The 144,179-nt window shown below is 42.5% G+C and overlaps 3 protein-coding genes across 3 annotated transcripts in view; all 3 read right to left on the bottom strand.

The window, feature by feature from the left end:
- Positions 1-1,926: 1,926 nt before the first annotated feature.
- Positions 1,927-17,966, bottom strand: LOC135743155 (uncharacterized). Its single transcript, XM_073811708.1, has 8 exons — positions 17,936-17,966; positions 13,681-13,992; positions 13,289-13,594; positions 7,284-7,391; positions 7,072-7,152; positions 4,694-5,205; positions 4,008-4,031; positions 1,927-2,016 (listed from the first exon to the last, which is right to left on the bottom strand). The coding sequence occupies exons 1-8, from the start codon at positions 17,964-17,966 to the stop codon at positions 1,927-1,929; spliced, it is 1,464 nt and encodes a 487-aa protein (XP_073667809.1).
- A 25,838-nt stretch (positions 17,967-43,804) lies between these two features.
- On the bottom strand, positions 43,805-121,119 carry LOC135743154 (uncharacterized). The gene is made up of 10 exons (XM_065260723.2): positions 121,053-121,119; positions 119,344-119,658; positions 118,932-119,237; positions 117,009-117,083; positions 116,557-116,628; positions 55,206-55,289; positions 54,959-54,984; positions 54,317-54,373; positions 49,140-49,208; positions 43,805-44,663 (listed from the first exon to the last, which is right to left on the bottom strand). The coding sequence occupies exons 1-10, from the start codon at positions 121,111-121,113 to the stop codon at positions 44,553-44,555; spliced, it is 1,176 nt and encodes a 391-aa protein (XP_065116795.1). The 5' UTR covers positions 121,114-121,119; the 3' UTR covers positions 43,805-44,552.
- A 5,481-nt stretch (positions 121,120-126,600) lies between these two features.
- The window catches only part of LOC135743392 (uncharacterized), a 35,421-nt gene continuing 17,842 nt past the window's right edge, over positions 126,601-144,179 (bottom strand). The window contains exons 5-7 of the mRNA XM_065261074.2: positions 129,874-129,945; positions 126,844-126,933; positions 126,601-126,737 (exon numbers count right to left, since the gene is read on the bottom strand). Coding sequence (XP_065117146.1) covers positions 126,709-126,737; positions 126,844-126,933; positions 129,874-129,945 — 191 coding nt within the window. The 3' untranslated portion in view covers positions 126,601-126,708. The remainder of the gene's footprint in view (positions 126,738-126,843; positions 126,934-129,873; positions 129,946-144,179) is intronic.

Below are 144,179 nucleotides of genomic sequence, written 5' to 3'. Positions count from 1 at the left end.
AGAGAGAGAGAGAGAGAGCCAACGTGAACACTGAGATGTTGAGCTGTGGAGGAGAGCCTAGAGTGGCCGTTATTTTAAGTTCCCCTTTCCCCTTCCTTATTTAATATTTTTAAGTAAATTAAATAAAGTATATTTTAATTTTATGCTTACCTTGTGTGTCTGGTCATTGGGGTGGCTTTGGGAATCTCCTCGAGGTGGAGAAAGGGGCGTGACCTTATTTACATCTGGGTCCACCCCTACCTGTGACAGATTTGGCGTAGTCGGCAGGGCACCTCGGGTTGAGACCAAGGTCCCCCAATGACCTACCACGGTTTTTTTTTAAAAAAAAGTAAAGTTCCCACCAACGCATTATCAGTCCCCAAACAACGCGTTCTCGGGACGAGAACGGATTGGCGGGGGAGGATGTCACAAGGTGACGATCTTTTTAAGGGCGGAACCAAAGTTAGGGAAGTTTTGGTTCCGCCCGGAAGTTTCCCCACCGGGCCGCATATGAAGACGGACCTTTTTACTTCCTGGTTTCCCGGGCGACGCTGTTAGGGCTTTACGAGCCACAGGTGTGAGGCATTGGTTAGGCAAAGTGTGATTGGAGGCTGGAAGACAATGAAGCACTTAAATAGCTCTGTTGGAACACAGAAAGGGGGCGATTCACACGAGCGCGATGGACACGAGAGGCGAGTGACACGGGGGAGCTCCTTTGCCGAAGGCAATACAAAGACACGCACCTTCTGAAGAGCCCGAAGCTCTGTTGATCCGGGGATCGCTAAAGCGAGCGGAGAGAGGACAGAGCCATAGGAGGCGAAAGGAAGGAAAGCGGTGGATCTTTTGAAAGGAGCACCCCGAAATCGCTTATTATCCCTGTTGTTGACTTACATTGATGAAGATACCGAAGACCTTATAGGTAGAAAAATTAAACGAATACTGACCTTGGATGAAAGAAACGAAGGAAGGAAAGACGCACCATTGTGAGTATACGTTTGTGGAAAAGTGGTGTTGGTGGCTGAAAACCACCCTGTCTATGCATCTGGAGTCCTAGCAGGGTGAGATCAACCTTGGGGAACGTGGGACGAAGAAAGTGCAGCAGTTGTGAGTAACGGAGTCTCCTTATGGAGGTGTTGTGCATGTATTTGACCTGTATATCTCTTGAGTGTTTCCGAAAGAGAGTGGGTGGCCCTACCCCTGAACCAGCGTGGTGGGTGAGCCGAAGGGTCTTTGTGCTGAAACAGCTCCAGTGACGAAAACAAACACTAGGCCGAGTTACCATCTCCATATTTTCGTCCAGAGCGAAGTAAAGGAAGACGGGCGTCTATTGTGTGCACTGAGCGTGGTGGGTGAGTCTTGGATGTAGAAATTTTCACTTGAAGTGGTGCTGTGTAATGCTGTGTATTGCAGTGAGATTGCTGTTGTCTTGTCTGACGTACCCCCGCCTCCAGTCACTCGTTCCTGAGACGACGAAGAGGAAGAACGGTCCTAGAGTAAGACCTGTACATGAATATGCTGTGAGTGTGTTTCAGTCTTAAAATCACGGAGTGGCATCTCGAAGTATTTTCCCAGCCAAACGCTCGGCGGACTTGAGTTTAGGAGTGGCGGTGAAGAACTGTGCTATTGACGGTGTGTGAGTATTACCTATAATATTGCTACCTTACCTGTGTCTTTTTATCATCACAGAGCTTGAGGCGAGGGAGATCCGCCGCCCCGAGGTCTCGACGAAAGGGCGCCCCGGTCCAGTTTTCGATTGACCAACGGGTCTCGAGGAAAGGGCAGCGCTCGACCCGGTGTGCCGGCGTGACGTTCTCGCCCCTCTGTAGACCAACGAGCTCGCCGAGAGGGTTTTGGCCCCCGGCGTCCCATAGGAAACCACTGTCCAGTTGACGCATCGCGTAGCCAGCTATCGTAAGTCCGCCACCCTGGTAAATAATATATGACCTGTTAAAACTGCCAAATCAACAGGGAAGAGGAGTGTGTTGTGAGAGCTGTGCAGAGAGCCATACCTACCTCGAAGCGGTAGTCAGCAGACATCTGTGGAGAGGGAGAGAGAGAGCCAGTGTGAACGCTGAGATACCGAACTGTGAAGAGAGCCATACCTACCCAAAGCTGTAGTCAGCGCAGAGGTGAGAGAACCATTGGAAACCGATTCATTGTGCCTTTGTGTCCCAGCAGTCATCTGTGGAGAGAGAGAGAGCCAACGTGAACACTGAGATGTTGAGCTGTGGAGGAGAGCCTAGAGTGGCCGTTATTTTAAGTTCCCCTTTCCCCTTCCCTATTTAATATTTTTAAGTAAATTAAATAAAGTATATTTTAATTTTATGCTTACCTTGTGTGTCTGGTCATTGGGGTGGCTTTGGGAATCTCCTCGAGGTGGAGAAAGGGGCGTGACCTTATTTACATCTGGGTCCACCCCTACCTGTGACAGATTTGGCGGATGTCACAAGGTGACGATCTTTTTAAGGGCGGAACCAAAGTTATGGAAGTTTTGGTTCCGCCCGGAAGTTTCCCCACCGGGCCGCATATGAAGACGGACCTTTTTACTTCCTGGTTTCCCGGGCGACGCTGTTAGGGCTTTACGAGCCACAGGTGTGAGGCATTGGTTAGGCAAAGTGTGATTGGAGGCTGGAAGACAATGAAGCACTTAAATAGCTCTGTTGGAACACAGAAAGGGGGCGATTCACACGAGCGCGATGGACACGAGAGGCGAGTGACACGGGGGAGCTCCTTTGCCGAAGGCAATACAAAGACACGCACCTTCTGAAGAGCCCGAAGCTCTGTTGATCCGGGGATCGCTAAAGCGAGCGGAGAGAGGACAGAGCCATAGGAGGCGAAAGGAAGGAAAGCGGTGGATCTTTTGAAAGGAGCACCCCGAAATCGCTTATTATCCCTGTTGTTGACTTACATTGATGAAGATACCGAAGACCTTATAGGTAGAAGAATTAAACGAATACTGACCTTGGATGAAAGAAACGAAGGAAGGAAAGACGCACCATTGTGAGTATACGTTTGTGGAAAAGTGGTGTTGGTGGCTGAAAACCACCCTGTCTATGCATCTGGAGTCCTAGCAGGGTGAGATCAACCTTGGGGAACGTGGGACGAAGAAAGTGCAGCAGTTGTGAGTAACGGAGTCTCCTTATGGAGGTGTTGTGCATGTATTTGACCTGTATATCTCTTGAGTGTTTCCGAAAGAGAGTGGGTGGCCCTACCCCTGAACCAGCGCGGTGGGTGAGCCGAAGGGTCTTTGTGCTGAAACAGCTCCAGTGACGAAAACAAACACTAGGCCGAGTTACCATCTCCATATTTTCGTCCAGAGCGAAGTAAAGGAAGACGGGCGTCTATTGTGTGCACTGAGCGTGGTGGGTGAGTCTTGGATGTAGAAATTTTCACTTGAAGTGGTGCTGTGTAATGCTGTGTATTGCAGTGAGATTGCTGTTGTCTTGTCTGACGTACCCCCGCCTCCAGTCACTCGTTCCTGAGACGACGAAAAGGAAGAACGGTCCTAGAGTAAGACCTGTACATGAATATGCTGTGAGTGTGTTTCAGTCTTAAAATCACGGAGTGGCATCTCGAAGTATTTTCCCAGCCAAACGCCCGGCGGACTTGAGTTTAGGAGTGGCGGTGAAGAACTGTGCTATTGACGGTGTGTGAGTATTACCTATAATATTGCTACCTTACCTGTGTCTTTTTATCATCACAGAGTTGAGGCGAGGGAGATCCGCCGGCCCGAGGTCTCGACGAAAGGGCGCCCCGGTCCAGTTTCGATTGACCAACGGGTCTCGAGGAAAGGGCAGCGCTCGACCCGGTGTGCCGGCGTGACGTTCTCGCCCCTCTGTAGACCAACGAGCTCGCCGAGAGGGTTTTGGCCCCCGGCGTCACGTAGGAAACCACTGTCCAGTCGACGCATCGCGTAGCCAGCTATCGTAAGTCCGCCACCCTGGTAAATAATATATGACCTGTTAAAACTGCCAAATCAACAGGGAAGAGGAGTGTGTTGTGAGAGCTGTGCAGAGAGCCATACCTACCTCGAAGCGGTAGTCAGCAGACATCTGTGGAGAGGGAGAGAGAGAGCCAGTGTGAACGCTGAGATACCGAACTGTGAAGAGAGCCATACCTACCCAAAGCTGTAGTCAGCGCAGAGGTGAGAGAACCATTGGAAACCGATTCATGGTGCCTTTGTGTCCCCGCAGTCATCTGTGGAGAGAGAGAGAGAGAGCCAGCGTGAACGTTGAGATATCGAACTGTGAAGAGAGCCATACCTACCCAAAGCTGTAGTCAGCGCAGAGGTGAGGGAACCATTGGAAACCGATTCATTGTGCCTTTGTGTCCCAGCAGTCATCTGTGGAGAGAGAGAGAGAGAGAGCCAACGTGAACACTGAGATGTTGAGCTGTGGAGGAGAGCCTAGAGTGGCCGTTATTTTAAGTTCCCCTTTCCCCTTCCCTATTTAATATTTTTAAGTAAATTAAATAAAGTATATTTTAATTTTATGCTTACCTTGTGTGTCTGGTCATTGGGGTGGCTTTGGGAATCTCCTCGAGGTGGAGAAAGGGGCGTGACCTTATTTACATCTGGGTCCACCCCTACCTGTGACACTATCACATGTCAGGACAGAGATAGGGAAAGCTAAAGGGACATCGGGCGCCCGCTTGTTCTTACAATATTTATGATTGTTACTTCTGACGTAGCGGGAACCCAACACATATCAGTTACCAGTGCTGTTTGCAGATGAGAGTTGAGGCAGAGGTCGGAGTGCTCTCTCAGATGGAGGGGGAGGGCGGGCTGGGCTGGGCCCGAAGGCTTTGGTGGTTGAGGAGCCCGCCGTTTTTTGGTTGATATTTGGGGACTCGCAGCAATAGAGTGGGAGAGCTTTGTTCCAGCAAATACCAGTTTCTCCATTTTCTCTGAAAAGCATAGAAGGGGTGATGTTGGAGAGAGGGAGAGAGAGTGTGACGACATCAGCTGTGATTCTGGTGTTCCTGAAGGCTGGGAGAGAGTGTTATCATGCATTCCATGGTTGTTGTTATCAACAGAAACGTCCTTGGGTGTTGATTCACAATCCAGCTGTAGCGAGGTCTGTGGGCAGGGCTCAGCCTGAGCTGTGTCTGTGAACAGTAATTGTTGTAACTGCAGAGTTTTATCCTTGTCATCTGAATGTCCATCCAGGTGCTGGTGTAAAATCCTGTGGTCATTTCCGCTGTTCAGTAGTGGACTGGCACACTCAGCTGATGGATGATGCATGGAGAAAAATATATAGTTTTTAAGCAACCTAGCACCTAGTTTGTTTGGGTGGATATCATCTGTGTTAAAAAGTTGCCTTTGATTCCAGAAGATATTGAAATTGTCAATGTAATTCAGTCCTCTCATGGTGCAGGTTTTTTGCAGCCATGAATTTAAACTTAATAGCCGAGAAAACATATTTTTGTTCCTCGGGCTGGGAGAGGTCCACTGATGAAAGATTGAACTTTCAGTTTTGCAAGTGTTTCAAAAAGTTCATTGAAATCCCCCTTAAGGAGCTCAGACTGCTCTTTCCGAATATCATTCTTTCCCACATGTATGACAATCCGACTGACAGACTTATGTTTCATCAGAATGTTGCAAAGTTCCTTGTTAACTTATCAGAAACCGTTGCCCGAAGAAAACAGTATGTACGGGTAGCATTGCTTTCAAAGTTTCTGATAATATTGTCACCCACTATCAGCGTGCTTGGCTCGGCTGCTGTCTGAGCGGAGCGTCGCTGCCTGTATGATATTGAGCGTCTGTTAGCTCCGTAAGCTACTGGCTGATGTGATCTGTGTCCATTAACATTTGGGGATTCTTCACCCAAACTCATTAGTGCTTCAAATCTATTTTCAAGCTGTACAGGGGGTGGTAGAATACCAATATTGGCTACTCGAGTTGTACCCATATCTGGGGTAGATGATGCTAATGCAGCAATTTGTGACACTCGTGACAGTCTAATGTCTTGATTAGATAAGCCAAGTGTGTGCGCGTTGTGCACGCTATACATTATGGTCAAGCATGCGTCCTTACAATAGCATAATGAACAACGTGCAACGCACCACTGACTTTAGAGTAGTTTTTTTCTGGTCAGTGGCGCAATTGTTTTTTGAAACTGCAAAATAGCATCAGGGATGGTTTGCGCCGGAACACGCCTCCTTTTTTGCGCTGAACCGCCCAGGGAGCGCAAGTTCATTCCCTAGTTTGCCGACGTGCGTCTGTGGAGGGAAAAACCCGCTGTGCGCCGGTGCAAAATACGAATGATACATGCATCACTGACAAAGTCAATTGCGCTGGGTGCAAGATAGGGCCCCATAAGTTTCTGGTTTCGTTTTCGTTCCGTGAACCGGTTGAAATCCTTGGCTAATAGTAGTTGATAAGCACAATGCAGAATAAGGTTTTGGATGTGTTCATTAAACACAACTGTGAAAAAAAGTGATGTGTGGAAAAGTCATAAAGATATTATATCATTATCTTTATCATCATTAATTTCTGAACTTACCGTAATTATGTAATATGAATTAAATGAATATGAACAATATGAATTCTAAATAAATAACTTCATTAAAAGTTATTTCTTTGCTGCAATACAAGTTCACATATTATATTTTTTAGGCTTTACCATAAATAAAATCATCATAATTTAAGATCTCAATTAAGAAGACATAATGTTAGGAGTCCAGAATTTTAATTAAGACATTTTAAGAAAACTATGCAAAGTTAAAACAGATTGAAGCAGATATGAAACAAGTCTCAATTCAGCTACATTACACAAACAGCCTGAGTCTGTCTGTTAGCATATTTAATGCAGGCTATGCCATATTGATTGCCGGAAAATTATGTTTTTGAATGCGTTACTCATATACATATAAAATCCAAATTTTTACTGTGTTGTTGCAAATTATAAAGGGAGTATTTTATTTTAATATTGTTGATATCACTTTCTTCTAGGTGGTCTAAGTCATTCTTCTGTTTTCTAAAAAAGAAAACCTTAAATTAATATGAGTAACTTCTTGTAAATATATTAGCCTAAATCGTTCGCGCTATATGTTAATGTGAATAATCAGATTGTGTGATGGGTTAAAACTCACCAGCTCTTCCTGTACAGATGATCAGAAAAACAATCACAGTAGGAGCAGTGAATGCTGTGATCTCAATAATCACTATAATCACTATGAGACAGATGTGTGGACAGACAATACAGAGAATAACAATATTAAATCCATTAAATCTGTCAGTAACTACAGATTAAATCAAGGGTATAAACAATGAAGCAGGGTGGTGCTGTAATAAAACTTCATACCTCTGTATAATGACACCCAAATCTTACTGCCTTCAGTTTCTGATGCATTTGTAGTTGATTTTGTCTCAAAGTTTGTGGTGGTGATTGGTGGGTTTGTCACAGCTGGACCTACATAACAGATATGTTGGCTTAGGTGAAACTCAGCTCTGTTAGCTCAGGTGAAACATACAGTATTGCGGGCTTAAACATCACATAAAACATCAGAGAACAATGAACTTTTCAAATTGAATGAAAGCTCAGATGTAAAACCCTCTAAAGCCCTTTTCACACAGACATTCCTGGAAAATACACAGAAAATGCACCCAGAATTTTTCCATGACGGAAGTAAGTGCAGTTATGATAGCAAAATATGTGGGAGAGCATTGCTAGAATATAAATATATTGTACTGCAATATTGTAGTGTTTAAGTATTACCATTAAATCAAAACTAAACAATAGATTTGTAAATGAAAAGGTTTAATAACAGTACTGACATAAAGTTACAATTGAAATGGTTACACTAAAAGTGCATGAAATGGTAATGAATACATGTACAATTAACTGTTTTCAATGTATTTGATATATTATATATCATAAATGACTGTATTAAAATAATATAATTCAACCCTCAGTGGTATAAGTCTGCAGTAGTGCACTGTTCTCTGAGCCTTGCAATTTATTGTATATAATTTCCTATTCAGTCCAAACGCAGTAGCCTAAACAATTATAATTTTTGCCATAATTTTATTATTACTCAAGTAAACTTATTCAAAAACAAAAGGATACAAATGGGTTTGTGTTTTCCCCTATATTTCTATTTCTAAAAAAATGATGGGTCTTGAAAATACCTGTTGGGTTGATAAAGTTTGGAAACCCCTGATAAACAATACACAAGCAAGATTTCTCAAGTAGCCTATGCATTGGAAACAAATGGAAAAAATCTGTATCTTTTTTGTAGTACTTAGATCATGCCTATTGCCAAATAACTTAGGCTAAGGTAGGCCTTCATTGTGTTAAAAAAGAAAACATCATGGAACATACATTGTTGATTCATTGATTCATTGTTACATCAATGACTTGGATAAAAAATATACGATTTGTAAATCCTTTTCCTTTTAGAGGCCGTTCGTATCAAGATGCGGTCAAGTTTATTTTAAATATAGACGCGTGGCCGGCAAGCACACTCAGACGCGTCTGAAACAAAACTCGTGTTCACAAGTAAGCGCTTTAAAAAGCAGAAGAAAGCAGCACGTCCTGCATTTTCCATGCTTTTTAGATGTTAATGAACCCTTATGCAATAATTTTTCCAATAAGTGGTCGGGACTCGGGACACAATCAACTTGGGCATAAAGCGGTGGGGACATCTCTCACCCGCAAATACGCGAATGGGGCTGCTGTGAGTTCTAGCAGTCTAGGAAGGCAACCTTCATCCCCGTGGAATGACAACAGCTCTCCCTATTACCAATCCGGGCCTGAGCTCAGGTAAAGAAGAAAAGCATAGAGAATCCAAGAGCAGATCTCATGGAGACCAGCCCAAAGACAGATGAGCACAATAACAAGAAGCCCAGAAGACCCCCAAACTTGGTCTTTTATCCCCTTTCCTTGACCATGTGACTAAACCCAACATCATACATTTAAACTGACCAATCAGAAGACCACCTTAAACCCCCATTTTGAGGAGCTGAACGATATATCTTCTTGCAATAACAAGCGTGCAGTTTTGTTTATTATAAGCTCCAGGGCAGTGGCGGCTGGTCACCAGGGGGCGTTGGGGCGCCATCCCCCAAAGTTGGCCAGAGAGGAAAGCTACTTTAACATGTAACAAAAAAGTTAAATATATAATGCAAATTCATACAAATTAAAATCGTTTAGTATTTCACTGTTAGTCATGTTATCATTTATTTAAAAAAATAAAAATCAAAACTAAGTTTGTAGTGTGTGTATCATGTTTGTGTGTCTGGGGCGCACCCCTAACGAGTGTGTATGTAGGTCAGTAAAAAGGGTATGTGACGTGAGGCTGAGCTCTATTTGGCTGGTTTCGGATATACCTTGGGGCGCAGGACTGTGCGTCCCAAACCCTCCCACTTATGTTGCAAGCGATCATCAATATTGTTTTTTATGTCTTTGACCTCATGTGATTGGTTCATTTTCAGAGTCTCATAACCGTCAGCAGATTGCCATATAACTGCTAGATACAGTACTGATCAGTGAAAGTAAGTTAAATATCTTGAGATAAAAGAAAATATGATTTTATGCTTACAAAATCACCTTTACAAGGCGTTCAGTTGAAGAATAAATGAAGGACTAAGGAGCTTGGACCAGATTGAGCAGCAGGAAATGATCATTGTCGAGTTTACATTTTCTGTGGCTTAGGCAACTTTACTGTGTGTGTGTGTGTGTGTGTCTGTCTGTGTGTTTGTGTGTGTGTGTGTGTGTGTGTGTGTGTGTACCTGGTAATTATCACGTTGTGGGGACAAAGATAGGAATACCAGTATTTTTTTGACCTTGTGTCCCCATGAGGAAACAAGCTTATAAATCAAACAAAATTATGTTTTCTTGAAAATGTGAAGTAGTAGAAGGGTTTCTGTGATGGTTGGGGTTTGGGAATGGGGTAGGTAAGGGGAATAGAATATACAGTTTGTACATAATTGACTGATAATTGACTGTCGGGATTTTCAAATGACATAGTCTAACGCAAACTCTGTGTGTTTGTGTGTGAATGATTACCATGATTAGATCATTACTGATAATAAACCCACATTATACTCAGATTTACAGATTCATAGTAGGCTACATTTATTTCATGATTTAATTGACTTGAACAGTAAAATTTTCAGGATTTAAACTAAGCAGTAGGCCTAACGAGATGTCACCAGGTGACGATTTGTGGGGGCGGAACCAAAAGTGAGTAAGATGGGTTCCGCCCGGACGACTGACTCCGAACACCGGAATTTCCGGGGTTTCCCCGAACACCAAATCAAGCCAGATTACGTACAGGTGAAGGCGATTAATACAGCGATTGCTGATAGGTCAACTAGGAGGGAAGGCAGAGTACAAAAAGAACTTTGAAGACATCAAACAGTGTGCTTTTGTGTGTGCTTTGTTGCTGCTGTGCAGACCCGTTGTGTTGGCCTATATCGATCCCTTGGGGAAGATAACGGAAGCGGTGGTGTGCTAACAGAAGATAAGAGGTTGGAGGTGACTGGGCGAAGAGAATATTGGGCGATTTCACTTGTGAGTGGGCTGAACACAAGGTCATTGTATGCATTGGTGCATGGACGTAATGACAACGAAGTGTGAGTAACAGTCAATGTGTACTTACGAAATATTCAGAAGAAGAGTTACTTGGTGTGCATTGTGAGTGTGTTGAAGGTTACCGGCCCCACTGCGGAGGGAAACGTGGGCGAGCCGTAAGGGTAACCAGGAGCATACAGGGGTTTGTTGATTATATTTACGTGCCAACATTGTCTCTCTGTGGCAAGGATAACGCCCAACCAGCCTCATGAGGGGTCTGAGTCCAGCCGGCCAAGTCTTTAACTCCCGTGAAGTGTGTGCAGAGTGCTGTGGGTGAGTTGTGAATTTTATTGCGTGTTTACACTAAAGCTTGCTGTGTATGCTGTGCTTATAGTGACCGAAGCCGCCCTGGCCCAGTGAAGATCGTGAGTAGTCAACAGCACGTTGAGGCCTGAACCACACAAGAGGAGGCAACTAAAACTTTGATCCCCTGTGTGTTAGCAAAGGCCCGCGCCAACCCAGAAAGCAGGCAGTGGTGAAGCCCAGCGGTATTTCAGCGTGAGTAGCGATTCAAGTGCACCGTACAGACCGAGGGTCATTGTTGTGGATAGATCTGCCTAGAAGAACCATCTGTGTGTGCAGAGCCTCGTCGAGAGTTCGCCCCAGCTCAAGACCCCTGTTATCAAAAAGGAGGGGGAGCCCGGGAAGCGTTCGGCTCCGCGTCACCTGACCCACCAGTCCCCACGACACCTAAGAAGCTTAAGCGGACGGGTGAAGGTATATTGTGTACAGCCGTCGTGGTGAAAGCCCACTGCCTGGAGGAGCGTTGGGTGAGCCCAAGTTTTGTGAGTAACTTACCTTTGTGGTGTGTAATCTACCTTTGCTTACAGTGACACCTCGAAGAGGAACGAACAGTCTAAATAGTGTGAACCACTTACCTTTGCTCCAGTGAATGCCCCGAAGTGAACGAAAAGCCCAAGCCTTGTGAGTAACTTACCTTTTGTGGTGTGTAACCTACCTTTGCTTACAGCGACACCTCGAAGAGGAACGAACAGTCTCAATAGCGTGAACCACTTACCTTGCTCCAGTGAACGTCCTGAAGTGAAAGAAAGGCCCACGTCTTGTGAGTAACTTACCCTTGTGGTGTGTAATCTACCTGTGCTTACAGCAACACTCGGAAGAGCCGACGACAGGCTCCAGTCTGAGAGAACCCTTACCTTTGGTCACTAACTCACCTCTGTGGAACGTGGAAGACCCCCCAAGTGCCCAGCAAAGTCCCAGCAGAGAGGACCTACGAGAGCGAGAGAGGCGAGGGTGTTAGGCAAGTAGCGACCAAGTTCTGGACCAGCCCATTAATTGTTGTTTTCCCTGTTCTGCCTCCAGGAAGAAGCGGAGGGCGCCACGGATTGCAGAAAGAGTCCTGGAAAGGAGTCCCAGCCCCCGCTCCACAGTTGAAAGAGCCCTGGAGGCGAGAAGCAGAAGCCCTTTTCCCCCTGCTTTTAAATATTTAATAAAGTTACATTTTAAGTAGTATACTCGTCTGTCTGGTCATTGGGATGGTCTTGGGAACCTCCTCGAGGTGGAAAGCTAGGAAGGGGCGTGACCCTTTAGCCATCTTGGGTCCGCTCCGACCTGTGACAGATATTCATCACCTGATAAACATCTATTTACAGACCTGCATTACTACAGTAAAAGTTTAATTTCAAGTTTGTATGCACCCCTCCAATTTTTTTTAGCACCAGCCACCACTGCTGCTCCAATACGTGACGCAATATTCTTTTATGCTGCAAAATTATCTTTGCTTCAGCGCGTTAAGTGACGAGCTAACTTACCTGATATCTACTTCAGTCCAGTTTGCTGACGTTTCTCTTTGTGAATGTTGATCTGCATGTAAATCCTGAACTGTAAAAAGCATCTAAAGAGCTGAACCATAACTTCATGTTGCCATGACATGTGCATCCTCACTATGGCACGCCCCTTATGGTATTGTTTTCTGTGTCTTGTTCACGCTGATGGTTTGCAATGTCCGCAACTTTTTAAACCCAGAAGCATTGCCCTATGGCAAGCGGCTGCATGTCCGTGTCGGTTTTAAAGATTGCTCTGAATGGGATCTCAATAAAATGTCCATCACAAAAATGGAATTATCTCTGCTTTTTGCTCAATGTATTGTTTTTGCAGAAACCTACCCATATTCAAAAGCTGATTACAAAAGAACCACTGAAGGTAGGATGAAACAGGTTTTTTGTTTGAAAGCAGAGGGTCTGTTCTTTCATTTGGTATATTGTATGTTTATATATTTAAAGAACATTTTCTGGAAGGCATTAAACTGTTGTGAAAATCGTGAAAAGCGCTGGCTGGCAACTTAAAAATAAACCCTGGCGGTGAAAGAGTTAAGCAGATTTTAAGTAGTATTTGATAAACAGGCACTCTTAAAATGGCTGGGTTATTTTTGACCCATAATGGGTAAATATTGGACAGAACACACTGCTGGGTTAAAATAGACCCAATGCTGGGTTGTTTAACCCAACTGCTGGGCTATTATTCCCCATGGTTGCATAACAACAGCCAAACATTGGGTCATTTTAACCCAGCATGTGTTCTGGCCAATATTTGCCCATTATGGGTCAAAAATAACCCAGCCATTTTTAGAGTGTGTAATACATGCAGAGAGCACATGGTTAATATCATTATCTCTTTATTGATGGAGGTGAATTTAGATGCTTTTGCCTCTGAGATTCTCAAATTATTTGTCTAAGATCTCAAATTATTTTAGTAAAATTTAGATTTCTTACCTTTAAACTTGACAGTATAGCTGGCTGAGGTTTTAATATCATTTTTCTTTTTAACCAGGCATCTCCACTTCCTGTTGTTGTCTTCATTCAGGAGTGTTGTAGTCAGAGTAATGATACATTTGCCTGGTGATAATATCTGATATCTGGAGTCTGTCTGTAGATTAACATCAGCCTGATTCACCCAGAACAGCTGAATTCCCTCAATATGGACCAAACCATCACAATGGTTACCATATGTAAACAGCTGACAGGTGAGAGTCACAGAGCTGCCTGATCTCATTTCAGTTTGTATGGATGATAGAGAAACTGAAAGAGAAATATAAGACAGAAATTTCATACTAGATTTTCCACTTAACAACAAACATTTTATTAATAAATTCTAAAAAACTTACCATGAAGAACATGTAGAAAAATCTGTGCATCAGTATGTGTTTGTCTATTCACATATTGTCTGCAGGTGTATTGTCCACGATCTTCTTTTGTTGTTTTATAGATGTTCAGAGAGCAGTCAGACCCCAGACTCAGTCTCTCAGCTCTTTTTACGTTTATCTTCTTTATTCCTCCATTAACCAGTTCTACTGTAACTGATGATCTATGTTTGCTGTAGTCCCATGTAGTTGAGGTGCAGTCAAAAAGATCATTATTACAGGGCAGAGTGACATTTTCACCTGAACTACTGAACACATGAGTCTCTCCAGCTGTACCTGAAACACAGTAGATCTGAATGATTGTTATAATTATACACATACTGGTACTAGGTATACAAAGAAGAAAACAAATCATACACTCTTAGGCAAACAACCAGAGGTGTAAAGTACTTGAGTAAATGCACACTGTAAAAAACAATACGCTGAATTTACTAAAAAATACACTGCATCATTTTTGCGTCCCTCTTTTTAAGCAAGTTTCACCTGGAATTTTAAGCAATTTTAGCTATTTTTTTTTTTTGTTTGCAATGCTTACATTTATTGGTTGGTATCACATGGGATTTTAAGCAATTTTAGCTCAAAAAGTTTAGTCTGTAGAGCTTACATTTATTGGTTGGTGAGACACAATATTTTAAGGTATTTTTAACACTGTGATTTAAGTTATTTCTACCGTTAAAGTGGTAGCACTTTATTTTACAGTACGTGTACTTACCTTGTACATATATGGTAAATAAGTTGGTGTACTTACCGACAAATGTGTAAGTACAGTAGTGTTTGATATTAGTTATCATATATGTACACTATAAATACCTGTCATTTACCCTAACTTGCCTGTAAATACTAAATACTTATATTTTACATTTATTTGTAAGTACAGTAATGTTTCTTGTCAGTTACAGTATACCTACACTATAAGTATGTCTCTGTTATTACCCAGTACTTTTCTAGAGTTACATAATAACTACCAAGTATGTACCACTGGTAAGTACAGTAATGATACCAATTAATTACCATGTAGATAGCTAAAAGTAAATATCACACATTTGTCGGTAGGTACATTATTTCCCATATATGTACAAGGGAAGTACACGTACTGTAAAATAAAGTGCTACCATTAAAGTCTTGTTTATACAATTACACAATTAATACAATTAATACATTAACTGTAAGAAAAGACACAAGACAGTAAAAATTAAAGGATTTTTTTTATTTTTAGAACTTTTTTAAATATAACATTGATTGTTTAAAACATTTTTGATTAAGTAAAAAAAAAATCATAGAAACAAGGCTGTAAAAAATAAAACACTGGATTTACTTAACCGGATAAGGATCACTGTGCCGTACACGGCACACCGCCTCCCATGCACGTGAGGCTGTATACTGTATACAATTAGATCACTACAGAACATTCATTCGAATCTCACTTTTCATTCACGATTTATAATTATATATTCGGATGTCACGTTTATTATGCAACGTCTGAGGAACAAATACACCCCCTTGTGGAATTTCAGCAGTTCCTTAAGAGGCTACAAATCATTTTTGCATCCCCTTTTTAAGGAAGTTTTACGTGAAATTTTATGCAATTGCATGGAAACTTCATAAAAAAAATGGATGCAAACATTATGCACTATATTTTTAAGTAAATCCTTTATTTTTTCAGTGCATGTTATGTTGCTATAAGGCATAAAAATTCATAAAAAAAAAAAACATTTAACATGTAACAATAACATGAATCAGCATGTAATGTCTATCGTTGTATGCCGTGTTATATTGCTAACAGGGATAAACATTCATTTTTTGGGAACCTGAACACCGTCCAGGACTATTTCAGCCTCAAATGGAGTGTCATCTAGTACTCCCCCTCTGGTGACAAATTAAAGAGATTCAAGTTACATAAAAATTAAATCTGATATATAAGATAGCCTGAAATGAATGCTGCTAATTGATTTTATTGCTTTTTTAAAGGCAGTAAATATGGTTTTTGATTAGCTGCATAGTTATTTTGAAGGGAAGCAACTGTAACCTCAATGTTACCACTGTCTCACCATAACAACCATTGTTTAACCATGATACGATAATCAATCCTGCAAAAACAATACTTTCTCTTTCCAATTTCATATATTATAATAGTGACCATCTCCACTGTGGGACATCTGCAATTATCAAATCATCTTTGATGATAACATTGCTAACATTAGATAAATATACTACATTATTTCGTCGCCAGGATGATGAAAAAATTAAGAGGTTATAGACTTTAAAATGCCAGTACATTTTTTTGACAAAACATACATACCGCTTTCTGTCTGATAATGATATTTAATGTCATCATTTAAGGCTGATATGGGGTTGTACCCACACCATGTAATAAAACAGATCCTTCAGGGCTAATCTTTATTTTGTTCTTTGTATTTACACAAATGGGCAATGTTAGTTATTGTGTTAAAAACGAATTACTCAGTATTACTTATATATATGATATCGGATAACCAACTTAAGGACAAACGTTCTCAAGGGTGTCCTACGGTGTCTTACAACAAATATAGTTAAAATCCTATTTTCATGCTGAAATTAAAGTTGCAAAACACATTTATTTAACGTTAATCTTACAAAAGTAACGTTAGTTTTCTCGTCACGCAGCTCCTGGATGATACGGTTAACATTCAATATCCCGGAAACTAGCCAACTAACCTTATTTTCAAACACAAGAAATCTGTATTTAACGTCATTTGTTAAAAATATGTACTTATTTCATTTAAAATTTTAATGTATAATGTAATGTTACTTACCTTAATTCCTGAAGAGGTCTTAAAGCTGCCGTCAGCAATTCTGGAGGATTGAATTGATTCCAAATGTTTACAATTTCATGCCCCTCCACCACTACCACAGAGCAACCTCCCTTCGATTCATCCTTGTCAGCGCATGTGCACTAGGGGTGGGCAAAAAAATCGATTCTTAGATGAATCGCGATTCGGACGTGGGACGATTCTGAATCGATTCACAAATGTCAAGAATCGATTCTTAAATGTTAGTTTACAAAATAACGTCACGTTATCAGAACCAAAAGGCGGAACTCAACTGGGGGAGCGGTGATGCACACGGACAACTTAAGAGAGCACGCACTGCAAGAGCGCATAGCGGAGCTTACAAGAGCAGAAGAGAAAGAACACTTTAAATGCTTGTAGGACTATACTGCATATATCTTTACATTGAATTTAGGGCTGTCACCATTACTCTTTTCTTTTTGAGGAGTTTTAAAAAAAATCCTTGAGTACATGTCGAGTACTCCTTAAAATAGCGGAGATGCGGTTTAGTGAAACAAACAGTATCAGAAGCATACAAATCAGCGCTACGCTGCCTCTCTCTCCCTCTCGTTTGCTCGCTCACACACACCGTGCGTGTGAATCAGGAACTGCGTGAGGCAAGAATGCGCATCCATGTGAATTTTGGAAGTTAAAGACGACTGAGCTGCAATGGCATGGCAAAACACATTTGAGAAGAAAGGCGCAGCAACTCAAAAAGACCTGCATGTTTCACAATTACTCCAAAAGACCATAATGACAATTTTGCGCGTGGAGCAGCAGTTGTGCGATCTACCAGCATTGCCTTTGCGATCGACATATTGTACACCCCTGCCCTAAACTATACGCTGACTGTTTAGATATAACATGAATATACTTCTGTAAAAATATGCACAGTTTGTTATTCAGTCGCTGGGTGCGCTGCATTATATAAATACAGTAATACTGCCAATCACTGTGTATAATGATGATGATTAGACGCTTAACGTTCGTGGAAGTTAATGCCGGTTAACATATAGAATTAATATGTCACGTTAAATTAATATTTTTACTGGTTTTAATGTCTTACAACAGAAACAGGACATGTATGTATATAAGAATGACATTATTTATCCCTAGTTGCATTAAAGTACAGTATATGACAGTTCAGAGACTAGCAAAAGCGCAAACATTAACCTGGCTTTGAAAGCAAATGCGACGTAATGACGTCACAGATATGCAAATTAGTACGTCAAGAATCGATTCTGAATCGAATCGGGACCCTAAGAATCAATTCTGAATCGATTCATGAGGGTCCAAGCGATTCCCACCCCTAGTGTGCACCAGCATTATTGTGAACGCATACTTAGCAAGAATACTTAGATTACTTACATAACACTCAGAAATACAATCAATGGTTGATAAAGCACATTTACCTGTGGAGAAGAAATGTGGCAAGCTCTGCATCCAGCTTGAACCCTTTAAAATCTCGTAGATTCCGCCATATTTCAAATGCTGGTCCGATATTGATCCTAGTTTTATTACGGTCACGGTCGCTTTCTATCTTTGTTTCCTTCTTTTCATTTGTTGTTTTCCTAGCTCTGGTTGTTAACCAAGGAATCGGACGTTTGTTAGTGAATGTTCTCTCCGCCATCACGCTGTGTTCAAACCAAGACACTTCTGAACTTCATGCATGTACGCACGTGAGGGGAAGGGGGGATCTTTGGCGTGTGCAGGAACTGTGACAGGCAGATTTTACACAGCCCTGCGCTGATTGGACCAAATGAACCAGCCTGCGCTGATAAATAACAGGCTCTAGGTGGAGCTAGAAGCGCAGGTTTTTTTTCTTAAACAGTCTAATTTATGTTGTTCTATCAAAGCATAGTGGGTTTCAGTGAATATGGTAAAATATGATCAAAAAAGTTGCCGACCGCAGCTTTAACAGTAACACCGTTAAAATGGCTGATGCGCAGGTTCCTTCATTTGCGTCACGTGACTCTTGACTTTGCTCAAAATTGCTTATAGTGTTAAATAATTTTTATAAGTAAACCAAAAGCTCAGTATAGTAATAATTATAGCCATAAGTAATGTGCAAAACTTAAATTTATGAGTAAAATCTTTAAACATTTTTTTGCTATATTGGCTAAGGCCAGGAATCAATTTTACTTACATTTATGAGTAAAATCTGCTTATATTTTTAAGCTATATTTGCCGAGGATGGAAATAATTTTTACAGTGTTAAAAATAATTAGCTTGATTTATTTAAAAGTAGTGCATCATTTTTGCGTTTCTCTTTTTAAGTAAGTTTTACATGGAATTTTAAGCAATTGCTAATTTTTTTAAGCTTAAACTGCTTAAATTCCATGTAAAACTTACTTTAAAAATTGCAATTGCTTAAACTGCTAAAAATTCCATGTAAAACTTACTTAAAAAAGTGAGTGCAAAAATTATGCACTATATACTTTTTAGTAAATCCAGCGTATAATTTTTTTCAGTGTACTTCGTTACTGTACTTAAGAAAACTTTGGGCTACTTTGTACGTGTACTGAGTATCAAAAATTTAAACTGACACTTACCGTTACTCGCTACATTGTTTATTCGTCAATGAACAAAAATGAGACGAAAGTGTCATTAAGTGAGTGAGGGACAGAATCTCTGTTTGGTCGCGAGGTTAGATGCACACACACAACTGAGAGACTTCATGTGGTGCTACGCAGGGCAATTGTATGAAATCAAAGTACTGCGAGAGCGAATCAAATGCATTTGGAGAAGTCTGGTCTTGCAGTACTGATGTCAAACACTGAACGGCTTGCATTGAGACACCATAGCGCAAAATATAACACAGGGGCAGAGGTAAAAATCTACTCAGCGGGACATCAGCTTGCAGCGTATTTCATAAACTGTACAGAAAAGTTAGCATCCGGTCTGAGAGAAGAGATAAAGAGCAGACATATGGATGCATATCACATTTGATTCTGTCAAGGGACCCTTTGTAAACTTGTGATGCTACATTCAAATCAAACGTGAAGCTCGATTGCAGGAGGGTCATCCCGCAACTCAAAGCCAAGCACAATTTTCTTATATACTGAAGCTTCTTTATCAGCTAACCTGAGCTGGTACATAGCTTGATATAACTTACTATATAAGCCAAAATAAACCAGCGATGTTCTGTACTGATTGCCTGAGTAACTTAAGTACATTATAAGATTGATAATAATTCAATAGTTCGCCTGCGCATTCAGATCTTAATGATTAATGGTAAACAAACTTGGCTTGCTGTCCTCGAAGGGAGCTCTACAGCTGAGCTCTGAACCTTCAGAGAGAGCGAACCTAAGGCCGGGGCTCGAGACCCAAGTTCAACCCCCCCTTGCAACAGGAATGCACAGAAGAAGAAAGAGAGCAGTGAAGGAGGAGATGGGGAGGAGGAGGGATGCCGGAAAAACTGCAGCTGGACCCGGAGGCCGGAAGGCTGCCCTTATATGCCCATAAATATGATTGACAGACCTGAATGTTTAGGCTCCTCTCGAAACTACGTTTAGAACTACAAGTGTACAATTTCACTGTCCTCACATTTAATCAAGTATGCTGTAATGTATTTACTGTAAAGAGGGATGCATGACTGAAGAAATGTTGTGCACCTAATGTGAGATAGTAGTTACGTATACTACATGTGTTTTCAATTAATCTTTCAAATGAACAACTTCAGGTTTGTAAAATGCATTATCATATTTATTTTACTGTATATGAACTGTAACAACCTACTGGACTCTTATACTGGAATTTTTAAAATATTAAGATTATTTATTTATAATTAACTTTTTTGGGCAAGGGTGGCCTGTACACAATGACGCTACATTTATTAATTTAGCTGACGCTTTTATCCAAAGCCACTTACAATTGCTATATATGTCACAGGTTGCACGCCTCTGGAGCAACTAGGGGTTAAGTGTCTTGCTCAGGGACACAATGGTGTGTAACAGTGGATTCGAACTCGGGTCTCTCACACCAAAGGCGTGTGTCTTATCCACTGCGCCATCACCACCCCTAGACTAAAATTAAATGGGTTTAAATTTAATTTAATGTAGATTTCGTTGACTAAAATCTAATGGCATTTAGTTGACTAAATATAGACTAAAACTAAAACTAAATCAATTCAGATTACTAAAATATGACTAAAACTAAATTAAATTTTAGTCAAAAGACTATGACTATGTTTAATCTGTGTTTGTTCTGCCATGTCGAAATATTGAGGTGATTGATTTCTTTTCTATATTAGAAAGTAAAACCTCATAAAAAACTTTTCACTGCCCTACAATGTCTCTTTGTGTTGAGGTATAGTGCATCTTTGAGCCAACATTCAGTACGAGTAAAATACTTAAGTACTTTTAAATTGGGTTACTTTTAAGACTTTACTCAAGTTGTATTTAAATTGATGACTTGTAACTTCTAGTGGAGTAATTTGTACAGTTAGGTATCTGTACTTTTACTCAAGTATGGCTTTCAGGTACTCTTTACACCTTTGCAAACAACAAACCTAATGAACCAGTGTTGACACAGGCAAAAAATTATAATGACACAGTATGTACCAAACATCACATGACTCACAACACGAATGTTAACAACATAATTGTCAGAAAGATTTAAGATGAAGAACATGTTTAAGCTGTAACACTTGTTTAACCTTTTAAACAGATCTTTAATAAATCAAATATTTTACAGAGTATTTACAGATTACTTTACCTGTGAGCAGAAAAGAGAGAATTGTTGGTCCTAACAAACATACGTGATGCATATCGGCCTTTTGCTGTATTTCAGAGTTACTCTTTAGTTTCTGGTCACAACCTGTCCTTTAAACATCTTCAGCTCTTCCTGTGACTGTTCACTTCCTCTGGTCTGAGTGTTAAGACTCTTGGTAAGTAATAATAGAGAAGTGTTGATTGACTTGTCTCTAGTAAACATTCATTATAATTTTCACCAATTATTTGTCTCTTGGCTGTCATAATGCTGACAGGTCTCACCTTAACAGCTGAGATTTTTTAACAACAGGCTTCACTCCAGTAGAGTGTGGACATCTGCGGGCTGAGGTTGCAAAACATGAATGTTCAGCTTGAGAACTCAGACAGTTTGACCACATGTAACACTTCAGAGTGCTGTTTAATGTGATTTTTTTATGTCAGTTAGATCTGTGGTTAATTTTGTTCAATTTCAAAATATTGTGACAAAGACGAAATAGCACATCACCAACATGGAATACATTTCAAAGCTTTGTCACGGGGTGACGATCTTTCAGGGCGGAACCAAAAGTTGAGGAAGTTTTGGTTCCGCCCGGATGTTTCCGTCCAGACCGGAAAACGGAAACACCGGACATCCGGCAGATTCACGGAGGCTGTAATCAGCCGATTGGGCACAGCTGTGCCTAGTTGAAGAGATCGCCGGGCAATTGGATGATTATAGTACAGAGAGGAGTATATAAAGCACAGTTAGAACACAGTTAGGGGTGCTTAGTGTGTGCTGGGAAACGGAGCTGTGCTCATTGTTGGACGTGGTGGCTGTCTGTGGTTCTCTCTCTCTCTCGTTGCAGTCTTGATTGTGGATCCGCTGGAGTAAACAGGAAAATCCTATGGGTAAAAAGGAACTTGTTCTAACCAATATTGAAGGAGTAAAGCAGGAAGAAAATTGACCTTCTGGTACAACGTAAACAAAGGCTATTCGCCGTGAGTATACCCTTTTTGTGTGGAGTAACTGGCAAAAGTTAACTTGTGTAACTATTGGAAACCTCCAGGAGAAGGAGGGCGGCCCTACCCCTATAAGAGTGTGGTGGGCGAGCCGTGAGAAGTCCAACTTCAAACAGCCACCGCAACGAGACTTATTGTGGTCGTATTTCCCATCGCCTTATCGTAGCCCAAGCGCAGTGGAGGACACCGGGCGCTTCCCTTGTTGTGGTGCACTTATAGTGTGGTGAGTGAGACTGTGTAATAAATCTTTTTTCACGTTTGGAGTGGTGCTGTGTATATTGCTGTGGGTTGCTGTGTGTCTTGTAGACGAAGCCCCGCATTATCCATTTTCTTCCACTGGGCAGAGGACGGAGAGGCCAACGACTACAGAAATCACTGTTACTATAAGTAGTGTGCTGTTTGGAGTGCGAAGGGACGCAGACTAAGAGCTGTCCGTGACCGTGAGTAAACCATTGGAAAACATTTCGTGGTGTGAACTTACCTGTGTCTGTTTTCGTCGCAGAGTCAGAGGCGAAAGGGTCCGCCGCCCCGTGGTCTCTACGAAAAGGGCGCCCCCGTCTAGGAATCGATCGGCCTATGGGCATTGGAGATAGGGCAGCGCTCGACCCGGTGAGGTGGTGTGTGACCTTCGCCCCTCTGTTGACCTACGGAGGAGAACCATACCTACCCAGAAAGCTGTAGACAGCAGAGCCGGTGAGAATTACTCGAAGTCTCAGTAACAGTGTCTTTGTGTTCTAGCGGCCACCTGTGGAGAGAGAGCAGAACGAGAGTGAATCATTGAAGAGCAAACTGTGAACGTGATACCTACCCAGAAAGCTGTAAACAGCAGAGCCGGTGAGAAATACTCGAAGTCTCAGTAACAGTGTCTTTGTGTCCTAGCGGCCACCTGTGGAGAGAGAGCAGAACGAGAGTGAATCATTGAAGAGCAAACTGTGAACGTGATACCTGCCCAGAAAGCTGTAAACAGCAGAGCCGGTGAGAAATACTCGAAGTCTCAGTAACAGTGTCTTTGTGTCCTAGCGGCCACCTGTGGGGAGAGAGCAGAACGAGAGTGAATCATTGAAGAGCAAACTGTGAACGTGATACCTACCCAGAAAGCTGTAAACAGCAGAGCCGGTGAGAAATACTCGAAGTCTCAGTAACAGTGTCTTTGTGTCCTAGCGGCCACCTGTGGAGAGAGAGCAGAACGAGAGTGAATCATTGAAGAGCAAACTGTGAATGTGACACCTATCCAGAAAGCTGTAAACAGCAGAGCCGGTGAGAATTACTCGAAGTCTCAGCAACAGTGTCTTTGTGTTCTAGCGGCCACCTGTGGAGAGAGAGCAGAACGAGAGTGAATCATTGAGGAGCAAACTGTGAATGTGATACCTACCCAGAAAGCTGTAAACAGCAGAGCCGGTGAGAAATACTCGAAGTCTCAGTAACAGTGTCTTTGTGTCCTAGCGGCCACCTGTGGAGAGAGAGCAGAACGAGAGTGAATCATTGAAGAGCAAACTGTGAACGTGATACCTACCCAGAAAGCTGTAAACAGCAGAGCCGGTGAGAAATACTCGAAGTCTCAGTAACAGTGTCTTTGTGTCCTAGCGACCACCTGTGGAGAGAGAGCAGAACGAGAGTGAATCATTGAAGAGCAAACTGTGAATGTGATACCTATCCAGAAAGCTGTAAACAGCAGAGCCGGTGAGAATTACTCGAAGTCTCAGCAACAGTGTCTTTGTGTTCTAGCGGCCACCTGTGGAGAGAGAGCAGAACGAGAGTGAATCATTGAGGAGCAAACTGTGAATGTGATACCTACCCAGAAAGCTGTAAACAGCAGAGCCGGTGAGAATTACTCGAAGTCCCAGTAACAGTGTCTTTGTGTTCTAGCGGCCACCTGTGGAGAGAGAGCAGAACGAGAGTGAATCACTGAAGAGCAAACTGTGAACGTGATACTTACCCAGAGAGCTGTAAGCAGCAGAACCGGTGAGCAATACCCGAAGTCCAAGTAACAGTGTCATTTGTGTCCTAGTGGCCGCCTGTGGAGAGCAAGGAGAAACAATTGGAGAACAGACTGTGTAACGTGATACCCACCCAGAGAGCTGCAAGCAGCAGAGCCGGTGAGAGACACCTCAAGTGCAAGCTAACAGTGCTTTTGTGTAGCAGTGACTATCTGTGGGGCATAAGGAGAACGTGGACGGACGTACGACAGGGAACGTAAAGGCACGCGGGGCGAGGACCCCCTGCCGGCCCGAGGAAAGGTACACCGACAGTGGAGATCTTCCTTACCAGTCACACCAAAATTATTCTGCCTCCAGGACGGAAGAAGGAGGGCGCCACGGTTAGCAGGGTCCAGGCTGGAGCCTGACGTTTCCCGTTCTCCCCCAGCTTATGGTGGTTGGCACCCTTGCTGCCCTTGGCCTGTCTGCCGTGGCTGCAGTCTCCCTGGAGGGAGAAGAAGAGGCCTATTAGTTTTAATTTCCCCTTTCCCCAAATTCCCAGTTCTTTTAAATATTTAAACTAAATAAAGCTTGTTTTAAATTTTACTTACCTGTTCCCGTGTTTGTCTGGTCATTGGGTTGGCTTTGGGGACCTCCTCGAGGTGGGAGTTGCAAAGGGGCGTGGCTTTAGTTTTAAATAGCCAGCCCCTGGTGGTGACAGATTTTGGCGTAGTCGGCAGGGCCCCACCTCGAGTTGAGTAACCAAGGTCACCCAATGACTGACAACGCGGGGCCTGCAGCCCCACCCCGTGCCACATCTATTATCATGGGAAGCCCATGGATCCAGAAATATGGAGGAGCAGAGTCGGAGGTACGACTGACCGAATGGAAGGCCCAATTAGAGTACTTGGCCGACTTGCAGGGCCTTAGCGCCGCTCAGCGGCTCCAGTTTGTGTTGAACTCCCTAGAGGGAGAAGCACGGCGAGAGGTACAAGCCGCCCCCGAAGCAATCCGAGCCACCGCCCAGACTGTGTTCCAGTTCCTTACTGAACAATATGGCGACCATACCCCCGTAGCTGTCCTCCGTTCACAATTTTTTAATTGTAAGCAAGGCCCCCGACAACCTATTAGAGCTTTTGCCCTCAGGCTGCGAGAGCAGTTCACTCGCCTGCAGGCCCGACGAGACCATGGGCTAGGAGACGGAGAGACCTTGTTACGCGACCAGTTCCTCCTGGGGATGAAAGAGGGCCCCGTGAGACAAAGTCTGAGGGTCCAGTTTCGACGGGACTCCGGGCTTACCTTTGAGGACCTAAAGAAGGAGGCGCTGGCCTTGGAAGGTGATGAGGTCGAAGTAAGTGAAACCCCTGTATGTGCAGCCGTAAGTGGGAACACCGCAGCACCACCTGAACACGCAGATTGGAAGCAAGCCCTCAGAGTAGAATTGTTGAAAGATGTCCGAGAGCAGATGTCGGAACTATCTAAGACTCTTCTGGGAGAACTTCGTCAAGGTAGGGCGCAAGAGGAACCGAGGCCGGCACCCCGAGAGCGAGTCTACTCTGAGAGGGGCCGAGAGCCACCGGGGCGCCCAAACCGTTTTAACCGGCCCCGCTTTGAGTGGGATGACCAAGGGCGGCCAATCTGCAATCGTTGTGGAGAACCAGGGCATTATAGCCGTCAGTGTGGGCCTCGCAGGGCATCGGAGGGGGGTTTTTAGGACGACCGGCCACAGTGGGTCGTGTGGCCGGGACCCCTCGAGGAGACCCGGAAAGACGTGATAATTCAAGAGGCCAGATGGTGGGGCATAGCCCAATGGCGGAGGTGAAGGTATGTGGCAAGACGGTACAGTGCCTGGTAGATACAGGCTCTCAAGTGACATTGTTTGCCGAAAGTCTCTCGCAGGAAGTATTCGGGAAGCAGAGAACCCAAGGAGGAGAGGCCCCCTGGCTGACGTTGCGGGGCGCCAACGGCTTAGAGATTCCTTACATTGGCTATCGGCTGACGGACTTAGAAGTGCACGGGGTGTTAGTTCCCCAAAAAGGGGTGATCATCGTGGAAGACAGGTGTTTGGGAGTCCACCGAGCCCTACTAGGGATGAATGTGCTCTCCGAGTGTTGGGAGGAGTTATTTCGGGCTAGGCCCGGCCCTAGGATCTCCCCTGTTGAGAGGCCCCTATGGGAGCGAGTGGTCGCCGACTGTCGTCGGGTCCAGATGACCCAGGTCCGTAGAAGCCGGGAAGAGGTAGGAAGAGTGATGTGTCGCTATGCTTTATCTATCCCCCCTAGGAGTGAGGCCATGGTGTGGGTGAGAGTGGCCCCCCGAGGAGTTGGCCCCGAAGAGTGGGTATTGGTTGAACCCCACGCTGATTGCCCCCAAGTGGAAGTAGCACGAGGCCTAGCGGCGGTCCACCGGGGGAGGGTCCCTGTAAAGGTTCGAAATGACCACCCCTACCCAGTGCACTTACACCGACACCAGCGGCTGGCCCGACTCACGGGGGTTGCACCCCATCAGGTGAGGGAAGAGAGAGATGTTAGTTTCCGTCAGGTGTGCCCCACTGTCATCGAGGTGGCCCTGACGCAGATGGAAGCCCCCTCAAACAACGGGGAGAGGGACATGCCGAGACACCTGGCAGGTGAGTCCCTGCAAGGGGAAAAGCTGGAACAGGCGCAGACACAAAGACTCCAAGCCCTCCTTCAGAAATGGCAACATGTGTTTGCAAGACACGAGGAGGATTACGGATGCACTAAGGTGGTAGAACATCATATTCCGACTGGAGATGCAGGACCCAGCAGGGAGAGGTACCGGCCGATCCCACCCACTTTATATACAGAGGTACGCTCACTATTGCAGGGCATGCTGGGGCGGGGCATCGTCCGGGAAAGCAGTAGCCCATGGGCAGCCCCCATCGTACTGGTGCAGAAGAAGTCGGGAGCTTGGAGGTTTTGTGTGGACTATCGTAAGCTCAACCTGGTGACTAAGAAAGACGCTTTTCCCCTACCTTGAAAAGCACAAGATTGGAAAGATGGCGCCAGTGTTTTGGTCGGCTTGCCGTCAGCTCCTACCTGTTCGCTCGTTGTGTGTGTTTGTGTTTCTCCTGTTGTCACTCTTGCAATATACCGATGCCTTACGGACTTATGACCGCTCTATATTGCTACATATCCAAAACTCCTTAGAGACACAATCCGCTGGGAGTCTTGGCCCTCACTTCAGATGCCACCCGACATTCAACGACCCTTCCGCGGACTGCGTTCGCCAGCTTCCATGCTGCATCTCCCACCGCAAGAAGCGGCGCAGGAAGCGAGGAAATCGCGGCGGTGTTCGAGTGCGGATCAGAAACTTTGTGACTGTCTTTCACGCGCAGTCATTGATCTACCAACCTTTAATTACGTCTACAAGTGGCAGAGGCCTCTACCTGACTCGTCGATCATGGGACCCGAGATACTCCTGTCATCTCTCCATTTTACCGGCACGGTCGGCGATGCCCGACTGCCCTGCAGCTCCACCGAGACTTCGCTTCCGAAATGGGGGAGTGAATCCCCGGAGCATTCGTTCCTTGCAACGCTCTCAACTTCCACGTCCTTTGGATTACCTCTCGGCTAAGGTAGCGCTATTAAACTGCAGGTCTGTGTCTAACAAAACCTTTATTTTAAATGACTTTTTTACACAGCGAGATTTGGACATGTTGTTTTTAACGGAGACATGGATTGGCTCCGGTGTTGGCGAGTCATCTGTTTTTGGCGAACTTTGCCCGATAAACTCTTCATTCATAAGCACTCCGAGAAGATCGGGAAGAGGAGGCGGAGTGGCTTTGATTTTTAAAAATCAGCTTAAGGTACAAAAACTTTCTGCTGGGAGCTTTTCTTCCTTTGAAGTACAATGTGTGAAAGTTGAATCTGCTATACCATTGATATGTGCAGTTGTTTACAGGCCTCCCAAATCAGATAATCATTTCATAAAAGAATTTTCAGACTTTCTGTCTCATCATGTAACATCTTATGATCGATTGTTGATTTTGGGTGATTTTAATATTCATGTTTGTTGCCCAGATAAACCTCTGGTCAGTGAATTTTGCCATATAATGGACTCATTTGGCCTTGTGCAGCACATAAATCAGGCAACTCATGTGCAGGGGCACACTCTTGATTTGATTTTATCTCATGGTTTCTCCATTGATAACATAAGCATTGAGGATGCATCTTTCTCTGATCACATGCCTATTGTTTTCAATGTTACATTATTGAATACATTGTATACAGCTAGAACTGATGGTCATTACTCTCGTCATATTAACCCTTTTACTGCAAATAAGTTTTCTGAATGTTTTTTGGGGACTGATATCACTGCCTCTATAACTGCACATAACCACCCCTCATGTCCTGATGAGCTTATATCATCCTTTAACACATCATGCGTAGCTATTCTTGAATCTGTGGCCCCTCTTAAGCTCAGACGCCCAAATTTTAAATCTCAGCAGTGGCTTGACGATTCCACCCGCCATCTCAGGCAGATTTGTCGAAGAGCAGAGCGTAAGTGGAAAACTGACCACCTCTCAGTCTCATTAGAAATATACAGAAATTCCCTGGCAAATTTTCAAACTGCAGCTAAAAAAGCCAGGGCTAAGTATTTCTCTGACATTATTAGTAAACATTCCCAGCGCCCCAAAGTTTTATTCAACACTATTAATTTAATTGTTAACCCACATGTCCCTTCTGAGGTCGAAGCATCTAGAAATACCTGTGAAGAGTTCTTGAAATTTTTCACTGAGAAAATTGAACACATTAGAACACAGCTCATTCCGGTTGTAACTGACAAACCACTATATTCTAATGCTAGAGCAACTTTTGATCAATTTCAAGCAGTGTCTTACAATGAACTATGGGACATTGTAAAGCAAATGAAACCAGCAACAGCTCCACATGATCCTATCCCTGCACAGATTATAAAGGATGCGTTTGACGCTATAGGTCCCTCTATTCAATTTATTTTTAACTCCTGCCTTACCACTGGCACAGTTCCCATATGTTTCAAGCATGCGGTTGTCCAGCCTATGCTAAAGAAATATAACTTGGATGGAAAATGTCTTAATAATTATCGGCCAATTTCAAAATTGCCATTTCTATCAAAAATTTTAGAAAAGGTGGTTTTAACACAGTTGCTTCCCTATCTCAACTCAATAGAGATTCTAGAGCCATTTCAATCTGGATTCAAAGCACGTCACAGCACTGAGACAGCCCTGTTAAAGGTGACAAATGACCTGTTGCTCACTCTTGACTCAGGTGACTACGCCATTCTGGTCCTGTTGGATCTTAGCGCTGCATTTGACACCGTAGATCATGGTATATTATTAGAACGTCTCGAACAATGGTCTGGCATAAAGGGTACAGCACTTAACCTTTTCCGTTCCTACCTTCAACAAAGGTCTTGTTCAATATCCATAGGCCAATATTCCTCATCCACTGCCCCTGTGTCTTATGGGGTCCCCCAGGGATCTATTTTAGGTCCAATACTTTTTTGCCTTTACATGCTTCCCCTGGGTAACATTATCAGAAAATGTAATATCTCATTCCATCTTTATGCAGATGACACTCAACTGTACATCCCACTTAGAACCAGCAGCTCCTTGCAGCCTCTTTTGGACTGCCTGAAAGAAATAAAAAATTGGATGACTAATAATTTTTTACAGTTAAATGACAACAAAACTGAAGTAATTGTTTTTGGTCCTTCAAAATCAAAAAATTATTTCACTGGCAACCTTGGTCCTCTGGCTCCTTATGTTAAATCCCATGCACGTAGCCTGGGTGTCATTTTAGATTCCAATCTGAACATGTACAAACAAATTTCATCTGTTGTTAAGAATAGTTTTTATCAATTGAGAATAATTTCCAGACTCAAGCCTGTTTTGTCATACAAAGATCTGGAAAAAGTCATCCATGCTTTCATAACATCCCGCCTAGACTATTGCAACTCTCTTTACTTTGGTCTCCCTTCGACACTAGTAGCACGGCTTCAGATGGTCCAAAATGCAGCGGCTAGACTACTCACAAACACAAAAAAACATGAACACATTACACCTGTCCTGGTCTCCTTGCATTGGCTACCAGTCCAGTTTAGGATACAATTTAAAGTACTTTTGATGGTTTTTAAATCTCTTCACGCCTTGGCCCCTAGTTACTTGGCTGATTGTATCCATTATGTAGCTCCCAGCTCACGCAGATCTTCAAGTCAAGGTCTTCTCCATGTCCCACGGTCCAGGCTTAAGCAAAAAGGTGATAGAGCCTTTTCTATTGCTGGCCCCCAGCTGTGGAACCAATTGCCACTTGATATTATAAATGCGTCTTCGATAACTATTTTCAAAGCCAGGCTAAAAACACACCTATTTAAAGTGGCTTTTACTGTGTCTTAACTGTCCTGTCCCGTTTGTCTGTAGTATATTGTTTTTCTTGATTTTGTCTTAAATTTCTGAGTGCTACTTTTAATCATTTAATTTTATTATTTTGTGCACTATGTACAGCACTTTGGTCAGCGCAAGCTGTGTTTTAAATGTGCTATATAAATAAATTTTACTTTTACTTTACCCCGGATCGAAGACTCCCTTGCGGGTCTCACGCGGTCTGCATGGTACTCCACTCTGGATCTGGCCAGTGGGTATTGGCAGGTGCCAGTGGCCGAGGCCGATAGGGAGAAGACCGCTTTCACGACCCCGTTTGGACTATTCGAGTGGGAACGGATGCCCTTCGGGCTCTGCAACGCCCCAGCCACGTTCCAACGTCTGATGCAGCGCTGTTTGGGAGGTCAGTTAATGGAGTCAGTCTTGGTATATCTAGATGATGTAATTGTGTACTCCCCAGATTTCGATTCCCACCTCCGGCACCTCGAAGAGGTTTTCCAGGCAATGGAGAAATATGGGCTGAAGTTGCAACCCGATAAATGCCATCTGTTGAGGCGAGAGGTCCAGTTCCTGGGTCACGTGGTCAGCGCTGCTGGGGTGGCTGTAGACCCTGGGAAAGTCTCTGCAGTAAGAGATTGGAGTGCGCCCAAGACTGTGAGGCAAGTACGTTCATTTCTGGGGTTTGTGGGATACTACAGACGGTTCATCAAAGATTTTTCCAAGATCGCTAAGCCACTTAACCAGCTGCTGGTCGGTACAGGGCGGAACCGGGGACGGGGATCACCACCGATTGACTGGGATGAGTCCTGTGAGGGGGCATTTCAGAGATTGAAACAGGAATTGTTACAGGCTCCTATCTTAGCCTATGCAGACTTTACTCAACCATTTATCTTGTATACAGACGCTAGCAACCTGGGGTTGGGGGCGGTCTTGGCCCAACGACAAGCGGGAACAGAACGGGTGATTGCCTACGCAAGCCGAAGCCTCCACCCAGCGGAGAAGAACGATGCAAACTACAGCTCATTTAAACTGGAACTGCTGGCCCTGAAGTGGGCCCTGAGCGAGAAGTTTAAGGACTACCTCTGGGGTGCTAAGGTAACGGTGATTACAGACAATAATCCTTTGGTACATTTACAGACAGCAAAGTTGGGGGCTGTGGAGCAGCGCTGGGTGGCACAACTTGCCAATTTCGAGTACCAACTGCAGTATCGGCCTGGGCGAGAACACACGAACGCGGACGCCTTGTCCCGATTGCCAGAGGCGGACAACCCCGGTTGCCGGGGGGGCAAGGAAGAAGAAAGCCAGAGGGAGGGCTATCTGATAGGGGCCGTGGAGGCCCCCGGAGGCCAGCAGGAGGCGGTACCGGAGAATTGGGGCTGGGACCCCTGTCGGTGGAAAGCGAGGCAGGCCCAGGATCAGGATGTGTGTCAGGTAAAGATGTGGGTGGAGCAGGGCCGACGGCCAACATCGTCTGAGAGGCTGACCCAAACAGAGACGGGAAAAAGACTGCTGGGACAGTGGGACAAGCTGGAACTACAGGAAGGGGTGCTTTGCCGGAAGGTTAGTGACCCGAAACTGGACGAAGAGGTGCGCCAGATCGTGGTGCCCGCCGATCAAGCAGCAGCCTTGGTGTCCGCCTACCATGATCAGCTGGGGCACCAGGGACAGGAACGGACAGTATCGCTGCTGCGCAGGTTTTTCTACTGGCCAGGGCTGGAAGCGTCAGTACGCAGCTTGGTCCAAGCTTGCCCCAGGTGTATGTTGTTTAAATCTCGACGAGAGGCTCGAGCGCCGATGGTGCCCATACATGCCAAAGCCCCCCTCCACATCATGGCGATGGATTTCCTGACACTGGGCCAGCCACAGGACCGCTATCCGAACATCTTAGTAATCACCGACCTGTTTACAAAATACGCATGGGCAGTTCCCACCCTTGATCAGACGGCAAACACCACCGCAACGGCTCTATGGCGGCACGTCTTCCAAACGTTCGGATGTCCAGAGTTCCTGCACTCAGACCAAGGGGCAAATTTCGAATCAAAGGTGATCCGAGAATTATGCCAGCTGTATGGGTGCACGAAGACCCATACGACGTCGTATCACCCTCAAGGAAATGGCTGTTGTGAGAGGTTTAATCAGACCCTGTTGGGGCTCCTAGGGACCCTGGACCAACGGAAGCAGAGCGATTGGGTGAGTGCTCTACCGAATCTTTTGCAAGCTTATAATAACAGCGTTCATAGTACGACGGGGTATGCCCCCACTTATCTGATGTTCGGCAGACATGTGCGGATGCCCACGGACCTGGTCTTGGGAGTGGCCGCTGGCCAAGAGGAAGGGAGCGTGACGGAATGGGTGGGGCGCCACCACCAACGGCTACACTTTGCTTACGAGCAGGTATCCCAGAAGATACGGGCTACAGGGGAAAAGAACAAGCGGCTGTACGACCGGACGGCCCGGGACGCCCCCTTGTTACCAGGAGAGAGAGTCTTGGTACGAGACAATCGGCGGCAAGGCAAAGGAAAGCTGAGTGACCGTTGGGAGACCACCCCGTACGTAGTCTGCAGGCAACAGAGGCCGGGACAGCCGGTGTATACCATCCGGCCAGAAGGAAAGGCCGGCCCTGAACGTGTGGTGCACCGAAACATGATTCGCCCTTGCCCAAATTATCCCGAGGTCGCGAAGGAGGTAGTGGCGGAGCCGGCACCGACGGCCCCCTGGATGGAAGGATGGGCTGTGGTACCAGGCCTACCCGTGGCAGCACCACCCCCGGCCGCCCCAGGAGAGCCAGAGCTAGCACCTGAGCCAGTTGAACCCCCGGCCGCCCAGAGACAACCAGAGCCAGTACCAGCGCCAGCCGAACCCCCGGCCGCCCAAAGACAACCTGAGGTTGTGCCCGAGCCCGCCGAACCTGACTCCCCTGTGAGGCGCTCCCAACGGGAGAATCGAGGCCGACCCCCTTCCCGTTACGGTGAGTGGACTACTCAAAGGCATTCCAGGGACTGGAATGCATTGGCGGGGGAGGATGTCACGGGGTGACGATCTTTCAGGGCGGAACCAAAAGTTGAGGAAGTTTTGGTTCCGCCCGGATGTTTCCGTCCAGACCGGAAAACGGAAACACCGGACATCCGGCAGATTCACGGAGGCTGTAATCAGCCGATTGGGCACAGCTGTGCCTAGTTGAAGAGATCGCCGGGCAATTGGATGATTATAGTACAGAGAGGAGTATATAAAGCACAGTTAGAACACAGTTAGGGGTGCTTAGTGTGTGCTGGGAAACGGAGCTGTGCTCATTGTTGGACGTGGTGGCTGTCTGTGGTTCTCTCTCTCTCTCGTTGCAGTCTTGATTGTGGATCCGCTGGAGTAAACAGGAAAATCCTATGGGTAAAAAGGAACTTGTTCTAACCAATATTGAAGGAGTAAAGCAGGAAGAAAATTGACCTTCTGGTACAACGTAAACAAAGGCTATTCGCCGTGAGTATACCCTTTTTGTGTGGAGTAACTGGCAAAAGTTAACTTGTGTAACTATTGGAAACCTCCAGGAGAAGGAGGGCGGCCCTACCCCTATAAGAGTGTGGTGGGCGAGCCGTGAGAAGTCCAACTTCAAACAGCCACCGCAACGAGACTTATTGTGGTCGTATTTCCCATCGCCTTATCGTAGCCCAAGCGCAGTGGAGGACACCGGGCGCTTCCCTTGTTGTGGTGCACTTATAGTGTGGTGAGTGAGACTGTGTAATAAATCTTTTTTCACGTTTGGAGTGGTGCTGTGTATATTGCTGTGGGTTGCTGTGTGTCTTGTAGACGAAGCCCCGCATTATCCATTTTCTTCCACTGGGCAGAGGACGGAGAGGCCAACGACTACAGAAATCACTGTTACTATAAGTAGTGTGCTGTTTGGAGTGCGAAGGGACGCAGACTAAGAGCTGTCCGTGACCGTGAGTAAACCATTGGAAAACATTTCGTGGTGTGAACTTACCTGTGTCTGTTTTCGTCGCAGAGTCAGAGGCGAAAGGGTCCGCCGCCCCGTGGTCTCTACGAAAAGGGCGCCCCCGTCTAGGAATCGATCGGCCTATGGGCATTGGAGATAGGGCAGCGCTCGACCCGGTGAGGTGGTGTGTGACCTTCGCCCCTCTGTTGACCTACGGAGGAGAACCATACCTACCCAGAAAGCTGTAGACAGCAGAGCCGGTGAGAATTACTCGAAGTCTCAGTAACAGTGTCTTTGTGTCCTAGCGGCCACCTGTGGAGAGAGAGCAGAACGAGAGTGAATCATTGAAGAGCAAACTGTGAACGTGATACCTGCCCAGAAAGCTGTAAACAGCAGAGCCGGTGAGAAATACTCGAAGTCTCAGTAACAGTGTCTTTGTGTCCTAGCGGCCACCTGTGGAGAGAGAGCAGAACGAGAGTGAATCATTGAAGAGCAAACTGTGAACGTGATACCTGCCCAGAAAGCTGTAAACAGCAGAGCCGGTGAGAAATACTCGAAGTCTCAGTAACAGTGTCTTTGTGTCCTAGCGGCCACCTGTGGGGAGAGAGCAGAACGAGAGTGAATCATTGAAGAGCAAACTGTGAACGTGATACCTACCCAGAAAGCTGTAAACAGCAGAGCCGGTGAGAAATACTCGAAGTCTCAGTAACAGTGTCTTTGTGTCCTAGCGGCCACCTGTGGAGAGAGAGCAGAACGAGAGTGAATCATTGAAGAGCAAACTGTGAATGTGACACCTATCCAGAAAGCTGTAAACAGCAGAGCCGGTGAGAATTACTCGAAGTCTCAGCAACAGTGTCTTTGTGTTCTAGCGGCCACCTGTGGAGAGAGAGCAGAACGAGAGTGAATCATTGAGGAGCAAACTGTGAATGTGATACCTACCCAGAAAGCTGTAAACAGCAGAGCCGGTGAGAAATACTCGAAGTCTCAGTAACAGTGTCTTTGTGTCCTAGCGGCCACCTGTGGAGAGAGAGCAGAACGAGAGTGAATCATTGAAGAGCAAACTGTGAACGTGATACCTACCCAGAAAGCTGTAAACAGCAGAGCCGGTGAGAAATACTCGAAGTCTCAGTAACAGTGTCTTTGTGTCCTAGCGACCACCTGTGGAGAGAGAGCAGAACGAGAGTGAATCATTGAAGAGCAAACTGTGAATGTGATACCTATCCAGAAAGCTGTAAACAGCAGAGCCGGTGAGAATTACTCGAAGTCTCAGCAACAGTGTCTTTGTGTTCTAGCGGCCACCTGTGGAGAGAGAGCAGAACGAGAGTGAATCATTGAGGAGCAAACTGTGAATGTGATACCTACCCAGAAAGCTGTAAACAGCAGAGCCGGTGAGAATTACTCGAAGTCCCAGTAACAGTGTCTTTGTGTTCTAGCGGCCACCTGTGGAGAGAGAGCAGAACGAGAGTGAATCACTGAAGAGCAAACTGTGAACGTGATACTTACCCAGAGAGCTGTAAGCAGCAGAACCGGTGAGCAATACCCGAAGTCCAAGTAACAGTGTCATTTGTGTCCTAGTGGCCGCCTGTGGAGAGCAAGGAGAAACAATTGGAGAACAGACTGTGTAACGTGATACCCACCCAGAGAGCTGCAAGCAGCAGAGCCGGTGAGAGACACCTCAAGTGCAAGCTAACAGTGCTTTTGTGTAGCAGTGACTATCTGTGGGGCATAAGGAGAACGTGGACGGACGTACGACAGGGAACGTAAAGGCACGCGGGGCGAGGACCCCCTGCCGGCCCGAGGAAAGGTACACCGACAGTGGAGATCTTCCTTACCAGTCACACCAAAATTATTCTGCCTCCAGGACGGAAGAAGGAGGGCGCCACGGTTAGCAGGGTCCAGGCTGGAGCCTGACGTTTCCCGTTCTCCCCCAGCTTATGGTGGTTGGCACCCTTGCTGCCCTTGGCCTGTCTGCCGTGGCTGCAGTCTCCCTGGAGGGAGAAGAAGAGGCCTATTAGTTTTAATTTCCCCTTTCCCCAAATTCCCAGTTCTTTTAAATATTTAAACTAAATAAAGCTTGTTTTAAATTTTACTTACCTGTTCCCGTGTTTGTCTGGTCATTGGGTTGGCTTTGGGGACCTCCTCGAGGTGGGAGTTGCAAAGGGGCGTGGCTTTAGTTTTAAATAGCCAGCCCCTGGTGGTGACAGCTTCATTAACATGTTTAACATGGGTTTTTATTGAAAGTCTTTCTCTGTCAGAGAGAAACACAGCCAGCACCAGTGCATACTGATGTTCAGCTCAGTGTTTCCTGGTTCTTTGATTCACAGATGTATTTCTATGTGCTCATATTGTTATGTTGTAAAAGTTTTCTGCAGTCTGTTGTATTGATTGTGTAAGGTTAAAATAAACAGGAGTGTTGTCTGGGTCGCATCCCCCACCAGCGACTGGTGCAAAAAAGGGGGGAGGGGGGGGGGGTTGTGGGGGTCCGCAAACAAACTCAAACTCAAACATTTACATTTAGTAATGCAGGACTGTAAATGGCTATTTATCAGGTGATGAATACCATTACTGCTTAGCTAAAATGCTGAAAATGTTATTGTTGAAGTCAACTGTTAAAGCATGAAATAAAGGTACTATGAATCTGTAAATTTGAGTATAATGTGTGTTTATTATCAGTAACTAATCAACGTACCCCCCCCCCCCACACACACACACCAGAGGGTGTATTAGACTTTTTTTTTTGATGAACAGCATTGTAAAAATCCTGTCATAATAATGCTAATAATTGTTTTCGTTCACATGTTCATTTCTAATCATGAACTTACAAGACGAGGATACAAGTTCAAATGTGTTTATTTATTTGTAAAGAGAACAGATAAACAGAGAGTGTGCATCACTATGGGTTGGTTTCCCGGGCAAGAATTAAACTAGTCCTAGACTAAAATAAATGTAAGAGGTGTCCAAACTGAAAACAACTTGCACTGACATATATTAAAATACCTCACTGCCCTTTTTTACATCAAAATGTTTTTAGTAAGGCATGTTTGTTAAAACTAGTTATATTTAAACTAAGTTCTAGTCCTGGCTTAAGCAGGTTAAGATACAGGTTAAGATCAGCCATAAAAGCTGCAAAAAAGCATTATGGAAACAAGTTAGACAGCGACTTTAGCACCAGTGATCCCCGTCGACTTTGGAAAGGTATGCAGGAAATGACGGATTACAAAGATTTTTCACCAGCAATGCTGAAAGACTCCCCCCGTCTCATTTCCGGAGGAGCTAAATTCATTCTATGCTTGCTTCGAATAAGAAAGGTGGATGATGTGATCATTCCGGAGGATGATGACATCTTACAAGTCACTGTAGCTGAGGTGAGCAAAACTTTTAAAAGAGTGAACGCCGGTGCGGATGGTATCCACTCTAGGCTCCTTAAGACGTGCGCTACACAGTTGTCACACGTTTACACAGATATATTTAATATATTTCTCTAAAACTGCACTTTGTGCCCAAATGCTTTAAAAATACCACCATTATACCAATACCGAAGAAAATCATTGCTACCTGTTTAAATGATAGACCCATTGCACTGACGTCAGCAGTAATGAAGTGTTTGTTCATTCTAGTTAATTCTTGTCTCCCTCCCTCCTTGGGCCCCTTACAATTTGCATAAAAACAAAATAGATCAGTGGATGATGCCATCTCAATTGCTGTGCATACTGCTTTAGCCCATCTGGAAAAGAAAAGCACCTTAGGATGCTGTTTATAGACTTTAGCTCTGCGTTTAACACAGTGGTACCATCGAGACTGGTGCTAAAACTCAGAGATCTGGGACTGTGCAGTTCAATCTGTAGCTGTGTGCTGGACTTTCTAACTAATAGACCACAGTCCCAAAAAGCCCAGCAGAGACTATTTTTTAAAAAAAAACTCAAAAGCTTTGGGGTGGGTACAACATCTCTCATTAACTTTTATAGATGCACCATTGAAAGCATCCTGACTGGTTGCATCAAAGTATGGTTAGGCAATCTGTCTGCCCATGATCGCAAACTCTTAAAGAGGCCCTTCCACATAAAACCGTTTTTACTTGTATTTTTTTATATGTGTTAGGTCCATATGTGTTTGTGTTGTGTCGTGAATGTGAAAATTAACTTCCACCTCCTCTGTCAGCTCTAGCCACTGAAAAGAAAGATGCAGAGAAATCAGGTCAGTTTGAAAAGCTTATCAGTCTGACGTGGAACTGATTTAGGTCATTAATATTCATGAGCTCTTCAACTTGAGACCGCGGCCACATATTACGTGTAGTTGAGTTAGTTTTCATAACAAGTTACTGCAAGGATGGCTAAACGTTAACCGTACCGTATTCGGGCCATTGTTTTTCATCGAGAGACATCATTCCTATTAAACGAGGGAATCATAACAGTTGCTACATGTTTGGATGTTCAGAAGAATGCTGGATTTGAAGAGAGACTGCGATTAAAAAGCAATGCTCCTCTATCAATATTGGATCCGGACGTAATGGTGGCGCAGCTTATGTGAGTAAAACGCTTTAGTACTATGTGTCACCGTGGTGGCCTGTGTTTTCTCTTCCGAGGGACGCGAATTCATGCTGCACACTCTTTGAAAGGGTTTATGATAAAAGACACGCGTGTTTGTGGGAGTAAAACACTTTAGTACTGTGTGTCACTGTGGCGGCCGGTGTTTTCTCTTCCGAGGGACGCGAATTCATGCTGCACACGCTTTGAAAGGGTTTATGATAAAAGACACTCGTGTTTGTGTGAGTAGATAGAGATAGATAGATAGATAGATAGATAGATAGATAGATAGATAGATAGATAGATAGATAGATAGATAGATAGATAGATAGATAGTTTATTGTCCTGTAAACAGGAAATTTGTTTTCACACTTGTTGTGTTGTGTGATATGTGTTACTATCAGTTGCGGCCATTGAATGTGATAAAAAACACATGTGTGTGTTTGTGCATTCGTTACACACGCGTCAAAGGGTTTATGTAAAAGACGTGTGTGTGTGTGTGTGTGTGAGTGTGTGTACCTGGTAATTATCACGTTGTGGGGACCAATTGTCCCCACAAAGATAGGAATACCAGTGTTTTTGTGACCTTGTGGGGACATTTTGATGTCCCCATGAGGAAACAAGCTTATAAATCTAACAAGATGATGTTTATTGAAAATCTAAGGTACAAGAATGGTTTTTGTGATAGTTGGGGTTAGGGAATGGGGCAGGTAAAGGGAATAGAATATACAGTTTGTACAGTATAAAATGCATTACGTCTATGGAATGTCCCCACAAAACATGGAAACCAGAGTGTGTGTGTGTGTGTGTGTGTGTGTGTGTGTGTGTGTGTGTGTGCGTGCGTGCGTGCGTGTGTGTGTGTGTGTGTGTTGCTACACGCACATCGAAAGGGTTTACGATAAAAGACACGTGTACGTTTGTGTTTGTGTCTGTGTTTTTGTGCGTGGGTTTATGATAAAAGACACGTGTGTGTGTGTGTCAAAAGGATTTATGATAAAATATGCGTGTGTAAGAAAGACACTGTGTCTTAAGACACTCACTTAACATTAAACTGATTACACATGAGATTAAATTGAAAGTTAGTTTGAACAAAAACTGTTATCCAATCATATCAGTGGGCGTTTACTTCCAAGTCGTCAATGCAGCCCGCTCATTAAAACTGATCATTTCTCTAACCAGCCTCAAAATCAGGGTACAAAATAGCCTATTACTTATTGCTTTTGATGTTTTTGGATGTAAAAAACATGCAAACGTCATGAGTAGACCTCAGACAACAGTCTAAAACAATAAAAACGCCAGAGGAAGGGCACCTTTAACAAGGACTGTTCGGGCAGCTTCCAAAATAATTGGGGCTGACCTTCCTCTACTACAAAACATTTACCCTGTACGTTGCAGGGGCAAAGCAGAGTCCATCATTAAGGATGTAAATCATCAAGCTTTTTCCCCAGGCTATCAGACTACTGAATAGTCAGGGACTTGATCTCTTGAACATTTTAATATAATTGCTAGTGTCATCACTATGGTACCCCTATGTATTATAGATTTTTATATTTATATTTTATAGTGACTAAATGCATTTCTTATGTTTGTACATGTTTCAGGTCTTACATGTATGAATGTTGTATTTTTCGTGTATGTATGTACGTGTTTTTTATGTCCGTGGTCTGTATGTATCAGGGTTCCCACGGGGTCTTAAAAAGTCTAAAATTCAGAATGTTCAATTTAAGGCCATAAAAAGTCTTAAAAACACCCAGTGGCCGGTTGCATAAAACTTTAAATCTTAAAAGTAAGTCATGAACTTTTTTCTTCAAGACCGATCATAACTGTTTTAGGTTTGTTACATAGAAAGGTAGATTGGTCTAATTTAAATTCAAATAATAAGACTGATTAGCCCTAACTAATTGCTAGTAAGTAAGAATCATTCTTAAGACGCAGTCTTAATGTCACAGCTATGTTTATGCAACTGGGCACAGGTCTTACATATTATTTACCCAAGTCTTACATTTCTTGCCTCCGTTCATTCCCGAAAAGCGTTGTCCGCAGAAAATAAAATAGTAATTTAAAACGCTGAAGAACTAAGTTAATCAGTGGCAGAGGCAGAAAGTGTATGATGGTGGGTCTCTAAAAAGAAACGTTCTGCACTTTGCCATAATCCACGCAAATTGTGCCATAAGCTATATTTCAGGTGATCTGACTGTATGCTGTGGTTTGGCGAGAAACAATCCTTAAATGTAGTTTTGTATAAGCAAAAATCTTTTTCCGGGTAATTTAACCAACTAACTTAGCCCGTGGCTTACCTGATCATTTGCCAGGTTATGAAACATAGATGACACAAAAGCAAAAAAAAAAAATGAACAATGCTTTATTGGAAATCAACTTAAACATTCGGGCCGTCGAGTCACGAGCCACCAACAGCGTGTCAACTTTAGTGTTACACAGTTTTATATTTTAGACTTTAATATTGATCTCTGCTGCACTCAAACCTAACGCGCTCGTCCTTCAGCTCTCCACAAACAGCCAGTGTTGCCAGATAGAGTTGATGGTTTCAAGTCCAAAATCACCCAAATGCACAAAAAACGCCCCAAATATTTAAATCAACATTTTGGTTTAATTTGATTAGCATTAAGTTATTTTAACTTCCACAATTAATGCATCATACTATAGCTTGTGACACCAGGACAGAACCACATTATCAAAATGACACCTTGATCACATACAGCTAACGTTATGCCCCCTTGCCCACATGCAAAATGCACTTTTACAGTGTATATTTAAGTGGTTTTATGATCAATCAAATATCCAATTCGTTAAAAACAATTTCAACAATGTCTGTTTTTTTATTTATTTATATTATTATTAATATAATGTATTTTTACTCCTGATAAATAGGTGTAAGTAAGAAATATAAATAAGAGAAAGATCGTAATATAGGCTTACCTTATGCAGTAAATGCAGAACAATAATAGGCTGTTGGTTGTACATTAACTTGCAAGGATCCTGAAGAACTATAAACATCTGAACTTTTCAGAATTGTGTACAGTCTGGCTGAAGTTCATGGTGCCAGAACTGACTTAATGACAGCCGAACATTTGGTTCTGTTCACCTGAAATGCTCTGATAATTCATCCACGGCTCAACCACGTGTAATTGATGTAGGGCCCTAAAAAAAACTTTTATTTTTTTCCCAAATTCCGTTTAATTTTTTCCCAAATTCCGTTTTCTCCGTTTTAATTTTTGCAAATTCTGTTTTATCCGTTTTAATTTTTGGCAATAATTTTTTTTTACCCTTTACTTTTATTTTAGTCATAAAAAGAGTTTGCCTTTAATGTTAATGATTAAAATGTAAATGATTTGGGGAAAACGGGATATCCCGATTACTTAATGACTGTAAAACATGCATTTACACACGCACATACACACACACGCACACACACACACACGCGCACGCACACACACAACTCAATTCAATGCCTTGATTGTTTAGTGTTGTTGCAGAAGGCTACAACAAGGTGTCAAAGCAGTGGTGCCTTCAATAGTGCCTTAAACACATCGGTCTAGCGGAATGCGATCCATATTTTAAACACAATTGCTTGAAATGCATATAACTTTACAAACATACACAGGTGATCTGACTTTGGACAGCATGAGTGGCAGCTCTTTGCACGTGCGAGCAAAAGACAGACAGAGAGCGGCGCCATGATGCAGATGATTACATTTTAAATGCGAGGGATAGTTAGTTTGCCTCAGCTCGCTTGAAATGCAGAAAACTGAACAAATACATGAGGATTTGTGTTCGGACTTCGGCCAGATGCGAGAGCGCGTGCACGTGAGAGGTGCAGTGAGACAGACGTGGATGAGTGCATCACAGCTTTGCGCTCACAGTGAACAGAATGTTGACAAAACTTACAAAATAACAGTTCTCCAGTCACATAAATGTCACGTGGGTACTGCTCGGAACTAAGTGCTTAGCGTCGAATTTCTTAATTTTTCCGCTGACGAAAGCAGAATCGTGGAGAGCCGCTTCACCATGGTTTCAGTGTTTTGGAGGGGGTCTTAAACGACAGGAGATGTACTTGTCCCGGTCTGCATTTCCCCCAGACATTCGTCTCCCACACAAAAACATAATTTTATTGAAAATATGTAAAATTCCGCGAAATTCCTCGTTAACACTAGATTCTGTTTTTCTTTGCCAATTCCGCGATTCCGTCCGCGATTCCGTTATAGGGCCCTATTGCTGTCCGTTTCTCAATCCAAAGGCTGCAGCCTCCGAGGTCGCATATGCAGGGTGCATACGTCATCAAGCCTGGTTTTTTAAGATAACTGACCATTACATTCGCAAGTATATTACAACAATTTACTTCTAAAAGTCAACTTTATAATTGTTAATATTCTGAAACAAGACAGTCTTGATGATGTATGGAGCCTGGAAATGCGACCTCTGGAGGCTGCAGCATTTGCATTCAGACATGGCCGATGTGATGTGTCTGTGTTGCGGAATTTGCAGTGCTATTTTCCGATGTAGAAGGCATTTTCTCTATCTCACAATATTTCTTATACACACTGACTACAGTTAATTATATTTACCATTTCATGGTTTAAATTTATGCACCAGGTCTGGTTGTACTCATATCAACATCAGCAGTGTACATTTAACACTGGTGAATTTGCTGTGCACTGTAATAATAAGTCTATTATTTTTTAAACATCTGCTAAATGACAAATCAGCCATGGCAAAACTAACCTGTGTATGCATAGTAAGCCAGATAATACAAAAAAATATAAAGAAATAATGAAATAAGAGGAAAAAGTTATCCCAGTTGATCATATACTTAATCATCTTATTCATCTCAAGCTTATACACAACAATGGATGAATTTCACATTTTACTGTAGCTTTGTGTTTTCATTTGAAAAAATTTAAATAAAAAACTTAGCATTAATTGTTTACTTAGCATTGTATAAATGTTAATTAATTTACTCTGTAAAATGTTTATCAATGTTAATCAAGGCCTTTTTAGTCAGCAAACTAAACCTGTGTAGTGACATAAAGAGCAAAATAAAGATGATTTCTTTTACTTGGTCACTGTTTACATGCATTTACTTTACAAATATTGATTCTGTGCCTGATTCTTATCAGAGTTACAGAGGGAGTTTCAGCAAAGCAAAACATATGCGTCATACATGTTACATTACAAGCATTACTGGAAACAGCTACTCAAGCAAGACTTTATGCAACCATGCAGTAACTGTCTGTTCTGACATCATAATCTCATATTTATAGTCTAACTATGACTATCATTTGTCATTTTTCATTATAAGGTTAACCCATACTGATCTGTCAAACACCAGCAAACTCATTCATTCTAAATCCAACAGTCAGGTTATAAAGATGGTGTTGGTTGACATTTGACAGATCAGTGTAAATGTCTTTATAGACACTTAAACAAGCCCTGTCAAACCACAACAAAATCAGATCACCACTAAGGTTTGAATGTAAAAACAACTTGCATTTTTATATCTACAATGACATTGACTAAAACCTAACTTTTTAAGTTTGACATTTTTTTTCATTTATTTGTGAGGGGTTTTGTTAACAGAAGCATAAAGCACATTGCTGTTGTCTTGGACTTCAACTTCTCCTCCTCTGAGGGCAGCATAAGTCACATTATCATCAGAAGGAACCTGAATGACCATCAGAGAAATTGACAAAGATTTAATCCACAGATGTTTTGTTGTTAGCACTGAATGATTTTAAGATACATATTTAAAATATCTGCACATGAAATTAAAACTGATGTAGGTGTACAGTATTAACTTTTGTACATATCTGAAGAGAGAAGAAGGGCAGATATGCAGTACCTTTTAGAGGCTGTTAACACCTGGTATTAAGATGCACCTTGGCTGATTGGATCACAAGTGGATGCCGCTCAGGCTCGGACTGGTAATCTGTACAACCGGGCAAATGCCCGGTGGGCCGGTCGACATGTGGGCCGGTGGCCTCTGAGATTTTTTTTTATGCCAAAATGTTCAAGTTATTTACTTTCGGCCCGTCATGTATAAATGCAGTTGCATTTGGCTTGGAGGGCGGGTGATAGGGAAATATTTTCGGCTTCTTCATGACAGGTTCAGTGTGTGTTACGATCGCCCCCCATGCCCCACCCCTCAAATGGATTTGTCCAAGCAGCCGCTGGGTTTATGGGGAAATACACAGTGATGATAGCACATCATTTAGCCTTGCACTTAAGAATTATAATTATGGACAACAGAGGCTCCAAAAAGAAGAAAGGGGGAGCGGAGAAGATCCGCGAGAAAAAGTCGCTTACCAATCTCATCGAATCGTCGCAGATGTGTTATGAAATGAGGATCATTCAATTTTGGCCGTATATGGGTGCACACATTATCTGATTTCACATATAACAGCTTTCTCACAATATATTAATATACTGCATATTATGATAATGCTGCAAATAATATGTGAAGTAGCAGCTTTCAATAAATATTTTTAAAATGAGTTAATAAATCCATCAACCCCTGTGACCGGGCTTCACGTCCATAAGAGGTCTCTTAATAAAGCCTTGCCTCTTTGTTTCGACATTTAAAAGACAAAGCTGGCAAATTAAACTATGACTTTCGTTCTTTTAAAAATTTCTATATTTTATTTTATTCATAAATCACTTTGGGTTATCTGATTTAACTATTTGGCCTGTGTTTTGTTTCCGTGCACTTGAGGCATTTTGCATATTTGTTCTGCCCTTTGTTACTTCTGACCTTATTTTATTAAAAAAATTGTATTTATTATAAACGTAAATTCCGATCTTATTTAAGTATGTAAATTTTGGATAGCTTTTCGTTGTATCGATGTTGCGCTATTGCGTGCTGGCCATGCTTGCGCATGTAATTTAGCCGAACGGGTTAGGTGCTCTGCGTCTCATATTTAGGAGTTTATCAAACTAAACATTAAAAAACGGATGTTTTTCGACGAGTATAAGTTTTTAAAATGTATTTAAAACAGAGTGGTTATATTGTCTATTTTAAAGTTAAACTACAAAACAGGTAAGCCGTTTTTTTATTTCGGTGATGAAACGGTATCTGCACCGAACCTATTTCTGCCTGACACGAATGTCTTTCTTGTGATTTAATATTATGGTCAGTCGGTGTTCACTTTCAAATGATAGCAAAGAGATTCCTGAAATAAATAATATCATCCGGTCTTTCTGTATCTAAAGTTAATACAGAGATGGTCAAAGTCAAAGCAAGCAAGCAGGTATTTCTGTGCTAAATAATAACGTGTAGTGTCTATAAAATCATTAATTTCAGTGTTTTTCTTGTTATAAATTAAAGTTTAATGAATTGTATATAAAGATAAGTTTTTATCATTTACCGTCACAATCACAAATTATTTGTCATTTGTCGGGTTTTTTTTGGTCATGACTGCTTTGACGCGCTATATCTCCAAATTAAATAAAAACACTTAATTGTTGCCGGAGTTTCCAAGACAGAATCACCTTTGTTATTTTTTTAGTTATCAAAATGTATTTTTGTGTGATGTTCTGTAGATCGTGGCTTTAAAATGTTATGAGGAATAATTAAACAAATGTTGCCTTACATTTTACCTTAAAAAAATATATATATAAATGCATCGTCAGTTTTGTCTTCGTTTATTACTTGAAAGACAGTTTTGGTCACTTTATCAGACAGTTGTTTATGTGTGCTGCTTGTGAAAGAAAATAAAAGTTACCAATTTCTACCTGGTCTGGCCCCCTCCCAACCCATGCACACAAACATAGATGATTCGACTATCAGTTGACTATGGAAAGATTCGACAATTCTGATTCGAATATGTAAATCCTTAGTCGAGGACACCCCTAAGAGATGGTAATCTTTTAATCTGCAAGAGAGAAATAGAAAGAGAGGCACTTTAACTGCTTCTGCTCTATCTAATATAAAGTGAAGAAAGCTACATAAACCATTATAACACCGGTCACATTTATAATCTATAGACCTATTTATAATCTATAGACCTGCACTGTCTATCATTAATATACTTTACATATTATTGTATTCAATAGAGTTTGATAAAAGGGGTCATCTACACAAGTATTGCTTCAGTGCAAAAATAGTAAAAGTGTTTTTGTGGTGCTTTGACAAACAGTGTCAGCTTTGTTCATGGCAAAGAGAGTTTGAGGTGGTTGAATTGTAACTATACTGTGAAATTAATATAAATGTTCAATAAATCAAAGCATTGGGTTGGGGGGGGGGGATTTTGGTATCGGTGGGCTTGTGTGTGGAGTGGGGGGGGTCATCGGTCCAGTGGTGGGCCGTTCCACGAGAAATTGCCAGGGCCGAATTTTGTTCCCAGTCCGACCCTGATGCCGCTAAATACAGAGGCAGTGGCGGCCAATGACTTCTTTTTCGAGGGCGCACAATGTGAAGCTCGTCACAAGATGTATGTAGCCCATCATGTGTGTGGCTCGTCATTTCAAAATATGTGTTTGGAGTGTCATGTAAACTTATGTGCATCCACTTGCTCACTTATCCATAGGTACTGTACTGTTTGGTTACAGTGTTGTGTGTGTGTGCTACACACTGCGAGCAGATTGGACTTCCACTTGTTGATGTCAAAGTACAGCGAGAGCGCTTAGAAAGCAGACTTCTCCGTAAGATTTCTTGAATTGCTATCGCGGTACTTTGATATAATTCGTTTGTAAGTTGTTGTGGTACCACATGAACTCGAATACACCAGTCTGCTTACCAGTCACATTTGCGCTACAGTAATTTGATTTCATATGATGAACGCATTGCACAGTGCCACATGAAGTCAAATACAGTAAATACTGTATATAACCGACTATATATGAGGTTCAACTCACCAAAGTAGCAAGTGGAGCATGTTAATGGTTAGTGATTCAAATGTCAATTTATGAATAAAAATATGATAGGTTACGTTACGTATCCTCACGCTTTTTTAAGTGGGTATATGAAAATCCTTGACATTTTCTAGTGGGTATACACAGTAATTGCATATCACATACTGTAGACTACACCATATAGTTACACGAGTTAAACCATACTTACTGCAGTTTTTTTTTTTTTTCATTTCACTGAGCGCTTTCTTTTCGCGTTGTTATTTCTCATTATCTATAAAGCATGACACCTATTTCGTGTATTCGCAAGCATGACATCTATGGGTTTCAACAGCAGTAAACGCAGCACATCATATTCAGCACCAATACTGACATATATATATATTAACTAATTAAATGCACCATTCCTTACCATGTTAATGTCTAGATAACCACATTTTAAAAAATTTAAACGTTCATATAACTGAACAACTCAAACGAACGCACGCAAGCACCCTACTGGATGGGGCCCCTGGGCACAAGCCCAATCAAGCCCAATGGTACATCTGGCCATGCCCACAATGCACATGGTTCACATGATGGAACGAACACAAATTTTGACATGACGAGCAACACACATGACACTCCGAACATGTTTTGAATTTACACCCCATGGAAGAGAAGTCCCGGCCGGCACTGATCAAAGGTAGTCGAAAACGCATTGAATGTGTTTGAGCAGCCACAAAAGACAGCCTATTCTCCACCTATTGATTTAATCTGATGTACTTAGCATAATGTTTTTATAATGGACATTACTTCTAGTGTGAACCAACAATGTTTAGCACAATCTTTAGGCTTTCATTGATAAAACTGAAAGACTGCATGGACTGGAGGCAACAGTTTATTTACTGTGATTGGTGATGTACAAGAGCGACATTATCGTAATTCCTCCCATTTCGGAAATTTACTCCTGTTAGAAAATCTTTCAAATACAGTAAGGAGCGTCACATTTCCGGCGGATGTCAGAGGTATTCAGGGCAAGCACAACGTACATATTAGCTGGCCAATCAGGGACACAGCGCTTTCCAAATCGATGTATGTTTTGTACAAAATCAGTGCGTTTCAGGAAGAGAGTGAAAACTGGAGCTACAAAAATTAATGATATGTGAAAAATAATGTGTTTTTTTAAACCACGCAAACACATTGTTTTATACCAAATACACAAAATAACATTGTTTTTAGCAATGAAATAGGTGCTCTTTGATACCAAGTATAAACAGCCCCTTAAAGTGTGGGTGTGGTGAACTCCACTTACATTGTTCTTTATGACTTGTGTTTTACTGGAAATGATCACCTCTGAATAAGTGACATCATCTTTCTGATCCTAAACATAAAGAAACAATTTATATGAGGGACCTAGTTATGAGAAGTAAGAAAGACTCATGCGATGCTTTATGCTACAAGTTATTAAAATTAAACACATGCTGTGGTGGATAAAAATGGAATTGCGGTGTGTTAAGGTCTTTAAAGAAAGATTATTAAGGGCGATTCACATTTCACGTCTAAAACCATGCGGAAAATGCGACCACAGCGCTTTCCTCCTTCTTTGCTGTGCACTTTCTGATGTGGCATTCTGAAAAGTTAAAGTATTTGTTTAGATAAATAAAAATACGCAGAATCTGAATCGCCCCCTACTGTATATGCCCAAAGTGTTCTCGGGCCGTCCGTTGTAGAAAGTTCTGCACATTTTTACACATAAACAACGCGTCGAGTACATGTTGTGTGCAAGTAGAATATGCCGATTTTTCACACGTAAACAACACATATGCAGAACATTTCACACCTCCTCTTTTGTAAACCCACACATTTCTAAAGATAACTATTCACATTTTAATGCTCTCTTGCACCTTTGCTGACCTGGGCATGCACTTGCTATGCACTTGTTATTTTGCAAAGCACAGAATGTCTACTAGACTAAACTATAAAGCCCCCTCACAGTTAGACAATCATAAAAACACTTATAAACATTTCTTAGTAAAATAGCAAATGAACAGATACAAATTTAAATGAACAATATATGAATAATACAAATATAAACAGTAAAAATTTCTAGTACAGGGGCATTAGGGCAGTCCCCCCTGATGACATAGCGTGCCCCCCTAATCATATGGTCAAACTTATTCTTTAAAACAAAAAATATGACGTGAACGTAAGCACTTTCATTACTTATGAGCGCACTCGCTCTCTATCAGTCAATAAATGTAGTGTTGTCCGGTTTGTGAACAAATAGTATTGAAGTAGTTCTTTTTGAGTAAACAAGTTAAAACATTACACCATATCTGACAAAATCATTTAAAAGAGTTTGTGTTTCAAGTCAGCAATGATCCACAAGTTACTCACTTTCTGACACGTCTGAAGAACTGTGAATCAAAGAACTGTGGTTACTGAGCATGCGCAAGCCAAACAGACAGTACACATGTTGAACATCAATGAGTTGCTGTGGTAATACTATGAACATGTATGATGAGATGATTGACAGACAAAAAGTTTATTTAATATTACCATTAAATGTAGCAGGAAATGTGTATGGTACGGCTAATTATATTAAACAGCATTTAGACTTAAATGTCATTAATGTAAGGTGTGTGCAACTTGTGTGTGCAGATTCAATTTTAAATTGTTATGACCTTTATCATAATAAAAAAAAAATTAAAGTTATTGAAGGTGCTTTTGATGCACAACTAAATGATGATTGAATATTTAATAGAATAACATATAAATCAACCATACACAAATATGTTTTAGTGTGTTTTACCCTACTGGATGATAGAATTAGATATAAATGACGTCATTACGTGGGGAAGTTAAAGAACTGGTGAATCATTTTTTTTTACTGTCCGAAAGAACCCAAAGGACAGAAAAAAGAACCATACTTCCCACGATAAATGAATGCTCTCTTCAGCAGTATATTTAACCACACAAGAGGAAATACTGATCTCTACAACAGTAACTTGAAAAAGAGGATCTTTACATTTTTAATCAGATAATTTACGCTTTACTACATTAAACATAATAATATAAAACAATAATATGACACAAAATTATATTTATATTAAAACATCCAAAAATAGCCCCTGTAATCCTTTCTTAGACTCACCTTATTTATTCAAATACAACAGCCAATGGCAAGTCTCCAGCAACATATTCCTTTTATACGTTTATATTACATTTCAGATATTCTGTTTATTAAAATAAGACTTTGGTTGTAGTATGGTACATAGTAGATATAAATGATATAAGATGATAGTAGGCGTACAGTATTGTAGTTTTATATATCACTCATTATTTCTTCAGCGCAGCTGGGCATTGTATGATGTCTTAAAGGAATATTCAATTTTCTCAAAAAAAAATAAATAAATAAATAAAATTCCAGATAATTTACCCACCCCATGTCATTCAAAATGTTTATGGCTTTCTTTGTTCAGTCGAAAAGAAATGAAGTTTTTTGAGGAAAACATTCCAGAATTGTTCTCAATTTAATAGACTTTATTGGACCCAAACAGTTTACAAATTCAATGCTTAAATTGCAGTTTCAGTGCAGCTTTGAAGGGCTTAAAACAATCCCAAATGAGGCATAGGCCTAAGGGTCTTATCTAGCGATACAATTGTCATTTTTGGAAAGAAAATAAGAAAACTGCACTTTAAAACCACAACTTCTCGTCTTGCACCTCATGTATTTGCGTAAGCATGTTGATGTACTGACACTGATTGTGACACCCATTTTGAAATGTCACGATAACTCTTTTGATGCCAACACAACACTGCTCCCCAAAACATAGCCAAATATGATTTGGTGAGTAAATATAAATAATAGAATTCTTGTTTTCTCATTTTGTTTATCTTAATATTTTAGTGGGGAGTAACATTTGAACACAGGTAAAATATTTTTAATTTATTTAAACTATATTTGAAAACCAGAAAGCTCCACTCTCTGACTAATCTTTCAGTATTGCAATTCTCTTGTCTACCGGTAGGTGCCCCCCAAGCAAGTTCTGATGTAAGGCGTGTAGGCTACTCTTTAAAAAATTTGTATTAATATGTGTGTGTGTGTGTGTGCGGCCGGGTATTTATCACGTTGGGGGGACCAATTGTCCCCACAAAGATAGGAATACCAGTATTTTTGTGACCTTGTGGGGACATTTTGATGTCCCCATGAGGAAACAAGCTAATAAATCAAACAGAATGATGTTTCTTGAAAATCTAAGGTATCAGACAGTTTCCTGTGATGGTTGGGGTTAGGGAATGGGGTAGGTAAGGGGAATAGAATATACAGTTTGTACAGAATAAAATGCATTACGTCTATGGAATGTCCCCAAAAAACATGTAAACCAGAACGTGCGTGTGTGTGTGTGTGTGTGTGTGTGTGTGTGTGTGTGTGTGTGTGTGTGTGTGTGTGTGTGTGTGTGTGTGTGTGTGTGTGTGTGTGTGTGTGTGTGTGTGTGTGTATACAATGATATGTGTGTTGAGTTGCATTAAAGAGGAAAATAATAAATAAGATAGGAATGTAATAAATAAGATGCTATGTTTACACTGTTTATCTAAAATAAAAAATACAGACTATCACATCTGGGAACTTGACTGTCAATTTCGTCACTGCCCCTTTTTAGGGGAAAACAAACTAGACTTCCCATAGACTGCCATACCAAAATAGCGGCACACAGCAACGTTCGTTCAGCCAGCAGCCATGAATAACTTAAGGAATCACTTAGATTAAACATGTCAAGTAATTATAAATCCACCCTGCCTGCCATAGAGCTTAAAAAGATTCATCAACAAACTTAATTTGGTCAATTTAAAATTATTTCCCTTCATTCTTCTTGCGTCAAATTGATGTCTATTTTTGTGGAAGTCTATGAGAAGTCTAGTTTGTTTTCCTCTAAAAGCGGACATAAACCTATTCAGAGACATTTTATGACGTTGCGCTGGTTGTGCGTATACTGTTATTAGTTGTATTTGACCACAAAGGGTGGAGATTCACACGTACCCCAGCAGTGCAGGAGTGCACATTACCACTTCTTTTTTTTCTGTGAATAAATGTATAAAAATACATTTCAAGTGTTTTTTAGTTATTGTATTGTGAATGTAAATCTTTGTTAAAATAAATAAAATAATAAGGTACGTCACAATTTGTTTATCAGAAAAATAATCAAGAAAATGTAACCCTAACCCTTATAAATAGGTTTTGTTATTTTTTGTCATCATAAAAAATTTACAATGTTGTAGACATTAAAATGTTTCATATGTTACAAGAAGTGCATTATCACAAACAGTATATGTGTAATAATGATTGCAGTGTTCTACTTTATGCACTTTAAGTTAAATATTCTCATTCTCCTCACCACCACTGCGTGCAGGTTATGTCATGTGTGAATTAACAAAACTAATAAATATTAAAATAATTTAATTTTAAGTATAATCTAAATAAATTAGAAATATTTTAGCCACATGTTACATGTTAAAATAATAATAAAATAAGATAAACAAAATGAGAAAACAACAATTATATTATTTCTACTAAATACCACTAAATAAAACAAAAAGTGTCAGCTGCCTCAGAAAGTTACTAGCAGCTCAGGCGATCAGAGGTGCCACAATAGCGGCAACAAAATGTGTCAGCTGAGACTTACTAGTGTCAACACAAAAAGTGTCAGCTGCCTTATAAAGTCACTGGCAGCTGAGGCTGTGAACGGAAGTGCCACCACTAGCTGCCACTGCCATGAATTGAGCTTGCTGTCTCTCTACAACAGTGCATGCGCAAAGAAATTTAAAGTAAGGACACTTAATATACAACATGCACAATGGCAGTAGACAGCGTTAGTGGATTCACTTCTTTTTTACATCTATCCTGAATTTTCGAATGTCCTGTAAATCAGTGGTTCTCAAACTTTTTTGCGGGCGGCCCCCCTTGTGTACGGCGCATTCCTTTGCGGCCCCCCCAAAGTAGTGCTGTTGGTTAGTAGCCTAATTTTTATAGATTTATTTGCACAGAATTCATGATAAATTAATTTATTTTATAAAATGTCATAAACTGGGGCCCCCCGGCACCATCTCGCGGCTCCCAGTTTGAGAACCACTGCTGTAAGTGATGCAAATCATTGCTGTCATGGTGGCCTGGTAGTGTAATCATTTGACTAAGAAATCATTTATACCACATATGTGTCGAATGCGGCCGTCTGCGCATATCTGCAGTTGAATACTTTGAAACATCTCCAAACGTGTGCACGTGTGACACGGATGCAGAAAAAATATACCTAGCACTTTAGGATGACAATAATCTGGTACAGCGTCTATTTGGTTATGGCAATTTCACCTACAAGTTATATGTATTATACAAATTAAGAAATTTATTATACGGACATGACGCAGGAAAATGACCATAGTAAATGTAAATCTTTATGTTTACTGGAGATAAAAAACACATTGTTCACTCACGATAGTGGAAATGTTGATTGTTTCATTGTTTCTATTATTGTCATCTTTATCTGCAACCTATAGACAAGAGAAAGTACAAATACACAATGTATCAGTTAATTTCTTCCAACACAACATGCACTGTAAAAAATTATTGACTGCCTTTTTTGTTCAATCAACTCAGATTTACAAGTAATTTCAATTTACTGTTACTTATTTTGACAAAAGATGATTTGCTACTTATAAAATGAAGTTTAATTATTTTAACTATATATAGTTATAACAACTCATCTCTAGTCAAAATAAATAATAGTATGTTAAAATGACTTGTAAATTAATTGATAAAATGTTGACTAAACAAATAAATTTAAGGCAAAACATATTTTTTTTACAGTGTATAACAATGGACAATGGTGATAGCTCATATAACCAACCTGATCTCATAAGAATTTGTATGTATTTTACGAGGCTGAAGTGATCCTACAAATATGTATTACAAAAAACAAGATACCCCACCCCTATACCCTGTCCATAAACCCTCAAATTTACACTCAAATTTGTGTCCAGATTTGGTCGTGCCAATTCATACAAATTATCTACTTTGTATAATACGTATATGAATTGCCATGAAATTGTGTTGAATCAACCCAGTATTATACTCACCACAGAGTTTTCAGCTTGTCTTCTACCTGAAAAATGAATGTCCCTGATATTATAGGAATATTTTTTTGTAAAACTTATAATATTTATATGTAAACTTGTCATATGTACAGATTTACTAAATATTTCAGATCAATAAAATCTTACATATTGTAGTTCAAAGAATTTGACAATATTCTACTATTGTGATGATGACACAACCTAAACTTATGTACTGATTTGTATTTGTGGGATGTGTAAGGTAACTCACCTGCTCTTTTTTTCCAAATCACCCCAAGAAGGACAACAGCAATGAGAAAAACTACCAAAGCAATTACTGGAACAATCACAGTCACTAAGACACACACACAAAAAAACTTGAAAATTACTTAATTTATTTTACATTTGGCAGACAATTTAATTTAAAGTGACTTACAGAGCATTCAAAGTTAACATTTACAGTTTGTACAGTTTGGGAATCAAGCCCACAATTTGGATGTAATTGTATTATTAAACACCAAACCATAATCTGATCCCTCCTCTATGTCTTGCTGCTTGTGTCTAGTCTGTTTCCTTCTTTTGAGGATTTTCCATACTTCTTAATAATACTTCTATTTATCTTTCTATATTTTCTATCTGTTTCTTTGATAGTGGAATTATTTTTCAATTGACAAAACAACCAAATCATTGAGTCTTTGGCCCAATGTTTGCCCCAATTAGACTGTTCACAATTGGACCTGCATTGAAGAACCAAGCTCAAGATTACACTTTTGTAAACACTTGTCATGTCAGGGGTAGTACCCTCTTTTCTTCTTTTTTGCCACCAGGATTGCTACCAGGATCTTTACAAAGTCGGACATTGTAAAGTGTTGCAATGTGGTTTAGAGATTCCACACTAAGAAATTCATCACGTGCTGGATTGCAAACTTGAATGCCCTTCACGAGCAGTATCACATGGTGCCCTTGCAGAATATGCCATCTTTTTTAAAAGAGCACTCAAATATATACAAGAATACAAATAATAATATGAACTATAATGCATGCGTACAGTATATAAACCGTTTATTATGACTCAACAAAAATATATGTTATGTTATTCATAATTCAAAATATTGGCAGTTCTCTTTTGAAATGTTAAACTGGAAGATGTCAAATAAAGTTAAGCATCAAGATAACATTATTTCTATTTCTAATAAAACCACATAATTCTGATGCTGCTGTCTTGAAATTTTTATGTACTTGCGGTAAGGGAATGAGGTTTACTCACTGCACAGCTTTCACACACTAGCTGGCCTACGTTACATTCAACCAAAGCCTGGAGTATAGATGGTTTCATCGGACGCACATGTGTTGTCGCGGTTATGTGTCTAGATGGAACTTAACTCCGGTCTCTGTTTGTTTAATGGTCTGGCTAGTGGCTAAGCTGAACTCTGAAACAAATACCTTTAAAAAATAACAAATGTTTTGGTTTCTAAAGACGAGAGAAGACAGCGATCATGGATCACTGCTATGTGAAGTTTGGAAGCCGATCTGGAGTTAATACAGTAACATTAGCTCAGTGTAGTTGTTGATACGCTTTAGCTGTGATTTGAACTTGGGTAATCCACTTCTTATTTGTTGTTATTAATTATTTGTGTACGTTTATTGTATCTTCGAAAATCAGAATACAATCCATTGTGTACACTGCGGTCACAGAATTCTGGTCACTTAATTATTCCTAGAAAAGTGTTCAAAGGTGGTAGATCTTTCTCCTTCTTAGCCCCTAAGCTCTGGGATGATTTACCCAAAAAAGTTTAAGAATCAAACACAGTCAATAAATTTAAGTCTAAACTAAAGACATATCTCTTTAACAAAGCATTCACATAATCTTGTAAATATATTTATGTCGCAATAGTCAGCTTGTCCAGAACAAAGCATTTACATAATTCGTCTGGTAAATATACTTAGCCTGTCTGGCAGGGGTGGATGCATGATCCTTTTTGGCTATGCGATTCAGCTCGCCCGGCTCCCCCCAAATCACGACAGTGCAAGCACCCAACATGCACGTACTTATGCGGAGAGTGTTGTCCTACTGGCAAAGGACTCGATCGAGCCGGTCCCCTCGGCCGAGATGAGGGCAGGGTTTTTTAATGCAGAAAACTAATACATAACTAAAAATGACATTATTTAAAGTAAAATTGTAGCTAATGGTCAAGAAAGTCTGGAGCTAGTATTCTGACTAAGTTTTGATTTTGAAATGCATAAACTTGAATTATAGACAAGTGTAATTTAATAAAACTGAAATAATTTTTTGTTGTATTTGTAAAGATATGTATTTCAAAAGAGTGAATTTTTGGTCCTGAATTTTTTCTATAAATATACAGTTTTGAAAAATACAGCTTTAGGTTAACGATAAAAGTGAAAATTCAAAACACCAGATTTAATTTTCTAAAATTCAAAGCGCAGAAATTCAGATCGTTCAGAAAGTGGTCATACACTCTAAAAAAACAAACGATGCTATATAGCACCAAAACTGTTGATTTGAATCGTAACCATAGAAGAACCGTTTTTAGTGCCATATAGCACCGGTGAAGCACCTGTGTAGAACCATATAGGGGCCATATAGCACCACATTTGGTTCTACATAGCACTATATGGTTCTACACAGGTGCTTCACTGGTGCTATATGGCACTAAAAACGGTTCTTCTATGATTACGAGCAAAGAACCACTTTTGGTGCTATATAGCACCGTTTGTTTTTAGAGTGTAGGTCAAGCTTCAGGATTGCACAGAGAAGAGTAGTAAATCTCCGAAAAGTCCAACAGAACGGTACATGCAGACAAATTAAAAAGAAGCAATGGGAGTCAAGATGGTGCCAGTGTACCTGTCGGCATGCCGTCTTCTCCAAACCTTTCAACTGATCCAAAAATGGCTCCTTATTTCTGCCTTTTTATGGCAATATTTAAGTTTACCTGCTATGAGTGGCATAACTTATAATCGGGAGTTTTTACTTGATATCGGAAACTCCTTGGATTCATTCAATTTACACGAACGTTTGCCCTACTCTTCACCACTCTTCCTCGTTCCCTTTTCGATCTGGACCATGGCTTCGTCATCAGCCCTGCGGTATATATACATTAAGAAACATCGCAGAAAGAGGAGTACTCGTGGAGGTGTCCTAGTGAGGATAAGGAGAGACTTTCATACTGTTCATCATAAACAGCCGTCACTCTGCAACCACTACAAACTTTTAGGCTCTCAAACGACTCGACGCGTGATGGATCTAAGACATTGTTATAATCAGCTTTCTCTCCCAGCCTCAACGGGATTATTTACTACTCTGCAATCCACGCGATTATGCATCAGAGCCAGAGGTGCAAATTTCGCTAATATAACATTTACATTTACATTTTGTCATTTAGCAGACGCTTTTGTCCAAAGCGACTTACAAGTTAGGTAAACCATAGAAGCAATTATGGCAACATAAGAACAGCAATACATAAGTGCACTGGAAATAGTCTCATCAAGTCCAACACAATATACATTTTTTTTTTTTTTTGATAAAGAGGAAGGTAAATAGAGAAAGAGATAAAGAGAAGGGTAAATAAAGAAAGATAGTAAATCTGTAATTAAGAAGTTAGGTAATGGTGGAAGAGATGGGTTTTTAGCAGAGTCTTAAAGACAGCTACAGTGTCAGCTGATCGTGTCACGACTGGCAGATCATTCCAAAGTTGTGGGACAGTTCCTGAGAAGGTACGCGTTAGTGTTTTCTTCCCTTTTTGAGATGGTACAGTACCACAAGCCGCCGCTTGGTGGCAGAGCGCAGTGATCGAGAGGGTACATAAGGCTCTTTAAGTAAGCGAAGGTAAGGGGGTGCTGACCCAGTGGTGGTTTTAAAGGGCAGGAGCAGAGCCTTAAATTTGATGCGGGCTGCTATAGGAAGCCAGTGTAACTTGACAAAGAGAGGAGTGACGTGCGCCCTCTTTGGCTCATTGAAGACCACTCTTGCCGCTGCGTTCTGAATCATCTGTAGGGGTTTGGTCGGGCAGGCTGGAAGTCCTGCCAGTAGCGCATTGCAGTAGTCCAGCCTGGACAGGACAAGAGCTTGGACCAGGACCTGCGTAGCATGCTCATCTAGGAAAGGTCTAATTTTCCTAATATTGTAGAGGATGAATCTACAAAAGCGAGCGGTGCTGGCAACATGCTCCGTGAAGCTAAGCTGATTATCAATGACCACTCCCAGGTTTTTGGCCATCTTGGAAGGCGTGATGGACGAGGAACCTAGCTGAATGGAAAAGTTGTGCTGAATCTTTGGTTCAGATGATATGACAAGCAGTTCTGTCTTCGCAAGGTTAAGCTGGAGATGGTGATCCTTCATCCAGAGTGAGACGTCCCTCAGGCATGCCGAGATGCGGGCAGAAACCGTAGGATCATCAGGGTGGAACAACAAATGGAGTTGAGTGTCGTCTGCATAGCAGTGGTAGGAAAAGCCATGTTTCCGAATGACAGAGCCCAGGGATGTAATGTATATCGAAAAGAGCAGCCGTGCCAAGCACAGAGCCTTGAGGGACCCCGGTATTAAGACGTTGGGGGTTCGGAGACGTCACCTCTCCAGGATACCCGAAATGACCTATCTGAGAGGTACGACTTGAACCATAGAAGCGCTGTGTCAGTGACACCCATAGAAATGAGAGTTTAAAGGAGGATGCGGTGATTGACCGTGTCAAAAGCTGCAGATAGATCCAGTAAGATCAGCACAGGTGATTTGGAGGCTGCCCTTGCCTGCCTTAGGGCCTCAATGACTGAGAGCAGCGCAGTCTCAGTGGAGTGACCACTTTTGAATCCAGACTGATTGCTATCCAGGAGGTTATTTTGTGTGAAGAAAGTGGAGAGCTGGTTGACCACAATGCGTTCAAGAGTCTTGGAAATGAAGGGAAGAAGAGAAACGGGTCTGTAGTTCTCTAGCATAGCAGGATTGAAAGTGGGTTTCTTCAGCAGCGGGGTTATCCAAGCCTCTTTGAATGCTCCGGGGAAGGTGCCAGTGGAAAGGGATGAATTGATAATGTGAGTGAGAGCAGGGATAACAGACGGAGAGATGGCCTGGAGGAGATGGGTGGGTATGGGATCTTGCGGGCAGGTAGTCGGATGATTAGAAGCCAAGACCTTGGAAACATCTGCTTCGGATAGGAGAGAGAAGGAGGGAAGGGAGCATGTCTCAGGGATTTGAGAATGCGCAAGAAGCGGCGGCTCAGAGAACTGACTGCTAATAGTTTTCGTTTTCTTCACAAAGAAGGAAGCAAAATCATCAGCCGTTAGGTCGGATGAAGGTGGAGGGGCAGGGGGACAAAGAAGTGTAGAGAAGGTCTTGAAGAGAGTGTGAGAGTCAGGTGAGTTGTTAATCTTTGAATGGTAGTATAGGGTCTTTGCAGAGGAGACATCCTTGGAGAAGGAGGCAAGAAGAGACTGATAGAGGCAGAGATCAGAAGGATCATTCGATCTGCGCCACTTCCTCTCTGCAGCCCTGAGTGTGGAGCGATGCTCACGGAGAACCTCAGTTAGCCAAGGAGCAGGAGGTGTGACCCGGGCCGGTCCAGATGTCAGAGGGCATAATGTGTCTAAGCAGGATGTAAGAGTGGAACAAAGTGTGTCAGTGGCATTGTCAGTATCTAACAGAGAGAGTTGGCTGGGAGCGGGGAGCGTGGAAGCAATTGCAGAGGATAAGCGGGAGGGAGAGAGCGTGCGCAGGTTGCGCCTGTGCGTGACCAATGGGGGATCGTATGTAGCGACACGGGGAGTCAGGTCGAGGTCGAGAGTAACGAGGAAGTGATCAGATGTGTGAAGTGGGGTGACCTGGGTGTGGTAGGTGGAACAACAGCGTGTGTAGATAAGATCTAAAAGATTACCAGACCTGTGTGTTGGTGAAGTAGGGACTCGCTTGAGGTCAAACGATGCAGTCAGGGTGTTGAAGTCAGCTGCCTGAGGTTTCTCCAGGTGGATATTGAAGTCACCAAGTACTACTAAAGGAGTACCATCCTCAGGGAATGAAGACAGAAGTACATCTAACTCCTCCAAGAAGTGTCCAAGTTGACCTGGGGGGCGATAGATAACTAAAAAATGGATTTTAGTAGGGTGGATGATAGTAACAGCATGCGATTCGAAAGAGTTGCTGTCACATGAGGGGTGAAATATACCGACAAACCAGTACGACGGTCGACAACTATTAAAATTGCTTTGATAAACGCCAGATCAGTATCGAATAAGTCTTTTATACTCAACAACTTTTTTATCTCTCACCATTTGGATTTTTTACTTAAGCTTGGCTTGGATCTAATGAGTTTTCTATTTTGGCAAACTTTGTCCACCTGACTGCTCTTATTTTAGTACCCCTAGATGCGACGAAAGACGCGGAGGAGGAGTCACTGTGGTTTTTAAAAAAACATTTTCAACTCAGGACCTTCTCACCTAGGCACTGTTTCTCATTGGAACTACAATGTGTTGAAATTACGTCGACTACATCTCCGGTTCTGTGTGCCCTGGTCTATAAACCTCCCAGACTGGATAAAGACTTTATTGTGGATTTTGCAGACTTTTTGTCTCATGTTAAGTCTGTACATGATCTTCTTCTCATTCTCTGTGATTTTAATATCCATTTGACTACCCAGGTAAGGCCTTGGTCACGGAGTTTAGCCGGGTTTGTGATTCCTTTGGCCTTATTCAACATGTTGAGGAGGCTACTCACGTCCATGGTCACACCCTTGACCTAATTTTGTCTTCTGGTCTCTCAGTTGGAGATATTAATATTGAAAACAATGTATTTGTCACAGGAGTGACGATCTTTTAGGCGGAACCAAAAATTGGGAAAGTTTGGTTCCGCCCGGATGTTTCCGCCCAGACCGGTAAGAGAAAACACCGGACATCCGGTAGCGCCGCGAACGCTGTAATCAGCCGAATTACATACAGCTGAGTGTCATTAAGAGGAGCGCCGGGTGATTGGACGATGGCAACACTCAGGAGAGTATTTGAGAGCAGTTTAAACCACAGTTGGGGTGCTTATTATTCCTGTTGGTGGTGTGTATCGTGTGCTGAGTTGGGCTCACCGGGTACGCTGTTTTGGATTGTTGTAACTGCTCTCTCTCTCGGTTGGATTATAGCCTTACATTGATGAAGATACCGAAGACCTTATAGGTAGAGGAATTAAACGAATACTGACCTTGGATGAAAGAAACGAAGGAAGGAAAGACGCATCATTGTGAGTATACGATTGTGGAAAAGTGGTGTTGGTGGTTGAAAACCACTTTGTCTATGCATCTAGAGTCCTAGCAGTGTGAGATAAATCTTGGAGAGCGTGGGACGAAGAAAGTACAGCAGCTGTGAGTAACGGAGTCTTTTTATGGATGTGTTGTACATATATTTGACCTGTATACCTCTTTGAGTGTTTTGGAAGAGAGCGGGTGGCCCTACCCCTGAACCAGCGCGGTGGGTGAGCCAAAGGGTCTTTGTGCTGAAACAGCTCCAGTGACGAAAACAAACCCTAGGCCAAGTTACCATCTCCATATTCTTCGTCCAGAGTGAGGTGAAGGAAGACGGGCGTCTATTGTGTGCACTGAGCGTGGTGGGTGAGTCTTGGATGTAGAAATTTTCACTTGGAGTGGTGCTGTGTAATGCTGTGTATTGCAGTGAGATTGCTGTGTCTTGTCTGACGTACCCCCGCCTCCAGTCACTCGTTCTTGAGACGACGAAGAGGAAGAACGGTTTAGAGTAAGACCTGTATATAAATATGCTGTGAGTGTGTTCCAGTCTTAAAATCACGGAGTGGCGTCTCGAAGTATTTTCCCAGCCAAAACGCTCGGCGGATTGGAGTTTAGGAGTGGCGGTGAAGAACTGTGCTATTGACGGTGTGTGAGTATTGCCTCTATACTGCTACCTTACCTGTGCCCTTTTATCATCACAGAGTTGGAGGCGAAGGAGATCCGCCGCCCCGAGGTCTCGACGAAAGGGCGCCCCGGTCCAGTTTTCGATTGACCAACGGGTCTCGAGGAAAGGGCAGCGCTCGACCCGGTGTGCCGGCGTGACGTCCTCGCCCCTCTGTAGACCAACGAGCTCGCCGAGAGGGTTTTGGCCCCCGGCGTCACATAGGAAAACACTGTCTAGCTGACGCGCCGCGCAGCCAGTTACCGTAAGTCCGCCACCCTGTTAAAATAACATATGACCTGTTAAAACTGCCAAATCAACAGGGAAGAGGAGTGTGATGTGAGAGCTGTGCAGAGAGCCATACCTCCCTCGAAGCGGTAGCCAGCAGTTATCTGCGGAGAGAGAGAGAGAGCCAGCGTGAGCACTGAGATACTGAACTGTGCAGAGAGCCATACCTACCCAAAGCTGTAGTCAGCGCAGAGGTGAGAGAACCATTGGAAAATCGATTCATTGTGCCTTGTGTCCCAGCAGTCATCTGTGGAGAGAGAGAGAGAAAGAGCCAGCGTGAGCACTGAGATACTGAACTGTGCAGAGAGCCATACCTACCCAAAGCTGTAGTCAGCGCAGAGGTGAGAGAACCATTGGAAAATCGATTCATTGTGCCTTGTGTCCCAGCAGTCATCTGTGGAAAGAGAGAGAGAAAGAGCCAGCGTGAGCACCGAGATACTGAACTGTGCAGAGAGCCATACCTACCCAAAGCTGTAGTCAGCGCAGAGGTGAGAGAACCATTGGAAAATCGATTCATTGTGCCTTGTGTCCCAGCAGTCATCTGAGGAAAGAGAGAGAGCAAGAGCCAGCGTGAGCACTGAGATACTGAACTGTGACGAGAGCCATACCTACCCCAAAGCTGTAGTCAGCGCAGAGGTGAGAGAGCCATTGGAGACCGATGCATTGTGCCTTTATGTCCCAGCAGTCATCTGTGGAGAGAGAGAGAAAGAGCCAGCGTGAACGCTGAGATATCGGACTGTGAGAAGAGAGCCATACCTACCCTAAGCTGTAGTCAGCGCAGAGTCCTCTGTGGAGAGAGAGAGAGACAGAGTCAGCGTGACCGCAGAGATATCAAGCCGTTCAGGAAAGCCCAACGTACCAGAAGCTGTAGTCAGCGACGAGGTGAGAGAAACTATTGGAAACCGATTCACAGTGCCTTTGTGTCCCCAGTAGTTATCTGTGGAGGAGTAGAGAGAACCCGTGCGCGTGTTAAAGGAACAGTAAGGAAGGAAACCTATACTTACCAAGGGCCGCAGTCGGTGAAGAGGTGAGAGAATCCTCGGAGATCGATCCACCGTGTCCTCGTGTCCCGGCGGTAGCCTGTGGAGAAAGAGAGAACAGGGAAGGAGAGTGAGTCAACAAGCAAGGAGCTGTGTGAGATAGGCGGTGGACCGCCTCGAGCTAGCTACAGGTACACGGATGAGAGAAAGTTTATACCAACACTGATTTGATTTATTCTGCCTCCAGGAAGGAGGAGGAGCGCGCCACGGGCAGAGGGAACCAGAGGCGGGAGCCCGTTCCCCGACGCAACTTTCACCCCCCTGTCACTCACTTGCTCGTGGCCCCTTGGAGGACAGATCCAGACATTAGTTTTAATTTCCCTTTCCCCAATCCCCAGAATCTTTTAAATATTTAAACAAATAAAGAATATTTTTTTATACTTACCTGTTCCTCGTTGTTGTTTGGTCATTGGGTTGGTTTTGGGGACCTCCTCGAGGTGGGAATTTAGAAGGGGCGTGGCTTAACCACTAGCAGCCAGCCCCTGGCTTGTGACAGATTTTGGCGTAGTCGGCAGGGCCCCACCTCGAGTTGAGTAACCAGACTAGCCCAATGACCGACAACGCGGGGCCCGCAGCCCAACCCCGTGCGGTGCCTGTCTTTATGGGTAGCCCTTGGGTCCAAAAGTATGGAGGGATAGAGTCGGGAATACGACTAACGGAATGGAAGGCCCAGTTGGAGTATTTAGCCGACCTGCAAAGCCTTAGTGTAGCCCAGCGGCTCCAGTTCGTGTTAAACTCCTTAGAGGGAGAAGCGCGGCGAGAAGTACAGGCCGCCCCTGAAGCTGTCCGAGCCAGTGCCCAAACTATATTTCAGTTCCTTACCGAGCAATATGGTGACCACACCCCCGTAGCTGTCCTCCGTTCCCAATTCTTCAACAGTAAACAAGGCCCCCGACAACCCATTAGAGCTTTTGCCCTGAGACTGGGAGAACAGTTCACCCGGCTACAGGCCCGCCGCGACCATGGATTGGGAGATGGCGAGACTTTGCTGCGCGACCAATTCCTCCTGGGGATGAAAGAGGGCCCCGTGAGACAGAGTTTGAGGGTCCAGTTTCGCAGAGACCCCGACCTCACATTTGAAGATCTAAGGAAGGAGGCGTTAGCCTTAGAGGGCGACGAGGTCGAGGTGAGTGAGACCCCAGTATGTGCAGCGGTAAACGAGAGTGTGCCACCACCACCAGAACGCACGGATTGGAAGCAGGCTCTAAAAGTCGAACTGTTGAAGGATGTCCGGGAGCAGATGTCAGAATTATCCAAAACTCTTCTGGGAGAGCTGCGCCAAGGTAGGGCGCGGGAGGAGCCAAGGCCGGCACCCCGAGGGCGAGTATACTCGGAGAGGAGCCGAGAGCCGCCGGGACGCCCAAACAGTTATAATCGACCCCGTTTCGAATGGGATGACCAGGGACGACCAATTTGCAATCGTTGTGGTGAGCCTGGACATTACAGTCGTCAGTGTGGGCCTCGCAGGGCATCTGAAGGGGGTTTTTAGGACGACCGGCCACAGTGGGTCGTGTGGCCGGGACCCCTCGAGAAGACCCGGGAAGGAGGGACAGCTCTAGGCAGCAGATGATCGGGCATAGCCCGGTGGCAGAAGTAAAAGTGTGTGGCAAATGGGTTCAGTGCCTGGTAGACACGGGCTCACAGGTAACGATGTTCGCAGAAAGCCTCTCCAAGGAGATATTCGGACAGGAAGGAACACGAGGAACAGAGGCCCCCTGGCTGACGTTGAAAGGCGCTAACGGCCTAGAAATCCCCTACATTGGCTATCGCCTGGCGGATCTTGAAGTGCATGGGGTGGTCGTCCCCCAGAAAGGTGTGATCATTGTTGAAGATAGGTGTTTGGGCGCCCACCGAGCCCTATTGGGCATGAATGTCCTCTCCGAATGCTGGGAGGAGATATTCCAGGCTAGGCCTGGTCCGAGGATTTCACCCACCGAGAGACCCAAGTGGGAGCGTGTAGTGGCCGACTGCCGTCGGGTCCAAATGAACCAGGTGCGTAGAAATCGGGAGGAAGTGGGAAGAGTAATGTGTCGTTTTGCTTTGTCTATTCCCCCTAGGAGTGAGGCTATCGTATGGGCAAGAGTGCCCCTTCGAGAAACAAGCCCAGAGGAGTGGGTGTTGGTAGAGCCACATACAGACTGCCCACAAGTGGAGGTAGCACGGGGACTAGCGGCGGTCCACCGGGGGAGAATCCCGGTAAGGGTACGAAACGAGCACCCCTATGCAGTACAGCTACACCGGCATCAACGACTGGCCCGGCTGACGACGGTCACACCCCACCAGGTGAGGGAAGAGAGGGACGTCAGTTTTCGTCAGGTGTGCCCCACTGTGATCGAGGTGGCCCTGACCCAGTTGGATGCCCCGGCGAGTAGCCAGGAGGGAGGTGTGCCAAGACACCTAGCGGGTGAGTCACTGCAAGGGGACGACCTGGGACAGGTACAGACACAGAAACTGCAGGCACTCCTTCGAAAGTGGCAACATGTGTTTGCGAGGCACGATGAGGACTACGGGTGCACCAGGGTGGTGGAACACCACATCCCCACCGGGGATGCAGGGCCGAGTAGGGAGAGATATCGACCGATCCCACCTACCTTGTATGCGGAAGTACGTACACTCCTGCAGGGCATGTTGGGCCGGGGCATTGTCCGAGAGAGTAGCAGTCCCTGGGCGGCCCCCATCGTGCTCGTACAAAAGAAGACGGGAGCCTGGAGGTTCTGTGTGGACTATCGCAAGCTGAACCTGGTAACCAAGAAAGACGCCTTCCCCTTACCACGAATCGAAGACTCCCTTGCTAGCCTCACGCAGTCAGCCTGGTACTCCACCTTAGATCTGGCCAGTGGATATTGGCAGGTGCAAGTAGCCGAGGCCGACCGGGAGAAGACCGCCTTCACGACCCCGTTCGGACTATTCGAATGGGACCGGATGCCCTTCGGACTCTGCAACGCTCCGGCCACCTTCCAACGCTTGATGCAACGTTGTCTTGGAGGTCAGTTGATGGAGTCAGTATTGGTATATCTGGATGATGTGATTGTGTATTCCCCAGATTTCGATTCCCACCTCCGGCACCTAGAGGAAGTCTTCCGAGCCATGGAAAGGTACGGGCTGAAGCTGCAGCCGGACAAATGCCACCTGCTGCGGGAGAAGTGAAGTTCCTGGGCCATGTGGTCAGCGCAGCGGGGGTGGCCGTGGACCCCGAGAAAGTCTCGGCAGTGAAGGAGTGGGACGCGCCTAAGACTGTGAGGCAAGTACGATCCTTTCTGGGATTCGTGGGATATTATAGGCGATTTATTAAGGACTTCTCAAAGATTGCCAAGCCCCTTAACCAGTTGCTGGTTGGCACGGGACGAAGCCGGGGCCGTGGGTCGCCCCCTATTAACTGGGACAAAGATTGTGAGATGGCTTTTCAGAGGCTGAAGCAGGAGTTGTTACAGGCCCCCATCTTGGCGTATGCTGATTTTTCTGAACCTTTTGTCTTATATACAGACGCGAGCAACCTGGGATTGGGGGCAGTATTGGCCCAACGGCAAGAAGGAACAGAGCGGGTGATCGCTTTTGCGAGCCGGAGTCTCCATCCGGCAGAGAGGAACGACGCAAATTACAGCTCCTTCAAGCTGGAACTGCTGGCCCTGAAGTGGGCCCTGAGCGAAAAGTTCAAGGACTACCTTTGGGGAGCTAAGGTAACAGTCATCACAGATAACAACCCTCTAGTACATTTGCAGACGGCGAAGCTGGGGGCCGTGGAACAGCGATGGGTGGCTCAGCTGGCCAACTTCGATTACAAGCTGCAGTATCGGCCTGGACGAGAGCACATGAACGCGGACGTCCTCTCAAGACTGCCCGAGGGAAAGAGCCCCAGACGCCAGGGGGATCGAAGGGAGAATAGCCGTGAGGAGGGCTACATGATAGGGGCCGTGGAGGCGCCAGGAGGCCAGCAGGAGGCTGCACCAGGGAATTGGGGGTGGGACCCCCGCCGGTGGATAGAAAGGCAGGCCCAGGACCGGGACGTGTGCCAAGTGAAGACGTGGGTAGAGCAGGGCCGACGGCCCACGTCGGTGGAGAGGCTAGCCCAGACGGAGACTGGGAAGAAGTTACTGGGACAGTGGGAGAAGCTGGAGCTACAGGAGGGGGTGCTCTGTAGGAAGACCTGCGATCCGAAAGTGGGCGAGGAAGTGTGCCAGATCGTGGTGCCAGCCAACCAGGTAAACGCATTGGTCTCAGCCTATCATGACCAGTTGGGACACCAAGGACAGGAGAGGACCGTATCCCTACTGCGTAGGTTCTTCTACTGGCCGGGATTGGAGGCGTCTGTGCACAACTTAATTCAAGCTTGCCCCCGGTGCATGCTGTTTAAATCTAGACGAGAGGCCCGAGCACCGATGGTACCCATCCACGCGAAAGCCCCCCTCCACATAATGGCAATGGACTTCCTGACGCTGGGCCGCCCTCAGGACCGGTATCAAAATATTCTGGTCATCACTGACCTGTTTACCAAATACGCCTGGGCAGTCCCGACGCTCGATCAGACAGCCAACACCACCGCCACAGCTCTATGGCGAAATGTGTTCCAGACATTTGGATGTCCCGAGTTCCTGCACTCCGACCAGGGGGCAAATTTTGAATCCAAGGTAATCCGTGAGTTATGCCAGTTGTATGGATGTACCAAAACCCACACCACGTCGTACCATCCCCAGGGAAATGGAAGCTGTGAGAGATTTAATCAGACCCTATTGGGGCTACTGGGGACCTTAGATCAACGACAGCAGAGTGATTGGGTGAGTGCTTTACCAAATCTTTTGCAAGCATATAACAACAGTGTTCATAGCACGACGGGGTATGCCCCTACTTACCTGATGTTCGGCAGGCACGTACGGATGCCCACTGACCTGGTCCTGGGAGTAGCAGCAGACCGGGAAGAAGTGAGTGTGACGGAGTGGGTGGGGCGCCATCACCAGCGCTTACACTTTGCGTACGAACAAGTTTCTAGGAAGATACAGACGGCAGGAGAAAGGAACAAACGATTGTATGATCGGACTGCTCGAGATGCCCCCCTGTTACCAGGTGAGAGGGTCCTGGCAAGGGATAACCGGCGGCAAGGAAAGGGAAAGCTGAGCGACCGCTGGGAGGCCATCCCGTATGTGGTTTGCAAGCAGCAGAGACCGGGACAGCCGGTGTACACCATCCGGCCCGAGGGAAAACCTGGCCCCGAACGGGTAGTACATCGGAACATGCTTCGCCCCTGTCCGAATTACCCCGAGACTGTGATAGAGGGGCCCACAGAGCCAGTGCCGGCGGCCCCCTGGATGGAAGGATGGGCTGTGGTACCAGGTCGACCCGTGGCGGCGCTACCCCCTGCCGCCCAGATACAGCCAGAGATAGTACCCGAGCCAGCTGAACCCCCAGTGGCCCAGATACCGCCTGAGTTGGCACCTGAGCCGGTTGAACCTCCGGCGGCCCAGATGCAACCAGGGGTAGTACCCGAGCCAGTCGAATCCGATTCACCCGTGAGACGCTCCCAACGGGAGAGCCGAGGACGCCCCCCTGCCCGATACGGTGAGTGGACAACGCAGAGGCATTCCAGGGACTAGAATGCATTGGCGGGGGAGGATGTCACAGGAGTGACGATCTTTTAGGCGGAACCAAAAATTGGGAAAGTTTGGTTCCGCCCGGATGTTTCCGCCCAGACCGGTAAGAGAAAACACCGGACATCCGGTAGCGCCGCGAACGCTGTAATCAGCCGAATTACATACAGCTGAGTGTCATTAAGAGGAGCGCCGGGTGATTGGACGATGGCAACACTCAGGAGAGTATTTGAGAGCAGTTTAAACCACAGTTGGGGTGCTTATTATTCCTGTTGGTGGTGTGTATCGTGTGCTGAGTTGGGCTCACCGGGTACGCTGTTTTGGATTGTTGTAACTGCTCTCTCTCTCGGTTGGATTATAGCCTTACATTGATGAAGATACCGAAGACCTTATAGGTAGAGGAATTAAACGAATACTGACCTTGGATGAAAGAAACGAAGGAAGGAAAGACGCATCATTGTGAGTATACGATTGTGGAAAAGTGGTGTTGGTGGTTGAAAACCACTTTGTCTATGCATCTAGAGTCCTAGCAGTGTGAGATAAATCTTGGAGAGCGTGGGACGAAGAAAGTACAGCAGCTGTGAGTAACGGAGTCTTTTTATGGATGTGTTGTACATATATTTGACCTGTATACCTCTTTGAGTGTTTTGGAAGAGAGCGGGTGGCCCTACCCCTGAACCAGCGCGGTGGGTGAGCCAAAGGGTCTTTGTGCTGAAACAGCTCCAGTGACGAAAACAAACCCTAGGCCAAGTTACCATCTCCATATTCTTCGTCCAGAGTGAGGTGAAGGAAGACGGGCGTCTATTGTGTGCACTGAGCGTGGTGGGTGAGTCTTGGATGTAGAAATTTTCACTTGGAGTGGTGCTGTGTAATGCTGTGTATTGCAGTGAGATTGCTGTGTCTTGTCTGACGTACCCCCGCCTCCAGTCACTCGTTCTTGAGACGACGAAGAGGAAGAACGGTTTAGAGTAAGACCTGTATATAAATATGCTGTGAGTGTGTTCCAGTCTTAAAATCACGGAGTGGCGTCTCGAAGTATTTTCCCAGCCAAAACGCTCGGCGGATTGGAGTTTAGGAGTGGCGGTGAAGAACTGTGCTATTGACGGTGTGTGAGTATTGCCTCTATACTGCTACCTTACCTGTGCCCTTTTATCATCACAGAGTTGGAGGCGAAGGAGATCCGCCGCCCCGAGGTCTCGACGAAAGGGCGCCCCGGTCCAGTTTTCGATTGACCAACGGGTCTCGAGGAAAGGGCAGCGCTCGACCCGGTGTGCCGGCGTGACGTCCTCGCCCCTCTGTAGACCAACGAGCTCGCCGAGAGGGTTTTGGCCCCCGGCGTCACATAGGAAAACACAGTCTAGCTGACGCACCGCGCAGCCAGTTACCGTAAGTCCGCCACCCTGTTAAAATAACATATGACCTGTTAAAACTGCCAAATCAACAGGGAAGAGGAGTGTGATGTGAGAGCTGTGCAGAGAGCCATACCTCCCTCGAAGCGGTAGCCAGCAGTTATCTGCGGAGAGAGAGAGAGAGCCAGCGTGAGCACTGAGATACTGAACTGTGCAGAGAGCCATACCTACCCAAAGCTGTAGTCAGCGCAGAGGTGAGAGAACCATTGGAAAATCGATTCATTGTGCCTTGTGTCCCAGCAGTCATCTGTGGAGAGAGAGAGAGAAAGAGCCAGTGTGAGCACTGAGATACTGAACTGTGCAGAGAGCCATACCTACCCAAAGCTGTAGTCAGCGCAGAGGTGAGAGAACCATTGGAAAATCGATTCATTGTGCCTTGTGTCCCAGCAGTCATCTGTGGAAAGAGAGAGAGAAAGAGCCAGCGTGAGCACCGAGATACTGAACTGTGCAGAGAGCCATACCTACCCAAAGCTGTAGTCAGCGCAGAGGTGAGAGAACCATTGGAAAATCGATTCATTGTGCCTTGTGTCCCAGCAGTCATCTGAGGAAAGAGAGAGAGCAAGAGCCAGCGTGAGCACTGAGATACTGAACTGTGACGAGAGCCATACCTACCCCAAAGCTGTAGTCAGCGCAGAGGTGAGAGAGCCATTGGAGACCGATGCATTGTGCCTTTATGTCCCAGCAGTCATCTGTGGAGAGAGAGAGAAAGAGCCAGCGTGAACGCTGAGATATCGGACTGTGAGAAGAGAGCCATACCTACCCTAAGCTGTAGTCAGCGCAGAGTCCTCTGTGGAGAGAGAGAGAGACAGAGTCAGCGTGACCGCAGAGATATCAAGCCGTTCAGGAAAGCCCAACGTACCAGAAGCTGTAGTCAGCGACGAGGTGAGAGAAACTATTGGAAACCGATTCACAGTGCCTTTGTGTCCCCAGTAGTTATCTGTGGAGGAGTAGAGAGAACCCGTGCGCGTGTTAAAGGAACAGTAAGGAAGGAAACCTATACTTACCAAGGGCCGCAGTCGGTGAAGAGGTGAGAGAATCCTCGGAGATCGATCCACCGTGTCCTCGTGTCCCGGCGGTAGCCTGTGGAGAAAGAGAGAACAGGGAAGGAGAGTGAGTCAACAAGCAAGGAGCTGTGTGAGATAGGCGGTGGACCGCCTCGAGCTAGCTACAGGTACACGGATGAGAGAAAGTTTATACCAACACTGATTTGATTTATTCTGCCTCCAGGAAGGAGGAGGAGCATGCCACGGGCAGAGGGAACCAGAGGCGGGAGCCCGTTCCCCGACGCAACTTTCACCCCCCTGTCACTCACTTGCTCGTGGCCCCTTGGAGGACAGATCCAGACATTAGTTTTAATTTCCCTTTCCCCAATCCCCAGAATCTTTTAAATATTTAAACAAATAAAGAATATTTTTTTATACTTACCTGTTCCTCGTTGTTGTTTGGTCATTGGGTTGGTTTTGGGGACCTCCTCGAGGTGGGAATTTAGAAGGGGCGTGGCTTAACCACTAGCAGCCAGCCCCTGGCTTGTGACAGATGTATTCTCTGATCATAAACCTATCATATTCAACACTACATCATTTTATGATCTATGTACCCTTACAGAAAAGTCACATGAATTTCACATGTGCAAATTCCCATGTGAAATGTGTGTTTTTTGAACATTTTTGTGTGAATCACATGTGAAACACATGTGAATTTCATGTGGGTTTTTTGTAAGGGTAGTACAAAATCCTCAGGATATTCTATGAGATAAATGCTGAAACTATAAATCTCTTTATAGACAGTTATCAAAATAATGCCGTAAACTCTTTACTCCCAGCTTCGGACTCCTCTAGTCCGGATAAGCTACTTGAATGTTTTAATTCCTCCTGCACTTCCATTCTGGATTCTGTAGCTCCTGTGAAGTTGAGGGTTCCTAAACTTAAATCTCAGCCATGGATGAATGAGTCTGTCCGTCATCTCAGACAATATTGCCGGAACGCTGAGAGAAAGTGGAAAAAAGATCATCTCACTGTCTATTTTGACATTTTTAAATTCTGTCCGGATAAATTCCAAAAGGCAGCAAAAGCAGCAAGATACAGTTTCTTTTCTGATGTTATCACCAGTCATCGTAATTCCCCAAAAACTCTTTTTAGCACTATAAACTCAATTATTAATCTTAGTAATATACTCAAATTGAGCCATCAAATACTGTCTGTGAAGACTTTTTAAAATTCTTTCTTGACAAAATTGATGTGATCCATTCCTCTTTGAATGCATATGATCTCTGTGAATTTCTTCCTGTGCTATATAGAAGAATGTTAAAAAAATTTCAACCTGTTTCCATCTCTGAATTGATATTCATATACCGGTATGCATATAAAAACCACCTCCTCCCCTCATGATGTTATACTATCTATTATTATTACAGTGCATTGAAAATGCGCTGTACTGTTCTTACTGGGCTTTTTATTAGTGGTGCTTGCATTTATGCAAAGCATCACTATTACTATTCCTCAAAGATATTATTAGTGGTGCTTGCATTTATGCAAAGCATCACTATTACTATCTTGCATACTTATTATTATTAGTGGTGCTTGCATTTATGCAAGGCATCACTATTACTATTCCTCATACTTATTCTTATTATTCTTATTCTGGACACTTTTTTCGGCGCGTAACTCGTCCCGCACGGTTTGTCATAGACCCATGAAAGATGGCTCAAAATGACCGGTTTATTGAGGAGAGGTGTGCTATGACTTTTATAAGGGATCGGGTGCAGGATTTTCGAAAGGGGGACGAAAAACCACCCGAAAAATCCCATTGACTTAACATTGCGCCCAACTTTGACGGGTCATAGCTCAGCTCGAGGATTTGGTAGAAACTTGTGGGTTACAACATTTGAAGAGGGTGGTAGACTCTGTAAGAACATACATCACAATGGGGTGAAAGTTGTACCCCTGGGGTGTAGGAGGCGCCCAAAAGTGCCCCATTGACTTATAATTGGTCAGGGAACATGCCCATATAAGGGAATAAGAATTTTCCTGATGGGATATCTTCGAATTACAGTGTCGTAGAATCAAGGGGGTGGGCTTATTTTACTCAGGCATCCAATCAGTCTCTCAGGAGAGTCCCAGAGCTATTAAGCCACGCCCCTAGCAACAATTTTGGGCACCCTAGCAACATCTCCCATAGACTGCCATTATAAAATGCCCAGATGGATATCTTTGCAGCACAGTGTCATAGAGACATGGGGGTGGGCTCATTTTACTCAGGCATCCAATCAGTCTCTCGGGATCCTTAAAGACTTACTAAGCCACGCCCCTAGCAACCACTTTTGAGCACCCTAGCAACATAAAATTCAAACAGTTATATCTCGGCATCAGAACATCGTAGAGACAAGGGGGTTGGACCGTTTTACTTGTGACTAGGGGTGTAACAATTGGGCACATCATTGGCCACTCCCAAGCCACGCCCCTAGCAACCAAATACAGTACCCTAGCAACAGAGTAAACAAAGCCTTATATCTCCGCATCAGAACATCGTAGAGACACGGGGGTTGGACCGTTTGACTCGTGACTCAGAGTGTAATCATTATGGGATGCCAATTTTTTCCCTAGCAACCAAATACAGTACCCTAGCAACAGAGTAAAAAAGCCTTATATCTCCGCATCAGAACATCGTAGAGACACGGGGGTTGGACCGTTTGACTAGTGACTCAGAGTGTAATCATTATGGGATGCCAATTTTTTCCCTAGCAACCAAATACAGTACCCTAGCAACAGAGTAAACAAAGCCTTATATCTCCGCATCAGAACATCGTAGAGACACGGGGGTTGGACCGTTTGACTCGTGACTCGGAGGGTAATCACTAGTGGATGCCAATTTTTTCCCTAGCAACCAAATACAGTACCCTAGCAACAGAGTAAACAAAGCCTTATATCTCTGCATCAGAACATTGTAGAGACACGGGGTTGGATCATTTTACTTGTGACTGCGTGTAAAATCACTCTTAGAATATTTTGTCCCCCGAATTTTGCCACGGCAAGCACCACTTCACATTTTCTTCAGGAAATGTACCTATCTAGTTATTAGTGGTGCTTGCATTTATGCAAAGCATCACTATTACTATTCCTCAGGGATATTATTATATTTTATTCTTACATCTGCACGTTTTTTCGGCACCTAACTCGTCCCGCACGGTTTGTCGTAGACCCATGAAAGAGGGCTCAAATCGACCGGCTTATTGAGGAGAGGTGTGCTATGACTTTTATAAGCGATCGGGTGCAGGATTTCCGAAAGGGGCGCGAAAAACCACCCAAAAAATCCCATTGACTTAACATTGCGCCCAACTTTGACGAGTCATAGCTCCGCTCAAGGATTTTGTAGAAACATGTGGGTTACAACATTTGAAGAGGGTGGTAGGCTCTGTAAGAACATGGATCACAATGGGGTGTAAGTTGTACCCCTGGGGTGTAAGAGGTGCCCAAAAGTGCCCCAATGAAAAGTCAATGGGGCAAAATCCCATAGACTTACCATTGCAAAAATTTTGACGGGTCATAGGTTCGAGCCAGGATTTCATAGAAACATGTGGGTTACTAAATTTGAAGAGGGTGCTAGACTCTGTCAGGACGTCCCCCACAATGGGGTGTAAGGTTACCATAGCAACCATTTTGGGCACCCTAGCAACCTATACCATAGACTGCCATTATAAAATGCCCGGATGGATATCTTTGCACCACAGTGTCATAGAGACATGGGGGTGGGCTCATTTTACTCAGGCATCCAATCAGTCTCTCAGGATCCTTACAGACTTACTAAGCCACGCCCCTAGCAACCACTTTTGAGCACCCTAGCAACATAAAATACAAACAGTTATATCTCGGCATCAGAACATCGTAGAGACACGGGGGTTGGACCGTTTTACTTGTGACTAGGGGTGTAACAATTGGGCACATCATTGGCCACTCCCAAGCCACGCCCCTAGCAACCAAATTTGAGCACCCTAGCAACCGAATAAACAAAGCCTTATATCTCCGCATCAGAACATCGTAGAGACACGGGGTTTGGACCGTTTTACTTGTGACTAGGGGTGTAACAATTGGGCACATCATTGGCCACTCCCAAGCCACGCCCCTAGCAACCAAATTTGAGCACCCTAGCAACCGAATAAACAAAGCCTTATATCTCCGCATCAGAACATCGTAGAGACACGGGGTTTGGACCGTTTTACTTGTGACTCGGAGTGTAATCACTGGGCACATCATTGGCCACTCCCAAGCCACGCCCCTAGCAACCAAATACAGTACCCTAGCAACAGAGTAAACAAAGCCTTATATCTCCGCATCAGAACATCGTAGAGACACGGGGGTTGGACCGTTTTACTTGTGACTCGGAGTGTAATCACTGGGCACATAATTGGCCACTCCCAAGCCACGCCCCTAGCAACCAAATACAGTACCCTAGCAACAGAGTAAACAAAGCCTTATATCTCCGCATCAGAACATCGTAGAGACACGGGGGTTGGACCGTTTGACTCGTGACTCGGAGGGTAATCACTAGTGGATGCCAATTTTTTCCCTAGCAACCAAATACAGTACCCTAGCAACAGAGTAAACAAAGCCTTATATCTCTGCATCAGAACATTGTAGAGACACGGGGTTGGATCATTTTACTTGTGACTGCGTGTAAAATCACTCTTAGAATATTTTGTCCCCCGAATTTTGCCACGGCAAGCACCACTTCACATTTTCTTCAGGAAATGTACCTATCTAGTTATTAGTGGTGCTTGCATTTATGCAAAGCATCACTATTACTATTCCTCAGGGATATTATTATATTTTATTCTTACATCTGCACGTTTTTTCGGCACCTAACTCGTCCCGCACGGTTTGTCGTAGACCCATGAAAGAGGGCTCAAATCGACCGGCTTATTGAGGAGAGGTGTGCTATGACTTTTATAAGCGATCGGGTGCAGGATTTCCGAAAGGGGCGCGAAAAACCACCCAAAAAATCCCATTGACTTAACATTGCGCCCAACTTTGACGAGTCATAGCTCCGCTCAAGGATTTTGTAGAAACATGTGGGTTACAACATTTGAAGAGGGTGGTAGGCTCTGTAAGAACATGGATCACAATGGGGTGTAAGTTGTACCCCTGGGGTGTAAGAGGTGCCCAAAAGTGCCCCAATGAAAAGTCAATGGGGCAAAATCCCATAGACTTACCATTGCAAAAATTTTGACGGGTCATAGGTTCGAGCCAGGATTTCATAGAAACATGTGGGTTACTAAATTTGAAGAGGGTGCTAGACTCTGTCAGGACGTCCCCCACAATGGGGTGTAAGGTTACCATAGCAACCATTTTGGGCACCCTAGCAACCTATACCATAGACTGCCATTATAAAATGCCCGGATGGATATCTTTGCACCACAGTGTCATAGAGACATGGGGGTGGGCTCATTTTACTCAGGCATCCAATCAGTCTCTCAGGATCCTTACAGACTTACTAAGCCACGCCCCTAGCAACCACTTTTGAGCACCCTAGCAACATAAAATACAAACAGTTATATCTCGGCATCAGAACATCGTAGAGACACGGGGGTTGGACCGTTTTACTTGTGACTAGGGGTGTAACAATTGGGCACATCATTGGCCACTCCCAAGCCACGCCCCTAGCAACCAAATTTGAGCACCCTAGCAACCGAATAAACAAAGCCTTATATCTCCGCATCAGAACATCGTAGAGACACGGGGTTTGGACCGTTTTACTTGTGACTAGGGGTGTAACAATTGGGCACATCATTGGCCACTCCCAAGCCACGCCCCTAGCAACCAAATTTGAGCACCCTAGCAACCGAATAAACAAAGCCTTATATCTCCGCATCAGAACATCGTAGAGACACGGGGTTTGGACCGTTTTACTTGTGACTCGGAGTGTAATCACTGGGCACATCATTGGCCACTCCCAAGCCACGCCCCTAGCAACCAAATACAGTACCCTAGCAACAGAGTAAACAAAGCCTTATATCTCCGCATCAGAACATCGTAGAGACACGGGGGTTGGACCGTTTTACTTGTGACTCGGAGTGTAATCACTGGGCACATAATTGGCCACTCCCAAGCCACGCCCCTAGCAACCAAATACAGTACCCTAGCAACAGAGTAAACAAAGCCTTATATCTCCGCATCAGAACATCGTAGAGACACGGGGGTTTGACCGTTTGACTCGTAACTCGGAGTGAAATCACTAGTGGATGCCAATTTTCTCCCTAGCAACCAAATACATTACCCTAGCAACAGAGTAAACAAAGCCTTTTATCTCCACATCAGAACATCGCAGAGACACGGGGGTTGGACCGTTTGACTCGTATCTCGGAGTGTAATCACTAGTGGATGCCAATTTTTTCCCTAGCAACCAAATACAGTACCCTAGCAACAGAGTAAACAAAGCCTTATATCTCCGCATCAGAACATCGTAGAGACACGGGGGTTGGACCGTTTGACTCGTATCTCGGAGTCTAATCACTAGTGGATGCCAATTTTCTCCCTAGCAACCAAATACAGTACCCTAGCAACCGAATAAACAAAGCCTTATATCTTTCCATCAGAATATCGTAGAGACATGTGGGTTGAATTGTTTTACTTTTGGCTTGGAGTATAATCATATATTGTCCCCCGAAATTTGCCACGGCAAGCACCACTTCACATTTTCTTCAGGAAATGTACCTATCTAGTTATTATTATTAGTGGTGCTTGCATTTATGCAAAGCATCACTATTACTATTCCTCAGGGATATTATTATGTTGGCTTTGAAAAAGCCAATATATTGTTATTGCTATTAAACTTATTTTTATTATTATTATTCCGCTTTCTTCTGAGACTAAATTTCCGACACTAACTCGTCCTAGGGCTTTCAAGCTACATGCACCAAATTTTCCACAGACCTTCAGACTGCTCTGACTTAGTATGCTATATCTTTTCTAACTGATGGGACCTTCCGAATTCCTAAACGGGGGGCTCGAACACCCCAAAATTTCCATTGACTTAACATTGAGACAAACTTTGACGGGTCATAGCTGTGAGTAAGAAACTTGTAGAAACTTGTGGCTTACCACATTTAAGGAGGCTGACAGGCTCTGTAAGAACATACATCACAATGGGGTGTAAGCTATACCCCTGGGGTGTAAGAGGCCCCCAAAATTTCCCATTGACTTATAATGGGGCAGGAAACATGCCCATATAAGGGAATGAAAGCGTCCCAGATGGAATATCTTTACTTTAGAGTGTTGTAGAGACATGGGGGTGGGCTCATTTTACTCAGTCATCCTATCAGTCTCTTAGGATCGCCCCAAAGCTATTTAGCCACGCCCCTAGCAACAATTTTGGGTACCCTAGCAACATCTCCCATAGACTACCATTATAAAAAGCCCAGATGGATATCTTTACACCAGAGTGTCATAGAGACATGGGGGTGGGCTCATTTTACTCAGGCATCCAATCAGTCTTAATAGGATTCTTATTGAGGCATTAAGCCACGCCCCTAGCAACCAAATATGAACACCCTAGCAACATAATAAACAAAGCCTTTTATCTCTTGATCTGAACATCATAGAGACATGGGGGTTGGGTCTTTGGGTCATGTTAGCTTCATGCTAGCTCCATGCTAAGTCAAACTAGCTTCATGCTAGTTTCATGCTAGCTTTATGCTAATTTCATAATACATTTTGTTAAGTTCATGCTAAATCATGCCAACTTCATGTCAAATCTTGTTAGCTGCACGCCAAATAGTGCTAGCGTCATGCTAATCATGTTAGCATCATGCTTATCATGCTAGCTTCACGTTAAATCATGCTAGCTTCATGCTAATCATGCTAACCTCATGCTTACTTCATGCTAATCATGGTAGCCTCATGCTAGCTTCATGCTAATCATGCTAGCATCATACTAGCTTCATGCTAATCATGCTACAATCATGCTAGCTTCATGCTAATCATGGTAGAATCATGCTAGCTTCATGCTCATCATGCTAGAATCATGCTAGTTTCATGGTAGCATCATGCTAGCTTCATGGTAATCATGCTAACATCATGCTAGCTTCATGCTAATCATGCTAGCATCATGCTAATCATGTTAACATCATGCTAGCTTCATGCTAATCATGCTAGCATCATGCTAGCTTCATGCTAATCATGCTAGCATCATGCTAGCTTCATGCTAATCATGCTAACATCATGCTAGCCGCATGATAATCATGCTAGCTTCATGCTAATCAAGCTAGCTTCATGCTAATCATGCTAACATCATGCTAGCTTCATGCTAATCATGCTAACATCTTGCTAGCTTCATGCTAATCATGCTAGCATCATGCTAGTTTCATGCTAATCATGCTAGCTTCATGCTAACATCATGCTAATCATGCTAGCTAATCATGTTAGCTTCATGCTAATCATGCTAGCATCATGCTAGCTTCGTGTTAATCATGTTAGCATCATGCTAGCTTCATGCTAATCATGCTAACATCATGCTAGCTTCATGCTAATCATGCTAGCATCATGCTAACATCATGCTAGCTTCATGCTAATCATGCTAGCATCATGCTAGCTTCATGCTAATCATGCTAGCATCATGCTAGCTTCATGCTAATCATGCTAACATCATGCTAGCTTCATGCTAATCATGCTAGCATCATGCTAGCTTCATGCTAATCATGCTAGCATCATGCTAGCTTCATGCTAATCATGCTAACATCATACTAGCTTCATGCTAATCATGCTAGCATCATGCTAGCTTCGTGTTAATCATGCTAGCTTCGTGCTAATCATGTTAGCATCATGCTAGCTTCATGCTAATCATGCTAACATCATGTTAGCTTCATGCTAATCATGTTTGCATCATGCTAGCATCATGCTAGCTTCATGCTAATCATGCTAGCATCATGCTAGGTTCATGCTAATCATGCTAGCTTCATGCTGATCATGCTAACATCATGCTAACTTCATGCTAATCATGCTAACATCATGCTAGCTTCATGCTAATCATGCTAGCATCATGCTAGCTTCATGCTAACCATGTTAGCATCATGCTAGCTTCATGCTAATCATGCTAGCATCATGCTAGCTTCATGCTCATCATGTTAGCATCATGCTAGCTTCATGCTAATCATGTTAGCATCATGCTAGCTTCATGCTAATCATGCTAGCATCATGCTAGCTTAATGTTAATCATGCTAGCTTCATGCTAGCATCATGCTAATCATGCTAACATCATGCTAACTTCATGTTAATCATGCTACCTTCATACTTAAACATTCTAACAGCCAGATAGCCTACTAAACTAAACTTCTGTCAAACCGTTTTAAACGTTCAAGCTACGCTTTTTCAAGCCAACATAAAGTTTGTCTTCAAACTTTAATATCTAGTTATATTTTATTCTTACATCTGCACGTTTTTTCGGCACCTAACTCGTCCCGCACGGTTTGTCGTAGACCCATGAAAGAGGGCTCAAATCGACCGGCTTATTGAGGAGAGGTGTGCTATGACATTTATAAGCGATCGGGTGCAGGATTTCCGAAAGGGGGGCGAAAAACCACCCAAAAAATCCCATTGACTTAACATTGCGCCCAACTTTGACGAGTCATAGCTCCGCTCAAGGATTTTGTAGAAACATGTGGGTTACAACATTTGAAGAGGGTGGTAGGCTCTGTAAGAACATGGATCACAATGGGGTGTAAGTTGTACCCCTGGGGTGTAAGAGGTGCCCAAAAGTGCCCCAATGAAAAGTCAATGGGGCAAAATCCCATAGACTTACCATTGCAAAAATTTTGACGGGTCATAGGTTCGAGCCAGGATTTCATAGAAACATGTAGGTTACTAAATTTGAAGAGGGTGCTAGACTCTGTCAGGACGTCCCCCACAATGGGGTGTAAGGTTACCATAGCAACCATTTTGGGCACCCTAGCAACCTATACCATAGACTGCCATTATAAAATGCCCGGATGGATATCTTTGCACCACAGTGTCATAGAGACATGGGGGTGGGCTCATTTTACTCAGGCATCCAATCAGTCTCTCAGGATCCTTACAGACTTACTAAGCCACGCCCCTAGCAACCACTTTTGAGCACCCTAGCAACATAAAATACAAACAGTTATATCTCCGCATCAGAACATCGTAGAGACACGGGGGTTGGACCGTTTTACTTGTGACTAGGGGTGTAACAATTGGGCACATCATTGGCCACTCCCAAGCCACGCCCCTAGCAACCAAATTTGAGCACCCTAGCAACCGAATAAACAAAGCCTTATATCTCCGCATCAGAACATCGTAGAGACACGGGGTTTGGACCGTTTTACTTGTGACTAGGGGTGTAACAATTGGGCACATCATTGGCCACTCCCAAGCCACGCCCCTAGCAACCAAATTTGAGCACCCTAGCAACCGAATAAACAAAGCCTTATATCTCCGCATCAGAACATCGTAGAGACACGGGGTTTGGACCGTTTTACTTGTGACTCGGAGTGTAATCACTGGGCACATCATTGGCCACTCCCAAGCCACGCCCCTAGCAACCAAATACAGTACCCTAGCAACAGAGTAAACAAAGCCTTATATCTCCGCATCAGAACATCGTAGAGACACGGGGGTTGGACCGTTTTACTTGTGACTCGGAGTGTAATCACTGGGCACATAATTGGCCACTCCCAAGCCACGCCCCTAGCAACCAAATACAGTACCCTAGCAACAGAGTAAACAAAGCCTTATATCTCCGCATCAGAACATCGTAGAGACACGGGGGTTTGACCGTTTGACTCGTAACTCGGAGTGAAATCACTAGTGGATGCCAATTTTCTCCCTAGCAACCAAATACATTACCCTAGCAACAGAGTAAACAAAGCCTTTTATCTCCACATCAGAACATCGCAGAGACACGGGGGTTGGACCGTTTGACTCGTATCTCGGAGTGTAATCACTAGTGGATGCCAATTTTTTCCCTAGCAACCAAATACAGTACCCTAGCAACAGAGTAAACAAAGCCTTATATCTCCGCATCAGAACATCGTAGAGACACGGGGGTTGGACCGTTTGACTCGTATCTCGGAGTCTAATCACTAGTGGATGCCAATTTTCTCCCTAGCAACCAAATACAGTACCCTAGCAACCGAATAAACAAAGCCTTATATCTTTCCATCAGAATATCGTAGAGACATGTGGGTTGAATTGTTTTACTTTTGGCTTGGAGTATAATCATATATTGTCCCCCGAAATTTGCCACGGCAAGCACCACTTCACATTTTCTTCAGGAAATGTACCTATCTAGTTAGTGGTGCTTGCATTTATGCAAAGCATCACTATTATTATTGCTCATACTTATTATTATTATATCTTATTATTCTTATGTCTGCACACTTTTTCGGCGCATAACTCGTCCCGCACGGTTTGCCACAGTCCCATGAAAGAGGGCTCAAATCGACCGGATTATAAAGGAGAGGTGTGCTATGACTTTTATAAGCGATCGGGTGCAGGATTTTCGAAAGGGGGGCGAAAAACCACCCGAAAAATCCCATTGACTTAACATTGGGCCGAACTTTGACGGGTCATAGCTCCGCTTGAGGATTTTGTAGAAACATGTGGGTTACAACATTTGAAGAGGGTGATAGACTCTGTAAGAACATACATCACATTGGGGTGTAAGCTGTACCCCTGGGGTGTAAGAGGCACCCGAAAATTCCCATTGACTTATAATGGGGCAGGAAACATGCCCATATAAGGGAATAAAAAAGTTCCAGATGGGATATCTTCGCTTTACAATATCGTAGAGACATGGGGGTGGGCTCATTTTACTCAGACATCCAATCAATTTACCAGGATAGTCCCAGAGCTATTAAGCCACGCCCCTAGCAACCACTTTTAAGCACCCTAGCAACATAAAATTCAAACAGTTATATCTTGACATCAGAACATCGTAGAATCATGGGGGTTGGACCGTTTTACTCATGACTCGGAGGGTAATCACTGGCCGCATCATTGGCCACGCCCAAGCCACGCCCCTAGCAACCAAATTGGAGCACCCTAGCAACCGAATAAACAAATCCTTATTTCTCCGCATCAGAACATCGTAGAGACACGGGGGTTGGACCATTTTACTTGTGACTCAGAGCGTAATAACTTGCGACATCATTGGCCACTCCCAAGCCACGCCCCTAGCAACCAAATTGGAGCACCCTAGCAACCGAAAAAACAAATCATTATTTCTCCGCATCAGAACATCGTAGAGACACGGGGGTTGGACCATTTTACTTGTGACTCAGAGCGTAATAACTTGCGACATCATTGGCCACTCTCAAGCCACGCCCCTAGCAACCAAATATGAGCACCCTAGCAACCGAATAAACAAAGCCTTATATCTCTGCATCAGAACATCATAGAATCACGGGGGTTGGACCGTTTTACTCGTGACTCGGAGGGTAATCACTGGCCGCATCATTGGCCACTCCCAAGCCACGCCCCTAGCAACCAAATTGGAGCACCCTAGCAACCGAATAAACAAATCCTTATTTCTCCGCATCAGAACATCGTAGAGACACGGGGGTTGGACCATTTTACTTGTGACTCAGAGCGTAATAACTTGCGACATCGTTGGCCACTCCCAAGCCACGCCCCTAGCAACCAAATATAGTACCCTAACAACAGAGTAAACAAAGCCTTATATCTCCGCATCAGAACATCGTAGAGACACGGGGTTTGGACCGTTTGACTCGTGACTCGGAGGGTAATCACTAGTGGATGCCATTTTTTTCCCTAGCAACCAAATACAGTACCCTAGCAACAGAGTAAACAAAGCCTTATATCTCAGCATCAGAACATCGTAGAGACACGGGGGTTGGACCATTTTACTTGTGACTCAGAGCGTAATAATTTGCGACATCATTGGCCACTCCCAAGCCACGCCCCTAGCAACCAAATATAGTACCCTAGCAACAGAGTAAACAAAGCCTTATATCTCCGCATCAGAACATCATAGAGACACGGGGTTTGGACCGTTTGACTCGTGACTCGGAGGGTAATCACTAGTGGATGCCATTTTTTTCCCTAGCAACCAAATACAGTACCCTAGCAACAGAGTAAACAAAGCCTTATATCTCTGCTTCAGAACATCGTAGAGACACGGGGGTTGGACCATTTTACTTGTGACTCGGCATGTAATCACTAGTGGGTGCCATTTTTTTCCCTAGCAACCAAATACAGTACCCTAGCAACAGAGTAAACAAAGCCTTATATCTCCACATCAGAACATCATAGAGACACAGGGTTTGGACCGTTTGACTCGTGACTCGTGACTCGGAGGGTTATCACTAGTGGATGCCATTTTTTCCCCTAGCAACCAAATACAGTACCCTAGCAACAGAGTAAACAAATCCTTATATCTCTGCTTCAGAACATCGTAGAGACACGGGGGTTGGACCATTTTACTTGTGACTCGGCATGTAATCACTAGTGGGTGCCATTTTTTTCCCTAGCAACCAAATACAGTACCCTAGCAACAGAGTAAACAAAGCCTTATATCTCCACATCAGAACATCATAGAGACACAGGGTTTGGACCGTTTGACTCGTGACTCGGAGGGTAATCACTAGTGGATGCCATTTTTTCCCCTAGCAACCAAATACAGTACCCTAGCAACAGAGTAAACAAAGCCTTATATCTCTGCTTCAGAACATCGTAGAGACACGGGGGTTGGACCATTTTACTTGTGACTCGGCATGTAATCACTCGTGGGTGCCATTTTTTTCCCTAGCAACCAAATACAGTACCCTAGCAACAGAGTAAACAAAGCCTTATATCTCCACATCAGAACATCATAGAGACACAGGGTTTGGACCGTTTGACTCGTGACTCGGAGGGTAATCACTAGTGGATGCCATTTTTTCCCCTAGCAACCAAATACAGTACCCTAGCAACAGAGTAAACAAATCCTTATTTCTCTGCTTCAGAACATCATAGAGACACGGGGGTTGGACCATTTTACTTTTGGCTTGGAGAATAATCATAAATTGTCCCCTGAAATTTGCCACGGCAAGCACCACTCACATTTTCTTCAGGAAATGTACCTATCTAGTTATTATTATTATTCTTCTTTTTCTGGACACTTTTTCGGCGCGTAACTCGTCCCGCACGCTTTGTCGTAGACCCATAAATTAGGGCTCAAATCGACCGGCTTATTGAGGAGAGGTGTGCTATGACTTTTATAAGCGATCGGGTGCAGGATTTCCGAAAGGGGGGCGAAAAACCACCCAAAAAATCCCATTGACTTAACATTGCGCCCAACTTTGACGAGTCATAGCTCCGCTCGAGGATTTTGTAGAAACATGTGGGTTACAACATTTGAAGAGGGTGGTAGGCTCTGTAAGAACATGGATCACAATGGGGTGTAAGTTGTACCCCTGGGGTGTAAGAGGTGCCCAAAAGTGCCCCAATGAAAAGTCAATGGGGCAAAATCCCATAGACTTACCATTGCAAAAATTTTGACGGGTCATAGGTCCGAGCCAGGATTTCATAGAAACATGTGGGTTACTAAATTTGAAGAGGGTGCTAGACTCTGTCAGGACGTCCCCCACAATGGGGTGTAAGGTTACCATAGCAACCATTTTGGGCACCCTAGCAACCTATACCATAGACTGCCATTATAAAATGCCCGGATGGATATCTTTGCACCACAGTGTCATAGAGACATGGGGGTGGGCTCATTTTACTCAGGCATCCAATCAGTCTCTCAGGATCCTTACAGACTTACTAAGCCACGCCCCTAGCAACCACTTTTGAGCACCCTAGCAACATAAAATACAAACAGTTATATCTCGGCATCAGAACATCGTAGAGACACGGGGGTTGGACCGTTTTACTTGTGACTAGGGGTGTAACAATTGGGCACATCTTTGGCCACTCCCAAGCCACGCCCCTAGCAACCAAATTTGAGCACCCTAGCAACCGAATAAACAAAGCCTTATATCTCCGCATCAGAACATCGTAGAGACACGGGGTTTGGACCGTTTTACTTGTGACTCGGAGTGTAATCACTGGGCACATCATTGGCCACTCCCAAGCCACGCCCCTAGCAACCAAATACAGTACCCTAGCAACAGAGTAAACAAAGCCTTATATCTCCGCATCAGAACATCGTAGAGACACGGGGGTTGGACCGTTTTACTTGTGACTCGGAGTGTAATCACTGGGCACATAATTGGCCACTCCCAAGCCACGCCCCTAGCAACCAAATACAGTACCCTAGCAACAGAGTAAACAAAGCCTTATATCTCCGCATCAGAACATCGTAGAGACATGGGGGTTGGACCGTTTTACTTGTGACTCGGAGTGTAATCACTAGGCACATCATTGGCCACTCCCAAGCCACGCCCCTAGCAACCAAATACAGTACCCTAGCAACAGAGTAAACAAAGCCTTATATCTCCACATCAGAACATCGTAGAGACACGGGGGTTGGACCGTTTTACTTGTGACTCGGAGTGTAATCACTAGGCACATCATTGGCCACTCCAAAGCCACGCCCCTAGCAACCAAATACAGTACCCTAGCAACAGAGTAAACAAAGCCTTATATCTCTGCTTCAGAACATCGTAGAGACACGGGGGTTGGACCGTTTTACTTTTGGCTTGGAGTATAATCATAAATTGTCCCCTGAAATTTGCCACGGCAAGCACCACTCACATTTTCTTCAGGAAATGTACCTATCTAGTTATTATTATTCTTCTTTTTCTGGACACTTTTTCGGCGCGTAACTCGTCTCGCACGGTTTGGCGTAGTGCCATGAAAGAGGGCTCAAATCGACCGGATTATTGAGGAGAGGTGTGCTATGACTTTTATAAGCGATCGGGTGCAGGATTTCCGAAAGGGGCGCGAAAAACCTCCCGAAAACGTCCCATTGACTTTACATTGCGTCGAACTTTGGCAGGTCATAGCTCCACTCTAGGATTTTGTAGAAACATGTGGGTTACAGCATTTGAAGAGGGTGGTAGGCTCTGTAAGAACATGGATCACATTGGGGTGTAAGTTGTACCCCTGGGGTGTAAGAGGTGCCCAAAAGTGCCCTAATGGAAAGTCAATGGGGCGAAAATCCCATAGACTAACATTGCCAAAAAAATTTGACAGGTCACAGGTCCAAGTGAGGATTTCATAGAAACATGTGGGTTACTAAAATTGAAGAGGGTGCTAGACTCTGTCAGGACGTACCCCACAATGGGGTGTAAGGTTACCATAGCAACCATTTTGGGCACCCTAGCAACCTATACCATTGACTGCCATTATAAAATGCCTAGATGGATATCTTCGCACCACAGTGTCATAGAGACATGGGGGTGGGCTCATTTTACTCAGGCATCCAATCAGTCTCTCAGGATCCTTACAGACTTACTAAGCCACGCCCCTAGCAACCACTTTTGAGCACCATAGCAACATAAAATACAAACAGTTATATCTCCGCATCAGAACATCTTAGAGACACGGGGGTTGGACCGTTTTACTTGTGACTAGGGGTGTAACAATTGGGCACATCATTGGCCACTCCCAAGCCACGCCCCTAGCAACCAAATTTGAGCACCCTAGCAACCGAATAAACAAAGCCTTATATCTCCGCATCAGAACATCGTAGAGACACAGGGTTTGGACCGTTTTACTTGTGACTCGGAGTGTAATCACTGGGCACATCATTGGCCACTCCCAAGCCACGCCCCTAGCAACCAAATACAGTACCCTAGCAACAGAGTAAACAAAGCCTTATATCTACGCATCAGAACATCGTAGAGACACGGGGGTTGGACCGTTTTACTTGTGACTCGGAGTGTAATCACTGGGCACATAATTGGCCACTCCCAAGCCACGCCCCTAGCAACCAAATACAGTACCCTAGCAACAGAGTAAACAAAGCCTTATATCTCCGCATCAGAACATCGTAGAGACACGGGGGTTGGACCGTTTTACTTGTGACTCGGAGTGTAATCACTGGGCACATCATTGGCCACTCCCAAGCCACGCCCCTAGCAACCAAATACAGTACCCTAGCAACAGAGTAAACAAAGCCTTATATCTCCACATCAGAACATCGTAGAGACATGGGGGTTGGACCGTTTGACTCATGACTCGGAGGGTAATCACTAGTGGATGCCATTTTTTTCCCTAGCAACCAAATACAGTACCCTAGCAACAGAGTAAACAAAGCCTTATATCTCCACATCAGAACATCGTAGAGACATGGGGGTTGGACCGTTTGACTCGTGACTCGGAGGGTAATCACTAGTGGATGCCATTTTTTTCCCTAGCAACCAAATACAGTACCCTAGCAACAGAGTAAACAAAGCCTTATATCTCCGCATCAGAACATCGTAGAGACACGGGGGTTGGACCGTTTGACTCATGACTCGGAGGGTAATCACTAGTGGATGCAATTTTTTTCCCTAGCAACCAAATACAGTACCATAGCAACAGAGTAAACAAAGCCTTATATCTCCGCATCAGAACATCGTAGAGACACGGGGGTTGGACCGTTTGACTCGTGACTCGGAGGGTAATCACTAGTGGATGCCATTTTTTTCCCTAGCAACCAAATACAGTACCCTAGCAACAGAGTAAACAAAGCCTTATATCTCCGCATCAGAACATCGTAGAGACACGGGGTTTGGATCGTTTGACTCGTGACTCGGAGGGTAATCACTAGTGGATGCCATTTTTTTCCTTAGCAACCAAATACAGTACCCTAGCAACAGAGTAAACAAAGCCTTATATCTCCGCATCAGAACATCGTAGAGACACGGGGGTTGGACCGTTTGACTCGTGACTCGGAGGGTAATCACTAGTGGATGCCATTTTTTCCCCTAGCAACCAAATACAGTACCCTAGCAACAGAGTAAACAAAGCCTTATATCTCCGCATCAGAACATCGTAGAGACACGGGGTTTGGATCGTTTGACTCGTGACTCGGAGTGTAATCACTAGTGGATGCCAATTTTCTCCCTAGCAACCAAATACAGTACCCTAGCAACCGAATAAACAAAGCCTTATATCTTCGCATCAGAATATCGTAGAGACATGTGGGTTGAATTGTTTTACTTTTGGCTTGGAGTATAATCATATATTGTCCCCCGAAATTTGCCACGGCAAGCACCACTCACATTTTCTTCAGGAAATGTACCTATCTAGTTATTATTATTATTATTATTATTCTTCTTCCAACCAAATTTCGGCAATTAATACGGCTCGAACCGCTTAACTTAGAAACTTCATTCAAACTCTCAAACGTGCGGACTATTCGGGAATAGTGGGCTATGACTTTTATAAGCGATCGGGGGTACGGTCTTCGCCCCAGGGGCGAAAAAGCAGCCGAAAAATCCCATTGACTTAACATGGAGACAAACTTTGACGAGTCGTAGCTCAGACCTAGAATTTCACAGAAACTTGTGACTTGCCACATTTGAAGAGGCTGGCAGGCTCTGTAAGAACATACCTCACAATGGGGTGTAAGTTGTACCCCTGGGGTGTAAGAGGCCCCCAAATTTCCCCATAGACTTATAATGGGGCAGGAATCATGCCCATATAAGGAAATAAAAACGTCCCAGATGGGATATCTTTGCAGCGCAGTGTCGTAGAGACATGGGGGTGGGCTCATTTTACTCAGGCATCCAATCAGTCCCTTAGGATCCTTATTGAGCTATCAAGCCACGCCCCTAGCAACCATTTTGGGCACCCTAGCAACATCTCCCATAGACTGCCATTATAAAATGCCCAGATGGATATCTTTGCAGCACAGTGTCACAGAGACATGGGGGTGGGCTCATTTTACTCAGGCATCCAATCAGTCTCTCACCATCCTTATTGAGGTATTAAGCCACGCCCCTAGCAACCAAATATGAGCAGCCTAGCAACATAATAAACAAAGCCTTATATCTCTGGATCCGGACATCATAGAGACATGGGGGTTGGGTCTTTGGGTCATATTAGCTTCATGCTTGCTTCATGCTAAGTCATGCTAGCTTCGTGCTAGTTTCATGCTAGCTTTATGCTAATTTTATAATAAATCTTGCTAACTTAATGTTAAATCATGCTAGCTTCATGCTAAATCTTGTTAGCTTCATGCTAAATCATGCTAGCTTCATGCTAGTCATGCTAGCATCATCTTAATCATGCTAGCATCATGCTAATAATGCTAGGATCATGCTAATTTCATGCTAAATTCATGCTAACTTCATGGTAATCATGCTAGCATCATGCTAGCTTCATGCAAATTATGCTAGCTTCATGCTAATCATACTAACATCATGTTAGCTTTATGCTAATCATGATAACATCGTGCTAGCTTCATGCTAATCATACTAACATCGTGTTAGCTTCATGCTAATCATGATAACATCGTGCTAGCTTCATGCTAATCATACTAGCATCGTGCTAGCTTCATGCTAATAATGCTAGCATCGTGCTAGCTTCATGCTAATAATGCTAGCATCGTGCTAGCTTCATGCTAATCATGCTAACATCGTGCTAGCTTCATGCTAATCATGCCAACATCGTGCTAGCTTCATGCTAATCATGCTAGCATCGTGCTAGCTTCATGCTAATCATGCTAGCATCGTGCTAGCTTCATGCTAATCATGCTAGCATCGTGCTAGCTTCATGCTAATCATGCTAGCATCGTGCTAGCTTCATGTTAATCATGCTAGCATCGTGCTAGCTTCATGCTAGTCATGCTAACATCGTGCTAGCTTCATGCTAGTCATGCTAGCATCATGCTAGCTTCATGCTAGTCATGCTAGCATCATGCTAGCTTCATGCTAATCATGCTAGCATCATGCTAGCTTCATGCTAGTCATGCTAGCTTCATGCTAGCTTCATGCTAATCATGCTAGCATCATGCTAACGTCATGCTAGCATCATGCTAGCATCATGCTAGCTTAATGCTAGTCATGCTAGCTTCGTGCTAGCTTCATGGTAATCATGCTAGCATCGTGTTATCTTCATGCTAATCATGCTAGCTTCGTGTTTATCATGATAACATTGTGCTAGCTTCATGCTAATCATGCTAGCATTGTGCTAGCTTCATGCTAATCATGCTAGCAACGTTCTAACTTCATGTTAATCATGCTAGCATCGTGCTAGCTTCATGCTAATCATGCTAGCATCGTGCTAGCTTCATGCTAATCATGCTAGCATCCTGCTAGCTTCATGCTAGCATCGTGCTAGCTTCATGCTAGCATCATGCTAATCATGCTAGCAGCATGCTAGCTTCATGCTAGTCATGCTAACATCGTGCTAGCTTCATGCTAGTCATGCTAGCATCATGCTAGCTTCATGCTAGTCATGCTAGCATCATGCTAGCTTCATGCTAATCATGCTAGCATCATGCTAGCTTCATGCTAGTCATGCTAGCTTCATGCTAGCTTCATGCTAATCATGCTAGCATCATGCTAACGTCATGCTAGCATCATGCTAGCATCATGCTAGCTTAATGCTAGTCATGCTAGCTTCGTGCTAGCTTCATGGTAATCATGCTAGCATCGTGTTATCTTCATGCTAATCATGCTAGCTTCGTGTTTATCATGATAACATTGTGCTAGCTTCATGCTAATCATGCTAGCATTGTGCTAGCTTCATGCTAATCATGCTAGCAACGTTCTAACTTCATGTTAATCATGCTAGCATCGTGCTAGCTTCATGCTAATCATGCTAGCATCGTGCTAGCTTCATGCTAATCATGCTAGCATCCTGCTAGCTTCATGCTAATCATGCTAGCATCCTGCTAGCTTCATGCTAGCATCGTGCTAGCTTCATGCTAGCATCATGCTAATCATGCTAGCAGCATGATAATCATGTTAGCATCATGCTAGCTTCATGCTAATCATGCTAACATCATGCTAGCTTCATGCTAATCATGCTAGCATCATGCTAGCTTCATGTTAATCATGCTAACATCATGTTAGCTTCATGCTAATCATGCTAGCATCATGCTAGCTTCATGCTAATCATGCTATCATCATGCTAGCTTCATGCTAATCATGCTAGCTTTATGCTAGCTTCATGCTAATCATGCTAGCATCATGCTAGCTTCATGCTAGTCATGCTAGCTTCATGCTAGCTTCATGCTAATCATGCTAGCATCATGCTAACGTCATGCTGAATCATGCTAATCATGCTAGCATCATATTTCATCATGATAACTTTTTTAAATCATGCTAGCTTCACACTAAAACATGTCAACAGCCAGGTAAACTACTAGACTAAATTTCTTTTACATTTCTGGCAATCAACTTTTTGCATTTTCATGCACTGGTAATTCCTTGGGAATTGCATATCTAGTTAAGGATACCCTTGATACTTTTGGTCATAATTACTGCTATCATTAACTGGTCTCTAGTTTCTGGTATTGTTCCAGCATCTTTTAAACATGCTGTTTTCAACCACTGCTGAAAAAACCTAATTTTGATATTTCCTCCAACAAAAACTATCGACCCATTTCAAAATTGCCATTTATTTCGAAAGTATTGGAGAAGGTTGTTTTTTCTCAAGTACACACATTTCTTAATCTCAATAATATTCTGGAACCTTTTCAATCGGGTTTCCGAAAATATCATAGTATTGAGACTGCTTTACTAAGAGTTACAAATGACCTTTTGACAGCTGTTGACTCAGGTGATTCTAATAGATCTTACAGCTGCCTTTGACACAGTGAACCACAACATTTTGTTATCTCGTCTAGAGAACTGGTTGGGCATTAGAGATTCAGCTCTTGAGTGGTTCCGTTCATATCTCCAATCTAGGACTTTTTCAGTGTCGATAGGTCAGTATTCCTCTACGACCAGTGATGGGAATAACGGCGTTATTTTTTTTTATTTATACGTTTATTTGTCAGGGACAATGCAGAGCACATTATTACTTACATAATTATCACAGTCAGTAGTAATATGTGTAAATGTGTTGCAAGGTTTCTAGCCAGTAGGCTAATTTGCAACCCTAGTCCCTGTTCAGACCTTTCTAAAATAATCAAAATATTTTGTTTTTAAAAAAACTACACAGTCAATTACATAATCATACTATAAATACATAAAACTATATACTATCATAAAAATTTCACAAAATCATGATCATATTAAACAATACTATATACTACCATAAAAATTTCACAAAATCATGATCATATTAAACAATACAGCACATCATATAGCACGCCCCCAAATACCCAGCCGTAGTCAATGGCCACATGTTTGATTTTCTTTCAGCCAGTATTTTACCTGTCTGTTAAATGTTTTTTGCTCTGTTTGTGTTTTTATTTCAGTTGGTAAATCATTCCAAAAATGGGTTCCTATCACGGAGAAACATGACTGGCCGAAAGTGGTTTTGCGCCCCTCTGTTATTAAGTTGCCACCAACTGCTCCCCTAGTGGCCACTCTCCTTGTGCTTATTTTTGTCACAAAAGGACAGAGTACGGCTGGAGCTAAATTATTTACACATTTAAAAATCAGTTTAATAAAAGAGAACTTGATAAAACTATCAAAATTTAAAAGCTTGTATTTTTGTATAATCAGACAATGATGCCACGTAATTGGTTTCTGATCCATTATTTTCAATGCCTGTTTATACAGTGATATAATGGGTTTGACTGTTGTGTGGGAGGCTTGGCCCCATACAGTAACACAATAAGATAGGTGAGAGAGAATCATAGCATGAAAGAAAAGCAATGATGCCTTGACAGGTATATGAGATCTTATCTGTCTAAAACAGTTCAAATGTATCTGAATAGTCTTGCAGAGTTTATTGATGTGTTTATTAAATTTAAGTTGTGAATCCAAAATAATACCTAAAAATTTAAATTCATCAACTTCCTCTATTATTGCTTGATCTATTTTGATAGTACATTTAGCTTTCCCTCTTATAGAAAAGCACATAGATACAGTCTTTTTAATGTTTAGTGTCAAATGATTATTTTTAAGCCACTGGGATATACCCTCCATTTCCTTAGTAATTGGAAGTAATTGTAAGTAATTATAAGTAATTGGCGTTAGTAACTGCGTTATTTTTTTCAGTAACGAGTAATCAAATAAATTACTGTTTCCCCCGTTATAACGCCGTTATCGTTACTGACATTAAAATGCTGCGCATTACTAAAATTGATCTTACTGTAGTGATTTTCAGCCGCGTATGCTCACTCTCTCAGCCAAACACTGTTTTTCTCTTGTGTGTGTTGTGAGAAACATAACGGATGGTGATTGGCTTAATTTCCATTGGTAGCCAACCAGAGGCAGAGTTTGCAAAAAGGCCCGCCCACACGCGCAGTCCAAGTCAGAGGAGCGAGCAGCAGTGTTAAAAAGTCTGAGCAACTTGGTCACTTTGTCGCTAGATTTAGCAACTTTCTATAACTTTAGCGACTTTATAGGACAAATCTAGCTATCTTTTCTGGCGTGGTTGGAGACTTTTGTAGACTGACATGAAAATACGCGTAGTTTTCTCTTCTCAACGAGCAGCGGTGCTGCTGCTGACTGTGCCCCATCTCAAAGCACTGACATGCAGCCCGGTCATCGCGCATCAATCACTCCGAAAACACCGGCGACTGGGCGATGGCAAGTACAACAAGCTCAAAGGTAGCGGTCGCAAACACAAAGTATAAAGCACTACTTTTCCATTGTTGAGGCGAAAGGCAAGAATGTTTATGTAATGTGCAACTTATGCCCATGAAGAAAAAGTCTCTCCACGTCTGTGGCAAGTAATTCTGATCTAATAAAGCACCTCACATCGTCACATGCTGCCACAAAATTAGTGATTTCTCTTTAGTATCCATTTTAGTCATTTAACGTATTTAATTTTGTAAGGGGAATTCGAGTTATTTGAATTTTTTTTTTTTTTTTAAGTAACGCAGTAATTACTTTTCCTGGTAATTAATTACTTTTATAATAATGTAACGCAGTTACTAACTCAGTTACTATTTGTGAGAAGTAATTAGTAACTATAACTAATTACTTTTTTAAAGTAACGTTCCCAACACTGTCTACGACTGCTTCTCTTGTTAACGGGGTTCCACAGGGATCAATTTTAGCCCCACTTCTTTTAATCTGTATATGCTACCTCTTGGGAATATCATTCAAAGTTTTAATATTTCTTTTCACCTGTACGCCGATGACTCGCAATTGTATATCCCATTAAATCCAATGCCTCTTTACAGCCCCTATTAAAGGGAAACTTCACCTATTTGCATTAAGCTTTGTATCGTTAGAACCCCAGTCATGTTTTTCAATGGTCGTGCATCATTCCCTCAGTTTCTCCTGAGATGGGAGAAATACTCATTTCATTGAGGCACTTCGTTCTTTCAATGATGTAAAAATTGTCATTTGCGTCATTGAAAGAAGGAAGTCCTGTATCTTTGTTGAGTGTGAAAGACTACAGACACTCATTCCTCATTTTTCCAAGGTGGGGGCTATGGGTGGGACCCACACACGCTAAAGACCTATTACAGATCAGTGGGTGGGACTTACGAAAATATACGAACACAGACGAAAAAAAAGATCAGCCGCCATCTTTATGCTAAGCTAAGCTAAACAGACGTTGTGGAGCGAGCCAGATTTCGTGTTACAATAACAGCGGAAGTTAATCAATATGATATAGAAAATGGTGATTTCGCAAGCGTGATGCTCTAATCCGCTGTTCATTGCACCTTTATGAGCCACAATACAGCAAAGAGCTCAGGCAGACGGAGGAACAGAAGCCCGAGGAGTAGGCCGGAGCCTGGGCTTCGACTGAGTAGAGGAGCCCGGGGAAGACACCGCAACCATTGCTGCGTAGAGAAGCTTGGAGAGACTACTGCCTGTACTCTCGCTGTGTGCCTTCTTTTTAACATTGCTGCATCAGATAAGGATATGGACGTTCGTTTGGTGAAGATTTCCAGGCAAGAGGGCAACTTTGCGCGCGTTTGGACATGTTTATTTCACAGACGCGTTTCGGCTTATGAGCAAACACGCTGCGGACTATATGAGCTTGGACGGACTCTCGCTTTGTGCTTTCGGTTTAACATTTTTCCATCAGATTAGGATATAAATGTTTGTTTTGTCACGGTTTCAGGGCACTTTACGTGTGCTTATTTCAAAGACGTGTTTCAGCTTACGAGCACAAGCTCCAAGAGCTGAGGCAGCGCGCCTGTGGAGATATTGTGCAGGGGACGCGTTTGTGTGCAGGATGCAGGAATAAACGGAGGTCTGACTGTAAAGTGAGTGTTTCTATTTTCTTTGTTATACTAACGTGGCATTTATGTACACAATAGCATATCTGAGCGGTGTTTTATATGTCTATATTGTGAGAGCAGTGAGGCCACTAATAACACAAATGTAATTACAGTAAACAAGAGACAAAAAGAAAATTGGTAAAACTAAATAAACATTTAATATGCATACCCTTTTTTAAGTACTTGGAAAGACATTCGTACTGCGGATCTGAAACCGCACGTTACTATTTGAATAAGACTTTGCTACACACCAGGCCAGAGTGTTATTGTGTGTAACACAATGTAACATCACATTTAAAAGTAAATCATGATTGGTGTCTGTCAGATACAGTGATGGCTATTTTCTTTGTTTTTTCTAACATGGCATTTATGTACACAATAGCATATCTGAGCGGTGTTCCGATTAATAGACCTTTCTCACAACTTCCGTTTTTATGACCGGAAATATGCAATCGTCGCGGAAATCTACTTCCTCCGCAGTCAAGGCAATGTAAAAAGCCGTATCTGTTCCATCAATTCCCTGTTGATGGTGAAGTTAGACAGAAGTGGATTCAGGCTATCCGGCGAGACTTATAATGTGTCGTTTTAGTTAACAGTTCAGTAACAGTTAGACTCGCGCTCTACTTACCTAGAAATTTATGGACAAATTGTTCATGGAAAAAGTTTTCCTCCATTAGTCATGTCACATCAGCAAATGTAATATGGCAAATCCGTTAACGAAGTTGTGTAGACTCTTTGATCCATTTTAAACTTGCCCGGGTTTATGTTATTCTAGTGTGTTGACACTTGACAGGAACTCCGCTTACACGACGATTACGTTTTTCCGGTTACTGTGAGAAAGGTCTATGGGAGTGGCTTGCATTGTGGTGCATAGTGGGAGTTGTAGTTTTTCATACAAATGTAGTTTTTCATCTAAAGTCACGTTCTGTCTTTTCTCGGTCAAATAGGCACAAAATTCTAAATTTATGTTACTTTCGACTACAAATATGACCCACTTTCAACAAAGATTAATGTTCTTCTTATAGATGAAAGGGCCCTTTAAATTGCTTGGACAGTATTAAGACCTGAATGGAAAATAATTTTCTCCAATTGAACCGTAACAAAACTGGAAGGTCATTATTTTTGGTCCACAAAAAAATCGCACCTGTCTGAGAAATAATTTGGGCTCTTATTGGTCTTCTGTAAAAAATCTGGGGGTTATCTTTGTTTCTGAACTCAATTTTGAGAAACAAATTAGCTCTGTTGTCAAGAGCAGTTTTTATCAACTACAAACTATCTCCAAATTGAAACCAATGTTAGATTTGAAGGATTTAGAAAAGGTTATACACGCGTTTATCTCATCTTGATTATATTACTGTAATTTTTTATATTGGTCTTCCCTACTCCTCTTTAAATCGCCTACAGTTAGTTCAAAATGCAGCTGCTAGGCTCCTGTCTGGTAAGAAAAAGTTTGATCATATATCGCCAATGCTAGCCTCTCTACACTGGCTTCCAGTTAATTTTAGAACAGTTTAAAGTTCTTTTAACTGTTTTTAAAGCTCTTAGTGGTAAAACACCCAATTATATTTCAGAAATCATTCACCCTTACACAGCACCCAGATCTCTTAGGTCCAACGATCTATCTCTTCTCTGTATCCCTGCTCAAGGCTTAAATCTAAAGAGGATAGAGCTTTTGCTACTGTTGCGCCCATTCTCTGGAATTTTCCTCTCAGTATAAAAAACGCAACATCTGTTGGGGTTATTAAAAAACAACTAAAAAATCATCTGTATCATCAGGCCTTTCCTGCTGATTGTTAATTATTTTTCTTTTTTTAATGTTTTTATTCTACTTATTATATTGTGCTCTTATTTATTAGTGATTGTGTATTGACTTCTTGTTATGTATCTGTACAGCACTTTGGTCAGCTAGAGCTGAATTTCAATGTGCTTTATAAATAAACTTACTTACTAAACTTACAGTACTTACAAATGCTAACATGCTTTGACTTCTGCTATCACAGTTTTAAAAGGCATTTGTTCAAATGGATCCCTTCATATGCATGATTAACAAGTTCAAAGGATTTGTCGAGTTCAAAGCAGTTAAACAGATAGCCGCTACTTTATCATAATTCTGCTTTCGCTCTATCAAATAAAGTATTTTTATAATTTTTGTGCAGATTTGTCACGTTAAAGGGGTGTAAAAAATGAAACCCCCAGCTGGCAGCTTATCAACTTCCTGGCACATTATGCCACAAAAATTGTCCAATATTAAACAAAATAAATTATATAAAAGAAATAGCAGAATAGCTCAATATAGCGGTCAAAAATGACATCTTTGCGTATTGCCGTTCAGTGTTTCTGTAGTGTTAGAGATGACACCCCTCCCGTTAGACATAATGGAGTCAAAAATATAGTCAATGCACCAGTAATTCGTGAATTCTAGCTCCATAAGAAAGTGACATGACAAGGAAGTCATTTGAAATGAATGAACACCCCTGCTGGAAATATCTGCTAAAACCATCTTAAGCTGGTCAAGCCGGTCTCCCAGCCTGGTCATAGCTGGTTTATCATGCTGGTTTAAGAGGGGTTTTAAACACTTTTTAAAAACTTTTTAGCTAGTTTAAGCTGGTCAGGCTGGTTTTAGCTGGCCAGGCTGGTCATAGCTGGTTTAAGATGGTCAGGCTGGTTTTAGCTGTTTTATGCTGGTCAGGCTGGCTGGTTTTAGCTGTATGGGAATTAAATATATATAAACTTGTATATCAGATTATTAAGATATTGTGATTTTTTTTTCATTACTGATGACATTGAAATTGTTTATTTATTATAGAAATGCAGTGTTTGAGCCCAATTTATCTAAATCAGGACTTTGTCCCGGGTTTAGGTTTGTCTATCTTTAAAGCATGGCACTTGATGGGAATCCGTGTAATAAGGGACTTGTTTCAAGATGGCTCCATAATGTCCTTCCAACAATTACAACAGAGGTTTGATCTCCCAAAGCAACATCACTTTGCTTATTTACAAATTCAGCATTATGTTTCCTCAAAGCAAAGACATGTGCTTCGCCAGTTCTTAGTAATTTGGAGGGTTTCTTCTTTAACACAACTAATGCTACTCACTTTTTGTCTAGATTTTATTCTTTTATTTACTCACATGCCCCTGGACCTTTGAATACAATGGCTCATAAATGGGAGAAAGACCTATGCAATGAATATATAGATGATGACTGGCAGGAGGCCATTACATGTGTAAGGTCCACTTTTATTTGTAACCGGCTCCAGGGGCGATTCTAGGATTCTCATTTTAGGGGGGCTCAGCCCCCAGTCAGGGTATGATTAAAAAATATTATTTAACTATTAGGTTGTATACTACTAACCTTATTGCAATCCACAATTACAATTTCATTGTATTCCCTGTGTGTCATATATGGAACGTCTCAGTTACATGTGTAACCCTCGTTCCCTGAAGGAAGGGAACGGAGACGTCACGTCGTGACCGACGAATTGGGAACCGCTTCGCGGGTGACCTATCTGCTTCGAGAAACCTTTAAAACGCCAATGAACTTGGCATGCAGATAATTGCATCTGCCGGCGCCGCCCCGCCGCGCAGGTATTTAATGAGCGGCAGGTGCAGTTATCAAATCAGCTATTTTTTTGCTGAGAAAGCTGGACAGAAGGAAAAAGGGTCCGGCCGGTATCAGCAGTGGAACAGCAAACTGTGGCGACGGGACGTGACGTCTCCGTTCCCTTCCTACGACGTCACGTCGTGACCGACGAATTGGGAATCCCTACCAAAGCGCCACTGAAGCTGACCCTTCCAGTGCCTGCGTAAACCCTCCGACTCTCCTCTTTAAGGGAACGGAAATGGGGTTGAAGCAGAGGCCGGTCACTACTTGTTCCTTAACCCACGATAGTGACTAGGCGAACTGGGAAGCGAACTCGTCAGGCGGGACTAAGATCGCTGCGGAAAGAAAACCCTCTAGGGGTCTACCACTAAGGTGATGGATAAAAAGACACGAGGTCTATATAAAAAATACTCTCTCTTATTACACTAGAGAGGCGCGGAATGAACTCCGCTAAGGGAAACGTGGTAAATCAGAACTTTCCACGGAAATACTCACAAAGAAACCACTAGGGGGCGCAATGTGGGCGCTAGCCTCACCCAGGTTCTTAAGGATACATCTAGTGAGAGGCTGGCAGCCGATGCTCCGCAACATCAGCCACCAAGCGGTGGTGGAGACAAAAACAGTTTTTTGTAACGTTTTTGCCTTAACTGCCTTCCATAATGGTGCGGTCGTGCAGCACCGAAAAGAAAGGCACCAAGCCGACACAGGAGCCGTCCCTCGATGTTCTCACTGATCTGACGAGAGAACTCGAGAGGATACCGGCTCAACACGAACACTGTAAAATCTAGTGAACGTATTAGGTGTCGCCCAGCCAGCAGCTCTACAAATATCTGCAAGTGAGGAACCACGAGCCAAAGCCCAAGATGAAGCCACGCTTCTGGTTGAATGGGCTCTCAAACCAAAAGGGCAAGGAATGCCCTGTTTCTCATACGCCAGGGCGATTGTGTCTACAATCCAATGAGACAAACTAAGGTAGTAGTGTTCAACCCAAATGAGAAACCCTGGTCCGCAAGCATCAACTTAGAGAGTTTATCTGTTTTTAAATCTTCACAAGTGCAGAATCTTGGCATCTTTATTGATCAGCACTTAAAATTTGACAAACATATCTCCTCAGTAATTGGGGCTAGCTTTTATCAACTAAGGCTTCTCTCCAAAATTAAACACTTTCTCACCCCTAAGACTCTAGAAATGGCGGTACATGGATTTGTAACCTCTCGCCTAGATTACTGCAACTCCTTATACTGTGGTATATCAAAAACTCAGGTCAGGCGTCTCCAGCTAGTTCAAAATGCTGCTGCCAGATTTCTGTCTAGTTCTCGTAAATATGAACACATCACTCCAATTCTCAAATCTTTACACTGGCTGCCGATCTCTCAAAGAATTGATTTTAAGATTCTACTTTTTGTCTATAAGTCTCTTCATAATACTGCTCCTCTATATTTATCTGAACTTCTTCATCTCTACACCCCTAGTAGACATCTTCGTTCTTCTGACCAGGCTATGCTAGTGGTCCCTCATGTACGGCTAAAGCGCAGAGGAGAGCGTGCCTTTTCTGTGGCTGGCCCGCGCTTATGGAACTCTCTGCCTTTAGAAATTAGGATGGCACCCACCGTCTCTAGTTTCAAGTCCCGGTTAAAGACCCATCTTTTCTCTCTAGCTTTTTTATGATTACCCAGGGGTTCATGTTTGTTCATTTTATGGTCTATTATTTCTTTTTTAAATTGTGTATTTTATTATATTTTTCTGTCTGTGTTTTTTTAACAGTCTATCTACTTTTATTTTTTATCCTTGCTGCTATTATTCTTATTACTGTGTCTATGTGTGTGTGTGTGTGTCAGATGCACTGTAAAGCACTTTGGTCAGCCATGTGGCTGTTAAGAAATGTGCTATATAAATAAAAAAGCTGAAGCTGAAGATCCTCTGTTTAGTGACAGCTTTCCCTTTCTGCTGACCACCGTAGCAGACAAAGAGTTGTTCTGAGGTCCGAAAGCTTTGAGTACGATCCACATACACACGTAGTGCACGAACAGGACATAACAAAGCCATGGCTGGGTCTGCCTGCTCCAAAGGCAGCGCTTGTAAATTCACCACCTGGTCTCTAAAGGGAGTGGTGGGAATTTTAGGCACGTAGCCCGGCCGGGGTCTCAGTGTAACGCTGGATTCAGCCGGCCCGAACTGAAGGCACGAATCGTTGAACGAAAATGCATGAAGATCCCCTACCCTTTTAATAGAAGCCAATGCGACGAGCGTCAAAGTTTTCATAGTGAGAAACTTGACGCTCACCGTGAGCAGAGGCTCGAAAGGGCAGTGCTGAAGGGCTTTCAGCACCATGGACAAGTCCCAAGGAGGAATAGAGGGAGGGCGCGAAGGATTCAGCCTCCGCGAACCTCTTAAAAACCTAATGACCAGATCGTGCTGACCTACAGATCTACCGTCTATGGGTGCGTGATGCGCGGATATTGCGTTGAGCGACCCCGGGATGTGAATGGCACGAAGAGACCTCAGATTCTTCTGACTCCAAAAGAGGAGATGGCGGGCGAGATGCGACATGTGACGACAGCGCACTCCGCCTTGGCGATTGATATACGCAACAGTCGCAATGTTGTCTGTGCGAACTAATAAATCTTTGCCTCTCAACTCGCTGCTGAAGCGGACAAGCGCAAGATATACAGCCCACAGTTCCCTTTCAGTCGGTCACTACGACGTCACGTCGTGACCGACGAATTGGGGAACTCGCTTAGAGAGACCAATCTGCTTCGAATACTACTAAAACGCCAATGAACTTGGCATTGAGGTATTTGCATAATGCTGGCGCCGCCCCGCCAGGTGCGTATATAAGCAGCAGGTGCAAATAGGGAAATTAGCTTTTTATCGCTTCGAAAGCCGGCAGTATCTGCTACTGAGAAGCTACTCTCTGCTCTGGTGGGAAACGATTGCTGAAGTTGGTTGGACAAGCAGTACCACAGCGGACGCCGCAGTTTTCCACTACTCTGCATCTTTTTTGTTTTGAGTTATTAGTGAGTGCGTTGCTGATCCCTGTGCGCATTATCAACTGAGCATCTAAGAGTGAATTTCCCTAAAAGAGTGATACGGAGAGCTTTGTGCCTTGTTAAAGGCAGCCACTCTCTCGTATATCCGGAGATCAGCGTCCTTTTCAGGATGGCTTTTCGTCCGTGTGTTCTTGGATGCGGCAAGTACATGGGTCCAAAGGACGGTCACGAGCGCTGTCTTTCATGCTTGGGCATCGAGCATGCGGAGGCTGCGTTCGCTGGGGGTGCATGTTCTCATTGCGAGGAGATGTCCCTGCTGGATTTACGCAGGCGGTTGTCGTTTCTACGGGAACGGCGTCCGCGTCCGGTGAGTTCTGACCGCCGCCACGGAGCGGCCGCGAAGCTCTCTAAGGACGATCTGCGTCTAACTGTGCTGAGCCGGTCGGGGGATTCGTCCTCCGGCTCTCAGCCTTCCCGTCCTCAGCCGGTAGAGGCTGAGGACGGGTTGATGGAGCTGCTTTGCTGCAGGTCCATCAAGCGAAGGCCTTACGAGATCTGCATGAGGGAGGACACGACTCACCCGTCTTCTCGGAGCTGCGGGCTGCCACTGATTTGGCTCTCCGCGCTACGAAGGTGACGGCGCAGGCGATTGGTCGTGCGATGTCTACACTCGTGGTCCAAGAACGCCACCTATGGTTGTGTCTGGCTGACATGACGGAAGCGGACAAGAACAAGTTCCTGGACGCTCCAGTGTCACAGACTGGCCTATTCGGCGAGTCGGTGGAGTCTTTTGCGCAGCAATTCACCGCCGCTCAGAAGCAGACTGAAGCGATCTCCAAGATCATGCCCCGGCGCAAGAGGCCTGCCTCTCGTCCACCAGCACCGGCTGCCCAGTCTGCTCCTCGCCGAGGGCGCCCTGTGGCGGCTGCCTCCGCCCCCCCCCCCTAGGAAATCATCCAGACAACGGAGGGGGAACAGCCGTCGACAGCCCGCCCCGCCCGCTCAACCCGCTTCCCGTGGTCGCAGACGGGGATCTAAGCGGCCCTGAGACGGGCGACCTGGATTCGGATGGGATCACTCTTCGGGAGACGGTGAACGCACCGCTCCTTCCCCCGGAGGAGGGCCGGGTGGAAAATCTTTGGTTTCGTTTTGTTTCTGTTCCGCCGGCTTCTCAGCCGGCACCCACAAAACCACAAAAAGAGTGCATTCCTATTCCTTCTCCAGGTCTCCAGAGGATCGAGAGAGATGTGAGCGGGCATTCATCTGCTCATCCTCCCTCTCCTCCATCGCCAGCGGGGGTTCTGAGGAGTCCGAGCTCTCCACTGCGGAGACCGGACCACCAGCTCCCTCAGCGGTCTCAGGTCAGTGTCACAACACGCACACACACTGTAGCTGCGTGCGCTCTTACGGCGCGCGCACCGGCAGTCTCACCTGTTCCGCTCGTCTGCCCCACCGCGAGCTCTCCGGTTGTGCCGTTAATTCCCCTCGCACGGTCTCTGGAAGCTTGGCTTCAGCTTACCAGCCCGTCCCGATGGGTATTACGCACGATCCGCTTCGGTTACGAAATTCAATTCAACCGGCACACACCCAAATTCTCGGGCATTCGTTTCACTACAGTGAAAGCGTCCGATGCACATGTACTGCGTGCAGAACTCGATGTCCTCCTGGCGAAGGACGCGATCGAACCGGTCCCTCCAACCGAGATGAGCTCAGGGTTTTACAGCCCGTATTTCATAGTTCCAAAGAAGGGCGGTGGGTTACGGCCGATCTTGGATTTGCGCGTTCTGAACCGATCTCTCCAAAGACGATCCTTCAGAATGATAACGCCGAAACTGATATTTCAGTCAATACGTCCCCAGGATTGGTTTGCAGCAATAGATCTGAAAGACGCGTACTTTCATGTGTCCATTCTCCCTCGCCACAGACCGTTTCTGCGCTTTGCGTTCGAGGGGCGGGCATACCAATACAAAGTACTACCGTTCGGGCTGTCTCTCTCTCCCCGTGTATTCACGAAAGTAGTGGAAGCAGCGTTAAAGCCCCTGAGAGAGAGCGGTGTTCGCATTTTGGCTTACCTCGACGATTGGCTTATAATAGCGCATTCTCGGCGGACGCTTTGCGAGCACAGAGACTTAACGCTTCGGCATCTCGCCCGTCTGGGTCTTCGGGTCAACTGGGAAAAGAGCAAACTTTGTCCCACGCAGAGGATCTCTTTTCTCGGGATGGAACTGGACTCGATCGATTTATCGGCACGTTTAACAGAAGCGTGCGTCCAATCAATTCTGACTTGCCTTGGTTCTTTCCGAGGGAAGAACGCGGTCCCTCTGAAACAATTTCAGAAGCTCCTGGGAAATATGGCAGCAGCCGCGGCCGTGACACTGCTCGGGCTGCTCCATATGAGACCGCTTCAGCGTTGGCTTCACGATCGAGTCCCGAGGAGAGCGTGGCGCGCCGGCATTCACCGTGTAACCATTACACCTGCGTGTCGTCTAACATTCACCCCGTGGTTAGACCCTGCGTTTCTGAGAGCAGGGGTTTCCATGAGACAGATTTATTGGCATGCTGTTGTACACACAGATGCATCCAACACGGGGTGGGGAGCCACGTACAACGGGCTTGCAGCTTCGGGGGTGTGGACAGCACCCCAGCTGCACTGGCATATCAATTGCCGCGAGTTGTGGGCTGTATATCTGGGACTCGTACGCTTTGCTACGGAGCTGCGAGGGAAGGATGTACTAGTACGCACCGACAACACTGCGACCGTTGCGTATATCAACCGTCAAGGCGGTTTGCGCTCTCGTCACATGTCGCATCTCGCCCGTCATCTCCTCCTTTGGAGTCAGAAGCATCTGAGGTCCCTTCGTGCCATTCACATTCCGGGTTCACTCAATACAGCGGCAGACGCGCTTTCCCGAGCTGCGCGCCCCGGAGAATGGCGACTCCACCCCCAGACGGTACAGCTAATTTGGAGGAAGTTCGGCCGTGCGCAGATAGATCTATTTGCGTCCCCGGACGATACCCACTGTCGCCTGTTTTATTCACTAACCGAGGGCAGCCTCGGCGTGGATGCGCTGACACACAGCTGGCCGCGGGGGATGCGCAAATACGCGTTTCCACCAGTGAGTTTAATCGCACAGACGCTGTGCAAAGTCAGGCAGGACGAGGAGAGCCTTCTACTGGTCGCTCCTTACTGGACGACCAGGAATTGGTTTCCAGAACTAATGCTCCTCGCGACAGCCCCTCCCTGGCGGATTCCCCTGAGGAAGGACCTTCTTTCTCAAGGAGGGGGCACATTATGGCACCCGCGCCCCGACCTGTGGGATCTCCACGTATGGTCGTTGAGCGCGCACAAGGTTTAGGTGATTTATCGCAAGCGATATCTAACACCATCGCCGCGGCTCGAGCTCGAGTTACAACAGATACCGAATCCTCGGGAGGCCCGACAGAGGTAGAAAGCGACGCAGAACGCGCGCTTTCCGTCTCCATCGGAACCTCAGATGGTTGCGGATCCGGTGGCTGAGGGCTGCTGGACGAACCAGCTCGCCGATTCAGCACCGTGAGGTGGAGGTCGTCTCTCCGTAGCTTCACCAAACGACCCCGCAGATCCGCAAGAGTCAGGCTCTCGCAAGCGGAGCATGTCCCTCCCACGAAAGCCGCCTCAGCGTGCTGGAGACCCAAACACGAGAGACAGCGATCGTGTCCATCGCAAGGAATCATGTATTTGTCGCATCCAGGAGTCGAACACGGACGAAAAGACATCTTTAAAAAGACGCTTAACGCCCGTGAGCAGCGAACAGCTGTCTTTAAAAAGACGCAAGTTGAACTGCAGCTCTTTTAGGGGAAATCACTCTTTTAGCTGTGTAGTTGATGAAGCACACAGGGAGGAGAACGCACACACTCAACTAAAAAATGTGAAAGAGATCACAAAAAAAGATAGAGAGGTGGAAACACTCGCGAGCCCCGCTGTGGTGCCTTCGCCCAACCAACTAGCACGCCGAGATCTATTCCAAAGAGAGCAGCTTCTCGTGAGCAGTGTCACTGCCAGCTTTCGAAGCTAAAAAAGCTGATTTGATAACTGCACCTGCCGCTCATTAAATACCTGCGCGGCGGGGCGGCGCCGGCAGATGCAATTATCTGCATGCCAAGTTCATTGGCGTTTTAAAGGTTTCTCGAAGCAGATAGGTCACCCGCGAAGCGGTTCCCAATTCGTCGGTCACGACGTGACGTCGTAGTGACCGACTGAAAGGGAACTAGAAAATTTTCATTTGGGAATGGAGATTTTTTACAATGAAGACTTACTGATTCATTATTCACTGTGCAAATACACGTAAACATTTCCAGTACAAACACATAATTTTGGTGAACGTGATATCACCAAGTAAGATGTGATCCTGGATCAACACCATTGTTGGTCCTGGATCAACATTTTCATTAACCAATCGTATTGCAGGATTAGTGTGTATGTTAGATTTAGGTTTAGGATTGGGTTAGGGGCTTTTAAGAAATACTCCTCAAACTACTATTTCACACTATTTTGAGGGTTTAAAAGTGGTTAGGGTTTGAGTTAAGGGTAGGTTGGGGTATCTTTGACTATCTTAGCCAAGGATTTTTTTGACAAAATAAACTTTTAACCAGAAAATAAGATAAATGTGTGTTAACATAAATGTAAACATAAACTGGATTTGCTAATCTTATAGTTTAATATTATTAGTTGATAGCCACTGTGTTAATCTGGGAATTATGCAGATCTAAAATATAGAAAAGGGGACTGACCAACAAGTGATCTACCTTAATACTGAGTTGTCAAGATGCAGTATGATTTGGTTTTCAGGACAGGGTTTAGATTAAGCCAGGACAAGGCCTAAGTTATATTAGGATGTTTATGTAGTTTTTACAAGCATACCTTACAAAAATAGTACAGTGTGCATCTTGAGACAAAACAATATGACTGATGTATTTTAAGATATAATTAGTGGAAGCTACTTTTAGTTAAGAACTAAAACTCAAACAGGCATTTTAGTCTTGAACTAGACTCAAGCCCTGTTTGGGAAACAGCCCCTATGTCTATACTGTAGGTCAGGGGTCTCCAACCTTTTTATAAGCAAGGGCTATACCACAATGGATAAAACAATCTGGATGGGTACTTTCTGATATAGTTTAATCAAAACTTTTTTCCTTTACTTGTTGTTTTATTTTATTTTACTTGTTGATACGTTTTAGTATTGTTTAAAATGTTAAGATAGGTAAACCAAGCCAAGCTTATATTAAAAATACCATGTTGAACCCTCAAAAACTTACTAGGAATACATGAATACTACCATACCAAAGACAAATACACAGGTGCCTTACACTTTTTAAAAGGAAGGAGTTCAAATGTTGAAATATTAATATTTTAAATGAAATGAAACAAACATATTTAATAAGATATACTTTACTTATATATTAGATTTTAAAAAGTTATTTTACTGCAAATATAAGGTGAAATGCCCATTAAAAGCTCGATTTGCACGTTTGATCCAGTTTTTCCACAAAAAAAAACAGGTTTTATAAAAGGATACACTTCACAATCACCTGGTGTTTCACTGCATGAAATCATCTGCCTGATGCGTTCAGAACAACGACTGTACATAAAGCAATGCATCACGCCAGCACCTGACTTTAAAACCTGTAACGTTAATAAGCAATATTGGTAGATGCGTGCTTTAACTGGTAACTTGACTGACCTGCTACCTTCTTGGCGAATATTTCTGTGATTGATTTTGCAGCATCTCGCTGCGTCTGTCTCTGCGTCTCCTTTGCGCTGCATATTTGTTATATAAAGCCAAAAAGCAGTGGGTTGCCGACGTTAGGTCATGTGGTGGCATTTTCGCACCGCGTTTGACTGACTCGTAGGTCCGTCGTTCATTTATATCATATTATTTCACATGTCAACCTGAGCTGATGCACGGCAGGTTAGAACAGCCGCCAGGTCAAGATGGCCAGTCCGCCCTGCACACACCTTGTACTACTGATGTTCGCTCTGCTCGTCCCGCCTGCGGACTGAAAAACGCGCTAAATCCATGATGACTCAGATCAGGGGAGGAGCCGAAACTTGACGCAGCATGCCGCCTTTTCTAAAGGGTTTTTATAGGGGACTGAAGCGATCACAAATTAATGAATCAAATAATTTTTTAGGGGGGCTGGACAGAAGCCCCCCTAAAATGATCCTAGTGACGCCCCTGACCGGCTCAGAGAAACTCAATATAAGATATTGCATAGATTACATGTAACACCAGTCATAATGAATAAAATTTATCATACCATATCTGCTCTATGTGTTAAGTGCCATGTAGAGTTGGGGACATACTTTCACTGTTTTTGGAGTATGTATATCTCTAGATTTCGGAGCTTACCTCAGAAATTAACACCATTCTTCAGATAAAATTAAAAAAAGACCATGGTCTTTTTTTTTGGGGCTCCCATCCAAAAAACAGGCAATGACACTTAAATTGGATGCAACAGGATACAAACTGCTAGATAAACTACTGCTCGTGGCAAGGAAATGCATTCTTATTAGATGGATCAATGACACTCCTCCCTCTGTGACACAGTGACTGCGTTTACATGCAGCCAATAACCCGTTCAAATCCGGAATATTAGCAATAACCCGGTCGCGCACGTCCATGTAAACACCGGCAAAAACCCGAATATGCTCATATTCCTGTTTTTAAAATCCCGAATATTACCCCTGGGTTACCTCTTTTCTAACCCGAAATTTTGGTCATGTAAACGCGCATCGGGATATTCCCATCAAAAGGAACATTGATTTGTGTACTGCGCATGTTCTATTCGCAAGGAATCTTGGTCTTTTGAGTAGAGGAAGGGCCTTATGCGCCAAAAAATCCGCAGGGAGTAGAGGTAAGCATGGCGAGAGAGATGCACCACACTTTTAGAGCGAGGAGGAAACCAATTGCAACAACCGCGTTTTTCACGTTAAATTAATATATAGCTATTCTTGTTTTTCAAAGCATACATGTATAATAAAGGTCAAATAGATTGTCAATAGTTATGAGAGTAACTTGTATTTTTTTGTGTGAATTTGAATTCAAAATGTAATACTATGCTATTCATATTTCGTTAAATACAGTGAATGTGTGAAAAAGTTAAAGATGACAGAATAAATGTAGCGTCATCTGCATCTTGATGCAGTTTCTAAGATTAAAATTACTTTAATTTAACTGATCAACACAAATAAAAAGCGGCAAATAACTGATTGCTTACCAGCATTAAAACCACTTAAAATAAAAACCTTAGGTTTTTTCTTTGTATACAGCGTCCGCTCCGTGGATAAGGATGTTGCAATAACGCCGGTGGCTTTATTATTAACTGACTGAATACTTATACCTGACATTTAAATATGAAAGTTTATCATCAACAGTACCTGCGTGAAACATTATAAACATTGGTGATCATCTGCCGACTCGACTGTTTCTGCACGTTCTCAGTCCGCTTAATAAACGGCTTTTCGTTCTATCCGCGTGAGGTAAACATTTTTGTTCTGTACTTTTTTACTTGCATGTATTTCTACATATTTTCGGCCAAGTAACACTCAGGATATAATGTAAGTTATTATAGATAGCATATAAGCTTGTTCTGAAAGGATGACAATTATAAAAATTATCCATCCAGCTTAATTTAGCCAAAATAATGATTTATTCGTTTTCATACTTTAGGCTATAGATGTTAATTTATCTACTAATATATTATTGAAAATGCCATAAATAAATATTCATTGCCTTTTGTAAGCTATTGCATTCGTTTTGTACATTTACAGGTGCATGAATACTTTCTAATTTTAATTTCTTTAAGACACTGTTGTGTTCTGTATTTACCGATGCTCTGTAAATATGCACTTAAAAAACCTTCTTGTTAGAAAATCGTTCTTCAATTAATTTTTTTTCAAAAATATATTTAGCTGAAGGCTAGTATAGCTTGTTAATCTTTTTCTCATAAAAGGAAAGACATGTAACTTAGCCTACCCTGCTTCTACATCGGTGCAGCTTGTTCTGGATTTAAATAATAATTTTATTTTAGTAAATGAAGGCGGTAAAACCACATAGCGCACTAGTGAGCCACGCAAAATCACCGCATTTACCTTTTAATCACAGTTTACATCAGGATATTGCCAATTCCATGTATACAGTAACTCTCTCTGCTCACGCATGTAAACGGGTTATTCCGAATGTTTCAGAAACCCGAAACCCGACCTTAACCTGACCATAACCCGAATATTTACAGCATGTAAACGTAGTCAGTGGTATAGAGAGATCTTTGCAGTTTTGCCCATGAGAGGCTGGCTGCTGTACTTACAGTAGGGGTAACGCACAGAACTTCTATAACTTATGGTCTCCATTTATAGATCACCTACCTTGTGGAATGATGTGAGGAAAATAGTCATGGATGCTAATTAGGGCTATCTGGGGTGTGGCGCCCCCTCCTTTTGGAGGTGGGCATTGCAACTTTGCATCTTAAAAGAATGGTCTGGGTGTTTTGTGTTCTGATGTGTGTGTGTGTGTGTGTGTGTGTCTGTGTGTGTGTGTGTGTGTGTGTGTGTGTGTGTGTGTGTGTGTGTGTGTTTTCTCTGTTTGTTTGTTTGCTTTCCGGTTCCAAATGACATGTATCGGTCTCCACTTTAGGCTGGAATTTTTTGATGATAGATCTATGCACAGGAAATATTAATGTGCCTTTCTGTAGGTTTGTGTCTACCAACAGTTTTATTTATAATTGGCTCTATATTTCCATCTGTATTAGTGCTGCCGCGAATAGTCGACGTAGTCGACGTAATCGACGATGAAAATTTGTCGACGGCATTTTTTTTAGTCGAGGAGTCGCATATTTATTTTTTTCCTTCTCAAACGGCCCACTGTAATTCTGTCTCATGTCTCAAATGGCTCAATGTAATTCACTTCCACACCAGTCTGTGCGCTGTGCGCGCCCTGCTGGCTAATCTGCTACGCTATCATCTTCCTTCCCTCTCCCCCTGCCTTCACTGCTTTAATTTTGAAAAATATGCGGTGGCAGGTGAGTCTATGGAATTATGAGTCGGAAAGCTTCCGAAGTATGAAAGTATTTTAAGCCAAGTTGTGATAAAAGAGTGGACTGTTACACCGTGCCAAACGTCGCTGGCGTATCACGGGAGCACAACGACAATGCACGAGCATCTCAAACGAAAACACTCGGGAGTTATTGACGATACACCCACAGAGAATAGGACAACGTAAGTAACTGTTATATGATTATTAATGAAACGGCGAGCTAGTCAGTACTGTTTTATTAACTCTTTTGAGAAGTACAATGACTCTGTCTTTGGATGTTAAAAGCTATCAGTGTTTGCTCGTGATTCCGCCACGGAATCAACACTGGACGCAACAAATAGATTTTTCATGATTCCCATTTAAGTTTTTATTTTACTATTTTAAACGGCTCAATTCATTGTTGCGAGTGTATAGCGCGTCTCTCTCTCTCTCTCTATCACTCATGTTGCTTGCAGCGCCTCGACCGCGCGCGCCTCTCTCTTACGTGACAGTGAAAAGGTGGCAGTGTTTTTAATGTACTTTCTTTTTTGCGTAAACGTCAACATTCACAGATGTCTCTGACAAAGACGACTGATCGAGTTAACATGACTTGAAGAAAGATTAGCAGTAGTGTGAGTCTGTGTGCGAGCTTTCTCCCTCCCTATGATGCTGTATGCCGTGTTCTGTAGTCTATGTAACAACAACAACAGTGTATTCTCTTATATTTCTGAATTTGCACCGAATTGTCTGCGCTATATCACTCGCATTTAAAATCAAGAAATGGCTCAAAACACAACAACAATTATGAGAAGAGCAACAGCAGTAAAGCTACAATGTAAATGTATGGTGATTTTTGCATATCTAAATCAGGATTTTAGCAGCAGTTAAAGAAACAGCTGGTTGGATAAAAACGAGGTGATGGGTCATGTTTAGTCACTATTTTATAGGCTACAACAGAACAGATAATATGTAAAATAGCATTCAGTTGTGTTAAAATGCAATAAAAGATCAAAGAGTAGAAGTGAAACATTTCATATTTCTGTTAAGCATCTACTTTGCACTGGAAGTTTTCATTATTATTTATATTGTTTACATTGTAATTTTTTATTTGGTAACATTTAAGTTATTCATATTGTTTATGACACAGGTGGGTTCAAAATAAAATGGACACAATGAAATAACAAACACTTGAGTTTTTTTAAATTAGTCGTTTAGAATAGTCGACTATTCGAAAAATTAGTCGAAAGATTAGTCGTTAGAAAATTAGTCGTTAGTGGCAGCACTAATCTGTATTTTCTTCATCTACTTATTTATTATTTTGAATATGTTTATGCGTGTATCTTATAATTTATGCACTGTTTTTATTTACTTATTCTTTTGTCTTTCTTTGTTTATTTGATGCCAATTTGTCACAAATCTTTTAAGATCTTCTGTTTACGTGCTCTTATAGTTTCTCCCTCGGGAAGGCACATTGTATATTGTACATGCTTACAGTACATTGAAAAAACATGTCAAAAATAAATAATATAAAAAAAAGAAAAAAAAGAAATGCAGTGTTTGTTTTACTTGTATTTTGTTTACAAGTCTATTTATAACCCAAACACTTGTTAAAAATGAAAGTCATACAACTATGTTGAATATATTCCTTCAGACAATAATTTAATCCAATTTTAGTCAGGGCATGCTACAGATTTATGCTTTATTTTATGCTATAATTTATTTGTGAAACCAGTTTTATCATTTTGTTTTAGACTCCTCTCAGATATATTATATCATTAGCAACTAGAGTAATTTAAGCTGTAGCATCTAGCCTGCTTGACAATGATACTAAACTACCCTTGAATTTAACCTTGTCAGTAAGTGGAACAATCTGATTTATTTGTAATTTGGTAAAATGGGCTATTTGCATTAACATGCAACCTGTATCCGGATGTTGTCCACATACACATTGAAAAGACAAGTGTACCACATATGGAGACTATTGTGGCTCCTACCCTTAACTTTGATTTGTAAATTGTACCTCGACTGAAAATGCTTTTCAAAAGAAACCCACTATTTCAGGTTGACATTTCACCGGGCCATTCTCTGCAGACTTATTTAAATATTGTGCGTGAAAAAACTATCAGATTGGTTACCTAGATAGAAAAGTCAGTGGATGTTGCCAAGTGTAAACGGGCTGTGTTTCTGATTGACTGATGATTCGATCTGCTTGATCAGATCACGGTGATTGCATGTTAATTCCAAGTATAAAGCAGTGAGTGGTGTTTTTTCTGTTTTTACCTCAGATAGACGACGTCTTACAATTTTACTTTTGTTCTGGAGATTGATCTCGTGCATTACACTTCGGTTAACGCGATCTGACACGCTAGCAAGCACACACGCACAGACACACACCCTCACACACACAGTAAAGTTGCCTAATTACAGACCAGTACAGACAAAGTTGACCAAGCCACGGAAAATACCGGATTATCTGAGCTCCATCTATGCAAAGGCAGCTCAAATGCGGCACAAAATTTCACGCAGTAGCCTATATCATGCAGACTTTCAAACAGCAAAGAAGGAGATAATAAAATGCATATGACTTACATAGCATCCAGCATAAGTGCTGGAAAAGCACACAGTGTTAGCTTGTCCGCGTCCTTTTTATTGCTGCTCAATATGGCCCAAGCTCCTTAATCATTTATTTATTCTTCAAATAAACATTTTGGTTAGTTCATATTTTCTTTCATCCCAAGGTATTTCACTTGCTTTCACTTATCACTACTGTAGCTTGCAGTTACAAGGCAAATCTGCAAATCTGAGGCTCTTGAGAACGATCCAATCACATTTTTTCAGTCAAAGACATAAAGAACATTACTGATTCGCTTACAACATAAGTGGGACGATTTGGGGCGCACAGTCCTGCACCCCAGGGCGGATCCGAAACCAGCCAATTAGAGCTCAGCCTCAGGTCACATGTTTTTACACTTTTTACTGACCTACATTAGTGTGCGCCCCAGACACACAAACATGACACACACACAACAAACTACGTTTTGATTTTAAATTTTTTTTAAATAAATTATTACATGACAAAGAGTGAAATAGTAAAACTAAAAGATTTTTATTTTGTATTAATTTGCATTATATATTTAACTTTTTTTGTGACATGTTAAAGTAGCTTTCTTCTCTGGCCAACTTTAGAGGGGCGGCGCCCTAGGACCCCCTATTGACCAGCCACCCTAAGGCAGCCATAGACACCAGCTTGGCCAGGTTTGAAGACCAGCTTGGCCAGGCTAGAAGGCCAGCTGACCAACCAGCTAAAACCAGCCTGGCCAGCCTGGAAGACCAGCTTAAACCAGACAGGCTGGGAGACCAGCTGAAACCAGCTATTTCCATCTTAAACCAGCTAAAACCAGCTTAGGCTGGTTTAAGCGTTTTTTTTTTTCAGCAGGGATGTCAGAGTTTGTAATCAGCTCTTTTCCTGAACAACAACAGAAAAGATTCAACTAACACTGTAAACAAAAGTGGGACAGATAAATACTTTACCTTGTTTAGGAGATAATGCTGCAGGACTTGAAGTTATTTCAGAGGTTGGTTTGATTGTTGATGTAGTTGATGCTATGATTGAAAAAATGAATGAATGTTAGTTTAGCTCAATCATAATGTGAGACACTAAAATTACACATGCAAGCTTTCACATATGCACATGCACACACATGCACATGCAGCTAAAACCAGCTTAGGCTGTGTAGAATATTGGTTTAACATATATTCATAGATGTACGGGGCGGGGACTAGGAGTGTGCAGAAACCTAAGGAAGTACACATTAAACAAGTTCATCACAAAGAGCTTATACGACTCATCATTTTATTTTGCACATCTACAGGCTGGTTTATGCGTTTTTTTTTCAGCAGGGATGTCAGAGTTTGTAATCAGCTCTGTTCCTGAACAACAACAGAAAAGATTCAAACAAAAGTGGGACAGATAAATACTTTACCTTGTGTATGATGTAATACTGCAGTAGGACTTGAAGTTATTTTAGAGGTTGGTTTGTCTGTTTCTGTAGCTGATGCTATGATTGAAAAATATGAATGGATGTTAGTTTAGCTCAATCATAATGTGAGACACTAAAATTACACCATGCAAGCTCTCACACATGCACATGCATTATTTTATAACAGAACCCACAAAATGTGAATATGTTTATCTATAGCTTGACTAGATTGATATTACCTCCACCTAGAATATGAAATGCTGATAATTCTCTTATGTAAAATTTACCATGGTTTTATATAGTAAAAGTGCAGTCACAATGTTTTAGTGGGATATCATTTGTATTAGTTTACAAATATTATTGTTAAGCTATGGTTACTATGACAATGGTAAAATTGTGTTTACTGGGGTTTCACTACAAATAAATAGTTAAACTATGCTTAATATAGTGAAAACACGGTTAATTTTTGTAAGGGTTGTAAATGTCACATGCAGTGCAAAACATAAAATGGAGACAGGACCTATATGCAAAAAAACAAGTTGGTAATAAATCAAAATGAAAGACAATCCATGAACATGAAACCAAGAAACTACGAGCAGGACATGAAGACAGCAAAAACTAAAAATTAACAACCAACAAAGAGGATTTTGAGGTGTATGCTAGGGAATTGTTAAAAGAGAACTTTTAGATCTTTTTTTTACATACTTCTTTGACACCTTCATATATAATATCAAAATGCTATGTTAGCCTAATGCTAATTCCTGAATTCACCGGGTTGCGAAAGCTCTTTTGCTATTGGTATTTCTTCACTCTGTTGTGGTGGTCCTTTTTCAGGAAACATCTTAAAGACAGATTACTGTGGCATCTCCACAAACCTTTAAAGGTCACGTTCTTCCTGATACCATTTTTTTCAAACTTTAATTAGTGTGTATTGTTTCTGTCAGAGCATAAATAATACCTGAAAAAAAAATAAAGCTCAAACTTCACTGCCAGGCGATATATTTTCTTTAACAGAATACCCCTTTCAAAGCCTACAGGGAACGGCCGGTTTGAACTTCAGCTCTCTATTTCCCGATTGAATGATGTCAAATAAACTCTGCCCACAGGAATACTGTATGTCAGTCGCCAGCTTTGGCTCAAACAGCTCTGCTAAGCTAAGCTGCTGTCGAATCACACTAAACAAACTACACAATCAGAACTCGCTACCTATTTCTGAAGGAGGGACTTCATAGAACAAGGAAGACATCAGCCCGTTTTTAGGACATACAGATAAGCAAAATTGTGTAAAAAATACAGCGTTTTTTTACACGTGAAACATGAACACATGTTATATTGCGCACTGTAAACACAATCAAAGCTTCAAAAACACAGAAAGAATGAGACCTTTAATTTCACATAGCAGCACTGATCATCATCTCTTTTATTTTGCAGTGTTTAAAGCTGTGTATGAACGATTTTATTATCAGTGTCACAAACATAATGGATCTTGTGGTGCATGACCAAAAAATTGATAATTGCTAGTCTTTCTGTTGTGGCATCGTGAAGCGTTGCAAATGTGGTGTGGGATTGTTGTATACTATGACACATAAAGTCTTGCTTCCCAAACACCCATTGTCGTTTACGTATCCGGCTAAAATCTTTTAGTCTGCAAGAGGCATTAGGATGTGACTTGGTCACAGGCTGGATGACAGGGAAGCAGAGCAGCAAGGAAGCATCAATTTGAGCATTGACAAGCACCCCTGGAAGCCCTAAGCATTCTCCTTACACAAAAAGAATACACGCAAAGAGCACACGCAAAAAGGTTAAAAAGGTGGATAGCCTTATTTTTCCTAGAATTAAGAAAATATTAGTTCTAAACATGTCCTGAAGTTATGAATTATTCTGAGAGTGTTCTTAAATTATTTTGCTAAAATTTTAATTACTTACCCTTAAACTTGACAGTATAGCTGACTGAGGTCTTAGTCTCATTCTTCATTTTAACCAAACATCTCAACTCTGTGTTGTTGTCTTCATTCTGGAGTGTTGTAGTCAGAGTTCTGATACATGGTCCTGGTGATAATATCTGATATCTGGGGTCTGTCTGTAGATTAACATCAGCCTGATTCACCCAGAACAGCTGAAGATCCTCAGTGCGGAAGAAACCATTACAAGAGTAATCAGATGAAAACAGCTGACAGGTGAGAGTCACAGAGCTGCCTGATCTCATCTCAGTCTGTGTGGATAATGGAGAAACTGAAGGAGAAAGTAAAGACACAATTTTAAGTAAAAACTTTAAGAAACTGTCATCAACTGTCATCTCATTAAACATATACTCAAATAAATGAACAGAAACACTCACCATGAAGAACATGTAGAAAAACCAGTGCATCAGTTCCATGATGTTTATCTTTCACATATTGTTGGCAGGTGTAAAGTCCATGATCTTCTTCTGTTGTTTTATAGATGTTCAGAGAGCAGTTAGACCCCAGACTCAGTCTCTCAGCTCTCTCTATGTTTTTCTTCTTTATTCCTAACATAATCAGTTCTACTGTAACTGATGATCTAGGTTTGTTGTAGGTCCATGTAGTTGAGGTGCAGTTAGAAAGAGCATTAATACAGGGCAGAGCGACATCTTCACCTGAACTACTGAACACATGTATCTCTCCAGTAACACCTGAAACACAGTAGATCAGGTTGCTTATATATTAATACATATTTATAAATACATTTAAAGATTTAAACATTTCAGAGTTCATTATTTAACCCTTAATGACAAAAAGCAGATACATTCTTAAGATTATGAATGTTAGTCTGTAAATGTACATAAAATAAAGCCTTTTTGTTTTAGTGAGCAAAGAAAGCACAGGGTTGCCAATCCTCCTACATTTGGTGTGAGACACAAGCTTTCAGTCTCTCTGGCAATATCATTCTGGCCAACGTCAATAAGGCATAAAAATGCTACAAATAGTTTTGTAAGATTTCCCATCTATCAGGATGAAGCATCACTCTGCATTTTATAACAACGACATTTCTTTCCTCTTTTATTTTATTGAAACCTTAACAAACACATAATGTACATGAATAACAAGAGATACAAATAAACACATAAAGAACAGGGTTAACAAAATCGTTTCTTTCCGCTCTGTGACTGCAGTCAAGCCAAGAGTATCTATCAGGTAAAGATCATTTTGAGAGAGTTTATGATTGTTTCCCAGAACGTTTTAGGTAATAACAATTATTATTTATAGGTGTAAATCGTAATGGTATCAATTGTATTGAAATAATGGGTTTCTATGTTTCTCTAAAGATTCCTTCAAGACATTGTAAATGAAGATGTGATTCATAATGGTAATAATGGCATTTTTTTCAAATGTCAAACAAATATAAAAAATATCTATTATTCATAGACCTCCAGTTATAGGTGTCACACTGTTTTATTGTACAGTACCAGTAGTAATATTTTATAAATATGAAGTGTAACATTTGCACTGGAAGTACACCAAAATATGCTCACAATGAGTTTTAAAAGAAAGAAAAGCATATTATGTTAAGAACATCTTACACTCAATTGTTATAGACCCCATTTCATATTGTATGGCCAATTTATATGAAGCCTCCTTACTGTGGCCATACAGGAATATATCCAATTTTAAATGGTAACACTGAAAGTCCACTTTAGACATTTTATTTAGTAACTTTTCAAATACTTTTCAACTATCAGTCATTGCAGTATTAATAGACTGTCTACTTCATATCTGCTAACACTTTATTGTAATGATACCTCAGCCAACATTCTTCTGACTAAAGTATCTTTGCAACAACATGTCAACTTACTCAACTAATCCTAACCCTTAGGAGTCTACTAATGTGAGTTAGAGGACATGTAGTGTCACATGTAAGAGAATTAGTTTATGTACCAAACACCACATCACATAACAACATAATTTTTTCAGAAAAATGAAACTGAACATGTTCAAACAAATGCTTAACCAGACTCACAGCCAGATGATCATTAAATAGATGGATGTTCACATCACAGATCTTGTGTATGAATATATCTTACTTTACCTGTGAATGGTGAGCAGAGAATGATGAGTCCCAGCAGGCATATATGACTCTTAACAGCCATTATTTGTTTCTGTTAGTGCTTCTCTTTTAATGATGTACTTACAGCTCTTCTTTTAAACATTTTTAGCTCTTCCTGTGGTTTTTTACTTCCTAGTATCAGCAACTGAGTGTTAACATATCACGAATGGTCATAGATTATAACAGTGCATGATGTACCAGATAATGACATTTTATGAAAGAAATAATGCTGTATCAGTTTTCTGACCCTTACACAGTGTCCAGTTATGTTTTCTCCACATTGACTTGCATGGGCACTTTAGGCAAGAATTCTGACATATTTTGATGGTTGTTTCACATTTTAGCTCAAATACAAGCATGTGTGTTAGTTGACTTTGTATTGTAGTTTGTAATATGTAATGTAATATGATTATTTGTATCTTATACATGCCCAAATAGTCATATAGCTATTTCTGCAATTTGTGTGCCTAACAACACCCCTTAGCAGTTCCACATTTAAGCAACACTTTTAGAGAGCAGAGATCTGCCTGTTGAGGTTTTAAAATGTGAGTGCTCAACATGAGAACTCACACAGTTTGACCACATTCAACATAGCATAGCTCTGTATTATTAGCTTTGTATTGGTTTTTGGTGGATTGTGTAAGATGCATCTGTGGAAGATTTAGCTAAAACATTGTTCAATATAGACAAAATGCTACATCAGCAACATTACATATTTTCTTTCAAATAACATTTGGTGTTTATTAAAATTAAAGAGTCTTTTTGTGAGAGAGAAACACAGCTGGCATCAGACCATACTAGTGTTGAACTCTGGTTTCCTGGTTCTCACTGATGAATATCTATGTGGTCTGTGCTTTATGCAGTCTGTGACAATGATTGTCTTTATAAACATTTGTGTTATTTTGGAATTTACACACTGAACATTTTAATGTTGCACATTTCAGATTCAGTTGCAATGATGTTGTAAATGTTGCATGTAACCAACACACACTGTAAAAATTCAGCATCTTTTTATGTTATTTTAATTAAACAAATTAAGTTAAACAATTTCAACTTGTTTTTATAAGTTATGTCAACTTTTTTAATGAAAACTTAAAAAACATGTTGTTTTAACTTTATGCTGCATTTTTTACAGTGTAGAAAAAACAAATAAATTAGAGTAGTTTATTTTCTTATCTGAGGTACTTACTATACCTACATGATAATCACTTCATTTAGTTAAAACTATTAGGCAAAGATTGATACACATTGTGATGGTAGTTTTATTTATTTCTTTAAGTGGAATGCTGTATTTGTTTTAGAAAACAATTCATGGTAACCTGTTTGTAAGCTTGATACTTTGGGATGATGAAGTGGACTCAAAACATCTGCATCTAAAACATCTTTTAATATTTATTTAAATGTTATTGGGTAGATTTTAGATTTTCTTTTCATCAGGAATACCAGTGTGTTAAAATCAATGATGCAGCAGACAGTTATTTTTTTCTAAAGGTACATGTACACCTCAGGGATGTTGTTTCTCACCTTTGTCATATACTACTGTATTGTGTACATAAATGACTGTCACAGATGGCACAAGATATTTATTAAATATACAGATGTCTCAGTTATACTGGAACTCTTTTGAAACAATATCAAGGATGTGGTGTAGGGAATTCTACCTTCAGTTAAATGTGGATAAAACCAAATACATATTAAATGACTTTGAGAGGTCCACATTGAATACAGGGTTGACAAACATAAACATGGTGTGGATGAAATGACTGACAATAAGTAAAATATTTCAGTTGTTTTCTATAAATTTTATTTTGAATTTCCTTTAAGTTAAAAAAAAAAAATTAAAAAGGAAAATAAAAACACTGAGAAAATAAATAAAATGTAATTTTTTCACATGTTTTCTTTCAATTTCTAACTTAGGTGTGCAAGTCACCATATTCCACTTTATATTATTGTAATCACTGTCTTGTTGTCTTGTGCTAAAATATGAACTGTTAATATGAACCATAGGTGTCATTTACACTGGGGACGCTGGGGACATGTCCCCACCACTTTTTGAAATGGCTGATTTTGTCCCCACCACTTTTTGAAAGCATTTGGTTAAAATGTTCTGAAAATCAAACAATACATGTGCGACTTAAACTTCAAAAATGACTTTCTTACTTAGTATTTTTGTCTTGTTTTCAGAAGAAATATCTAAAAATTCTTAAATTAAAATGCTTCTTCTTGATGAGCAAAACGACCCAAGAACATAAGTCTAGTTTTAAGACAAAAACTATACAATTTAAGTGAATTTGTGATTAAAACAAGCAATAATATCTGCCAATGGGGTGAGAAAAAAAATATATAAATAAGATAAATTTTTTCTTGAACACGTAATTTAAGCAAATTTTTTTCACCCCTTTGGCAGATATTTTTGCTTGTTTAAAGAAAATACATCTTGATCTAAGAATTTTTAGATATTTCTACTGAAAACAGGACAAAAATACTAGGTAAGAAAGTCAGATTTTCAAGAAAAAAATTAAAAATATCAAAAAATTCTTAAATTAAGATGCTTTTCTTGATGAGCAAAAATCTAGTTTTTACACCAAAAATATGAAATTTAAGTGATTTTGTGCGTAAAACAAGCAAAAAATCTGCCAATGGGGTAAGCAATTTTTTCCTGATTTTTTTTATTTAGTTAATTTTATTTTGCTCATCAAGAAAAAGCATCTTAATTTAAGAATTTTTAGATATTTTTAATTTTTTTCTTGAAAATCTGACTTTCTTACTTAGTATTTTTGTCCTGTTTTCAGTAGAAAACAAGACAAAAATACTAAGAATTTTTTTTCTTGAAAATCATTTTTTGCAGTGTACAACTGGTTTTGTGGTCCAGGCCAGGGTCACATATGTTGCGTTGTTTGCTTATAGTGTGTTTTCTTTTATGAATTTCATTGTAATCATTGACTTAACATGCTGCTGTTTTCTACAGTATGTTGCTTTGGCACTGTTCGGTTGAGCTGGTGTTGCAGGGACTGTTACATGTGCAGTCAACATTGATGAGGGTTTTATGCTGAGTATTTTTGTGTTGTTGACTGGCCTACACTATGCCCATTTTTAATGCACCGTTATTTAATACTTTTCCCGTCCTGCTGTAATGTTTTTTTTCATCTGATCTTTTGTCCCCACCACTTTTCAACACAAACTGACGCCCCTGATATGAACTGTTAGCTAGCCCAAGAAACAGGACATGGAGGTGAAGTAGGAAGAAGAAGAGGAGGAAGAGGACGTGGAGGGGACAATGTGAGAGGGAGAGGACGACAAGAGCAAGGAGGTGAAGAAGACAAGGTGGAGCTAGAGGCAGATGCTTTGGTTCATGAGATGAGGCAGGTTCTAACCTCACTAAAACAAGGAGACGTGGCAGGAACATTATTGGATACCGTGTCACAATGTCCCAGGACAATGTGGTAGTAACTATATGTGTAGTTATAAGTCAAAATGGTGTTGTTCACCATCATGCAACCCTAGGCCTATATAACACTGCACACATTATTACATTCCTGGACACCTTACATGACATGCTCACTAATGTTCAGAGACCAAAGCAGACCAGATATGTCATCATATGGGACATTGTTAGTTTCCATAGGGCTGTTTTGGTCCGCATTCCAGAAGATATTGGACTAGAGGACATTGCATGTGATGTAGATGAAATTTTGTGGACGGACCCAGAGTGACGATGCGAGGTAGACAGATTTTTTTCTCAGTGAAATTATTTTGTGTTTTGACCTTTGTGTTTGTTTTGATGTGTGTAAATAAACACCACTACATGAAGTTTGGATCCCTGTATGTTTACAGAACGGAGGGGTTACTTGAGTGTAACCTTGTTCCCTGAAAAAGCGGAACGAGATGCTGCGCTGCTAAGCGCTATGGGGAAACGTCTTTATTGTTGACCAGCTGAATAAAGTGTGCAAACACGTCAATGAAATTGACCCGGAGGTATATAGCTATAAAATAGATGAGCACCAGCTGTGTCATCAGGTCTTTTGTTTGAAGACCAGTCCTGGGACATCTACTGTACAGCAAAATCTCGTTCTGCTTTTTCAGGGAACAAGGTTACACTCAAGTAACCCCTCCGTTCCCTATCAAAAGCTTTACTCGATGCTGCGCTGCTAAGCGCTATGGGGAACGACAATACCCAAGCTGCCGTACTTGGTGATGTCTGGACTATGAGGGTAAAATAACGTCAAAAAGATTTGCATGCGCAGGATCATATTTGTGAGAGTGTACGTGACATTGCCAGCATAAAATAAATTAGCGTGCGCAAAACCAATTTTGTGATGGTGTAAATCAAGTTGCAAGCGTAAGAAAACAAGTTTTGCATCATTGTACTGTTAATCTTAAGTGTAATTCATGTCTTGTAAAACTGAAACTTCATATTAGCATTAAATAAATATGAACTGTATGCATCTGACCTTCCACGCTTACACTTTTGGCACGGTTTTTGCCCTGAAATACTGCCAAAAGCATTGCAAGTCTGCAAACAGTGGTGTGTAATGAAAAACACACGTTCATGAATGGCAAATATGAATTAATTGTGCAGAATCTGTCTCTGTGTGTAAAATAAACCAGTTGTAAATGACTTGTTGTATACGGAGGAAAACTATTTCCTGAAATAACCCGACACCTACTGGTCCCTCTGCGCTTGCAGTTTTGTCACGATTCTCTCACTGATTTGAGTTTGCAAGCGCAGGTGGCAAGGCGGGGCTATGAAATGAGGCACCTGATGACTCATTGTTTTCTCTATTCTGACACACATCTGTTGGTTTAGAAATACGACGCAAAGTTAAGGTGCAAGTCTAAGAAAGTAAAGAGCGATAAGACCATCTCAAATGATCATCCCCTGATAGCACCATTCATATTTATAATCTCCTTATCTAAAGATCTTATATACAGGTATGTTCCCTGTCTGTTTTGTGCATATTCATACTTGTTCGTTTTACTTATGTATGCATAAATACTAAATACAATGCATACTATATCTTCAATAGCCTACAAAATAAATAACTGATTAAAAAACAAGATTCTGTCTATAAAGACTTATCTTTTGTTATCATTAATGCATTTTCACTTTAAAACTAACTTTAACTTCTTTTAAAACTGTGGTGAGCATTTAGTTAGTGAGTAGCAATTTTCTGCAAATTTGTGTATTCCAAAAACTATATAAACATAAAGCTTAAAAACATATATACTTTCACACATTTTGGTTTTATCATCACCACAAGTGGCTGTGTGTGGTTGTTAAATAAAGGGTCTTCTGTTTATTCTCGAAATAAACTAATGCATTTTGTGATGTAGATTACCTAGATATTACACTTTTTTTAATGAGACTATAAATCGAGGGTATGGGGGGGGGGCTACTCAGCCCCAGGGCCTCACATTAGGTTAGGCGGCCCTGGATACGAAAAATACCATTATTACAAAGGTTTCAAGAGTTAAGCAAGGTTTATTAGCTTTTGCAAGAGAACTACAATGTTTTGCTGATTTGGTGAAGGGTTTTCTTACTTGTGTGTAGAGATTTGCAAAAAATAGTCAATAGTTACAAAAAATGTGCTTAAGCCATCAGAATATTTGCCAAGAGAGTGTTTTATCAGTGTGTATTCTAGGTGGTCTGGGTCCTTCTTCTGTTTTCTGAGATGAAAAACATAAAATAAACAATAACTTTTAATAAAATAGTAAGCACAAATTGATGCAGGTTAATGAGAATCCTCAGACAGTGTGATGGGTCAAAACTCACCAGCTCTTCCTGTACAGATGATCTGAAGAAGAATTACAGTAGGAGCAGTGAATGCTGTGATCTTAATAATCACTAAAACCACTAGAATCACTATAAGACAGATGTGTGGACAGAGAACAACAAGATCAAATCCATTAAAACTATAATTTACTACACATAAAATCAAGGGTATAACAATGATACAATATAATGACAAACTGTGTTTAAAGGAGCATTTCACCCGTAGAGACATTAATCTGTATTGAAAGTGCGTCATATTTGTAGGCGAAATGTAACATACCGTAAAACTTCAAATAATAGCCGAGTCCCAAATAGACGCCTGTCTCTTTTAGACACCTGGTGTAACAACAGGTTTGGGTAAATAAATGCCTGTCTCAAATAAAGGCCAACTTTGCGTAGATTCCATCCTTAAAGTGTACGTACGCACATAAGGCAGAATTTGCGTACGCACAAAAGTTTTCAGATTTATAAAACCATGCGTACTCCAGAAACTGCGCAAAATTCCATTCATAAATCCCAGTGAGCGGAAGATTGTGCGTACGCTCGTCCCGCCCCCATCTCTTCCCCAAAACAACCATATATGGAGCTTACAACCCTTAGTTTTAATGGGCATAATGTAGTCTGCATATCATTTTAATATGGATTAACGTTACAAAACGCAAGGAAAATATCGTAAAAATATATTTTTAAATTCAAAATAATTAAAAAATGCCAAAATATATATTTGCTGAAATATATTTTGAAATATGTTTACAAAAATATATTTTTCACAGGTAAATACATTTTAAAGCATAAAAAATATATTTAGCCCTTCATATATTTTAATTCAAGGAAATATATTCACGTCGCATTTGAAGAAAAACTTAATGTTACGAACCTATAAACAAAACAGTTTTAAAAAGATTAAAATGAAATAGTTTCAACTTAAAAAATATACTTTATAAAATTAACTTATTTAGCATAATATTTAAAATATACTTTTGGCCAGAGAAATTATTTTTTTAGGCTTATGGGTTTTTATGAAATTATAAAAACAGTGTTTAAACACTGGCATTGTCAAAGTTGTCAAAGTCATTATATTCATAACATTTTTAATGGAAAACAAACTCAGAGATTAAATGTTTTTGAACAGCGGATGGTGGAGATCGTTTTGGGTCATGTTCGTCTTTATTTCAGGCGGCAAGTGCATCAACTATACCATTGAACGCGACTTAATGCATTAAGACTGCAATATTACATTCCTTATAGAGAATATGCTGCTATAGGCAAGTAGACGAGCCCAGCATATAAAAGTTTCGCGTTAAGTGTTTCCCATAATAAAACATAAAGACAATGATGTATTACGCGGCACAGCCATAAGGCATTGAGATAAAAAAGTTCCGTAGCTACAAACGAAACGTTCAGTACAAACCTTGAAAAAGTATATTTACAAGTAAGCAGATGAAACCAGAATATAAAAACCAATGAGTTTAAATACTTGTTAGTATTTTTCTTATATAAACCCGCATTGTAAGAACGTCTCTTTTTATTAGACTAAACTTTAATTATTAAATGTCTGTGCATCACATTTTTTCATCATCTTACAGGTTATAAAGTCTATTGTAGCAATGTAGTCACTCGGGTTTGTTTTTGTCATTTGGCCTAAGTAAATTAAAACTATACATTTTTTTACAGTTTTGTCTAAGATAGATGATAAAGACTAATACACTCATCATTCCTCAAATACACGAAACATTAGCCTTTAGGGTTTGTTGAGTGAAAAAAATGCAGACGCGCTCATGACAGATGTGTGTGGCACTCCATTCACTATAGAGGCTTCCTCTTTTCAATACTTTTCATCTGTCAAATATTTGCTACTCATAGGCAGGTGGCACTCCTAGATGCAATTTGAGTGCTGATCTTCATGAATGAAACAGGTATATTTAAACTAAATGTGTATAAAAACAAGAACAGAGTTTGTGTTCTTTCACACCGCTCAAAAAGAGTTTGTACGCACAGTGGAGAGCATCGGTACGGTGCGCTCTTATTTACGCCAAGTTTATTTTTTATAAATGCCGACATGTGCGTGGAAAATTGCGTACGCATATTTCTATGCCCATTTTGTGCGTACGCAACGTTTATACATCAGGCCCCTGGTCTGTTTTTTAGTTTCGGGTTTAAGCCAGTTCTATGGTGCAGATTGCACACGCTAAAGTTTTGATTACCGGTAGAAGTCACGTGACAAACGCAGTTGTTCCATTACTCATCACTATGACAACACAACAAGGTTCGTCGTCAGGATTGAGGTGATGATGACAATAGCGAAGTGGCAATCGGGAGAGTCTGGACTTTTCTCGGTGGGCCGGTAGTGTTTTGAGGCCGCTGATAATAGCCGGGCTTTCAGTCTTTTGTCATGCATGCACTTCCGCCACACATTGTATTTCTCACGCGGAAACACTATTTATAATATTTTATATGCTGCAGCGCCCAAAATGTATCTGTCCGCACCGCTCTCTTTATCAAGCCCATCTCCCCTGGAGTTCTAGTCGCCAATCCAAAAAAAAAAGAAAGAGGCTACTCAATATCAGAAAATAGCACTGTTGTATCTGGGTAAGATTTCACGCAACAACCAATAAAAAAGCATATCCTTGTAAAAGCAAAAAAATAAAAAAATTGGGAAAATAAAAGCCTGGGCTATTATTTGAAGTTTTACGGTACATTTCAAATTTGGTGCCTATATGACAGAGAAAATGGGTGTTTGTAGTCTCACCCCCTCAACAAAGATATTGGACTTCCTGCTTTCAATGATGCAAAATGATGATTTTTATATCATTGAAAGAAGGAAGTGCAACACTGAAATCTGTATTTCTCCTGTCTCAGCTGAAACTGAGGAAATGATGCACGACCATTCAAAAACATGACTGGGGTTCTAAGCTTAATATAAATGGGTGAAGTCTCCCTTTAAGTTCACTGATAACTTCAGTGATGTAAACTTGTATACAGTATAAGCATAAATGTACTGTAGGGTGGTGCATTAATAACAATTCATACCTATGGATGACACACAAGGCGTTATGTCTTCAGATTCTGATGTTATCTCAGGGTTTGCGGTGGTGATTCTGACTGTTAATATAATTGTTTTAAACAAAACGTTGCCTTTAAAAAAGCAAATCTCAGATCACCAACATCACATAATACCTAAACATCACATTAGGTCACACTTTATGTTATGATATCCCTGTTACAGTGTAATTATACATTTAAGTACTAAGTAATAATCATTAAGGTTAGTGTTTGGATTAGGGTTTGGTTTAAGGTTAGTTGCATGTAATTATGCATAATTAACTGTTATTACAATAATAATTACATGTATCATGTGTAACAAAGACACCGTAAAATAAAGTGTTACCTAACTTTACATTAGTTTTATTATCTTAGAAAAGGTTCTACATAGGACCGACAATGGTTCTAGGCACTTCATACAAGGATCGCCTTAAAGGTTCCATGTAGAACCATTTAAAGGGGTGAATTGCTCAAAATAATAAAGAATGTTAATGTTACTTTAACGTCCTAATATAACAAAGGCCATAGTCCTGGCCTGATCTAAACACTGTCCACAAAACCGCCTCTTAATGACATAGATCCAAATGAGTGGATTAAAGAACCCAAAGCACTACGGGGTGGCCTCCCACAAAGGGCTTAACACATCTTCAGTTGCTTGTTAACATAAATTGCTAATTAGCCAATCACATGCAGCAACTCAATAAAGAATAAAGGACAAAGTGACATGGGGGGGTTCTGGATCCCGATCCAGAGATCCCATTGGTCGGCAGTTTTACCACAAGACACGTCATACAAGTGTTGCTGCGTTACCATTTCCGCATTAAAGCGTAACTAAATTAAGTTATTATTTTGACATAAAAACTAACTTTACTTATGACTACAATAAAAGTAGTGCCTTTAGGGTGAAATGTAAGTTTTTTGCTATAATGTTTTGGAGTAAAACATTTCGGGTAAGCCTACTATGAGTAATCTTACCACATGCAGTTTAAGACCTATTAATGGATACAGTATAAATATGCATAATTATTGAAATATATAGGCTATGGCATGTTATTTAGAAATTAATAAATTGAATGTTTATCTTGTATGGACTTTGAACTTGTTTTAACGCGTCTTTGCTTAGAGCCATTAGGAAACAGGTTTCCCTCGTAGATGGTTTACTTTTTTTATTTGGTAATAAAAGATATCAAATAAATTTGTTTTTATATTTACTCGTATAGGAATATCTATGTTATAAGTGGGATAATGTACAAATAAATCCCTTCAGTGATATCAAACTGTCGGGAACGTGTCCGTCTCTCCTTACATTTAACTGTGATACTATGGGGGTAATTTGATGCCAATATTATTGAAAATGGACAGACTAAAAGTCACAAATAGATATTACAACTTGTAAACACAAAACACAATCTACAAATAGATAAAAAATCTACAAACACAGTCCTCGTGATCCGCAAATGTAAAACAAGATCTACGAATCGTCTTTGTGATCCACAAATATAAAGCATGATTTACAAAAAGAAATCAGTGACTTGTACTTGAAAACCAGAATTTGAATGAATGTAAAGTGACTTCTTTGCAGATGAATATCATTTTCTATTTGTAGATTGTGTCACATTTGTTTTCAGAATTCTGACACTATTGTTTCGCTTTGGTGACAAAATAATGCCATAATCGTTGAAAATGAAGAGACTACAATTAGTAAACACGAAACAAATCTGCAAATAGGTTCCAAATCTGCAAACAAACTCCTCATGATCCACAAATGTAAAACGAGATCTACAAATATATAAAAATCCACGAACAGACTCTTCATGACATACAAATATAAAATGCGATTTACAAATCCGCAAACCAACTCTTTATGATTCACAAATAGAAATCATCGACTTGTACTTGACAAACAGAATTTAAATGAATGCAAAGTGATTTGTCTGCGCATGAGGGTCATTATTTGTTTGTAGATTGTGTTGCATTTGTTTTCAGAATTTTGGCACAACTGTTTCGTTGTTTTCCATTTAAAAAATCTACAAATGCCCTCCTCACAATTAGCAAACAAACACAGTCTAACTTGTATTTTCCAACCATTGTAAAAAGACATTCTTACACATTCTGTGCAAAGTTCAGCATGCAAGTGTTGAATCTGTGTTTGCAAATCACAGGGCATTCACGAATCCTTCTGCACAAGTCTACAGATCTTTTTGGCACTATCTTTCCGCAGAGTTTGTCACTACGATCCACGCGTGTAGTCAGCCAATCAGGGGTATTGCTTCAAAGTAATGCCACGCCCCCTCAATAAGCTCTTTTCAAAATAAAAGCTGGGCTCACTGCCATTTACCGTTGCCGGTGTTACAGCGCTGAAAGGCGGCCAGACCGCGTTATCGATATTATATTAATGATATTAAAGCATTTATGTATAGCATGGCAAATATGAGGCATTAACGTGAACTAGAACAACCCCTCGTTTAAGTTATTATCAGTGCCTGACAATTCAGCCGAGGTCATTAAATCGTTAAAAACACTGCAAGAAGCGGTTTTATCCTTAAAACATCAGTGTCTCTTCAACGAACATTTGCCGAGCGTCAGCGAGCCAGCTGGATGGAGTGGGGCTGCTAAGGTGACGCAGCTAAAATAAAGCAAGCGGGTGCAACGATAATATTGGATGTAACTTGCCGTAATTAACAAAAACATGAGCCTTATTTGACAGCAGCATTAATTGAACTATTTGACCATATGCATTTGATATACACACCGTGACCATGCACTTACAAATCGCGCTGTTATTAGAAACATTTAACTGTTTCCATACTGAGCATGGAGACAAACAAGCACAAGCCGTTTATAGAAGCAGCTGCCTGTCAGCGTGTACGGAATAAAGTCAAAACGGTCTCGGTTTTTAGACCGGCAGTCTGCCTGTGCCATTCCACCCTAATCCGGACTGCAAATTACATGTTAATATTATATCCATGTAGCGATTCAGCGGGAGGAGGGGAATAAAGTTATTTCAAACACTATAAACCTCCGACTGTAATACTACGGGGATTCCCAAGGGAATCTTAGATTTTAGCTCAAAAGGGAATATTATGTATAACTAACTGTAATTAATTATACAAGTTTATCAGGTTTTACCTGGCGTAGCAGAATTAATAATAACAATTAATTAATATGTTCGTCCACCGAAGACATATATCCATAATCGTATATTAACGTCTAAGAAATGTTAATTTCATGGCCTTTAAAATTAACCTTCTTACTGATATACAGTGCTACTCGCAGCGTGTAGCTGGATCAAAAGGCAGAAATAGTGACTTTAATTTCGTGAGCATTGAACACAGAAACAATTCAATTGTGAAAATGCAAAACCGGTTTATTGACTGCAAAACGAAGTACACACAACGACTAACTAAACATACGCATATACAATAACATAAAACATAGATGAGAAAGAAAATACTGAAAAGCTAGAGAGAGAGTAAAAGATTGGCAAAAACACTATTGTTTAACATCTGCACAAACCATCGGAAAATCTCTAAGGATCGCCTTAATTTTCATAAGGGGTAAAGCTTAAACATCAGCGAGTAGAACAAGGTTAATACTTGCATTTGGCTCTTTGTGATGTAATACGAAGTTTCTGGTGCGCGCGGGTGTGAGCAGAGAGAGAGAGAGAGAGAGAGAATCCAGGTGTGCTCGTAAGTCCGTTTGGTTGTTCCGTATGGCGGAGTGTTCCGCGTAAATTGTCCGAACTCGAAGTGCAAAGTGCAAGCCAGGAAATTACTGTCCCGAAGAGTAGGACAGGGCTCAGAGAAAAGATGATGAATCCGAGGGACTCTGGGTGAGTCTCAGCGAGTTTCCAAACTGCGCTGGCGAATTGAGCGATTGAGCGCTGAGCAACTGAGCAACTGAGCAACGATGGCTTGGACGATAGGCCGTTTTGACCTTTCACGCGCCCAGCCCATTTTAGGTGAAATGACCAATGTGCGAAGTGTTCGATCGCACGGGAAACAAGCCTTTGTTCTTTCAGACATCACATTTGCGTAAATGCCAAATGATAAAAGTTTGTTTCCATAACTCTTCAAATCGATATTAAATGACATTGATGCGGCTTATGGTAATATGATACATAGAAATGATTAGGAAATAAAGAGTGGATTAATTTGATACTAGACAAGACATGGGTTTAAGATCACGTTGAATAATAATTTCATACCTAAGATATGAACCATGCTACAGTGAACAAAATCTAACTAAAGTGTTAACACACAGTTACATCACACATACACGATCATGCAGTAAAGGGATATAAAATATATATACATTTAAACAGCTCATTGTGATCTTTAAATGTGGTTTCATCACAGACATATAGTCTGTGCCCCCTGCTGTGTCTCTGGCGGTCGTCATTCCATCGGCTCTGATGGAACTCCTTTGAACCTCCTTTTACGACGGCATTTGTTTTAATTGTCGCCCACTTTACAGCCTTGATAGGTGATAGAGGAGACAGGGTTATCTAATTATCACAATTTTAGGGCTGTTGAAATCCAGATGCCAAATGGCCCCAATCTGACTCCGAGCCATTTGCTACACCACCATTTACAATCCTTCCTTTAAGGTCTGTTCTGCTTTTAACATCTGAAAGCTATTACTCTCTGTAGCTTTCGAGTCCGTTGTAGGCTACAGGTAAATTTTGCAGTTGTTTTAGTTAACTTTGCAGAGCATTTTATTGTCGGAAATGGTCCTGGGCTGGGTTTTCCTATAACGATTGAACTTAGCACTCAAGAGCGCTTTCTACAAGGTAAAACGATCGCTCGCAGCTGGGTTTTAAGTGCTACTAACGAGTCGCTATCCCTTTGTCAAGTGCTGAAATGTCACTTACTGAATGACTCGTAATTGTAGCAGAAGCTTGTTTAGGCTAATGATCTTCAGCCGATGTGCACTAATATTTTTTAAAATATTATTAATTATTTTTCAATGACTTATTAAATGTTTTAATAATTTGTGCATCATGAAATATTCTTTTTTCATATTTAGTTAGGACTCGTCCCACTGCGCAATGCCTTCTGCATTTTATAATATAGTTTAGATTTTTCTTTTTATTTGTTGTTTATTATCTATGTTTATTTATTATTAAGGATTATTGCATTACCCAGTTGCAAGCGATCGTTATACGTGCATCTTTGGGAAACGCACGTAAATGAACAACGAATGTACGTTAAGTAGCTCGTAGAAAGCGCTCTTAAGTGCTAAGTTTAATCGTTATCGGGAAACCCAGCCCTGTTCGTTTGGAATGTGACTGGCACACAGCTCTAGTCAGGACTGATTAGGCTATCCATTTATCAAGTATTGATTAATTATTTTCACTTAATCCCTTTTGCATTTTACAAAAAGGAGAATAGGCAGGTATATACTGAATTTAATCAAAATTATGACTGTGGCGTTGAAGGAACCTTCCTTTAGTGATAAATAAATAAGTTCTTTTGCTATTATTATCTAGCAAATATGACAGTTTTAAACAAACTAAGTAGCCTATTTATTTATTTATTGGCAAATGCAGAACAACAAGGAACATGTAGAACATAGGCGAAACGCCTCTACCTTGCGATGAGAAGATTAATCATGGGGAACATAAGCTAAATGTAATTTTAAAATGTATTTAATTTAAAAACAAATTTAAACCGAAAGCGGACTGTTTATGCTTGTCAAATTTATGCTGGCTCGGTCACAAAATTTCGTCAGGCAGTATTTTATATATGTATTTGTGTTCATGGAAAACAATATAGGCTATAGAAATTCGTGCTGAGTGACAGGAAAAAGACAATCGTGCTTATTGGCACAAGAAAAAAAAGGGTCAATGAATACGAACAAATAAATCGAAAAAAAAAATTAAGATATTGTTGATTCTGCATTTATCCAGCCAGCATAAATTTGACAAGCATGTGCTTTCGTTTTAAAAATGACATTTAAGCCTTTAATCATATAAGGTAGAAAGGCGTGTAGCCTACCTTTGCTTTCTCCTCATTGTTCTGCATTTGCCAATGAATAAGTCAGTCATATTTGTTATAAAAAAAATCAATGTATGCTACATAATAATAGAACTTGTTAATTTTTTACCAAAATAAGAAAAAGAAAGTCGGTAAAAATGTGCACCCAGCTAGACACTCAAAATGAGGGCCGGAGTGGAACTCGCTGACTATTAAAATAATATAATTAAATCCTCAGTAGCCATATCTGCTATACTGTTCTCTGCAGCCTTGAAAATTCATTGTATTTTTCTAATATATCATTTCCAAATCAGTGCAAATACAGTAACCTAAACAATTATGATTTTGCCATAATTGTGCAGCCCTACATTTTAATATTATTTAAGTAAACTTGTTAAAAAACTACTAAAAGGGAACAAATGTGTTCCCTTTCAGTCGGTCACTAAGACGTCACGTCGTGACCGACGAATTGGGAACTCGCTTAGAGAGACCAATCTGCTTCGTACTCTACTAAAACGCCAATGAACTTGGCATTGAGATATTTGCATAATGCTGGCGCCGCCCCGCCAGGTGCGTATATAAGCCACAGGTGCAAATATGGAAATTAGCCTTTTTTCACTTCGAAAGCCGGCATTATCTGCTACTGAGAAGCTACTCTCTGCTCTTCTGGGAACGGTTGCTGAAGTTGATTGACAAGCAGTACTGACACAGCGGACGCTCGCAGTATTCCACTGCTCTGCATCTTTTTTGTTTTGAGTTTAGTGTGTGCGTTGCCTCTCCCTGTGCGCATCATCAGCTGAGCACCTAAGAGTGATTTCCCTAAAGAGTGATACGTGAGAGCTCTGTGTCTTTTTAAAGACAGCCACTCTCTCGTATATTCGGAGATCAGCGTCCTTTTCAGGATAGCTTTTCCTCCGTGCGATCTTGGATGCGAGAAGTACAGGGATTCCAGTGACGGTCACGAGCGCTGTCTTCGTGCTATGGCATCGAGCACTCCGAGGCTGCGTTCGTGGAGAGCTTTTGCTCTCTCTGTGAGAGCATAACCCTCTTGGATTGCGGAGACGACTGTCGTTTCTACGGGAACGGCGTCCGCGCCTTTGCAGTGCTGAACGCCGCCATGGTGCGGCTGTCAAGCGCTCGCAGGACGCTCTTCGCATCACTACGCTGAGTAGGACGGAGGATGCGTCCTTCACCTACCGGCCTTCTCATCCTCAGCCGGTCGAGGCTCCGGTGGAGACTGCAGAGTTGTGTTCTGCGATTTCTGCCGAATCCATTGGACCTCCTTCTGGTCCCGTCACTTCTACAGCATCAGAGGGGTGCCCATTTTTTCCCTCCGAGGCGGAGTCGTCCCGGAGATGGCGGCCGTGCCCGCTCGAGCGGCGGAAACGGTAGAGTTGGAGGGGTTAATCCCTCTCCGCCCGAACCGTCCCGCCCACATGATTGGTACTTCGGAGCTGCCCGGGCCTCTACGGTCCTCACCTCCTGTGCCTGCCTTTCCCGACGGGCACGAAGAGCTGACGTGATTTGCGGCCGTCATGGCCGTTCAGCTTCACCCCTCATCTCCCTCACTAACGGAGCCGCTAAGGGGGGATCCCTTCAGTTGAGCGGGGGGTTGCGATGCAGCTGCGTTCCTGGAGGGACCACCCAACTCTTCCCTCCCGTGTTTGTATAGACAGTCTTCCGGTTACGGGCGCTGCCCATCAGGCATGCGGAGACGCGGCTTCAGCCCTGCACGCATTAACGTACTGCAGGTTCACCAAACGAAGGCTTTAGAGATATACGAGGGAAGCCGCGACCTTCAGTCGTGCGATGTCCACCACAGTGTTCAAGATCGCCACCTTTGGCTATGTCTGGCTTATATGACGGAACAACTTCATGAATGCTCCTGTCTCACAGACCGGCCTCTTCGGCGAGCCCGGGGAGTCGTACAGCTCCGCTGCGCAGACTGAGGCGATCTCCTAGGTCGTGCCCCGGCGGATGAGAGCTGCCCTGGTCCACCAACGCCGGCTTCTCAGTCTGCCTCTCGCCGTCGGCGTCCTGCGGCGGCCACCTCCGTTCCCCTCCTCGGACCCCATCTCGGCAGCGCAGGGGAACCGGTCGTCAGCAGCTCGCCCCGCCCGCTTAGCCGCTTCCCGTGAAAATCGGGAGTTTAAGTGGCCAGAGACGGGCGACCCGGAGTGGCAGAGGATCACTCTTCAGGAGACAGTGATTCGCTCCTTCCCCCGGTAGAGGGTCGGGTGGAAAATCCTTGGTTTGCATATGTTCCACCGGCTGTCCAGCCGGTACCCACTTAACCACACATAAGAGTGCATTCCTCTTTCCTCTCCAGGTCTCCGGAGGATCGAGAGAGCCGTGAGCGTACACCTGCTCACCCTACCTCTCCTCTATCGCCAGCGGGTGTCCTGAGGAGTCCGAGCTCTCCACTGAGGAGACCGGACCACCAGCACCCTCATCGGAGTCTGCGCTCTCCGCAGAGGAGACCAGACGACCGTCACCCTCAGCGGGCTCAGGTCAGTGTCTCACACACACATACTGTAGATGTTTATGCTGTCACAGCAGACGCACCGGCAGTATCACCTGTCTCGCTTCGCTGCCCCACCGCGGGTACTTCGGTAGTGTCGTTAATTCTCCTCGTACGGTCCCGGGATGCTTCGATAGTACCCAAAATACGCGGTGGGTTACGACCGATTTATTTACGCACCGGCTCTACAAATGTGATCCTTTAGGATGATACGCCGAGGCTCGTATTTCAATATTCAGATCGGTTTGCAGCATAGACCTGTAGACGTGTACTTCATGTGTCCATCTCCCCTCGCCTTAGACCGTTTTTCGCTCTGGGTTCATGGAGTGGACATACTAATACTAAGTACACCATTCGAGCTGTCTCTCTCTCCCCTTGTCTCCATGAAAGTGCTAGTCATGGCATTAAAATCTCAGAGAGAGAGAGAGCGTTGTTCGCATTCTGCTTATATTTACGTCAACTATAATGGCTTGTTCTCGGCAGACGTGCGCGAACACAGAGATTTAATGCTTCAGCATCTCGCTCGTTTAAGTCATCAGGTCAGCTGGGAAAAGAGCAACTTTGCCCCGTGCAGAGGATCCTTTTCTCAGTATGGAAATAGACTCGATCGATTTATTGGCGTGTTTTACAAGAGCGCGCAACCAGTCAGTTCTGACTTGCCTCGGTTTAATTCGAGGGAAGTACGCGGTCCCTCTGAAACAATTTCAGAAGCTCCTGGACATATGACAGCATGCTGCGGCTGTGACACTGCTCGAGCTGCTTCATATGAGACCGCTTCAGCATTGGTTTTACGATTGAGTCTCGAGGAGAGCGTGGCGCAACGGCATACACTGTGTAACCATTACACCTGCGTGTCATTTCAATTTTACCCCGTGGCAGACCCAGCATTTCTGATAGCAAGATATGCCCCTGAGTCGGGTCTCCTGGCATTCTGTAGCACATACAAGACGGGCTTACGCGCTTAAATGAGACCCTTTTCGTCACCTGGTGCTCTTCGCAACGCGAGGACCCCAGAGAATGCTTAACATTGTGCTTTTATATATCTTCAACATAGGTTAGATGTTAGGCTGTCACCCTTCACCATTAAAGTTGATATCGCCGCTATTTCTGCTCATCACTCGCTTATTAACGGCAGATCAGTTGGCAGCATGATTTGGTTATTAGATTTTAAGAGGCGCTCGCAGGCTAAACCCCTCGCGCCCTCCCTCTATTCCTCCTGAGACCTGTCCATGGTGCTGAAGCCCTACTACAGGTTCCGCGTTCGAGCCTTTGCAGTCTGCGAGTCTGAAGTTTTTGTCAATGAAAACTCTGACCCTGCTAGCATTGGTCTCCGTGAAGAGAGTAAGGAATTTACATGCATTCTCTGTTGACGATTCGTGCCTTCAGTTTGGTCCTGCTGTCTCACTGAGACTCAGACCAGGCTACGTGCCCAAAGTTCCCACCACTCCCTTCAGAGATAAGGTGGTGAGCTTGCAAGCGCTGCCCCCCGGAGGAGGGCAGACCCAACCATGGCTTTATTATGCCCCGTAGCGTTACGCATCTACGTGGATCGCACACAAAGCCTTGGGACCTCAGATCAGCTCTTTGTTTGTTATGGTGGTCAGCAGAGAGGGAAAGCTGTCACTAAGCAGAGGATGTCTCATTGGATAGTTGATACTATCGCCCTTGCTTATAATCTGCAGGGCATTCCTTGTCCATTTAATTTGAGAGCTCACTCTACTAGAAGTGTTGCCTCATTTTGGGCATTCGCTCGTGGTTCCTCGCTAACAGACATCTGCAGAGCTGCTGGTTGGGCGACACCTAATACGTTCATTAGATTTTACAGTGTTCGTGTCGAGCCTGTCTCCTCTCGTGTTCTTTCCTCGTTAGGGGAAGCACAGAGAACAGGCTCGCAGGTCGGCTTGCAGCCTCCGACTGCTGCTCCAAACTGAGCTCAGTATGGAAGGCCTTCGAGGCAAAACGCGTAATAAATTGTTTTGCCTTCCTCCGCTGCCTTGGCAGCCTGATGTTGCGGAGAATCCGCTGCCAGCCTCTCACTAGCTGCATCCTCGCGAACCTGTGTTTGGCTCGGGCATCCACATTGCGTCCCACCGGGTTCCTTTGTGAGTATTTTTCCGTGGGGTTAATCCTACTAGCCCACGTTTCCCTAAGCAGAGCACTGCTTTGCTTATACAGCCACGGCTGTCATTTATACCTCAACTACGGTTGACTTTCGCCCACCAATAGCCCTTAACGGGGCGGTGGCTTCCGCAGCGTCCCTATACCGCTCAGATAGGGCGCTTCCCAGTCGCTGGCACTACTGTGGGGTTAAAGGAACATCTAGTGCCCGGCCTTCTGCCTTAAAACCTAATTCTCCTTAAGGAGAACCGGAGGGCTTTACGCAGACACTGGAAGAGGTCAGCCCTCAGTGGCGTTTTGGTAGGGATTCCCAATTCATCGGTCACGACGTGACGTCGTAGTGACCGACTGAAAGGGAACGTCTTTGTTACGTATGTAACCCTCGTTCCCTGAAGGAAGGGAACGGAGACGTCACGTCCCGTCGCCACAGGGCTGCTCCCTGCTGTTTATCGGCCGGTCACACTTTCCGGCTTTCTCAGCGAAATGAAGCTAATTTCCATATTTGCACCTGTGGCTTATATACGCACCTGGCGGGGCGGCGCCAGCATTATGCAAATATCTCAATGCCAAGTTCATTGGCGTTTTAGTAGAGTACGAAGCAGATTGGTCTCTCTAAGCGAGTTCCCAATTCGTCGGTCACGACGTGACGTCTCCGTTCCCTTCCTTCAGGGAACGAGGGTTACATACGTAACCGAGACGTTTTCCCCTATATTTCTATAAAAAAATGTAGGTCTTGTAAATACGTATGGGGTTGCAATAGTTTGGAACCTACTGATATACAAAACTGGCTAATATGTCCTGACTGGAGCTGTGCGCGTCTGCGAAAAAAAAAAAAAAACGAAATAGGCGTCAGCTCATTTAATGTCATTGTGCTTTCAGTTAACCTGTTTAGAACTAGAAGTGTGCGCCCTGCCCTCGACTTTAGGCGGTGCGTTCAAGTTCATATACAGCGTGCAGAGCGTGAGGTAGAAAAGTCCGCGGGAGAAACTCTACAGCTTTAATGTATAAAAACCTTACGACAAACGAGAAACGTTCTAACGGAAGCCTTCAGTCAAGCAGGATTAAAAAGAGGATGAGAAACGTGCAAAATATACAATGTACAGTATATACAGTTATGTCATTAATAACTACTGCTTTTAAAGGGACTTTTAAGTTATTGTTTTTGTTTCATTTTCAAAGTTTGATACATTGTGCATAATGACATACTTGGAAAAAGGGATAATTCAACAATAATTTATAATTGTATATCTTTTATTAATTTTATGAAATACATTCAACTATATTTCAATGCACATTTAGGCCCTGAACAAAAAACAACTCGCGAGGGGAGGACTAGGATTAACCCTTAATTAACTTTAAGGAATTAACTTTAGTGTTTAGAATTCAGTTAAAAACCAAAAAAAGAATTCTGAGTGCTTTTTGTTTAAAGTGCTTGTTTTTATTTAATGTATTTATTTATTCACTGGTGGTAGGGTTGGGGGACAATGAAGGGGGGGGGGTTCGGCACATATGCTTGAACCACTACTGATTTGATGTAACGGGTGGAATAATTTTAACATGTTACCTGCAGTCCGGGTTAGGGTGGATTGCAGACTGCGGGTCTAAAAGCCAAGACTGTTTTGACTCGATTTGAGTGCCTAGCTCGATTTGAGTGTCTAGCTGGGTATGCGGTTTTACCTACTTCGTTTTTCTTATTTTACACTGTAAAAAATGTTTTGTGGCTTAGTAAATTTAACTAAATAAAATTAGTCAATTATATAAAAAAATAGGTTAAAACAAAAACAATTTTTGAGTACAAATAATGCAAAAATTTGAGTAATTCTAGATTAACACATTATTTAGTTAATTCCTAAATTTTATCATGTAAAATTTGTGAGAAGGAAATTAAATAATTATAAAAAATAATAGGCTGTATTAACTTAAAAATATAGTGCATCATTTTTGCATCCACTTTTTTAAAGTAAATTTTACATGAAATTTTTAGTAGGCCTAATTGCTTCTCCATGTAAAACTTACTTAAACATTGCAATTGCTTAAATTGCAAAGGCTTAAATTCAATGTAAAACTTACTTTAAAAAAGTGTATGTAAAAATGATGCACTGTATTTTTTTTAAGTAAATCCAGCGTATAATTTTTTTCATATTATTTTTATCAGTGTACTTAGTGTGTTTAAAACGGTCATATTTGTTATTAAAAATCATCAATATATGCTACATAATAATAGCAAAAGAACTTATTTATTTTTCACTAAAATAGGAAAGTTTCTTCATGCCACAGTCATAATTTTGGCTAAATGCAGAATATGCGTGCCTATTCTACTTTTTGTAAAAAGCAAAAAGGATTAAGTGAAAATAATGAATCGATACTTGATAAATGGGTGACTTGTTCATTATTGTAATATATAGAAATGCATTACATTTTTTAAAAACAAAGCCCGCCTTTTAATCTTTCTGACTAGAGCTGTGCGCCAGGCAAATTCCAAACGAGCAGGGCCGGGTTTCCCAAAAGCATCTTAAAATCTTAAAATTCATCTTAGAATTATGGGCCGTTTCCCAAAAGCTTTGTAGCTTAAGTAGCACTCGAAAATCATCGTAGATCTACGAGTGCTCTGGGGTAATCGTTAATTTATAAGTGCATCGTAAGACAGCAGTGTTACAAGGTCACCTGCAGGACAACCAGCAAATTGCACTCCTGCAATAACGATAATGTAATGTTTTAAATGTAGGCTATATTTATTTATTGGGTTTTTTTTCTTTGTTTATTTGTTTAAATTACTTTAATATAATATATTTAAAATTCAAACGAGAAATGAAATTTAAATGACTAAACATAAATTAATTAAGAAGGAAAACGTATTTGGTACAATTTTGGTAAAAGTTGGTACTAGCAAATTGATAAATGGTTCCTACCAATTGCTGCTATAATTCATCTAGGCTACAGTAAAAAAAAATTTTTTTGAAGGGTATGGCATCTGATTAAAAAAACCAAATAAATATTTACGGTACAATGCAATAATCCTTAATAATAAATAAACATAGATAATAAACAACAAATAAAAAGAAAAATCTAAACTATATTATAAAATGCAGAAGGCATTGCGCAGTGGGACGAGTCCTAACTAAATATGAAGGCATTTCATGACGCACAAATTATTAAAACATTTAATAAGTAATTGAAAAATAATTAATAATATTTTAAAAAATATTAGTGCACATCGGCTGAAGATCATTAGCCTGAACAAGCTTCTGCTACAATTACGAGTCATTCAGTAAGTGACATTTCAGCACTTGACAAAGGGATAGCGACTCGTTAGTAGCACTTAAAACCCAGCTGCGAGCGATCGTTTTACCTTGTAGAAAGCGCTCTTGAGTGCTAAGTTCAATCGTTATAGGAAAACCCAGCCCAGGACCATTTCCAATAATAAAATGCTCTGCAAAGTTAACTAAAACAACTGCAAAATTTACCTGTAGCCTACAACGGACTCGAAAGCTACAGAGAGTAATAGCTTTGAGCTGTTAAAAGCAGAACAGACCTTAAAGGAAGAATTGTAAATGGTGGATATAATATTAACATGTAATTTGCAGTCCGGATTAGGGTGGAATGGCACAGGCAGACTGCCGGTCTAAAAACCGAGACCGTTTTGACTTCATTCCGTACACGCTGACAGGCAGCTGCTT

The sequence above is a fragment of the Paramisgurnus dabryanus genome, chromosome 13 (genome assembly GCF_030506205.2).
Source record: "Paramisgurnus dabryanus chromosome 13, PD_genome_1.1, whole genome shotgun sequence".
NCBI classification, from domain to species: domain Eukaryota; kingdom Metazoa; phylum Chordata; class Actinopteri; order Cypriniformes; family Cobitidae; genus Paramisgurnus; species Paramisgurnus dabryanus.
This window is presented reverse-complemented; position numbering and strand designations above follow the sequence as displayed.

Coding starts and splice junctions, on each gene's coding strand:
- LOC135743155 (XM_073811708.1), bottom strand. CDS start 17,966: ATGCAGAGCTTGCCACATTTCTTCTCCACAG. Junction 7,153..7,283: donor TTGGGTGTCATTATACAGAG/GTATGAAGTTTT, acceptor TCTGTCTCATAG/TGATTATAGTGATTATTGAG. Junction 4,032..4,693: donor CTCATCTGCAAACAGCACTG/GTAACTGATATG, acceptor CCCTCTCCACAG/ATGTCTGCTGACTACCGCTT.
- LOC135743154 (XM_065260723.2), bottom strand. CDS start 121,113: ATGGCTGTTAAGAGTCATATATGCCTGCTGGGACTCATCATTCTCTGC. Junction 117,084..118,931: donor CTATACTGTCAAGTTTAAGG/GTAAGTAATTAA, acceptor TTTCAATCATAG/CATCAGCTACAGAAACAGAC. Junction 116,629..117,008: donor AGTATTACATCATACACAAG/GTAAAGTATTTA, acceptor TTTCAATCATAG/CATCAACTACATCAACAATC.